The sequence below is a fragment of the Salvelinus alpinus genome, chromosome 24, assembly GCF_045679555.1.
Source record: "Salvelinus alpinus chromosome 24, SLU_Salpinus.1, whole genome shotgun sequence".
NCBI lineage: Eukaryota > Metazoa > Chordata > Actinopteri > Salmoniformes > Salmonidae > Salvelinus > Salvelinus alpinus.
Genome location: NC_092109.1, coordinates 17,636,114 through 17,780,292, shown reverse-complemented (window position 1 = coordinate 17,780,292; position 144,179 = coordinate 17,636,114). Strand labels below are relative to the sequence as shown.

General features: G+C 43.6%; 3 protein-coding genes across 12 annotated transcripts; 1 reads left to right on the top strand and 2 right to left on the bottom strand.

Annotated features, from left to right (window-relative positions):
* The first annotated feature begins 46,711 nt into the window (after nucleotides 1-46,711).
* Nucleotides 46,712-48,768, top strand: LOC139551839 (nodal homolog). Its single transcript, XM_071363202.1, has 3 exons — nucleotides 46,712-47,021; nucleotides 47,686-48,476; nucleotides 48,616-48,768. Exons 1-3 carry the CDS (start codon nucleotides 46,712-46,714, stop codon nucleotides 48,766-48,768), a joined length of 1,254 nt encoding a protein of 417 aa, XP_071219303.1.
* A 623-nt stretch (nucleotides 48,769-49,391) lies between these two features.
* Nucleotides 49,392-51,661, bottom strand: LOC139551770 (eukaryotic translation initiation factor 4E-binding protein 1-like). Its single transcript, XM_071363105.1, has 3 exons — nucleotides 51,194-51,661; nucleotides 50,439-50,618; nucleotides 49,392-50,324 (listed from the first exon to the last, which is right to left on the bottom strand). The coding sequence occupies exons 1-3, from the start codon at nucleotides 51,249-51,251 to the stop codon at nucleotides 50,293-50,295; spliced, it is 270 nt and encodes an 89-aa protein (XP_071219206.1). The 5' UTR covers nucleotides 51,252-51,661; the 3' UTR covers nucleotides 49,392-50,292.
* A 112-nt stretch (nucleotides 51,662-51,773) lies between these two features.
* LOC139551768 (ankyrin-1-like) lies at nucleotides 51,774-133,981 on the bottom strand. Of its 10 annotated transcripts, none has more exons than XM_071363097.1 (43): nucleotides 133,580-133,978; nucleotides 92,965-93,066; nucleotides 90,715-90,813; nucleotides 88,465-88,563; nucleotides 84,105-84,203; nucleotides 83,493-83,678; nucleotides 82,998-83,096; nucleotides 82,744-82,842; nucleotides 82,523-82,621; nucleotides 82,107-82,304; nucleotides 81,738-81,836; nucleotides 81,453-81,551; nucleotides 81,046-81,144; nucleotides 80,346-80,543; nucleotides 79,695-79,796; nucleotides 79,299-79,400; nucleotides 78,936-79,133; nucleotides 78,340-78,438; nucleotides 77,939-78,037; nucleotides 77,604-77,702; nucleotides 77,290-77,382; nucleotides 77,061-77,133; nucleotides 76,847-76,867; nucleotides 75,387-75,510; nucleotides 75,185-75,248; nucleotides 74,971-75,083; nucleotides 74,330-74,554; nucleotides 73,928-74,082; nucleotides 73,525-73,736; nucleotides 72,397-72,601; nucleotides 69,809-69,905; nucleotides 69,296-69,524; nucleotides 69,013-69,141; nucleotides 67,722-67,841; nucleotides 62,884-62,968; nucleotides 61,895-61,969; nucleotides 61,497-61,628; nucleotides 61,172-61,327; nucleotides 56,905-57,559; nucleotides 56,522-56,678; nucleotides 56,073-56,159; nucleotides 55,796-55,887; nucleotides 51,774-55,438 (listed from the first exon to the last, which is right to left on the bottom strand). In XM_071363097.1, the coding sequence occupies exons 1-42, from the start codon at nucleotides 133,703-133,705 to the stop codon at nucleotides 55,819-55,821; spliced, it is 5,676 nt and encodes a 1,891-aa protein (XP_071219198.1). In that variant the 5' UTR covers nucleotides 133,706-133,978; the 3' UTR covers nucleotides 51,774-55,438; nucleotides 55,796-55,818. The 10 variants fall into 10 exon arrangements, with proteins under 10 accessions (XP_071219198.1, XP_071219205.1, XP_071219202.1 ...); XM_071363104.1 differs by having other exon boundaries at nucleotides 79,299-79,397; nucleotides 79,695-79,793; nucleotides 133,580-133,977; XM_071363101.1 differs by having other exon boundaries at nucleotides 56,905-56,977; nucleotides 133,580-133,976.
* Between the last annotated feature and the right edge of the window lie 10,198 nt (nucleotides 133,982-144,179).

Genomic DNA, 144,179 nt, shown 5'->3' with positions numbered 1-144,179 from the left:
GGACCCACTCCAATTCGCATACCGCCCCAACAGATCCACAGATGTTGCAATCTCTATTGTACTCCACACTGTCCTTTCCCACCTGGATAAAAGGAACATCTATTGTATGTGAGAATGCTGTTCATTGACTACAGCTCACTGTTCAACACCATAGTGCCTTCAAACCTCACCACTAAACTAAGGACACTGGGATTAAACACCTCCCTCTGCAATTGGATACTGAACTTTCTGACGGTCCGCCCTAGGTGGTGAGGGTAGGCAACAAAACATCCGCCATGCTGACCCTCAATATGGGGGCCCTTCAGGGGTGCGTGCTTAGCCCCTTCTGTACTCTCTGTTCACTCACGACTGCGTGGCTGCACACGACTCCAACACTATCATCAAGTTTGCTGATGACACGATGGTGATAGACCTGCTCACCGATGGCAATAAGTCAGCCTACAAGGAGGAGGTCAGAGACTTTGCAGTGTGGTGCCAGGACAACAACCTCTCCCTCAATGTCAGTAAGATCAAGGAGCTGATTGTGGACTATAGGCGTAAGAGAGGAGAGCATGCCCCCATCCACATCAATGGGGCTGTTGTGGAGCGATTTGAGTGCTTCAAGTTTCTTTACATCCAAATCATTAAGGACCTAACATGGTCCACACACCCGCACAGTCGGGAAGAGGACAAGTCAGAGCCTCATCCCCCTCAGGCTGAAAAGATTTGGCATGAGCCCTTAAGCTTTAAAAAGTTATACAGCTGCACCATCGAGAGCATCTTGACTGGCTGCATCACCGCTTGGTATGGCAAATACACCACCCTTGCCCGCAAAGCGCTTCCCTGCCATTCAGGATCTCTATGTCAGGCGGTGTAAGAGGAAGGCCCGAAAAATTGCCAAAAACTCTGCTACCATCTACCCAAACTATCTGCAATGACTCTATCTTGCACTGACCCTACACATAATCATTAGACTATATATACAGTAATAAATATATACACACTCACTCATACACAGTACATTGACACACCCACACACATTCACATACAGTAAATAAACACACATACAATTGACACACACACACAGACCGATAAAACACAAACACACATACATACATACAGTTGAAGTTGGAAGTTTACATAAACTGACTTTAAATGTATTTGGCTAAGGTGTTTCACAATTCCTGACAATTAATCCTAGTAAAAATTCCCTGTCTTAGGTCAGTTAGGATCACCACTTTATTTTAAGAATATGAAATGTCAGAATAATAGTAGAGAGTGTCACGTTCTGACCATAGTTCTTTTGTATTTTCTTTGTTTTAGTGTGGTCAGGGCGTGAGCTGAGTGGGCATTCTAAGTTGTGTGTCTAGTTTTCCTGTTTCTGTGTTTTGCCTGATATGGTTCCCAATCAGAGGCAGGTGTTAGTCGTTTGTCTCTGATTGGGAGCCATATTTAGGTAGCCTGTTTTCTGTTGGGTTTTGTGGGTGGTTGTCTTCTGTCTTCGTGTGTCTGCACCAGACATTTTGCCACCATTTTGCCACAACTTTGGAAGAATGCTTGGGGTCATTGTCCATTTGGAAGACCCATTTGTGACCAAGCTTTAACTTCCTGACTGATGTCTTGAGATGTTGCTTCAATATATCCACATCATCTTCATTCCTCATGATGCCATCTATTTTGTGAAGTGCACCAGTCCCTCCTGCAGCAAAGCACCCCCACAACATGATGCTGCCGCCCCCGTGCTTCACAGTTGGGATGATGTTCTTCGGCTTGCAAGCCCCCCCTTTTTCCTCCAAACATAACGATGGACATTATGGCCAAACAATTCTATTTCTGTTTCATCAGACCAGAGGACATTTCTCCAAAAAGTACGATCTTTGTCCCCATGTGCAGTTCCAAACCGTAGTCTGGCTTTTTTATGGCGGGTTTGGAGCAGTGGCTTCTTCCTTGCTAAGCGGCCTCTCAGGTTATGTCGACATAGGACTTGTTTTACTGTGGATATAGATACTTTTGTACCTGTTTCCTCCAGCATCTTCACAAGGTCCTTTGCTGTTGTTCTGGGATTGATTTGCCATTTCGTACCAGAGCACGTTCATCTCTAGGAGACAGAATGAGTCTCCTTCCTGAGCGGTATGACGGCTGCATGGTCCCATGGTGTTTATACTTGCGTACTATTATTTGTACAGATGACCGTGGTACTTTCAGGTGTTTGGAAATTGCTCCCAAGGAAGAACCAGACTTGTGGTGATTTCTTTTGAGTTTCCCCATGATGTCAAGCAAAGAGGCACTGAGTTTGAAGGTAGGCCTTGATATACATTCACAGGTACACCTCCAATTGTCTCAAAGGATGTCAATTAGCCTATCAGAAGCTTCTAAAGCCATGACATAATTTTCTGGAATGTTCCAAGCTGTTTAAAGGCACAGTCAACTTAGTGTATGTAAACTTCTGACCCATTGGAATTGTGATACAGTGAAATAATCTGTCTGTAAACAATTGTTGGAGAAATGACTTATGTCATGCACAAAGTAGATTTCCTAACTGACTTGCCAAAACTATAGTTTAGAAATTTGTGGAGTGGTTGAAAGTTTTAATGACTCCAACCTAAGTGTATATAAACTTCTGACTTCAACTGTACATATCTACCTCAAACACCTCATACCTCTGCACATTGATCTGGTACCAGTACTTACAGTATATAGCTCCATTCTTGTGAATTTTATTTTATTCCTCATGATAAAGTTTACACCAGTTGTATTTTGTGCATGTGTCAAATAAAACGTGCTTTGATTTGTTAGAATGATTATTGATACCTTTTAATAACTACACATCTTCATTGTTGCTATCGAAGTCATTCCAAAGGGTAGGTTTAACAGAGCAAATGAAATGTAGCAATACTTTGAGTCATATAGAGTGCATTCAGAAAGTATTCAGACCCCTTGACATTTTCCACATTTTATTACATTACAGCCTTATTCCAAAATTGATTCAATTGACCACCCCCCCCCCCCATCAATCTACACACAATACCCCATAATAAAAAATAAAATAAAATCTTTTTCAAAAAAAAAATATATATATTTACATAAGTATTCAGACCCTTTACTCAGTACTTTGTTGAAGCATCTTTGGCAGTGATTACTGCCTCAAGTCTTCTTGGGTATGACAACCTTGGCACACCTGTATTTGGGGAGTTTCTCCCATTCTTCTTTGCATATCTTCTCAAGTTCTGTCATGTTGGATGGGGAGTGTTGCTGCACAGCGATTTTCAGGTCTCTCCAGAGATGTTTGATCGGGATCAAGTCTGGGCTCTGGCTGGGCCACTCAAGGACATTCAGAGACTTGTCCCGAAGCCACACCTGCATTGTCTTGGCTGTGTGCTTAGGGTCATTCTCCTGATGGAATGTGAACCTTCACCCCAGTCTGAGGTCCTGACCGCTCTGGAGCATGTTTTCATTGAGGATCTCTCTGTACTTTGCTCAGTTTCTTTCCCTCATTCATGACTAATCTCCCAGTCCCTGGCACTGAAAAACATCCCCACAGCATGATGCTGCCACCACCATGCTTCACCATAGGGATGGTGCCAGGTTTCCTCCAGATGTGACGCTTGGCATTCAAGCCAAAGAGTTCAATCTTGGTTTCATCAGACCAGAGAATCTTGTTTTTAGGTGCCTTTTGCAAACTCCATGCGGACTGTCATGTGCCTTTTACTGAGGAGTGGCTACCGTCTGGCCACTCTACCATAAAGGTCTGATTGGTGGAGTGTTGCAGAGATGCTTGTCCTTCTGGAAGGTTCTACCATCTCCACAGATGATCTCGGGAGCTCTGTCAGAGTGACTATCGGTTTCTTGGTCACCTCCCTGACCAAGACCCTTCTCCCCCAAATGCTCAGTTTGGTCGGGCGGTCAGCTCAAAGAAGAGTCTTCGTGGTTCTAAACTTCTACCATTTAAGAATGATGGAGGCCACTGTGTTCTTGGGGACCTTCCCCAGATCTGTGCCTCGACACAGTCCTGTCTCAGAGCTCTACAGACAAATCCTTCAACCTCATGGCTTGGTTTTTGCTCTGACATGCACTGTCAACTGTGTGACCTTATATAGACAGGTGTGTGCCTTTCCAAATCAATCAATCAATCAATCAAATGTATTTATATAGCCCTTCTCACATCAGCTGATGTCACAAAGTGCTGTACAGAAACCCAGCCTAAAACCCTAAACAGCAAGCAATGCAGGCGTAGAAGTACTGTGGCTTGGAAAAACTCCATAGAAAGGCGGGAACCAAGGAAGAAACCTAGAGAGGAACCAGGCTGTGTGGGGGGGCAGTCCTCTTCTGGCTGTGCCGGGTGGAGATTATAACAGAACATGGCCAAGATGTTCAAATGTTCATAGATGACTAGCAGGGTCAAATAATAATCACAGCGGTTGTAGAGGGTGCAACAAGTCAGCAGCTCAGGAGTAAATGTCAGTTGGCTTTACATAGCCGATCATTTAGAGTATCTCTACTGCTCCTGCTGTCTCTAGAGAGTTGAAAACAGCAGGTCCGGGACCAGATAGCACGTCCAGTGAACAGGTCAGGGTTCCATAGCCGCAGGCAGAACAGTTGAAACTGGAGCAGCAGCACAACCAGGTGGACTGGGGACAACAAGGAGTCATCAGGCCAGGTAGTCCTGAGGCATGGTTCTAGGGCTCAGGTCCTCTGAGAGAAGAAAGAAAGAGACAGAGAGAGAGCGAGAGAGAGAGAGAACCTAAATTCACACAGGACACTGGATAAGACAGGAGAAATACTCCAGATATAACAGACTGACACCTACCCTCCCCCCGACACAATAACTATTGCAGCATAAATACTGGAGGCTGAGACAGGATGGGTCGGGAGACACTGTGCACCCTTCCGACGATACCACCGGACAGGGCCAAACACCCACTTTGACAAAGCACAGCCCCCACACCACTAGAGGGATATCTTCAACCACCAACTTACCATCCTGAGACAAGGCCGAGTATAGCCCACGAAGATCTCCCCCATGGCACAAACCCAAGGGGGGGGCGCCAACCCGGACAGGAAGATCACGTAAGTGACTCAACCCACTCAAGTGGCGCACCCCTCCTAGGGACGGCATGGAAGAGCACCAGTAAGCCAGTAACTCAGCCCTGTAATAGGGTTTGAGGCAGAGAATCCCAGTGGAGAGAGGGGAACCGGCCAGGCAGAGACGGTTCGTTGCTGCAGTGACTTTCCGTGCACCTTCACACTACTGGCCCAGACTACACTCAATCATAGGACCTACTGAAGAGATGAGTCTTCAATAAAGACTTAAAGGTCGAGACCGAGTCTGCGTCTCTCACATCAATAGGCAGACCATTCCATAAAAATGCCTCCAGCTGTTTGCTTCGAAATTCTAGGGACAGTAAGGAGGCCTGCGTCTTGTGACCGTAGCGTACGTGTAGGTATGTATGGAAGGACCAAATAGGAAAGATAGGTAGGAGCAAGCCCATGTAATGCTTTGTAGGTTAGCAGTAAAACCTTGAAATCAGCCCAAACATTAACAGGAAGCCAGTGTAGAGAGGGTAGCACTGGAGTAATATGATCACATTTTTGGTTCTAGTCAAGATTCTAGCAGCCGTGTTTAGCACTAACTGATGTTTATTTTGTGCTTTATCCGGGTAGCCGGAAAGTAGAGCATTGCAGTAGTCTAACCTAGAAATGACAAAAGCATGGATACATTTTTCAGCATAATTTTTGGACAGAAAGTTTCAGATTTTTGCAATGTTACATAGATGGAAAAAAGCTATCCTTGAAACAGTCTTGATATGTTCGTCAAAAGAGAGATCAGGGTCCAGAGTAATGCTGAGGTTCTTCACAGTTTTATTTGAGACGACTGTACAACCATTAAGATTAATTGTCAGATTCAACAGAAGATCTCTTTGTTTCTTGGGACTTAGAACAAGCATCTCTGTTTTGTCCGAGTTTAAAAGGAGAACATTTGCTGCCATCCACTTCCTTATGTCTGAAACACAGGCTTCCAGGGAGCGCAATTTTGGGGCTTCACCATGTTTCATCGAAATGTAAAGCTGTGTGTTGTCCGCATAGCAGTGAAAGTTAACACAATTTTTCAGAATGACATCACCAAGAGGTAAAATATATGGTGAAAACAATAGTGCAAGGCTCCTAAAATGGAGCCTTGAGGAACACTGAAATTTACAGTTGATTTGTCAGAGGACAAACCATCTACAGAGACAAACTGATATCTTTCCGACAGATAAGATCTAAACCAGGCCAGAACTTGTCCGTGTAGACCAATTTGTAGACCAAGAGATTGGGTTTCCGATCTCTCCAAAAGAATGTGGTGATCGATGGTATTAAAAGCAGCACTAAAGTCTAGGAGCACGAGGACAGATGCAGAGCCTCGGTCTGACGCCATTCAAATTAATCTATCACCTTCACGAGTGCAGTCTCAGTGCTATGATGGGTTCTAAAACCAGACTGAAGTGTTTCATATACATTGTTAGTCTTCAGGAAGCTAGTGAGTTGCTGCGCAACAGCTTTTTAATTTTTTTGGGAGAGGAATGGTAGATTCGATATAGGCCGATAGTTTTTTATATTTTCTGGGTCAAGGTTTGGCTATTTCAAAAGGCTTTATTACTGCCACTTTTAGTGAGTTTGGTACACATCCGGTGGATAGAGAGCCATGTATTATGTTCAACATAGGAGGGCCAGGCACAGGAAGCAGCTCTTTCAGTAGTTTAGTTGGAATAGGGTCCAGTATGCAGCTTGAAGGTTAAGAGGCCATGACTATTTTCATCAATGTGTCAAGAGATAAAGCATTAAAAAACTTGAGTGTCTCCCTTGATCCTAGGTCTTGGCAGTGTTGTGCAGACTCAGGACAACTGAGCTTTGGAGGAATAAGCAGATTTAAAGAGGAGTCCATAATTTGCTTTAACCTGTTTGGGCTGCAATCCCCACACAGGTACAGCTATGACAACTGCCATTTCAAGTGCATGGCGCGAAATTCAAAATCTATTTTTTTTAAATATTTAACTTTCACACATTAACAAGTCCAATACAGCATATGAAAGGTAGACATCTTGTGAATCAAGCCAACATGTCCGATTTTTTAAACGTTTTACAGGGAAGACAAAATATGTAAATCTATTAGCTAACCACGTCAGCAAAAGAGAGCACTTTTCTAACTCCATCAGTTTTTTACTCCGTCACTAGCTATCACTAATTCGACCAAATAAAGTATATATAGCCACTAACCAAGAAACCACTTCATAAGATGACAGTCTGATAACATATTAATTGTATAGCATATGTTTTTTTTGAAAAATGTGCATATTTATGGTATAAATCATAAATTACATTTCAGCTACAATCAGAAATTGCACCGAAAGCAGCCATAACATTTACAGACACCAACGTCAAATAACTAATTACTCATCATAAAACATATCTGAGAAATACATACATTGCAGCAATTGAAAGACAGGATTCTTGTGATTCCAGACAATATTTCCGATTTATTAAATGTTTTACAGCGAAAACAAAATGTAGCGCTATGTTAGCATAGCCACAATAGCCAGACACACTTGGGCGCGCACGACCAGTTGACATGCACGACAGATATATGAAATAACATTATAAATTGGGTCTTACTTTGGCTGATCTTTCATCAGAATGTTGATCAGGGTGTCCTTTGTCCAGATGAGTCGTTGTTTTGAGTCAGGATGGCAACTTTCCCTTCTCACTTAGCATTGGCACTGGTCGACTGGCACGGATTTGTCCAACGTGTTAAAAAAATCAGAGACCGAAACACGGCAAAACTCCCGAAAAAAATTCAAATAATCTGATTAAACTATATTGAAAAAACATACATTACGATGATATGGTCTCATTTATCAAATAAAAACCCAGCCGGAGATTGTTCCCGTCCAAAACAGCAGCAAAACAGAACACAATATCACTCCCAAGACGCGCGCTTCAGACTTCCGGAAGTGGTCGGTCACGTCAAAGAAATAGCTCTTATTCAACCTCTGAACAAGATATTCACTAAATTTCTTCTCTCATACCCTCTTGACACCCAGAGCAAGGCGTACGGAGTATACGTAGGGTCTTACGTATAATGACCATGTATAGGCATAACGTTGAAGCGAGCATAGATTTCTGACATTCTACTTCTTGGTCAGGGAAAGTGCTGCCAAATGACTTCTGTACCACTCAGAGAAAAAATTAGAACGGTTTTAGAAACTAGAGATTGTTTTCTATCCAATATTAATATTAATATGCATATTGTAAGAGCAAAAATTGATTAAGAGGCCGTTTGAAAATTGGCACATATTTTCCAGTTTTTCCAATACGCCCCCTGCAGCCATAATTAATGATCATGATCTTTTCGTCAAAGAAGTTCATGAATTTATCCCTGCTGAAGTGAAAGCTATCCTCTCTTGGGGAATGCTGCTTTTAGTTAGCTTTGCGACAGTAATTAAAATAAATTTGGGATTGTTCTTATATTCCTCAATTAAGTTGGAAAAATAGGATGATCAAGCAGCAGTGAGGGCTCTTCGGTACTGTCTTTCCAAGTTACTTCCAGTTTGGTGTAGCGCCATTTCCGTACAAATTTTCTGGAAGCCTGCTCTGGTATTTTCTGTATAACAGGGAGCAAGTTTCTTATGACCATTGTTTTTTGTTTTTAGGGGTGTGACTGCATTTAGGGTATTACGCAATGTTAAATTGAGTTCCTCAGTTAGGTGGTTAACTGATTTTTGTACTCTGACGTCATTGGGTAAGTGGAGGGAGTCTGGAATGGCATCTAGGAATTTTTGGGTTATCTGAGAATTTATAGCACGGCTTTTGATAAACATTTATTACATGGGACAAAACTAGGTCCAGAGTATGACTGTGGCAGTCAGTAGGTCGGACAAAACCCACTGAGTTGATGATGGCTCTGAACGCCTTTTGGAGTGGGTCTGTGGACTTTTCCATGTGAATATTAAAGTCACCAAAAAAATTTATATTATCTGCCATGACTATAAGGTCCGATAGGAATTAAGGAAACTCAGTGAGGAACGCTGTATATGGCACAGGAGGCCTGTAAACAGTAGCTATAAAAAGTGATTGAGTAGGCTGCATAGATTTCATGACTAAAGCTCAAAAGACGAAAACTCAGTCGTTTTTTATAATGTAACTGTAAATTTGCTATCGTTAATGTTAGGATCACCTCCGCCTTTGCGGGATGCGCGAGGGATATGGTCATTAGTGTAACCAGGAGGTGAGGCCTCATATAACATAGTAAATTCATCAAGATTATGATCAGTGATTAGTTTATTTACTATAACTGCCTTGGAAGTGAGGGATCTAACATTAAGTAGCCCTATTTTGAGATGTGAGATATCACAATCTCTTTCCATAATGACAGTAATGGAGGAGGTCTTTATTCCAGTGAGATTGCTAAGGCAAACACCGCCATGTTTAGTTTTGCCCAACCTGGATCGAGACACAGACACAGTCTCAATGGGGATAGGTGAGCTGAATACACTGACTGTGCTAGTGTTAGACTCCACTGAGCTGGCAGGTTGGCTAACAGCCTGCTTCCTGGCCTGCACCCTATCTCATTGTGGAGCTAGGGGAGTTAGAGCCCTTTCTATGTTCATAGATAAGATGAGCGCACCCCTCCAGCTCGGATGGAGTCTGTCACTCCTCAGCAGGCCAGGCATGGTCCTGTTTGTGGGTGAGTCCCTGAAAGAGGGCCAACTATCTACAAATTCTGTCTTTTGGAAGAGGCAGAAAACCGTTTTCAACCAGCGATTGAGTTGTGAGACTGCTGTAGAGCTCATCACTCCCGCTAACTGGGAGGGGGCCAGAGACAATTACTCAATGCGGACACATTTTTCTAGCTGATTTACACGCTGAGGTTATGTTGCGCTTGGTGATCTCAGACTGTTTCATCCTAACATCGTTGCCGATGTGGATAACAATATCCCTATACTCTCTATACTCGCTAGTTTTAGCCTTAGCCAGCACCATCTTCAGATTAGCCTTAACGTCGGTAGCCCTGCCCCCTGGTAAACAGTGTATGATCGCTGGATGATTTGTTTTAAGTCTAACACTGCGGGTAATGGAGTCGCCAATGACTAGGGTTTTCAATTTGTCAGAGCTAATGGTGGGAGGCTCGGTGTCGCAGACCCCGTAACGGGAGGAGGAGAGACCAGAGAAAGTTCGGCCTCTGACTCCGACCCGCTGCTTAATGGGGAGAACCAGTTGAAAGTTTCTGTCGGCTGAATGAGAGACACCGGTTGAGCATTCCTACAGCATTTCCTTCTAGAAGCCATGAGAAAAGTGTCCGGCTGCGAGGACTGTGCGAGGGGATATACGCTACTATCTGTACTCATTGGTGGCACAGACGCTGTTTCATCCTATCCTTCACTTAAATTACCCTTGCCTAACGATTGCGTCCGAAGCTGGGCTTGCAGCACAGCTATCCTCGCCATAAGGCGATCGTTCTCCTGTATATTATGAGTATATTATGAGTACAGCGACTGCAATAAAAGGCATAATGTTAATGTTACTACTTGGCTTTGGCTGGTGGAGGTCCTGACGAACCACGTCCAGATAAAGCGTCCAGGGTGAAAAAGTTGAATGAAAAAAATTGAGCGAGGGGAAAAAATATATATATAACGGTCATTAAAAAGCAAAAACCGTAAAGTTGGCAGGTTGCAAAGTAGCGTTAGCAACATACCGCACAGCAGCATGTAAACAAGTCTGCAAGTTGTGAATCACGTCCAATCAATTGAATTTACCACAGATGGACTCCAATCAAGTTGTAAAAACATCTCAAGGATGATCAACGGAAACAGGATGCACCGCAGCTCAATTTCGAGTCTCATAGCAAAAGGTCTGAATACTTATATAAATAAGGTTATCATGTAAAAAAATTCAAATGTAAACATTTCTAAAAACCTGTTTTCGCTTTGTCATTATGGGTGTAGATTGATGAGTACATTTTATTATTTAATACATTTTTGAATAAAGATGTAACAAAATGTGGAAAAAGTCAAGGGGTCTGAATACTTTCCGAATGCACTTCAGAAAGTATTCATACACTGTAAAACTGGATAAGCTCTGGCTACTAAAACATTTTGAGGAAACCTATTACCTAAAAAATATTCTGTGAGCAGTACTACCTTCATATGAGTAACATAAATGCAGAATTTTTGAGTAAGGTATTCCTAAATGTAACACCCCCATTAAGCCACACCTCCAATAATTAGCCTTTTCCCATGACTGTGTTTGTTAGTGACAGAAACATGGTTGTTGAATTTGTTCATTTTCAGTCCTGTGGCCTTCGCCAAGTGAGTTCCTAGGCAAATATCATTATAATTGAAACATTACTGTACATATCATAAGGCCTTATACAGTGGCCTGAAACTCATAGTTTACAGGCAACATCAGAACTGCAAGTAGGGTTGTAAAATTCAACAAACTTCCCCAATGATGTTCCAGTAATCTTCCAACCAGGATTTCCGGAAAATTTACCTGTATTTTGCTACCCTAACTGTACATCACAATCACATGTAATTCCTATTGAATCTAGCCAGTGCTAGGCTATCCAACAGTTTACATTTGTATTCACCCGCAACCTGCATTCCTAATGACTGCCAGGGTTAAGAACAGTGGGATGAAACTACCTAAGCCATTTAAACTGGAACAACCATTTCAGTAACGAGTGCAAAAAGTAAATGATTGGATTACTTTAGATCTTTGTGTAGCATAACATTTAATCAATCAATCACTCAATGTATATGCAAAAACACAGATATTAAAAACTTTTTATTTTTTTATTTTTTTAATCTAACTGCAGTAGAACATGGTAGGAAAAAAGTTCATTTGTTATATATTTTCAAAAGTCAAAAGTGTAACTAGGGCACTCAGGAACATTGAATGTCTTCTTGGTAAGCAACTCCAGTGTATATTTGGCCATGTGCAGAAAGGTGAATTTGTCTCTTGGAAAGCAGACTGATCTAGGTTTTTCTCTAGGATTTTGCCGGTGCTTAGCTCTATTACGTTTTTATTTTTATATTTTTTTAACTCCCTAGTCCATGCCAATGGCAAGCATACCCATAACATGATGCAGCCACCTCCATGGATCCAAGATGGCGTAGCAGTTCAGACGTCTTTGTCTTCGTCTTGTCGTGTCCCGTGTATATATCTTTCTTTTTCATTCGTCTATATTTCGTCTATATATTTTTAATATTTTAACCTCAGTTTTAACATCCTCTCCTGGAACCCGCCTCATCCAATGTGGTATGGATCTGCTATTTTCTATACTTTAGAACCGAAACCCCCAAAAGAAGCTAGCCATCTAACTAGCTAATACTCAGTTAGCCACCGCTAGCGGTCATCAGCTAACCTTAGCCTGGCCAAGTCCTGCCAGTCTGCACAGCGCGTTTCAACCCAGAGCTTACCGGACTGCTCTTTCTCCACATCTCCGGGTTCCTACCGCAAGCTCTGAACCTTTTCACCTGGATCATCGCAGCTAGTTAGCTGCTATCCGAGTGGCTACCCCCTGGCTAACGTCTCTGTCCTGAAGCACGCACCAGTGAGCCTGGGCCCATCCCCCGGCCAGCTGAAGAGGTCCGTCAGCCACTCCTTGGGCTACAATACATATTTTGCCAATTGACCTGGACCCCTTTTACTGCCGACACGGAGCCCCGCCGATTCCACCACGGCTGGTCTACCGACGTAATCCACCCAAGGGGTGTCAACAGGCTCCTCCGTCGCGACGTCCCCTGAAGGCCCATCCGCTAGCCTGTTAGCTGCAGCCCGCTAGCTGTCTAGAGAATATCGGACTGCTAGCTGAAGAGGACCATCAGCCAATTTCTTGGGCTACAATACCTATTTTGCCAATTGGCCTGGACCCTTTTACTGCCTACATGGAGCCCTGCCAATCCAACACGACTGGTCTGCCGACGCAACCGTCCGAGGGGGCTACAACAGACTTCTTCCGTCGCAACGTCCCCCCTAATGCCCTTCTGCTAGCCTGCTAGTCCTGGCCCTCTAGCTGTCTGAATCGCTGTGTCTCCAGCTCGCCTAGCCTCCCACTGGTCCCTATGATCACTCGGCTACGCATGCCTGTCCCTAATGTCAATATGTCTTGTTCATTGCTGTTTTGGTGAGTGATTATTGTCTTATTTCACTGTAGAGACTCCAGCCATGCTCAATATGCCTTAGCTAGCCCTTGTGTTTCACCTCCCACACATACGGTGACCTCACCTGGTCTAAATGATATCTCTAGAGACAAAACCTCTCTCATTGTCACTCAATGCCTAGGTTTACCTCCACTGTATTCACATCCTACCATACCCGTGTCTGTACATTATGCCTTGAATCTATTCTTCCGCGCCCAGAAACCTGTTCCTTTTACTCACTGTTCCGAACTCTCTAGACGACCAGTTTTTATAGCCGTTAGCCATACCCTTATCCTACTCCTCTATTCCTCTGGTGATGTAGAGGTTAATCCAGGCCCTGCAGCGCCTAGCTCCACTCCCATTCCCCAGGCGCTCTCATTTGTTGATTTCTGTAACCGTAAAAGCCTTGGTTTCATGCATGTTAACATTAGTAGCCTCCTCCCTAAGTTTGTTTTACTCACTGCTTTAGCACACTCTGCCAACCCGGATGTCCTAGCCGTGTCTGAATCCTGGCTCAGGAAGGCCACCAAAAATCCTGAAATTCCCATCCCTAACTATAACATTTTACGGCAAGATAGAACTGCCAAAGGGGGCGGAGTTGCAATCTACTGCAGAGTTCTGTCATACTATCCATGTCTGCGCCCAAACAATTCAAGCTTCTACTTCTAAAAATCCACCTTTCCAGAAACAAGTCTCTCACCATTGCCGCTTGTTATAGACCACCTTCTTCCCACAACTGTGCCCTGGACACCATATGTGAATTGATTGCCCCCCATCTTTCAGAGCTCGTACTGTTAGGTGACCTAAACTGGGACATGCTTAACACCCCGGCCATCCTCCAATCTAAGCTAGATGCCCTCAATCTCCCACAAATGATCAATGAACCTACCAGGTACAACCCTAAATCTGTAAACACGGCACCCTCATAGATATCATACTGACCAACCTGCCCTCTAAATACATCTCTAATGTCTTCAATCAAGATCTCAGCGATCACTGCCTCATCTCCTGCGCCTGTAATGGGTCTGCGGTCAAACGACCACACCTCATCACTGTCAAACGCTCCCTAAAACACTTCAGCGAGCAGGTCTTTCTAATCGACCTGGCCCGGGTATGCTGGAAGGATATTGACCTCATTCCGTCAGTAGAGGATGCCTGGTTATTCTTTAAAAGAGCTTTCCTCACCATCTTAAATAAACATGCCCCATTCAAAAACATTAGAACCAGGAACAGAGATAGCCCTTGTTTCACTCCAGACCTGACTGCCCTTGGCCAGCACAAAAACATCCTGTGGCGTACTGCATTAGCATCGAATAGCCCCCGGAATATGCAACTTTTCAGGGAAGTTAGGAACCAATATACACAGGCAGTTAGGAAAGCAAAGGCTAGCTTTTTCAAACAGAAATTTGCATCCTGTAGCTCTAACTTCAAAAAGTTCTGGGACACTGTAACGTCCATGGAGAATAAGAGCACCTCCTCCCAGCTGCCCACTGCACTGAGGCTGGGAAACACTGTCACCACCGATAAATCCACAATAATTAAGCATTTCATTACATTACATTTACATTTAAGTCATTTAGCAGACGCTCTTATCCAGAGCGACTTACAAATTGGTGCATTCACCTTATGATATCCAGTGGAACAACCACTTTACAATAGTGCATCTAACTCTTTTAAGGGGGGGGGGTTAGAAGGATTACTTTATCCTATACTAGGTATTCCTTTTCAATGCATTTCAATAAGTATTTTTCTACGGCTGGCCATGCTTTCCACCTGGCTACCCCTACCCCGGTAAACAGCCCTGCACTCCCTACAGCAACTTGCCCAAACCTCCCCCATTTCTCTTTCACCCAAATCCAGATAGCTGATGTTCTGAAAGAGTTGCAAAATCTGGACCCCTACAAATCAGCTGGGCTAGACAATCTGGACCCTCTCTTTCTAAAATTATCCACCGCAATTGTTGCAACCCCTATTACTAGCCTGTTCAACCTCTCTTTCGTATCGTCTGAGATCCCCAAAGATTGGAAAGCTGCTGCGGTCATCCCCCTCTTCAAAGGTGGAGACACTCTAGACCCAAACTGTTACAGACCTATATCTATCTTACCCTGCCTTTCTAAGGTCTTCGAAAGCCAAGTTAACAAACAGATCACCGACCATTTAGAATCCTACCGTACCTTCTCCGCTATGCAATCTGGATTCCGAGCTGGTCATGGGTGCACCTCAGCCAGGTCCTAAACGATATCATAACCGCCATCGATAAAAGACATTACTGTGCAGCCGTATTCATCGACCTGGCCAAGGCTTTCGACTCTATCAATCACCACATTCTTATCGGCAGACTCAACAGCCTTTGTTTCTCAAATGACTGCCTCGCCTGGTTCACCAACTACTTCTCAGACAGAGTTCAGTGTGTCAAATCTGAGGGCCTGTTGTCCGGACCTCTGGCAGTCTCTATGGGGGTGCCACAGGGTTCAATTCTCGGGCCGACTCTCTTCTCTGTATACATCAATGATGTCGCTCTTGCTGCTGGTGATTCTCTGATCCAGCCCCAATGCAGACGACACCATTCTGTATACTTCTGACCCTTCTTTGGACACTGTGTTAACTTACCTTGGTGGTCCCGTGTGGCTCAGTTGGTAGAGCATGGCGCTTGCAACGCCAGGGTTGTGGGTTCATTCCCCACGGGGGGACCAGGATGAATATGTATGAACTTTCCAATTTGTAAGTCGCTCTGGATAATAGCGTCTGCTAAATTACTTAAATGTAAATGTTAAATGTACCTCCAGACGAGCTTCAATGCCATACAACTCTCCTTCCGTGTCCTCCAACTGCTCTTAAATGCAAGTAGAACTAAATGTATGCTCTTCAACCGATCGCTGCCTGCACCTGCCCTCCCGTCCAGCATCACTACTCTGGATGGTTCTGATTTAGAATATGTGGACAATTACAAATACCTAGATGTCTGGTTAGACTGTAAACTCTACTTCCAGACTCACATTAAGCATCTCCAATCCAAAATTAAATCTAGAATTGGCTTCCTATTTCGCAACAAAGCATCCTTCACCCATGCTGCCAAACATATCCTCGTAAAACTGACTATCCTACCGAACCTCGACTTCAGCGATGTCATTTATAAAATAGCCTACAACACTCTACTCAGCAAATTGGATGCAGTCTATCACAGTGCCATCCGTTCTGTCACCAAAGCCCCATATACTACCCACCACTGCGACCTGTATGCTCTCGTTGGCTGGCCCTCGCTTCATATTCATCGCCAAACCCACTGGCTCCAGGTCATCTATAAGTCTTTGCTAGGTAAAGCCCCGCCTTATCTCAGCTCACTGGTCACCATAGCAGCACCCACCTGTAGCACGCGCTCCAACAGGTACAGTGGGGCAAAAAAGTATTTAGTCAGCCACCAATTGTGCAAGTTCTCCCACGTAAAAAGTTGAGAGAGGGCCTGTAGATTTTCATCATAGGTACATTTCAACTATGACAGACAAAATGAGAAAAAGAAATCCAGAAAATCACATTGTAGGATTTTTAATGAATTTATTTGCAAATTATGGTGGAAAATAAGTATTTGGTCACCTACAAACAAGCAAGATTTCTGGCTCTCACAGACCTGTAACTTCTTCTTTAAGAGGCTCCTCTGTCCTCCACTCGTAACCTGTATTAATGGCACCTGTTTGAACTTGTTATCAGTATAAAAGACACCTGTCCACAACCTCAAACAGTCACACTCCAAACTCCACTATGGCCAAGACCAAAGAGCTGTCAAAGGACACCAGAAACAAAATTGTAGACCTGCACCAGGCTGGGAAGACTGAATCTGCAATAGGTAAGCAGCTTGGTTTGAAGAAATCAACTGTGGGAGCAATTATTAGGAAATGGAAGACATACAAGACCACTGATAATCTCCCTCGATCTGGGGCTCCACGCAAGATCTCACCCCGTGGGGTCAAAATGATCACAAGAACGGTGAGCAAAAATCCCAGAACCACACGGGGGGACCTAGTGAATGGGGGACCAAAGTAACAAAGCCTACCATCAGTAACACACTACACCGCCAGGGACTCAAATCCTGCAGTGCCAGACGTGTCCCCCTGCTTAAGCCAGTACATGTCCAGGCCCGTCTGAAGTTTGCAGAAGTTTGAACCAAAACTGGTTCCTATTTTTTATGTATTAAAGGCATCTTTAAATATCTCTAGTTGTGCTGCACAAAACTGTGACGTTTTGTGCAGCAAATTGCCGAACCTGGCGTTATGGCTTGAAAATGCCAGTACCCCAGTTTTTACATGATGAAAACGCAAACTAATGTGCATTTGACACTAGCACTTCCTTACCGCCAGCTGGAAATATAGCCCTCTATCTCAGTGCAACCACTACCATATGACGAATAACTCATTATTTGTTATTTAACTTATATTTTTATATTAATTCACCGTATATTTTTGTATTCAGATATCATGTAGATTACTTGTAGTTTTTTATGTTGTTTGTCTGTAATTTTTGTAACGACTTGGTGCTGCCTATCTTGGCCAGGACGCTCTTGAAAATATATATTTTAAATCTCAATGAGCCATTCCTGGTTAAATAAAGGTTAAATTAAAAAATAAATAAATAATAATAATAAAAAATGTCTGTGTTGTGTGCTGTGTATTATAGGTTTTCTGTCAGTCTGTCAAGCCAAACAATGTTTGCAGTCTAAGCAGTTGGCAGACATGATCCCTCAAGGACACAAGCTAATTGTGCATTCCATAACCGGATGCCATTTTGGCTCAAGAGAAAAAAACACAAGCTTCTATCCACATGTACTCAAGGACTTTAAGATGTGACGGCATCCTCTGCAGGGAGAGATTGTGGGAGAGGTATTGGCTGAGGCTGAGGCTGTTGACAGGAGCTCAACCCACATTTTCAACACGAGGAACAAAGATATCAATTCACCACATGCTATTCTGTGAAAATCTCCCAGACAATACAGCATTTCCACACACACCTCTCATCTTTTACCTTACAAAGTGGTTTCTGGCTGCTTCAGCCACACAACATGCTAATCCTATGACTTACAGAGACCTGCATCGGTGCAGCAGGGAAAGATCTTCTCTAAGTTGACAGGGTGAATGGATTTAAAACAGCATTTGGGAGAATGGCGGGCTGTAAAATTGGATGTGTCACCTCCCCTCATGGCTTAACTCTGGCTCTGTGAGGAAGTGTAGCAGAGACGAGCAGCAGGTATTCATGCAACTCCAAATCTGGACATAGTGACAGCCTGAACAGGAAAGGCTCAGCTACGTGAACTGTTTGGAGTACGAGAGACAGGCAGTCTACTGACGAGCCAAAACTGTTCAGCCAGTTTGGTCCATATGCTTCTCTATAGGGTATCACCGTTAAGCTGATCCATGACATACAGTTCTCACTGTCATAGTCAACAGCTGTTAACTTCACATACACGATCATACAACAGACCTTAAAGCACCACATTCACGAGACTCATGACTATTCCAACAAGAAGTTAAAATGATCTAACTCTCGCTAGTATACCCGGGAGACGCAAGAGCTATCCAGATTATCCATGCTTACATGCCAGTTTACCCTATTAGTCTGTCAGAGGAATGCTGGAAATGATAAACAACTGGTTCATTCAGCTAGAGCAGGATTGTCTGTATGGATTTCATCTTTGACCATATCTAATGAGGTGGGTGGCAGGAAAATACCTAAATAATTGTACGTTATTATGTAGCCTTCTGTAACATAACTTACCTGTAGTGCTGAGTGATTAACTGAAATGTAGTTTTTTTTTAGTTGAGCTCAATATATTGCACAGTTTCAATAACATTGCACAGTTTCTCTCAAGAGATGGATCAGATCAAGCCCGAACTGTGCAATGTACTAGAGAGTTGTAGTTTTCAACAGGTCAATACTCTATATAGTTGAGCGTGGTAATTAACTACAATGAACATAATCCATTGCGTGCCTACATATCCGGTCTGTGTTTCTTTTACGCTTGCTACGTAAAAGAGAGCAGAATGCGCGAGCGAGAGGGGTAGAGAGCAGTTGCTTCGTGAGGTATCTCTACCTGAAAATACATTATCTAAGTGATTCATAGTTGGTATTCATCAGTCATAAAAGTATGCCTTATTTACTTTGAAGAACTACTAAAATAGTGATTTTGTCAGACAGAATAGGCAGCAGCTCTTTAGAGATGAGATGATGACTTGGAATTAAATAATAAAGTCATCACATAAAACAAAGGTAATATACACAACTGAAATATTTATTGTGAATAATGTGAATAAATGATGGTTAATAAGTTATTTTTGAATTTTTTATTTATTTCACCTTTATTTAACCAGGTAGGCAAGTTGAGAACAAGTTCTCATTTACAACTGCGACCTGGCCAAGATAAAGCAAAGCAGTTCGACACATATATCAACACAGAGTTACACATGGAGTAAAACAAACATACAGTCAATAATACAGTAGAAAAATAAGTCTATATACAATGTGAGCAAATGAGGTGAGATAAGGGAGGTAAAGGCAATAAATAGTCCATGGTTGCGAAGTAAATACAATATAGCGATTAAAACACTGGAATGGTAAATTTGACAGTAGATGAGTGTGCAAAGTAGAAATACTGGGGTGCAAAGGAGCAAAATAAATAAATAAATACAGTAGGGGAAGAGGTAGTTGTTTGGGCTATTTATAGATGGGCAGGTGGGCAGGTGCATTGATCTGTGAGCTGCTCTGACAGCTGGTGCTTAAAACTAGTGAGAGAGATAAGTGTTTCCAGTTTCAGAGATTTTTGTAGTTCGTTCCAGTCATTGGCAGCAGAGAACTGGAAGGAGAGGCGGCCAAAGGAGGAATTGGCGAGATATACCTGCTGGAATGCGTGCTACGGGTGTGTGCTGCTATGGTGACCAGCGAGAAGAGATAAGGCGGGACTTTACCTAGCAGGGTCTTGTAGATGACCTGGAGTCAGTGGGTTTGGTGACGAATATGAAGCGAGGGCCAGCCAGCGAGCACGTACAGGTCACAGTGGTGGGTAGTATATGGGGCTTTGGTGACAAAACAGATGGCACTGTGATAGACTGCATCCAATTTGTTGAGTAGGGTGTTGGAGGCTATTTTGTAAATGACATCGCCGAAGTCGAGGATCGGTAAGATAGTCAGTTTTACGAGGGTATGTTTGGCAGCATGGGTGAAGGATGCTTTGTTGCGAAATAGGAAGCCAATTCTAGATTTAACTTTGGATTGGAGATGTTTTATATGAGTCTGGAAGGAGAGTTTACAGTCTAACCAGACACCTAGGTATTTGTAGTTGTCCACATATTCTAAGTCAGAACCGTCCAGAGTAGTGATGCTGGACGGGCGGGCAGGTGCAGGCAGCGATCGGTTGAAGAGCATGCATTTAGTTTTACTTGTATTTAAGAGCAGTTGGAGGCCACGGAAGGAGAGTTGTATGGCATTGAAGCTCGTCTGGAGGGTTGTTAACACAGTGTCCAAAGAAGGGCCAGAAGTATACAGAATGGTGTCGTCTGCGTAGAGGTGGATCAGAGACTCACCAGCAGCAAGAGCGACATCATTGATGTATACAGAGAAGAGAGTCGGCCCAACAATTGAACCCTGTGGCACCCCCATAGAGACTGCCAGAGGCCCGGACAACGGGCCCTCAGATTTGACACACTGAACTCGGTCGGAGAAGTAGTTGGTGAACCAGGCGAGGCAATCATTTGAGAAACCAAGGCTGTTGAGTCTGCTGATGAGGATGTGGTGATTGACAGAGTCGAAAGCCTTGGCCAGGTCAATGAATACGGCTGCACAGTATTGTTTCTTATCGATGGCAGTTAAGATATCGTTTAGGACCTTGAGCGTGGCTGAGGTGCACCCATGACCAGCTCTGAAACCAGATTGCATAGCGGAGAAGGTACGTGGGATTCGAAATGGTCGGTGATCTGTTTGCTAACTTGGGTTTCGAAGACGTTAGAAAGGCAAGGTAGGATAGATATAGGTCTGTAGCAGTTTAGGTCAAGAGTGTCCCCCCCCCCCTTTGAAGAGGGGGATGACCGCAGCAGCTTTCCAATCTTTGGGAATCTCAGACGACACGAAAGAGAGGTTGAACAGGCTAGTAATAGGGGTTGCAACAATTTCGGCAGATCATTTTAGAAAGAAAGGGTCCAGATTGTCTAGCCAGGCTGATTTGTAGGGGTCCAGATTTTGCAGCTCTTTCAGAACATCAGCTGACTAGATTTGGGAGAAGGAGAAATGGGGAAGGCTTGAGCGATTTGCTGTGGGGGGTGCAGTGCTGTTGACCGGGGTAGGCGTGGCCAGGTGGAAAGCATGGCCAGCCGTAGAAAAATGCTTATTGAAATTCTCAATTATAGTGGATTTATCGGTGGTGACAGAGTTTCCTATCCTCAGTGCAGTGGGCAGCTGGGAGGAGGTGCTCTTATTCTCCATGGACTTTATAATGTCCCAGAACTTTTTTGAGTTTGTTTTGCAGGAAGCAAATTTCTGCTTGAAAAAGCTAGCCTTGGCTTTTCTAACTGCCTGTGTATATTGGTTTCTAACTTCCCTAAAAAGTAGCATTTCACGGGGGCTGTTCGATGCTAATGCGGGACGCCACAGGATGTTTTGTGTTGGTTAAGTGCAGTCAGATCTGGAGAGAACCAAGGGCTATATCTGTTCCTGGTTCTAAATTTCTTGAATGGGGTATGCTTATTTAAGATGGTGAGGAAGGCATTTAAAAAAAATAACCAGGCATCTTCTACTGACGGGATGAGGTTGATATCCTTCCAGGATACCCGGGCCAGGTCTATTAGAAAGGCCTGCTCACTGAAGTGTTTCAGGGAGCGTTTGATAGTGATGAGTGGAGGTCGTTTGACTGCTGACCCATTACGGATGCAGGCAATGAGGCAGTGATCGCTGAGATCTTGGTTGAAAACAGCAGAGGTGTATTTAGAGGGCAAGTTGGTTAGGATGATATGTATGAGGGTGCCCGTGTTTATGGCATTGGGGTTGTACCTGGTAGGTTCATTGATAATTTGTGTGAGATTGAGTGCATCAAGCTTAGATTGTAGGATGGCCGGGGTGTTAAGCATGTCACAGTTTAGGTCACCTAGCAGCACGAGCTCTGAAGATAGATGGGGGGCAATCAGTTCACATATGGTATCCAGGGCACAGCTGGGGGCAGAGGGTGGTCTATAGCAGGCGGCAACGGTGAGAGACTTGTTTTTAGAGAGGTGGATTTTTAAAAGCAGAAGTTCAAATTGTTTGGGTGCAGACCTGGATAGTAGGACAGAACTCTTCAGGCTATCTCTGCATTGCAATTATCTGCATCTGCATTATCTTGTCTGAAAATGTTGTAGTTAGGGATGGAGATTTCAGAGTTATTGGTGGTCTTGCTAAGCCAGGATTCAGACACGGCTAAGACATCCGGGTTGGCAGAGTGTGCTAAAGCAGTGAATAAAACAAAATAAGATAATGATATGATTATGTGATAAGCAGTAATGGCAGTCAATACCTTCATGGGACTTTTTAAATGGTTGTATTATGTGTTGTTACAGCATTCAACCCACATAATGCATAGTGTATTTAATTGTTTATTTGTTTTGCGAAACCAAAATGGAAAACTGTGATTATTTTAAAAGAAAATCTAACCGAATCCGAACCTACCTCAAAAAGCACTAACCGCTCAGCACTATTTACCTGATACCAGCTATTAACCACCTTTGGGTCCTTGAAAAGCACTATATACAGTAAGTCCCATGTATTATTATTATTATTATTATTACTACATATTTCATAAAGACAGATCACTCTTCCCACACAACATGGGAAAACTCCTGGCAGTGCTAGTACTGTCACGCCCTGACCATAGAGAGCCCTTGTTTCTCTATGGTGTAGGAGGTCAGGGCGTGACTAGGGGGTATTGTCGTTTTTAATTTCTATGTTGTGTTCTAGTTTATATTTTCTATGTTGGTGTTTTGTATGATTCCCAATTACAGGCAGCTGGTAATCGTTGTCTCTAATTGGGGATCATATTTAAGTAGCTATTTTTCCCACCTGTGTTTGTGGGATATTGTTTTGTGTTTGTGCATGTGCACAACGTAGTCACGTTTAGTTGTTCGATTATTGATATATTTTGTTTTGTTTAAGTTTCTCTTTGAATTAAATATGTGGAACTCAACATCCGCTGCGCCTTGGTCCCGTTCTTACGACAGCCGTGACAAGTACTCAGTATTCAGTGGAACAGATTAGCCTTTAAACCCCACGTAATGAAGCGTTAACATTTGCATCCTGACATCCTTTTCATTCTTAAACACCGCCACATCCCTGTGAGAACCTGGACATGCAAATTCAGAAAATTTTCTGACAGTGTGAAATAGGCTTTGAGTAACCATGGAAACAATGGAGGGAGGGTACATGTGTCCTTAAAAGACATGGAAAGCAACGTTCAGAATCTAGGCTAAGTGGGAGAGAAGAGAGTAATACTGGGATGAGATTACATGTCATATGTAGTTCTCAGGAAACATACAGGTAACTGCCAAAATAATGGAAACACTTGAGTAAATGAGGGATGCAAAGTGTATTGAAAGCAGGTGCTTCCACACAGGTGTGGTTCCTGAGTTAATTAAGCAATTACCATCCCATCATGCTTAGGGCAATGTATAGAAAGGCTGGGCAAGCCATTATTTTGGCTACCATGGCTATCCCCCATAGGATGACAATTCTCTCATGCACAGGGCACGAGTGGTCACTGAATGGTTTGATGAGCAAGAAAACAATGTAAACCATATGCCATGTCCATCTCAGTCACCAGATCTCAACCCAATTGAGCACTTATGGCAGATTCTGAGAGCGTTATCCAACACCATCAACAAAACACCAAATGATGGAATTTCTCGTGGAAGAATGATGTTGCATCCCTCCAATAGAGCTCCAGACACTTGTAGAATCTATGTCAAGGTGCATTGAAGCTGTTCTGGCTCATGGTGGCCCAACGCCCTAGTAAGACACTTTATGTTGGTGTTTCCTTTATTTTGGAACTTATCTGGATGTTGGAAATGTCATTAGGCCATTTAAGAGCATTTAACCGAAGGATGGGCTGATGGCTGTGGGTGTGACAGCAACAGTGTAGGTGGTTATGAATGTGTCAAGACTATAACCACACAGTCAGCCTGAAGACATAAACACAGTACTGAGCTACCATAGCTACCGTAACAACAAGGTCAAGTACCGTGGTCTCACATGGAAAGGAGACTATGAGAAGCAAGAGCACTGGAGAAAAGGATCCGGTGCAAGTGAGTGCGATGCATTCAATTGTGCCCTGCGATGTAAAGAGCAACAGCTGGAAAAACCCTGGAGATGGAAGATGGATCCTGCCCCACAGCATTCACTTTGGGCTTGGAGCAGACTAGATTACATACATTTACTGACAACCAGCAGAATCTTCACACAGTTAATGATCACATTACATCTCCCGGGTGGCGCAGTGGTCTAGGGCACTGCATCGCAGTGCTAGCTGCGCCACCAGAGTCTCTGGGTTCACGCCCAGGCTGGGCTGGGTTCGCGCCCAGGCTCTGTTGCAGCCGGCCGCAACCGGGAGATCCGTGGGGCGACGCACAATTGGCATAGCGTCGTCCGGGTTAGGGAGGGTTTGGCCGGTAGGGAGGGTTTGGCCGGTAGGGATATCCTTGTCTCAGTATGTAAAAAAAATGTAATAAAATGTATGCACTCTACTGTAAGTCGCTCTGGATAAGAGCGTCTGCTCTTGGCCAGTAGGGATATCCTTGTCTCAGTATGTAAAAATGTAATAAAATGTATGCACTCTACTGTAAGTCGCTCTGGATAAGAGCGTCTGCTAAATGACTAAAAATGTAAATGTAATGTAAAATCACTGTAAATTAGTGAACCATGAGGGCGTAACAGAGAGAACCTCCAAATGAACCTGTAAATCTTCAGCACCACAGACAGCACCCACATTGTACTATACATCTCTCAGTGTGGTACGTTCATATAACTACCTCAGTTAGCTTTCCTCATGGATATTGAGCTGCAAGGAGAGAGGAAAATCAGTATACATTGTGTAGGGCTATAACCAAATAGTATGTTCTAACCCTGTAGTATGTTAACCATATAGTCTACCATATAGATTGCACCCTCTGTGCCTTTCTGTCCTTGTGAGTTGTCCAGTTTATTGGAAGCACTCCAGTCGGCCCTCTGGAAGCGAGGGGCCTTTTTGCCATTGGAGCCTGTTAGTCCAATACCCCCCCACCCCCCACATAAGACAAGGAATGTCTGGTAACCGTATATGTTGGGGTGATTTATGCTCCTGTTTAGACAAAGATCTCACAGGATGTGAGAGGGAGAGCCTATCCTACAAATATTAAGACAATGTACTGACAACAGGTCATTATTAAAGGCCCAGTCAAAAACGTATATATATTCCCACACTATGGAGGTTGGAATAATACTGGGAAATTGGGAAAATGATGATAACGCCCTTTTAGTGTAAGAGCTGTTTGAAAAGACCGCCTGGAATTCCAGCCTGTTTTGGAGGGATGGAGTTTTGTCCTGCCTAATAGACCAATACCAAAGAGTTGCAAACCTCTTTGCCAATAACAGCTAGGTTTCAGTTTTCCTCTCCGCATTCAGTCCACTACCACTCCGCACTCAGTCCACTACCAGACAGCACTCAGTCCACTACCAGACAGCACTCAGTCCACTACCAGACAGCACTCAGTCCACTACCAGACAGCACTCAGTCCACTACCAGACAGCACTGAGTCCACTACCAGACAGCACTCAGTCCACTACCAGACAGCACTCAGTCCACTACCAGACAGCACTCAGTCCACTACCAGACAGCACTCAGTCCACTACCAGACCGCACTCAGTCCACTACCAGACCGCACTCAGTCCACTACCAGACAGCACTCAGTCCACTACCAGACCGCACTCAGTCCACTACCAGACAGCACTCAGTCCACTACCAGACAGCACTCAGTCCACTACCAGACCGCACTCAGTCCACTACCAGACCGCACTCAGTCCACTACCAGACAGCACTCAGTCCACTACCAGACCGCACTCAGTCCACTACCAGACAGCACTCAGTCCACTACCAGACAGCACTCAGTCCACTACCACTCCGCACTCAGTCCACTACCAGACAGCACTCAGTCCACTACCAGACCGCACTCAGTCCACTACCAGACAGCACTCAGTCCACTACCAGACCGCACTCAGTCCACTACCAGACAGCACTCAGTCCACTACCAGACCGCACTCAGTCCACTACCAGACAGCACTCAGTCCACTACCACTCCGCACTCAGTCCACTACCAGACAGCACTCAGTCCACTACCAGACAGCACTCAGTCCACTACCAGACAGCACTCAGTCCACTACCAGACAGCACTCAGTCCACTACCAGACAGCACTCAGTCCACTACCAGACAGCACTCAGTCCACTACCAGACAGCACTCAGTCCACTACCAGACAGCACTCAGTCCACTACCAGACAGCACTCAGTCCACTACCAGACAGCACTCAGTCCACTACCAGACCGCACTCAGTCCACTACCAGACAGCACTCAGTCCACTACCAGACAGCACTCAGTCCACTACCAGACAGCACTCAGTCCACTACCAGACAGCACTCAGTCCACTACCAGACAGCACTCAGTCCACTACCAGACAGCACTCAGTCCACTACCAGACAGCACTCAGTCCACTACCAGACAGCACTCAGTCCACTACCAGACCGCACTCAGTCCACTACCAGACCGCACACAGTCCACTACCAAAAGAGAAAAAAAAGTAAGAAAGAAAAAAGGAAGGTTGATTATGAGGAATCAAGCGGGAGATTTGACACCTTATTATGAAATGCTAGATGAATGTCTCATCATCAGGACAGAATAAAGATTGCTATGGACAGTACAGAGCAAAGCATAAAGTACTCCATAAAACAATTACAATGAAATCAACACATTGTTATAGGATGGATTGACAGCACAACAAAAATGTATGGCCCCATATTGTCAATTGATCTATCTTTCTTTGTAAATTATAGAGGAAGGAGAGGGTACGACGAAAATGTTAACTGAAACTGGTATATACCTGGTAATACCACAGAGACTTTCCATTGATCCAAAAGTGCAGTCTTGGGAAGGATTCAGAGGCTCATGTGTATTTTGTGGTTTTCTAGATAATATTTCTTAATGTTGGGAGGTGACAGGGTGGAACAGTCTGTTCCTTTGTCTTGTCTGGGAAGATTCAGCAGATGTTTCTGAAAGACAGAGATATGCCATCTCACCACCTCTAGCACTGGTATAATTAACACTCCAAGCTCAAGTATGGGGGTCATTTTGGTATTAGTCCAAACACCCCAAAAATACCCTAAAACACCACAAAATATCACAAACTACTTCAAAATGCCCCTAACTACCATATGCTACCTGAAAATGTCCCAGTCAAAAAATAAAAAAAATAAAAAATAAAAACATGAATGACTTTGAGTGACATTCTGTAAGTGGCTGAGAAAGACAAAGTGACATCATTGTGGAAGGCTGTCTGTGTCCTGGTGAGGAAAGGGAAACTCATTTTCCCTGAGATGAGAAAGCAACAAGAGAATGATGACTTATATCTCGTTCACTGTGGTGTAATACAACTTGTTGAAGCTTCAGTGAGCTCTGATGAGTTTGAAGAGCTGCCAGACTGCAATGGCTGCCAGTTGACTGTGATGGCCACAATGGACAGTGACCACTGATGATTCTCGTGAATCTGATTGCAGTGCTTTCTGGTGGGACATCCACAGGCACTCACCTACTCTTATCATCACACTGCCTGATACTTACGCTGTCATCACAACAGCTCCTGTCACTGATCTGAGACTGACAATCATTACGCCTGTATCTACACACACACACACCACCAAATTAGTTTTTTTTTAAACATAAAAATGACATTTGCATGAATCAGGCTGTGCCTTTTTATTAATCTCTCTAAAATGATGAACACTACATATCCCAATAGTATACAGTCACAGTGACTTTGCAAAAACACAGCTGGCAGCTGCAGGCGTTCACTTGTAACACACACACTTCCACCGTATACTCTTCCTCCTCTTCCTCCACCAAAGAGATACTGCCAAAAGCACCATTGTCCTCAGACTAAACTCTCCCCCCCTGGCTGTCCATCTCGCTGACACATGGCAGCCATCATCTTCAAAACCCTACTGAAAACCCTACTGAAAACCCTACTGAAAACCCTACTGAAAACCCTACTGAAAACCCTACTGAACCAGCGCTGACTTCTCCAGACAACTATCCTTTCTTTACACTTTCTTTACACTTACAACTTCCGTCTAATTCTTGTTCTCATTACTTTTCTCTTCAGACATGTTATAACAAAACGCAGGAGCAAAGCTGTTTCCGTTTAGCAGATAAACCCAGGTAAATGCTCATTTGAGAGATAAGAGTCAGGGAGCTCACCCACACAGCATGATAGCTGCATTCAGGAGAAGGAGCAAGAGGAGACTGAAGAGGCTGATTGTTGTGTTGGTTATGGCCATTTACTGCTCGCCAACACTGATTGAGTCTACTTGGAAGATACTGAAATTATAGTGTTCTGAGATTGTGTGTGTGTGTGTGTGTGTGTGTGTGTGTGTGTGTGTGTGTGTGTGTGTGTGTGTGTGTGTGTGTGTGTGTGTGTGTGTGTGTGTGTGTGTGTGTGTGTGTGTGTGTGTGTGTGTGTGTGTGTGTGTGTGTGTGTGTGTGTGTGAGAGAGAGAAAGGGGTGGGGGGTGGGAGTGTGTGTGTGTGTGAGAGAAAGGGGTGGGGGGTGGGAGTTGTGCTTTGTAAACTCATAAAATTTTAAAACATCCCTCACAGCTTCATCATTGAGTAAATGCACATAACATCAATACCCAACAGTAACACATCTACAATCTGTTAGCTCAATTAAATCAGTGTGTAAAACATCATGCTCCATTTTCACCCAATACTTTTTTTTATTTGTCCACACCACACCACACCACACTCTCATCTCTGTGATAGTGAGAGACAGAGAGACAGGGAATGTCTCACCAATGGGTTGTATTGATACTGTTGAATACTGCAGATACTGTTGAAATTGCCTTCTTGAAAGATGTCAGCAATCATGGAACACTTAACAATAGTCATATCCTAACTAATTACTGCAAATGGATTTGAGTCACATTCGATATGTAAGCAATTAATAAAGCCTATGAGGATAGGAATAGAGTACAGACAATCACTGAACTCAGTGAATGGAGATACACAAAGAGAGATATAGCAGGCTCAAGGCAGAGTGAATGGGGACATTGGGAACTGTACAGCCGAGCGTCAACCAAACCCAAGGTCAGTGGTAGACAGAGTCTGTCTGATAGGCAACCGCTAGGATGAGGGACAATGGCCAACTTTCTTTGAAAGTAGTACTTTTTACATTCAGTGTGTCTAATTCAGATTTTTTGGGGTCCTCCAGATACATTTGGACAGGACATTTTCTCCACGCTTCCCTCTCAAAGTCACCCAAGTCACTTGACAGTTCTCCTCTGCTTGGGATATGGAAATGAAGGGGTGTTCGAATAATTTTATACACTCACTAGCAATCCTGAAACATTTTACAGGTCTGTGGAGATAATAATGCATTTAAAACACTGAAAAATACACAATTTATGTGTGTGCTCATTGCCCACACAACAGCCTCTAGGTCTGTATCCCCACAGTACCCGCTTCTTTTTAACTGCATGTTTTAAGTCATTATTATCAGGCTTTCCATCAATTAGATAAGAAACCCATGAGATGATACAAACAATGAGATGACAAACAAAAATCGAATGAAAATAATATTTATATCCTCACTCTACTGGAATTGTGTCATGATGTGCTGCCACAGCGGCTGGTCATTGTATTGAGGAACAAAGCTCTATGGGGATCTCTCTGTCACACACACATGCATGGACACATGTACTCACGCACGCACGCACACACCCACACACACAACAACGGGGCTGTAGTGGAGCAGATCGAGAGCTTCAAGTTCCTCAGAATCATCATGGTCCACACATACCAACACAGTCGTGAAGAGGGCACAACAACGCCTCAACGCCTCTTCTCTCTCATGAGCCCTCAGATCCTCAAAATGTTCTACAGCTGCACTATTAAGAGCATCCGGACTGGCTGCATCACCGCTTGGTATGGCAACTGCTTGGCATCCGACCGCAAGGCCCTACAGAGGGTAATGGGCACGGCCCAGTACATCACTGGGGCTGAGCTCCGTGCCATCCAGGACCACTATACGAGGCGGTGTCAGAGGAAGGCCCTAAAAAGTGTCAATACTCCAGCCACCCAAGTCATAGACTGTTATTTCTCCTACCGCACAGCAAGCGGTAACGATGCACCAAGTCTGGAACCAATAGGACCCTGAACAGCTTCTACCCCCAGGCCATAAAACTGCTAAATAGTTAGTCCAGGTAGCTTATTGGTTAACTATTTAACTATCTGCATTGACTCCCACTGTGATTATTATTATCTGACCCTGCTGGTCATCTATGAACATTTGAACATCTTGGCCATGTTCTGTTATAATCTCCACCCTGCACAGCCAGAAGAGGACTGGCCACCCCTCATAGTCTGGTTCCTCTCTAGGTTTCTTCCAAGGTTCCCGCCTTTCTAGGGAGTTTTTCCTAGCCACCATGCTTCTACACCTGCATTGCTTGCTGTTTGGTGTTTTAGGCTGGGTTTCTGTACAACACTTTGTGACATCAGTTGATGTAAGAAGGGCTTTATAAATACATTTGATTGATTGATGTTTGCACTAACTATTTTGACTCATCACATACGCTGCTGTTTTTGATAAGTATCTAGTTGCCTAGCCCCTTTATCCCTATCTAAATGGAAGACACATTTCAGTTGAATACATCTAGTTGGACAACTGACTAGGTATCCCACTTTCTGTCACGCCCTGACCGTAGAGATCTTTTTATGTCTCTATTTTGGTTTGGTCAGGGTGTGATTTGGGTGGGCATTCTATGTTCATTTTCTATGTTTTGTATTTCTTTGGTTTTGGCCGGGTGTGGTTCTCAATCAGAGGCAGCTGTCTATCGTTGTCTCTGATTGAGAACCATACTTAAGTAGCTTTTCCCCACCGATGCTTTGTTGTTTTCTGTTTTGTGTTTCTGCACCTGACAGAACTGTTTCGGTTTCGTTCGTTCTCTTTGTTGTTTTGTTATTTAGTGTTCAGTTTTATTAATAAATCATGAACACTTACCACGCTGCGCTTTGGTCCACTCCTTCTTCAACAGACGATCGTTACACTTTCTCTTTCCCTTTATATGTACATGTCATCTACCTCCACTACCTCGTACCCCTGCACATCGACTTGGTACTAGTACCCCGTGTATATTGCCAAGTTATCGTTACTCATTGTGTATTTATTCCACGTGCTATTATTTTTCTATTATTTCTCTTGTTTTCTCTCTGCATTGTTCGGAAGGGCCCGTAAATAAGCATTTCACTGTCTACACCTGTTGTTTACGAAGCATGTGAGAAATAACATTTGATTTGACACACACACGTTTGCTGATATGTATTGAAAATGTTCAAAAGGGACAGTTTTTTTTCCAGATGGAAGTTTCTCCATTTGGGATGTGTAGTGTTGGAATAAAAGGCTCTTCTTTGATCTTGAAATAGGCTGGGTCCTTTCATCTTTGGACACTTGGAGGAAGGTAGAACTTTAGTAGTATATGTTTGCCCCATCAACACTTTAAATGGCACTCTTCAGATACAAACACCTTTGACATCAGGTGGGAAGTGATGATTCATCTGAACAAAGGAGAAACCCAACAAACATTACACCTGGCTCTCTAGATGTTGCACCTATCCCTCTCACTACAGAGTCCATTCATGGAGTAGTGTACTTAGTCTTATCTAGCATACATTTTGTGTTTGTGCATTTGTCTACACTTTAAATGCACTGAACTTGGGTAGTCATCCTTGTCTAACTTAAAAAGATTGTGTAACCGACTTGTCTTGAGACATAACCAAGACTGACATACAGAGAAAAACTTTCAACAACACTTCCAGATGTAACCGATGTGAAATGGCTAGCTAGGTAGCGGTGGTGCGCGCTAGCAGCCTTTCAGTCGGTGACGTCACTTGCTCTGAGACTTGAAGTAGTGGTTCCCCTTGCTCTGCAAGCGCCGCTTTTGTGGAGCAATGGGTAACGATGCTTCGTGGGTGACTGTTGTTGATGTGTGCAGAGGGTCCCTGGTTCGCGCCCGTGTCGGGGCGAGGGGACGGTCTAAAGTTATACTGTTACACAGACATACCCACCAAGGACCCCTTTTCAGCTGGCAGCAAACAATCTTTTTCAACCTTGGTGTGCGAAGTTCCTTGCCTGGAGATCACATACCTATTTGCCTTTTTGAGCGACTGAAAAATAGATGGGTGGAGGTGGTGAGATCCTCCATCCTCATCATCGCAAATGTCATAGTGCTGACATTTTTTATTCATGCTCATCTGTCGTCACTTGGCGATGTCTCGAAAAAAAGGCCTGTATCAATGTCAGCCAGTTCTATCAGTTACATGAACAGAGATCTACATCACATATTTAACAGGAAAGACACCTTGAGGAGTTCAGCAAAGTTCTTCAAGGTGTGGAAAAAGATGAAACAAAGAACTAAGATCCTCCTAAAATCACGATGACTCATTGGTCCATACGACACCGCGAACAGCGAACAGCACACAGCGATTGGCAAACTGCTCAAGTGATTCCGGGTTCAACGAGAGTCATCTGCAAAGCTCCTGCAGAGAATCAGGAATCAGATAAGACTCACATGGGGCTATTATAACTAGAAAGTCAGCTCAGAGAGATTCAAAGAGGGATCCCCAGGGAGTGTGGTTAACCAGTGACTATATACTGTGCTGTCTAGGAGGCCAACTGCATGTAAAACACATGGGAAACACATGGGAAACACTCTCATTCTGTCAATCAGCCCCATACTACAAGAGACTGCACTGGCTTGTAGGGAGGTGGGATGGTGTGTGAGAGAAAAATTATGTATTTACCTGTTTTGTTTAATATTAATAGTTAACAATTATATGCTTAACAATAGTACGCCATTTCTATAGAGCCAATGCTGTGCTTCTGAGAAAGGATGGTTCCTCTCTTCCACGTTCACTCCCAGCAGCTGGTCTAGACGTGTAGTCAAGGACATGGGATAGAGATACACTTGAGGATTGTTTCCAATCATCTTTGCTTCTGAGTAACTTGGTCACACGGCATAAGACAAAGAGCCTCTGAGAGTGACCACAGTTCTTGAGTCCATCCTGTTATGTTACTATATTCCAAGGGCACAGCTGTGTGGAGATATGAAGAGAACAGAAGCTGGCTTGGTAGAGAAAGGAGTAACAGAACTGCCATTATCCCTTGTTTGTGACAGCTTGCGTAAGAGAGAAAGGGGCCATAAGCTCCAAATGTACTGAACACTACTATGCGCTACTCTCTCCCAAGAGACAGCCTAAACTCTGGCTAGCTGGGAAACAGAAGCATTTCAACATGTACATTTAATGGAAATGGAAGACGTAGCTACATTTCATGTTGAAAATAAACCTCAAGGGCTCTAGAGGATGATGAGCTAAAACATCATTGATGTGTGATTGTCCTGGGTTAACTGGCCTGATGCAGTTGTCATGTTTGCTGGGTTGCTGAAAGTGCTGAAAGTGTGTGTGTTTAGGGACATCCATCACTGTGATAAGCATAGAGAGGAGAGGAGGGGCCAGGCGTGCTGACTGTAGTGGGGCTGGAGGTGTGTGTGGTTCAGTGGGGCTGGAGGCAGCTGTGGTCAGAGGAGAGGAGGGGTGAGGCGTGCTGGCTGTAGTGGGGCTGGAGGGATGGGCAGCTGTGGTCAGAGGAGAGGAGGGGCCAGGCGTGCTGGCTGTAGTGGGGCTGGAGGGATGGGCAGCTGTGGTCAGAGGAGAGGAGGGGCCAGGCGTGCTGGCTGTAGTGGGGCTGGAGGGATGGGCAGCTGTGGTCAGAGGAGAGGAGGGGTGAGGCGTGCTGGCTGTAGTGGGGCTGGAGGGATGGGCAGCTGTGGTCAGAGGAGAGGAGGGGCCAGGCGTGCTGGCTGTAGTGGGGCTGGAGGGATGGGCAGCTGTGGTCAGAGGAGAGGAGGGGCCAGGTGTGCTGGCTGTAGTGGGGCTGGAGAGATGGGCAGCTGTGGTCAGAGGAGAGGAGGGGCCAGGCGTGCTGGCTGTAGTGGGGCTGGAGAGATGGGCAGCTGTGGTCAGAGGAGAGGAGGGGTGAGGCGTGCTGGCTGTAGTGGGGCTGGAGGGATGGGCAGCTGTGGTCAGAGGAGAGGAGGGGCCAGGTGTGCTGGCTGTAGTGGGGCTGGAGGGATGGGCAGCTGTGGTCAGAGGAGAGTTCACAGTGTGAGAATTGAAAAACTACTGGAGTGAGACCTGCAGCTGAGATGCACTCATACTTTACATAGAAACTCATGTGCACCTGCACATATGCTTGCACACACAAAAGCCCTAACAGATGCACGCACGCATGCACAAACAAATACACACACACATATCATATTTCATCAAATCATACAGTCCTTAAAATCCCTCTTGTTACCAACCACTTCAACAGTCTCCGTCACCTGTCCCCTCAGCTGGCATCCAGAGAGCCTTAAGGTGTAAGAGAGGACCCCCTCATGGTCACGGTGACAGGCATTATCAGAGGCAGCCATCACCCGGGCCAGTCCCTCCCAGCAGCACACTCATCAGGAGTTGACAGGGCTTGGGCTGCCCCTGCTCCGCTCGGCTGGAACCTGTGGTTCCACATCAGAACATTGTTTAATGCAGGTATTAATGATCTATGTGATGACCTTGACTGACAGTGCCAGGGAGATTAGTAATTCTCTGCACAAATGAGGCTGCTTTATCGAAAATGCCAGCCTGATCTCAGACTAGACGTAAGATAGTAAATGTAAATCCATAACACTCAAATTAGAATGATATGTTACGTGTGGTATGGTTACATAAGACAGAAGGTTACTTAAGGACAACAAAGTCAAGGTATTGGAGTGGCCATCACAAAGCCCTGACCTCAAACCTATAGAAAATGTGTGGGCAGAACTGAAAAAGTGTGTGCGAGCAAGGAGGCCTACAAACCTGACTCAGTTACACCAGCTCTGTCAGGAGGAATGGGCCAAAATTCACCCAACTTATTTTGGGAAGCTTGTGGAAGGCTACCCGAAACGTTTGACCCAAGTTAAACAATTTAAAGGCAATGCTACCAAATACTAATTGAGTGTATGTAAACTTCTGACCCACTGGGAATGTGGTGAAAGAAATAAAATCTGAAGTAAATCATTCTCTCTACAATTATTCTGACATTTCACAATCTTAAAATTAAGTGGTGATCCTAACTGACCTAAGACAGGGAATTCTTACTTGGATTAAATGTAAGGAATTGTGAAAAACTGAGTAAACTTCTGACTTCAACTGTGTATTTGAATATTCATATTTTGACACACAGATATATTATATTTTATTCATTTTTATAGGAAGTCATTTAACTAGGCTAGTCTTCAATTATAAGTAACGGAAGCAGACATAATGTTAATTAATGTTTCATTTTTTGGATGATTTAAAAAGTCTATGCAAATTCCAATAGAAAATTAGTTTACCCTAATTGGGCAACTCAACCGCCTGGTTGAGAAGTTTGCGATGCGTTATCTAGAACATTTTATGTCATGTAAACTGTGCCAGTTAAAGGGTTAAGACATTTTTCCAAAACTTTGGAACTATGCTTGGGGTCATAGTCCATTTGGAAGACCCATTTGTGACCAAGCTTTAACTTCCTGACTGATGTCTTGAGATGTTGCTTCAATATATCCACATAATTTTCATTCCTCATGATGCCATCTATTTTGTGAAGTGCACCAGTCCCTCCTACAGCAGAGCACCCCCACAACATGATGCTGCCACCCCCGTGCTTCACGGTTGGGATGGTGTTCTTCGGCTTGCAAGCCTCCCCCTTTTTCCTCCAAACATAACAATAGTCATTATGTTCAAACAGTTCTATTTTTGTTTCATCAGACCAGAGGACATTTCTACAAAAAGTACAATCTTTGTCCCCATGTGCAGTTGCAAACCGTAGTCTGGCTTTTTTATGGCGGTTTGGAGCATTGGCTTCTTCCTTGCTGAGCGGCCTTTCAGGTTATGTCGATATAGGACTCGTTTTACTGTGGATATAGACATTTTTGTACCCGTTTCCTCCAGCATCTTCACAAGGTTCTTTGCTGTTGTTCTGGGATTGATTTACACTTTTTGCACCACAGTAGGTTCATCTCAGAACGCGTCTTCTTCCTGAGTGGTATGACGGCTGCGTGGTTCCATGGTGTTCATACTTGCATACTATTGTTTGTACAGATGAATGTGGTACCTTCAGGCATTTGGAAATTGCTACCAAGAATGAAGCAGACTTGTGGAGGTCTAAAAAAAAACTTCTGAGGTCTTGGCTGATTTCTTTTGATTTTCCCATGATGTCAAGCAAAGAGGCACTGTGTTTGAAGGTAGGCCTTGAAATACATTCACAGGTACACCTCCAATTGACTCAAATGATGTCAATTAGCCTATCAGAAGCTTCTAAAGCCATTACATCTTTTTCAGGAATTTTCCAAGCTGTTTAAAGGCACATTTAGTGTATGTCAACTTAGTGTATGTAAATCTATTACAATATTTCTCCATTGTCCATTATAACTAGCTTTGGCTAAATTGCATTCCTATAATGGGTAACTCAACCACCTGATATTTTTCAAGAGTCCCTAAAATTATAATACAACATTTTAATCATTTCATCATTACAAAATTATGTTTTAGAGGTCAACAACATTTAAATTCTCGTAATTTCCCATTTTATACACAATTAGTAGTGAAAATGTGATTAATGAGGTTCGGTTTTGCTTACGTTCACCTCATGGTTTTCAACCATCCTTGAATGTTTGTTTAAAAAAGTGTGACAATGAAAACCACATGATCATTTTAGTAAATGGCATTAATTGAGATGTTAGAATATGCCAAATAAAATTCATATGTTTAATTTATTTCAAATTGCTTGTCAAAATTAGCAGCCGCCCAGTTGAGCTGCATGTTTTATGGCAAAAACGAAAGTAGGATGGTTGGACGGGCTGGATGGGTCGGTGTATAATGCGAATGTCTAGCAACCAAAAGGTTCCGTGTTCGTATCTCATAACTTTAGCATTTCAGCTAAATAGCAACTTTGCAACTACTTACTACTTTTTAGATACACCACATGTACGAAAGTATGTGGACACCCCTTTGAATTAGAGGATTCGCCTATTACATCCACACCTGTTGCTGACAGATGTATAACATCGAGCACACAGCCATGCAATGTCCATCGACAAACATTGGCAGTAGAATGGCCTTACTGAAGAGCTCAGTGACTTTCAACGTGGCACCGTCATAGGAGTCAGTTCATGAAATGTCTGCCCTGCTAGAGCTACCACGGTCAACTGTAAGAGCTGTTATTGTAAAGTGGAAACGTCTAGGAGCAACAACGGCTCAGCAGCAAAGTGGTAGACTACACAAGATCACAGAATGGGACCACTGAGTGCTGATGCGTGTAGCGAGTAAAAATCATCTGTCCTCGGTTGCAACACTCACTACCGAGTTCCAAACTGCCTCTGGAAGCAACGTCAGCACAATAACTGTTCATGTAGTGTACTTTGCAACTACTTAGCAAGTTAGCTAATCCTTCCCCTAACCTTAACACTTTAACCTAAGTGACCGTAAGTACATATCCCAACCAGAAGCCATGGATTACAGGCAACATCCGCACCGAGCTAAGGGCTAGATCTGCCGCTTTCAAGGAGCAGGACACTAATCCGGACGCTTTGCCCTCCAACAAACCATCAAACATGCAAAGCGTCAATACAGGACTAAGATAGTATCCTACTACACCGGCTCTGACGCACGTCGGATGTGGCAGGGCTTGCAAACTATTACGGACTACAAAGGGAAATCAAGCCGCGAGCTGCACAGTGACGCGAGCCTACCAGACGAGCTAAATGCATTTTATGCTCGCTTCGAGGCAAGCAACACTGAAGCATACATGAGAGCACCAGCTGTTCCAGACAACTGCGTGATCACGCTCTCTTTTAATTTCAGTTAAGAAAAAATTCTTATTTACAATGAGAGCCTACCCCGGGCCAAACCCGGATGACGCTGGGCCAATTGTGCACCGCCCTATGGGACTCCAAATCACAGCCAGATGTGAAACAGCCTGGATTTGAACCAGGAACTGTAGTGACACCTCTTGCACTGAGATGCAGTGCCTTAGTTCACTGCTCCACTTGGGAGCCCCAAGGTCTTGTGAGCAAGACCTTTAAACAGGTCAACATTCACAAGGCCGTGGGGCCATACAGATTACCAGGACCAACTGGCAAGTGTCTTCACTGACATCTTCAACATCCCTGACCAAGTCTGTAATACCTACATGTTTCAAGCATACCACCATAGTCCCTGTGCCAAAGAAAGAGAAGGTAACCTGCCTAAATGACTTCTGCCCCGTAGCACTCACGTTGGTAGCCATGAGGCCCCCATTAACATCGACGGGACTGAAGTGGAGTGGGTCGAGTGTTTCAAGTTCCTTGGTGTCCACATCACCAACAAACTGGTCCAAACACACCAAGACAGTTGTGAAGAGGGCACGACAACACCTTTTCCCCCTCAGGAGACTGAAAAGATTTGGCATTGGTCCCCAGATCCTCAAAAAGTTCTACAGCTGCACCATCGAGAGCATCCTGACCGGTTACATTACCGCCTGGTATGGAAACTGCTCTGCATCTGACCGGAAGGCGCTATAGAGAGTAGTGAGTACGGCCTAGTACATCACTGGGGCCAAGCTTCCTGACATCCAGGACCTATATACTCGGCAGTGTCAGAGTAAGGCCCAAAAAATCTTCAAAGACTCCAGTCACACAAGTCATAGACTGTTCTCTCTGCTACCGCACGGCAAGCGGTACCGAAGCGCCAAATCTAGGAACAAAAGGCTCCTTAACAGCTTCTACCCCCAAGCCATAAGACTGCTGAACAACTAAACTAATCAAATGGCCACCTGACTATTTACATTGACCCCCCCCCTTTGTTTTTACGCTGCTGCTACTTTTTATTATCTATGCATAGTCACTTTACAATTTACCTCGACTAACTTGTACCCCACACATTGACCTGTATATAGCCTCGTTATTGTTATGTACATTTATTGTATTACTTTTTGATTGTATTAATTTTTTACTTTAGTTTATTTAGTAAATATTTTCTTAACTCTATTTCTTGAACTGCATTGTTGGTTAACTGCTTGTAAGTAAGCATTTCACGGTAAGGTGTTGTATTCAGCACATGTGACAAATGACCTTTGATTTGATTTGAAGTACAAACCTTAACCTTAACCCTGACCCCGAGCCTAGTTAACTTAAGCCACCTAGCTAATGTTTGCATTAGCCATCTAGCCAACATATGCCAAAACAAATTGCAATTTTTAACATATCATATAAATTGTAATTCGCAACATATCATACGAAATGGGTAATGGACATCCACAAATGAATACATAACATAAGAAACATAACATATGATACTAATTGGAGAGTCCCAGATTTACATTTACTATGTTATGTCTACCCTTGAGTCCAGGTTGAAAATGCATAGATCTGCTATGATCAACTTCTAACCAGCAGTAGTTTGGAGAGCAGCACGACATACAAAGGCTAATTTTCATCAATTTTGTATTTTAAATATATTAAAAGAGTACAAAGAAAATAATACCACTGCCTTACAATACCATCTGTCAATACTTGTAATTACCCATAATTATGGTCCATAGGATTCTGGATGTACTGAAGGAGAGGAACACCTATTTCTCATACCTATTATTTCCCTGCAATTTCCTCCCTAAGATTGTCGCATTCCTGCTGTGTTTTCTCAGAACCGTGTTCTCTGTTCTCTATGGAACATAATGGAAAAAATGTATAATGTCCGATCCACCCCTAGACAATTATATATGTAACAGAATTGGGACCAAATTACTATTATTCAAGTCACAAGCAAGTCTCAAGTCACAAGATCCGAGTCTCAAGTCGAGTCCCAAGTAGAACGGGTCGAGTCCAAGTCGTACATTCTAAGAGCAAGTCAAGTTTGGTCCAGTCACAAGTTCTCAAGTTAAGTCACAAGTCAAGTAAAAAAAATTATCTATACATGCAATGACATGTTCAACTACAAATTTTGTATCTATTTATTGAGGCTACCAGACAACCCTTTTCATTATTTTGTCTACAAAATGTAATTGATGATGTAATTGTAAAATAGGGTCCTTGTAGCAGTCGTAAGGGCATGACATCAGCAGAAGGCAAGGCAGGTTGACGTGCTCAGAGTGTACATTTATTTACTGGTCTTGGTGATCCATTGTATCAAACATGAAGCAGAAATGTCTAAGTGTTGGAATAAACATTATGTGGATGTAATGATTGACTGCTAGCAATTAGGATTAGATGGTATATTTATTTACCATGTATCCTATGCATTTAAACGTGTGAAAGAAAGCAACAACAAGCATTTAAACAAGAGAACAAATCGCTCTCCATTGGCTGAAGTTTGGAGAGCAAGTGGAGAGGCCCACAGTAATAAATCATTTAAACAACATATTCCAAATGCAAACTTAATAAGTAATTATCAATTTCAAGCTATTTTGTCAAAGGCCTCCTAAAAGAGCAGTAGGCTTGTGCTAGTAATTGTTGCTTGATGCCCCATTGCTGGTGAGCTTGCAAAGTAAACAGTTAATATTCTTGAACATCAAACATTTTTGGAGCTGCATATTTATTCATTCTGGCAATCTTCTCTCCCTACAATTTGTGCCTACGATTCTATAGCTCTCCAAAAGAATCAGCAATATGTTCCAAAACTCATCTGATCTGTGTTGATTGACAGTTTGCTGGTCCAATCAGCAAACTGTGCGTTTCACTAGCCAATCTATTGCAGTTTTTTTTGTTGCACGGGCGATGTTGCGGCTACGGTCTCGGCCTTCGTGGAGATTCAAATCGAATCAAATCAAATGTATTTATATAGCCCTTCTTACATCAGCTGATATCTCAAAGTGCTGTACAGAAACCCAGCCTAAAACCCCAAACAGCAAGCAATGCAGGTGTAGAAGCATGGTGGCTAGGAAAAACTCCCTAGAAAGGCCAAAACCTAGGAAGAAACCTAGAGAGGAACCAGGCTATGAGGGGTGGCCAGTCCTCTTCTGGCTGTGCCGGGTGGAGATCATAACAGAACATGGCCAAGATGTTCAAATGTTCATAAATGACCAGCATGGTCAAATTATAATAATCACAGTAGTTGTCGAGGGTGCAGCAAGTCAGCAGCTCAGGAGTAAATGTCAGTTGGCTTTTCATAGCCGATCATTAAGAGTATCTCTACCGCTCCTGCTGTCTCTAGAGAGTTGAAAACAGCAGGTCTGGGACAGGTAGCATGTCCGGTGAACAGGTCAGGGTTCCATAGCCGCAGGCAGAACAGTTGAAACTGGAGCAGAAGCACGGGCAGGTGGACTGGGGACAGCAAGGAGTCATCATGCCAGGTAGTCCTGAGGCATGGTCCTAGGGCTCAGGTCCTCCGAGAGAGAGAGAGAAAGAGAGAATTAGAGAGAGCATACTTAAATTCACACAGGACACAGGATAAGACAGGAGAAGTACTCCAGATATAACAAACTGACCCTAGCCCCGACACATAAACTACTGCAGCATAAATACTGGAGGCTGAGATAGGAGGGGTCAGGAGACACTGTGGCCCCATCCGATGATACCCCCGAACAGGGCCAAACAGGAAGGATATAACCCCACCCACTTTGCCAAAGCACAGCCCCCACACCACTAGAGGGATATCTTCAACCACCAACTTACCATCCTGAGACAAGGCCGAGTATAGCCCACAAAGATCTCCGCCACGGCACAACCCAAGGGGGGGCGCCAACCCAGACAGGAAGATCACGTCAGTGACTCAACCCACTCAAGTGACGCACCCCTCCCAGGGATGGCATGAAAGAGCACCAGTAAGCAGGTGACTCAGCCCCTGTAATAGGGTTAGAGGCAGAGAATCCCAGTGGAGAGAGGGGAACCGGCCAGGCAGAGACAGCAAGGGCGGTTCGTTGCTCCAGAGCCTTTCCGTTCACCTTCACACTCCTGGGCCAGACTACACTCAATCATATGACACACTGAAGAGATGAGTCTTCAGTAAAGACTTAAAAGTTGAGACCGAGTCTGCGTCTCTCACATGGGTAGGCAGACCATTCCATAAAAATTGAGCTCTATAGGAGAAAGCCCTGCCTCCAGCTGTTTGCTTAGAAATTCTAGGGACAATTAGGAGGCCTGCGTCTTGTGACCGTAGCGTACGTGTAGGTATGTACGGCAGGACCAAATCGGAAAACAAGGATTCCGACCAGTGTCTCAAAGAAGCACTAGACACTCTAAACACCACTTACCAGATTTTGGCCAGACTGCAGACACTATCAGCTGTGCTACTGCTACAATCATCATATTCCTCCCAGTCCTATACATGTCAATTGTGCATTCTGGGGGCTATAGATTATGGGTTATATTCAAGTTCTCATTTACAACTGTGACCTGGCCAAGATAAAGCAAAGCAGTGCGACACAAACAACAACACAGAGTTACACATGGAATAAACAAACGTACAGTCAATAACACAATAGAAAAAGTCTATATAGAGTGTGTGCAAATGAAGTAAGATTAGGGATGTAAGGCAATAAATAGGCCATAGTGGCGAAATTAATTACGATTTAGCAATTAAACACTGTAGTTATAGACTGTGTCTGATGCCGTAAAAGGTTGTTGAGTCATTAAGTGAGGGCAATTGGCAGGACTGTTAGGACTGAGAATGGGCACACTGGGCATAGAGGAGAGTGGTTGCTATCTGAGTCACTAAGTAAAGGGCAAGCTTACAGCACCCTGTTTGCAAACTACATATAGAGAAATCTGTAGCCTTGTAACTGTTCTAAGGCAAAGAAAGACACTATGTTCTCTGGGGTTGAGGACAGACATGTAGTTAAATGTGTCTCAGCTCTTGAATTTCAGCTTTCTACAGAGTCATGACATGGGGCACCGTGATATTAGCTCAGTTAATAACTAGAGGAACCATTAGTGATAGTAATGAATATTATATGTCAGCGTCAACGTAAATCTATTACATGAACTATGGGCAATTTGCATTTAGCCTACACATTGACCCTTGACCTTGGTCAATTGACCAGAGTACGTGAACCATAAATATCATAGACATTCTGTATTTTAAAACATGCATAATTCTGGCAACAGTAACGTAGCAGGGATTATTTTAATAGGACTTAAAGACTGGGGCTGACACACACACGCACGCACTCACTCACTCACTCACTTACTCACTCACTCACTCACTCACTCACTCACTCACTCACTCACTCACTCACTCACTCACTCACTCACTCACTCACTCACTCACTCATTCACTCACTCACTCACTCACTCACTCACTCACTCACTCACTCACACCGCTCCATTCCAACTGAATCTTAATCAAATAGCAGCCTAACTGAATTTAAGTTCCTATCAAAGGGCCCTGTTTCAATTGGCGGCTCTCCTCCGCACCGGGGATAATTATCTCCATTATTCTATTGACGCAGGGGCCACTGGAAAGCCCTTTAATATTTGACAGCCTCTTTGTTTCCTAGCCGGCTCTAACACAGACACACACGCTTCTTTTCTCCTTAGAAGCACAAAAGTCTGGGCCTGTTCCCCCCTCCCCCAACACACACTCCCACACCCCCACACTCCCACACCCCCGTTTCATTGCTGTTGCTCGGGGCTCATCTATTTTGCTAACTAATTCACAGCGATCAACATCCCTGCCAATTAATTAGGCAATCAGTCTGGAGCTCAAGTCACTGACACAGAATGAGGTGTCCCTCTCTGCCTCACATTGCCTTTACATGTCCAATATGAGCCCTTCATGGAGCTGATGATAATGGGCTTCTAGAGGCCCCTATACACTGCTACACACTCACCAACTACAGTACTAATGCTGCACACAATTGGTCCTGTTGATGGCAATCTAACACATTTTAAATAAGTGTTGGTCAGTTCACCAGCGCACATTATAGCACTGTAGCAGTTTTCATAATCCCCCTGAACCCCTCACTACTTCCAATAAACACACACACAGATCTCTTTCTCTCGCTCTATAAATTAACTCACGTCATCAGAGAGGATTAATAATGCTTAGTAAAAATTCATCAAGATTCCAATATGAACAGAACAGTTATTTCAGTTTAGCGACTGACTGCTCATTAGATTGTTGATTCTTAGCCACACATTTCCCCCTGCTGGACAGATCCGATAATAAATGGATCCAAAGCCAAACCCGTTCAGATCAGGGTGTTGGCTACATGTGCCGGCCTCTGCATGAGGTGGGCCTAAGTTGAAACAATAGGCTCACGGTAGATCTCATAAAACAGTATTTATTGAGCTAATTGTATCACTTTATTGTAGCCTTGGCTCAGTCCATACCTGTATCACAATTAGGCCTAAAATCTGTTTTTATTGACCGTGGTTGAATAATTGGTTTCACTTAAATTCGAAATGTCCACTGAACAGTAGTAGAATATCAACTATTGCAGATTGTTCTTTTCCAGAAATATAATTGATTTGATATAGTCCAACACAAGACAAGCTATACAAAATACATTTGTAATCTTAATTAATGTTTTATCTGGTGTATATGCCAGATGTTAATAAAGAACAACATTTCCATAAAATTAAATCAAATCTGTAACCTAACAAGCTATTGAATACAATAGCTAATATAATGTTAATAGCTAATGCATTGTTAAATATATTAGTTGTTCATTGTTAGTTGTATTGAATGCAATAGCTAATACATTCTTAATTGTATTAATTGTTAATTGTATTAAATACAATAGCTAATACATTGTTAATTGTATTAATTGTTAATACATTGTCAATAGCTAATACATTGTACTAATACATTGTAAGCTATTGAATACAATTGCTAAAACATTGTTCATTTATGTTTTATCTGGTCTATGTGCCAGATAATAATTTTAAAAACAAAATTTTCAAAAGGTTACATTTATTTCCATAAAATGCCAATATCAAATATACTAGGTACAAATAAAATATGCAGCTAAAAACCCTATTGAAGCATACTTCTGTTTTCCCAATCAGTGCTGCACAATTAGCATATTATGTAGAGTTGTTGCAATTACTTTACTTTCGTTCCAATAAAATACTTTTTTTATTGTTTATGGTAGAGTTCAAATATATTTTGAAGATTACTCTTCAAAGCATTTAAAAGTGCAAGCTCCACCAAATATCGTGCACCATCGTCATAAGCCTTATTTCTCACCTTTTTGTCATCAAATAGTTCCCATAAACCTACTTTGTTGTGTCTTTCTTCAGATTCTTCTAAGAAAGAAGTAGGCTAGTTAGTAGTCTATGAATCCCTGTATTTAAAAACAAATGTATTTAACATGTATTTAACTGTAGCCTAGCTAGTCCCTCTTCAGAGAATATCTATCATATAGCAAATCATCTCTAGCCTAAACCTATAAAGATAATATCCAAGAGATATGCATAGGCCTTCTAAAAATAAACAGGCCGATTCCATTTCGTCGCTAGCATGTCATTGCAATGTACAATGTAAAAGGAACAAACAGAAAGCTGTAATAAATGTGTGTGACTATAAGGTTGATAAGACTGCCTCATTGTCTTGCGAGAAGGCTCATACAATTATTTGTTATCCGTGATGGGATAAAATAAGTTATAAATACTGTGGTTATAAATAATGATCATATTTTAGGCCTATACAATCTGAGCGCTGACATTTCATTTTCGTAAAGAGAAGTTGAGTCAGCTTTCTAGATTTCTTACCTAGGTGATAAAGAGATGACTTCCTCTTCTTATGACCCATCTAATAAAAAGGGCATTGGAGTGATTAATTCGTGTGTTGTTCATTCCTCATTCCCATTCATCAAAGCGCAATGTTCAGCTACTAATCTGCTTAACTCATTTTATCGTGGTTCCTTATCAAAGAGATCTCTGATACATAACATTCAATGCAGTGGTATTCAAGTTTTAACACCTTGCCCACTCCAAAGAGCCATTGGTTTCGATTGCCTACACAACGACCTTGGCCTTTGAACTCTCTGTTCTCCCGTGGATCACACATTCACTTCAAAAGCCCGAGGCACGACAGAACTCTTCAAGAAAGACACAGGGTTGTTATAAGTGTTCTCACTCCAGCAGACAGCATCTCACCTGAGGTATTCACAACGGGACGAGCTGGGAGAAGGATTTCTACCCCATCTATCTGTCTCTTACAACAAGAGCTTCACTGGCTTGAATTTTACAGGAAAATAATACATTCAAATAACTTGGAATTATGGAAGGACTCACTCTGGCTTTCTTTTTGGCGCTTCTGGTGGGCTCGATCTGTGTGGTTGGAGCAGAGAATTTCCCAGGGAACCGTGAGGCTTTCTTCCACGGGATTCGTAGGTTTCCCCCGCCAAGCGGAGGTCACAGGCACCCTGTTCGTCACTCCAACAGGTTCCCACTCTACATGATGCAGCTCTACCGGACTCTACTCGAGGGAGACACCGCCAGGATGCCAACTGTTAGCGCCGCCCAGACCAACAACGATGACAACCCCCGCCTTCACGACTCTGACTACGTACTCAGTCTGGTTGCCAAAAGTGAGTATTTTTATTTTACAAAACACTTAGTTCACTTAGTTTATATCGTGGATTTTTTTCTGTTTACAATTAATTATATTATGTTTTGGAGATGTTTGAAAGCACTTTTACGCAACATAATTGGACACACTAATTCAATGTGAAGTCATATTTGAACTATTATGTTTGCATAATTAAATTCACCCTCAGTAAACATAGTAAATAAACAGTGATTTTAATTTAGGCTACATGCCTAGTGCGCGTTTTGATTACTTTGCGCCTCTCAATTATTTTAGCACTTGGAAACCTTATACAATGTTTATTGTGAAGAGCCTTCCCTATGCATAATTTCAGCGGGTATTATTTAAAAGTGTGTATACTAGCCCCAGGCTGTCTGTTATAACAGTGTCAGGCGCGGAGCAATACACAGTGCGACAGTAACAACATTCTACTTGATCAACTGCTCATCGCATGTCAAAAGAGGACGTGTGAAAGCTGTCTTGTGGCACGCATTTTACTTGCTCGCTGTGGGCAACAATAAAAGGCATGTGACACTCTCTGTGATTGTAATGAATGGGACATAGTCTGATAGTCACAGAGGTGAAAGAGAGATGATTGCACACTTTCATAATCCTAGTCTGCCCTCTGCATCATGCATTTCTAACTGATTTTCTTATCTCTCCAGGTTGTCACCAGATCGGTGGGAGGTGGTCTGTCACCTTTGACATGTCCTCCATCTCTGCAAGTGACAAGGTCCAGCGCTCCGAGCTGCGGATCCGCCTGCCTGCATTCTCTGCCTCTGAGCGTGTCACTGTGGACATGTACCACTCCCAGACATGCTCCTACTCCAGCCCGCCATGCCCAAAGGAGGACCTCTTCCTGGGCCACCTGAAGGCAGAGCCAAGCTCTCTGACCTCCACATCCAACTGGAGGGTGTTCAACGTCACCGCCCTGCTCCACTACTACTGGCTGCACCAGAGAGGCTCCGCACCTGGCCAGGAAGTGAGCAGGCCATTAGAGAGAGAGGAGGAGGAGGGCCAGGAGAAGGTCCTGCACCCCACAGCTGACCGGGTCATGGTGGTGGTCTTCTCCAAGCACCAGGCAGAGAAGCGGGCTCCCACCCTCATCCACACCGCTGAGCACTCCAAGTACGTCACTCTGGACTGGGAGCGAGCTAGAGCTGGGGCCAACCCTCCTGTCAGCATAGAGGTAGAGGGCGGAAAAGGAACAGGTCGCAGGAAAAGGCACGGGCACCACCAGAGAGCAGGAGTGGCTGGGGTGGCCCCTGGTGTGGCCCCCACGGAGGAGAGGAAGGACCCGTTGTGCAGGAAGGTGGACATGTGGGTGGACTTTGACCAGATTGGCTGGAACGAGTGGATTGTTTACCCCAAGCGCTACAACGCCTACCGCTGTGAGGGCAGCTGCCCTACCCCAGTAGACGAGACCTTCACCCCCACCAACCATGCTTACATGCAGGTAAAACTGCCAACATTACATGATCACTGCTGAAAATAATGCTTGAAATAGAGCCTTTGATGTGTTTCAAATTACAATATTGCCTTTTCCCCTTAGTTTATGATTTCACTTGCATTACATCTCTCTCTTCTCTCTCCAGAGTCTGCTGAAACTTCACCACCCAGACAGGGTCCCATGCCCGTTCTGTGTGCCCACCCGCCTGGCCCCTCTGTCCATGCTGTACTACGAGAACAGCGAGGTGGAGACACGGCACTTTGAGGGCATGGTGGTGGAGGAGTGTGGTTGCCATTGATCAGCCTGTGTGCCAACATGGACACCCCATAGGCACTTTCCATCCCAGGTAAACACCACTCTGTCCCAGCTTCTGCTCTCAATGTGCAGGCCTCAGGAAGAAAGGTGAGGTGCAAAGGTGTGGGCTTACTCTGTGAGTGTAGTCTCAAAGCGCAAGGCTTTTCTACAAGGGCAGCTGCTGCTTTCAGCCATGCTACACTATGGATATACTGGACACTGAAGCAGACTGAACACAAGCACTGAAAAAGATCAAGAGAATCACTTATAATACCCGCATACATGTATAATTTATAATGACTAATGATTAAGGCAAACGCCGATACAAGGACAATGCAGACCCCTAAAGTGCTTTAATTCCTCTGTATGACCCAGTGTTGATACAGTATTATTTTCAAATGTAAATATTTCCTATGAGAAATGTATTTTTTTAAAGGACCGAAGTATGTTTAAAATCACTTGAACATTTTGGTTAATAAATCCTCAATTAATTGCAGTCTGCTTCTATGGTATATTCTCTCAACAGTTAATAGTAGAGAGAACACACAAGGATGAAATGTAAATGTAAATAAATGGATGACAAAGATATTTTTTTATTTTATTAGTCAGCTTCAGTTCCTCTGGAAAAATATGAAGCAGCCCTAGTTTTTCAATCAACACATTAGCCTACACCAGGGATGGGCAACTGGCCCTTTTGTAGGCCTACGAATACATTTTTAGGAACTAAGTTAGGTTCTCAACTTACTGTTGAGAGTTAGTGTTTGACCTTCTGTATTCTACCATTCTATCTAAACTTGTAGTAATCATGGTCAAATTACCGACCAGGGGGCCCCCATTGATCATCAGATATCATATTAAAAACTGTAAATGTTTGTCTCCACCCTATGGCAAAATGTGTACAATTGCAGGAAATTAGCTGTAAAACTGCACATTTTTCTCTCTGCCCCATGGCAAAATGTGAAGAATTGCAGCAAACTTGCTTTAAAACTGCAACAACAACAAAACATTTGAGGGGGGGGGGTTGGAAGGGAGACAACAAATTCTGCTAGGGCCGGCTCTAACTGAATGTGTGGGTATGGATGTGGGTATGCAGACCCGTGAGCCACTGCGTCCCCTCATGATGAGTCCCAATTTTTGTAGCCCCCTCCCCCATCAATTTGACCACCCCTGGCCTACAACAATACTTAACCTTAACAAATTCTGAGAATGCCATTGGGGTTTACAAAATTCTATTGGAGAACACTAAAACATAATTCAAAGGCTTCATCCTTCAGACAGGACAATGAGTAAATAACATCAAATCAATGGACGAAGGAGTGAGGAAATATTGCATGTTCGTGTTTCCTTTTCCTGAGCGATTCGATTTATGACTGCAGATAAATAATGCAGCACTAGGAGGCAGTCTCTTCATCCATTTTATAATGCTGTGTTCATCAAACAAAGGAGACAGCTTAAACCTAGTAAAACACAAGTCATTCTTTCCTTGTTATCCTCAAGGCTGCAATACTCCAGCAGATCCATCAAATGGCTAAATGTCCGTTTGAAATTGAGCATCCTTCCCTGCAAAAACAAGATGAAAACAGTGCAGTAAAATAGAAAACAGTCATAAAAATTATAGACACAAATATATAACACGTGCGTGCATGCGCACACACTCACACACCAGACCTTTACCTGCACTCTTGTCTGCTGGTGGAATGAGGTTGTTGGGGGTCTGTTTAGGGTGGGCTGTGGTTGTGTTGTCTGAGAGGGGGCTGGTTACCCCAAGGATATCAGGGAGACAGGGAGTGGTGCGCGCCAGAGGGGAAGCTCGACACTCCAGGAGGAACTTCCTGTCGTAGATGATTCGGGTGCCTGGGTGGGTTTGGTGGAGGTCGATTGGCAGTAAGAGAGATTACAAACAGGGTAGATGAAGGCAAATAAGCACCAGATATTAATAATAATAATGATAAAGAATAAACATGTTAAATTAGGCCTTTATTATTGTAGCGATCATCCCTATATGAGCTATGTTACAATTTCCAACAAGTGAGTTAATTATTGGCATGATGTGTAGGGTGTTTGCCTTTCACGACAGCAACCCGGGTTCGCTACACTGGTGTCAGAAGTGGGATGGCGGCCGTGTGGCCATTAGACCGCTGAATAGTCGAAGCATGGGACATGCCTTTCCATTATATGAGCCACACTGGTTGAATCAACATTGTTTCCACTTCATTTCAAACAAATTACGTTGGGAATAAAAAAATTCCCAACAAGTGAGTAAACCCTATTGACGCGATGCATAGGGTATTTATCTTTCACGCCATTGATCAGGGTTCACTTCCCTGTCCCGCCATTCGCTACATTGTTTACGACGATGATGACTATTATTAAAATAATATATTATTGTATTTACTATAAGGCTATTATTATGATTGAGTTTCACATACCTCCAGGGATCATACTGAAGAGTGTCCCTCCTGGTGTTGTAGAATAATCTTGAGGCATGAGGGCCACATCGTTGATGACAGGGCGGGTGGTCGGGATAGCCTGACTAGTCGTTTAACTCCCAGTACCCCCGAAGACATCCTTTAAACTACGAATACAAACTAGCAAACAGCTGTAATCCATGCCCTTCGAACAAGACCAAACTAATAGCAGATGACAGAGCGCAAATTTCAAGGTCAGTTTTTCTCCTCATTCCATCTTTTCGGATCACCTTGCCCTCCACGTGCCTCCAATACTACTACAAAATAATTTAGCTCAAGTGCTCCTCAAAACAACGTTGAAAGTAGCGCCAGTTTTGATTGTCAGAAAAAAACTGGAAGTCATCCTGCATAAACCAAATAAGGGAGAGTTTACAGGGAGTCGTAGTTTTAGCCTAAATAACTTTATGTAAACTGAATGATAGAATTATGATTGTTAAAAAATATATAAGGTTTTAAATATTCCTGTGAGAGTACATGGATAGCATTAATATGTAGGCCTAAGACTTTGAAACAAAGGATAAGAACCACTCTGTCCGATAACTGTTTTGCACCAATGTACTTACCTTTATACACATACATATAGATTTACAATTTACATTTACAAACGTACATCAATTTACATTTGATTCTCAAACACATTAAAATGTGTAAGAGAACACATCAGGTATGTTCACATCTTTCTTTATTAATTTCTGTAAATGGTTGGAGCTGGTGTACAGAGTAGATGATCTATACATATCTTCATGTCAGAATGAATCTGATTGAAACAAAGGCTTGAATACATATTCACGTTTGTTTTTCCTCTCTCCATGACAATAAAAAAGAAAAGAAAACTATTTGAAATACCTACAAAGCCTCTACATTCCCCACCATGTGGCCGTTTGCCTATACTATAGTTAATATGCTTAAAGAACATCCATAACAACTCTATAAGGGTGCATAGCATTCTAATTAAATATATTTTGTCATATATTTATACATATATTTTCATAAAAACATGTTCTGTGCATGTGTGCAGTTGCATTCCTTAGTATAGAGTAATATCATATTGCGTTAATATTGTCACGTTTCCATTCTAAAGGAGTATAGGTGATCTCTATTCTTTGCAACAGTAATTTTAAAATACTCTTTGAAATACATGATCATTTCCATGTCCTCATGTTGTGTCCCTAGTTTTAAAACCATGTCCCTCTCCTCATCAACCTTCTGAACACCACACGCACACACACACTGGCGGAGTCTACAGTTCTCACAGTGCAAAGGCTTGTGGACTGGCTCAATTTTCAGTTTGATATTGTCAACCTCTAAACCCACATACACAGATCCCCTTAATTTGAGATTAATCAAACATGCTGTACATTCATTTTAAATACCTTTCAGGACTATGGTCTCTATATCTCATCCATATCAGGTATCAGTGTCTTGTTGTTGTGGAAAACCTGATTGATAGATTGATTGACTTATCAATTGCTGATTGAGAGTTTCACTTCTCTTCATCATTAGCCTATTCAGACCCAAAGCAGCAACATAAGTCAATCAGCTACACTGCTGTTTAAAGATAAATTAGGTGACCTGGAGAGGTGAGGCTTAAAGACCACAGACCTTTCACCTAGGGAATCCACCAACATACTAACTAAAGGCTACCCTTTTATAATTACACCTCACCTATTACCAATGACCCCTCCACCACTCTCACACACACACACACACACACACACACACACACACACACACACACACACACACACACACACACACACACACACACACACACACACACACACACACACACACACACACACACACACACACACCCTACCCGACAACCCAAACTGATTCCACAGCACTCATGTTGACACCCATGGTTCTCTTTCTATAGAGGGCTCTGAACTCAAAAACAGGGCAAAACTTGGATCCTGCTAGAACTGAAACCTGAGTGGAATAAGAGTGAACGATAAGTGATATGTGATATATGTGGCATAACAGATGAGGTTTTAATGTGCACTGATTGGCAGGGAATACGTGTCGGTGATGTGTTACTAATCTATTCACTCAATCATTCATAGTCACATTCACTCCAACCACAGTACATACATACATAGTAAATAAGTGCTACCATCAGAGATCCATTCCTAAGATTCAATGTATGAAGTTAGCATATCCTGGGTAATATCTGCTACGTTAAGTGCTGGACCAAATCCTTTCCTGAAACCTTTACTATATTGCCCCCCAGCAGCTGCTGCTCCGATCCAGTTATCTAGTCTGTGATACCTCTTTATAACACCAGGTGGCAGTGCCACCATGCTAATACAACAAAATGAAGGTCAGAGGAACAGAGGAGATTCCATTACGAAATGTCAATTGTGAATGCATTGAAAGGATCACATTTGTGAGGGGAAAACTGCATACCGTCTTGGATTGTACCTTTTGTATACATGCATGCTTCTGATTTGTCTGCACCAATTTCAGAGAGAGAAATGCTTTAAATGCTACCATAATGTGCAGATACAGAACACCCACCCTCCCACTGTACACACAGACACACAGACACACACACACACACACACACACATACACATATATATATCTCTATATACATATATATCCCTCCTTGTCTGATATTATTGCTGTGGCAGACACCAAAGTACATAATCTGAGTCCGACCAGGCTTCTCATAACAACTAGAGCACAATAAATGAATTACTGTATGTGCGTGTGCATGTGTGTATTAAATATATGTGCGAGTGTGTATGATGTATGTGTGTGTGTATGCATTTATGAGGTGTGTGTGTGTGTCTATAAGTTCACAGAACAGGGTGTTAAATTGGGCGATCACAGTGCTATCTGTCAGTCTGTCCTTACTTGCTTAGCTATGCTAGTCTCTAGCATCTCATCTAAACCTTCACATTTACCTCCATCTCTTTCCCATAAATATGACTATCCACACTGATCATTAATCCCCTGTCTGCTTCACCCCCTCAAATCAAAAGCACAATTGAATGTGAACCACAAAAGGACGATGTCGTGAGGTGCTACAGCCACAGCAAACTGAGAGAATGAGAGAGAGAGCAGTGGATGAAGCTGATTGGGTAGAGATTGAAGTTGGAGCTACAGGAGTTGATGGAGAGGAGTGTGGTGTCAACATGGCAGAGGGGAGGGGTGTAGGAGGGGAAGGGGACCCCATGCTACCGTAAATCTGGGATGTGTTGGGCATTAATGTTAGAATACACTGGCTGCCACGCAATGCTATCAAGCGACAAACTTTTTTTTGTTCCCATCTGGAAAAACATTCCCATTGTCTGAATAAAGCACACCCTCCTAAAACAGGGGGAGAAAGCTAGTCCCTATCAAAGCCAGACAAAGTGGAACTGGGGTGAACAGAGCTAAAGAAACACGAGAAGCACGTTCACAAAGGAATGACGTCACACACAGACAGACGCTCCCGAGTAGAGGAGCACGGTGGGTTTCTCATTCCCACATTGAGCACACCGTGACATCACAGGGGCACTGACCAACCAGGACACGGCTCAGTGCCAAGCCAGAAGCGAGAGAACACATGCGGTAGAAATACACACACATACACACACAGACACACATCCACAGAGCATAGTGCATATATCACATAGAATAACAAGGAAATAGGGTCCAAGTGAATGAAGCATTGGTAAGCTCAGCATTGGATTGACTGTATCATAGCAATCTTTTTTGGCAGTAGTGTTACCAGACTCAACTTGCTAACACCAACCAATCCTTTTGGGGGGGTGGGGGGTCCTTAAACTTGTCCCTGACCCAGTCAGTCCTGGGTCGGCCCCATAACATGTACCAATTCAGTTTGTAGATAATGACAGTTCAAAGGTCAATGGTCATGCACCAGCAGTCAATCATGCAATTACAGTTGACAGGAAGCACTTTTTTGTTGCTTTTTTTCTGGTTGGATTTTATGAAGTTTTTATAGAAAAAATCATGCCCTACTCTAGTTAAGTATCTTTTTTTTATGTTACAAAACTACAAGTAGATCTCCTTCTCGTTTCCTCTTGTTGTGGCGATCCAGGGTCATTCTGCAGATGATTTTGTGTTTGTATTTGTTGTTTGCTGATCTTAGTCCTTCTTTCAGTCTTCTCTAGTCTCCTCTCAACCTTCTCCCTGTTTTCCTCTGTCACCTGGCTTTTTGTTTGTGGAGGATGGTTTGGCAGTGGATGTCCGGTTCTACGGTACAGAGAAAAAATAGATTTTAGGAAAAAGGGAATTATTTTGAACTATTACAATCTCATCACATTTAAAGAAAGGGACAGAGGTAGCCAGTCAAGATGAGGAAGAAACAATATATGAAACCATTTTTTTTCAGTTGATTAAATAAAAAATGATGAGAGATGAGAGCTGGCAAACAAAGATTCTTTCATCTTTCACTTCATAACATTATTGCAAGGCGAGTAGTGTGCAGGGGTTTGTCATTTACAATAGCCAGTTTAACTTCAACCTTCTCTGGTTCTGAGGGGTCTAATACTTCTAAAAGCATCTATCCAAGCACTGTAATATATACACAAGTGCTTATGTGTCCCATACCTTGAGGACTGGGTATGTGTGTTTCAGTGTTTTACTCTCCGCAGACTGTTGCGCTTCACTGACTGAGCACCCTTCCTCACATCCACCCCCACCTACAGTACAGCAAGGAGGGAGGGAGCAGGGAAGGAGAAAATACACAGAGGAGTTAACACTGATCTACGCAACGTGCATTTGTGAGCGCGCGCGTGTGTGTGCATATGTGCTTGCATGTATCTATTTGTGAGTGTGTGAGTCTATTTTGGGGGAGAAACAGTCGTGCAGAAGAGGACAAACTAACCTTCCTAGTGAAAACGTTTCCATGTTCGTCCACCAACTGCTCCTCAGCCAGGAACTCAACAGCATAGTCCTCTTTATCGGCATCAATCTGTGTCAAAACATCAGGATATAACACATAAAATAACCACATGACATTAGTACACAGGTTTACAAACCACACAACACAACTTTGCCCCATTAAGCCAATTTCAGATAATGACGTGACATAACGTCAACATTTGGGTTTTGATGGTTGGAATTTTTATGATTGAAACCAAATTAAAAGATTGTCCTATCTATCGCAGGCATGGACAGGAAGTCCCTCCTCCAGGCACAGGAAGCGGCAGGTGGTCAGTCGGCATGACAACCGGGAGCCCTGCCTCTTGGTGTGAGAAGCCCAACACCTTGTCGAAGGGCTGTGTCCCAAACAGGTGCCTGCACAGCACCTCCGACTGCCCCCATGTCACACACCGGTGTCAGCAGAGCCTCTTGGGGTACACGAGACCTTGGTGACATCATCAGCGTCTCCACACTCTGCCGGGGCAGCCTGGGCGCCTGCGACCCTGCCCAGCCACGCAGGGAGTCCTTGTTGGGGAGGTACGGCTGGAACGCACCGCCCCCAACCACCCTTAGAGAGAGGGGAGAGGGAGACAGGGCCAAAGAGACAAAGACGAAAGAGGAGCAGACAGACAGAGCGACAGAGACAGAGGTACGAGTAGGAAAGAGAACAAGACAGACAGATAAAAGACACAAAAAGAGAATGCCACAATGGATTGAGTTTTGAGTATGGATTCTGTACACACATACACAGGTCTGTCTGGCTAGACCAGTCTGAACCCCTGACCGAGTCTTACCTGTTGTCTCCATTGTGCTCCATTGCTCGGCTCAGTCCTGACATCTCACACAGCTGGGCATAAACCTGCTGCCCTGCAACAACAGAAAGCCCTTCCTCTGAACTCTGTCTTAGTCCTCCTCCTCCCCTCGCTCCTCCTCCAGTCATACTGCTGCCCGCCACTGATGCTGCTACCTCCACCTTCCTGCCCTCCGACCTCTGACCTCCCAGCTGGCCATTCAGGTTGACCTTTGGCACGGCGCCGCTGGCCCTCACCCTGTCCCTGTCCGCCAGCTCCTGCCGCACCTCCTCCTCCTCCTCTACTTCCCCTTCCTCCTCCTCCTCTTCCTCCTCCTCCAGCTCCATGATGGAGCCACTGGCCCCACTGCTGGGGCGCCCCAGGCTGCAGGGCAGGGACAGGGTGGCCCCCTCTGAGTCATCAGCCCGGCTGCTGCCATCCAGGGACGAGTCCTCCACTGTGACAAGGGAAGGGCTGACCCCCGAGGGCCACACCTGCACGTCTGACATCTCCATCAGGGTGTCTTCTTCGGTGGTGGCGATGGGTGCACACTCCAGGCTGGAGACCTCCTGCCAGTAGGGCTCAGCTCCCAGTGGAGAGGGCAGACTGTACTGCATGGAGGCTGGGGAGAGCAGCTCTTCCTGCACAAGTCCGTAACCTGGGAAGGAAGCGAGATAAAAGAGAGAGGGAGACTAACACCACGCAGGTGCAGGGGTGGGGGAGTTAGGGGAGGGTTAGACACGGATGTGGGTGTAGTGGGACTGTTTCTCTGCAGGAAACAGAGTGGCTCTATCCAGTGTCAAAATATGCTGGGAAAGAGAAAGTGACAATATTTGTTTTCACTACTTCCAGTTCCAAGGAGGCACACACACACTCACTGGCACCTTCTTAGAATCGGTAGTAGTGAAAACATCTAGTCACTTTCCCAGGGTTTAGTTTCTCATTGTCTGACTTTCCATGAAAAACACTGATTTTGATGACCACTGATCTATTGGTGATCCATCAGTGGTTCTGTTGGAGAGAATGTGTGGAGAGGAAGCAGTTTTACATTCCCCTAAGAGCAGCATGTGTTACGTTAGGGAATAGGGGGTTGGAAATGGAGTCTTGTCCATTGTCTGTAGGAAAGTGGTAGTGTTAGAAGGTTGAAAATGTCATCCAAGATAGGAAGAGAGTGGGGTGTTTGGGGTCAGTTGGGTTGGCACGATAATCAATACTACCAATTTACCATGATAAACGTGTTCAACGATACCTATGATATTGAATTTCATTATGTCCATGTTATCGCCATATCATTTTCAATTGCTCTAAATTGGCAACAACATTTAGATTAAAAACCCGTCCACTTTCCTCAAAAAGGGTTTATTGTCTGATAAAGTGTCCTTTCAATGTCTATTATCGTGATAAAAACGGATTATCGTTATACTATTATCATTGAGATATCAGGATACAAATTCCATTATCGTTCCAAACCAGATCACAAGTGAGAGGGTCAGGAGGCTGCCAATTCTGCTGAGAAAATTGGAAGTTGCTTGCACTTGCACTCACCTCCACACAAACATATGCACAAGCGCACACACACTCAAACAGGACACACAAATTCAACACACACTCACAGAACTCACACACACACACACACACACACACACACACACACACACACACACACACACACACACACACACACACACACACACACACACACACACACACACACACACACACACACACACACACACACACACACACACACATACATACATACATACATACATACATACATACATACATACATACATACATACATACATACATACACAAACCATACACAAACACAATATTACTTCCAAAAATAGGTTTATGTTGTGAAATTGATTGGATCTATTGATCTATATTTCAGTGTAAATATGCTTTTATGTGCCTTTCTAATTCTAGGCAAAGCTGTAAATAGAGCCTGCATTTCTGCTTGTAAGTTCCTGTCTGTCTGTCTGTCCATCTGTCCGTCCATCTGTCTGTCTGTCCGTCTCCCATCATCATGCGTGTCTTTCTCTGTTCTGTCTATCTTCAAGGTAGACTCAGCGATATGGCATAGTGGGTCAATAGTATATTGTATATACAATATATTATATATATATATATATATATATACAATAGTATAACTGTAAAAGTGTGTCAGTCTGTGTATGTGTGTGTGTGTGTCTGTGTGTGTGTGTGTGTGTGTGTTTCTGGGATGGTATAGAGATGGTACAGTATAGAGACGGTAGAGGTGAGGATAATGAGGGGTAGAGATGCACTTTGAATGAGGTGGATGATGGAGAAGTGAGTCTGAATGATGATGGTTTATCTGGGTTAGTCCTTAATGTATCTCCCAATTTAAAGACACTTACACTATAACACATAGTGAAGCACAGCAACTCCACATAGATTGTACATCTGCAAACACACACACACACACACACACACACACACACACACACACACACACACACACACACACACACACACACACACACACACACACACACACACACACACACACACACACACACACACACACACACACACACACACACACACAATGCACAGCACTATCCACTTATGTACAACACACACGCAAACAAACTGAGACACATGAAAACACACCCACAGTTCACAGGGTACATGGGAACACACACACACCCAGACGCACACACTCCACCACACCAGCGAGCACATAACATTCTAACAATGTATCGGTAACATTATGACAACGTTGTCTTAAGGACAAAGCTGTCATGTCCCAGCTACATTATTTTGAGAACATTATGTGCTGTGCAGTCAACCATGGGTTTCACCCTAGCATACAACCAACACCATAGAGTTAACAGAAAACGACTGAGATTGAAGGTGTTAATACAGCATTTAAAACAAGTTTGACAAAACAGAGAAACAAGAGAAAGTAAAATACACATAGAGAAATAGTCATAGAGAAAGCATGCCATGCAAATACACAGTTCTTATACCAAAACAGCAAACCTTTATTTGGACAGCAATGCCTTTATTTTGATACCCCTCCACCCCACCCGACATCAACACTGACCCTCCCAGACCTAGAGAAAGACACTTTCCCTGATGCGAGCCACAGAGAGGTACAGGCAGGCAGCATGCACATGCATAGACACAGAGCTACTTCGAGAGAGGAGGTGAGGTTCCCGCTGGACTGAACACGGGAACGCGGGAAAATAAGATGACAGGAGAGAGGAGAGGCCCAGGAGGTCAACATGAGGTCGATATGAGGTCAGAGGTCGAAGAGGAAGAGCTGTGAGGAGGAAGAGGAGGGCGGCTGGGCAGCAGAGATGACATGTCACAGACACAGAGAGAAAGAGCGAGAGGGGGACAGATCTAGGAGAGACAGAGGGGAGTAACAAAGGAACAAGGTATGGAGGCTCAGAGCACACAAACTGTGTACTAGTGCCACTTAGGAGGGAAGTGTTCATCCCAGACACACACACACACACACACACACACACACACACACACACACACACACACACACACACACACACACACACACACACACACACACACACACACACACACACACACACACACACACACACACACACACATCTACGCATATCCAACTCATCCATATACCAGGCTTAAACCCAAACACAGTTAAGATGTATATTTTAGCCTATCCTCATTAACTCAATGTGCAGGACTGTGCAAATTCAAAAAACATCTGTCTTCAAGTATAATGTCATGTGAGACCATTATGTTCAGGTCTAAAGCATGAGGTGTCAGAACAGTAAAACTGAAATGATGGCTGTCAGCAAAATGCAGTAAGGAAATGCTTACATGCTGACATATCACTGGGTTATGATGGAAATGGCATAATTTCTCAGACTTTAATCAAAATCCCTTGAGAATCATCCGCAGCAATCAACCACGCAGCCCAATTACCACTTACCCCTTCTGAAAATTGGATGCCTAATAACTTGTGGCTTGTAGACTACAGGTGGACGACCTGTGTCCATGATCTCTTGTAGAGCAACAGAGATATGTTTCAGTCTGTGTTACCCATACACTTGGGAAGAGTAATGGTCTTCTCATTGATCTTGTTTTAACCCCTGACATTACTAGGGGCAATTGTGGTATATACATACTATTGATTCCATTGATTGGTGGAATAAAAAAAAATGTCCCCCCCATTTCTAAAACCAAAGTTGCGCCCCTGTGTGTATGTGTATGTGTGTATGTGTACGCACACCTCTCTGTATGTGTCTCTTACCATTGATAACACTGGGGGAGAGCAGGGTGGAGTCGTGGTCAACCAGTCTGCAGGCCCCCTCCTCTGAGGCCCCAGCCCCTGCCTGTGGCTGGCCCTCCACGGAACTCACAATGTCTGAACGGTCAATGTTCTTCAAAGCTACATATATACTCTCCACTGGCAGAGGGAAAGAGGAAGAAGAGGAGAGAGGGGTCGGAAAATAAGTTAAGGAATGAAGAGGTGGGGGACTGTAGTAACACAGACAGACAGAGAGAGAGAGAGAGAGAGAGATAGAGAGAGAGAGAGAGAGAGAGAGAGAGAGAGAGAGAGAGATAGACAGACTCACTCTTGGCCCTCTTGCCCTCCCGGCCAGCCCACAGGTTGAGTAGGGCTGAACTCTGGTCCAGGAGGGAGTTAGGATTCTCCACCCTGATTCTGTTAATGTCATCCACACCAAAATGCAGCTCCCTTGCCAACTCTGAGAGAGAGAAAAATGTATTCAGTATATCATATACGTAACTAAGTTTATCTTATCACATATAGTAGACTATACATACATTATTACATTTGAGTCATTTAGCCAACGCTCTTTTCCAGAGCGACTTACAGTAGTGAGTGGATACATTTTCATACTTTTTCGTTATGGTCCCCCGTGGGAATCAAACCCTCAAACCTGGCATTGGAAGTGGCATGCTGTACCAACTGAGCCACACGGGAGTAACAGCCCTGTACAGGAGCACTGACCTGCCCAGCTCAATCCCAGCTGTTCAGATATTAGGGAGATCTTGAGCTCGGTCCTCTCCATGGCATTCACTGTAGCTGAGGAAAAAAAGATAACTTCAGAACTTTAAATCTACTTTAAATGTAGGACTCAATCACAACTACACGACTGAACACTGTGTAAGGGGTGCAAACAGTACGGCACAAAAAAGGTCTCATTTTTACAGATTTGTTCAAGTTACTCAATACAGGACATTATCCAATATATCAAACCCTCTAAAATCAGTTGCTATTAAAATAGATAATAAGAAACTTACCTTGACAAAAAGCACTGGTCTGTTGAAGGGAATATGTATTACCCACAGAGTATTGTGTTTTTGCCCATACAATCCTTATGTGTTAGCAGACTATAGGCAGGGTAGGTTAGAGGTAGGTAGAGAAGAAATTCATTCAGAAACCAGTCCCTTCTGTTAGAACAACATAGCCATAGGGAACTGAGGTGCAAGGTAGCAGCGCCGTGCTCAGATAGACAGAAAAGGCCCAGCTCTCATCTTCACCATGTAACCAATGAGCACTCCTTCCCATCTTGGCTCATCTACCATGGGCCAATCATAGGGCTCCTCTGTCTGGCTCCACTGCAAGGACCTGCCCATTCCCAGCGCTAAGCTAAATGCTAAATATCCGCCATGCTAACAGGACTCGCAGTGGAGCGACCAGCACCAGCGCCATGCAAACCATAACAGGTAATTCAGTACTAATGTTACCAGGACTCTGGAAGGGTTTTAGTAAATAGAGCTGTTTGGATGTATAGGTATTAGCTAATCTTTGGCACATAACCAATATGGCGCCATCATCGCACTGCTGTGTATTCTGGGGCTCAGTAGAGCACTGTGTTGCATCCAAGGCTCATGCGTAATAGATTGGGAAGCAGGGGAGTAGGGGTGAAACATTCAAGCCCTGTCTCCTTCTGTATATTAGGGAGAGGGCTTCTGGAGAGGCATGGCAAGACTTACCCAGACCGGGCTCATTCAGTGCGTTGTAGCGCTCCCTCAGGGCCAACGGGGTCAGAGTTCGCCTCCGTTCCTCACTCCCAACAACCTGGACCACACACAATGGACACAGTAACAAAAACACACATCACTGACTAGATATGGGTACTGCTATTTCTGAAACATACTGAACAAATATATGAACGCAACATGCAGTGTTGGTCCCATGTTTCATGAGCTGAAATAAAAGATCCAAGAAAATGTCCATATGCACCAAAAGCTTATTTATCTGAAATGTGCTGAAATTTGTTTACATCCCTGGTATTGAACATTTCTCATTTGACAAGATAATCCAACTGACAGGTGTGGCATATCAAGAAGCTGATTAAACAGCATGATCATTGGTGCACCTTGTGCTGGGGACAATGAAAGACCACTCTAAAAGGTGTAGTTTTGTAACACAATGCCACAGATGTCTCAAGTTTTGAGAGAGCATGCAATTGGCATGTTGACTGCAGGAATGTACACCAGAGCTGTTGCCAGAGAATTGAATGTTCCTTTCTCTACCATAAGCCGCGTCCAATGTCGTTTTATAGAATTTGGCAGCACGTCCACCCGGCCTCACAACCGCAGATCACATGTAACCACACCAGCCCTGGACCGCCACAATCCAGCTTCACCTGCGGGATGTCTAAGACCAGCCATCTGGACAGTTGAGGAAACTGTGGGTTTGCACAACCAAAGAATTTCTGCACAAACTGTCAGGAACCTTCTCAGGGAAGATCATCTGCGTGCTCGTTGTCCTCACCAGGGTCTTGACCTGACTGTAGTTTGGCTTCATACCCAACTTCCATGGGCAAATGTTCACGTTCGATGGCCACTGGCACGCTGGAATAGTGTGCTCTTCACGAATGAATCCTGGTTTCAACTGCACCGGGCAGATGGCGAGCGGTTTTCTGATGTCAACGTTGTGAACAGAATGCCCCATGTTGCCCGAGGGGTTATGGTATGGGCAGGTATAAGCTACGGACAACGAACACAATTGCATTTTTTTTCCGATGGCAATTTGAATTCAGAGATACCATGACAAGATCCTGAGGTCCATTGTCGTCCCATTCATTCGCCACCAAATGTTTCAGCATGATAATGCACGGCCCTATGTTGCAAGGATCTGTACATAATTCCTGGAAGCTGAAAATGTCCCAGTTCTTCCATGGCCTGCATACTCACCAGACATGTCACCCATTGAACATGTTTGGGATGCTCTGGGTCAACGTGTAAGACAGCGTGTTCCAGTTCCCGCCAATATCCAGCAACTTCGCACAGCCATTGAAGAGGAGTGGGACAACATTCCACAGGCCACAATCAACAGCCTGATCAACTCTATGCGAAGGAGATGTGTTGTGCTGCATGAGGCAAATGGTGGTCACACCAGATACTGACTGGTTTTCTGACCACGCCCCTACCTTTTTTTAAAGGAATCTATGACCAACAGATGCACATCTGTATCCCCAGTCATGTGAACTCCATAAATTAGGGCCTCATTTATTTATTTCAATTAACTGATTTCCTTATGCAAACTATAACTCAGTTAAATCTTAGAAATTGTTGCATGTTGCGTTTTTATTTTTGTTCAGTGTACATGCATTGTTGGGTTGTCTAAGGAAATGTTTGCATGTGGTTTCTTGTGCTGCTTTTGTGACGATTACATTGTACTGTCTTAGTGGAAACAAAACTGTATTTGAGATCAAATTTTTTTTTGCTTAAATTAGCAATGTTACATAAAAATATTCAGTTCATCTTTGCTTTTGAACCGCCAATCAATAGTCTGACTAGTCTCTTTTTAGATACGGTATCTTTTACAGTCTGTATTTAATGTTGGTCTTTTTTAAGCCTTCAAAGTTCAACTGATCATGCATCAGCTGAGAAAGATGCAGACAGAGCTTCCCAGGAGATATTGCAACACCCTTTGTCGACTGAGAACCAATCAATCAACAGCAACATTAAAGCAGAAAAACACCACATTCATAATTTCCATAAAATGAATGACTCTACACTCTTAGAAAAAGGGGTATGGTCAGGGTATATTGCATTGTTCCCAGTGGTACAAAAATATAAAATACCTTCAGAGGTACACATATGATTTCAAATGGTATTGTTTGGTACCTTTTAGGGTACATGTGCAGATAATCTAGTATAATGGTACAATTTTGTACCCAATATTCTGAATATAAAGGTACAATAATCAGACACTCTCAAAAACCAAATATGATCATATTTTCCTGCATGCTTTTTGGAGGTAGATTTTATGCTACACAAAGATAACATACATTTTTCTAAACAAATCCAATCTGTTAGCAGTCAGACTTATTGCACCCGTTACTGAGATGGTTGTTCCGGTTTAGGTCAGTGGTTCTCAAACCTCTCCTTGGGGACCCCCAGATGTTTCACAATTTTGTTTTAGCCCTGAACTAGTTCACCTGATTCACCTAGTCAAGGGCTTGATGATTAGTTGACAAGTTCAATCAGGTGTCCTAGTTCTGTAATAGATCAAATACATGAACCGGCTGGGGGTCTCAGAGGAGAGGTTTGAGAACCACTGGTTTATGTCGTCTCATTTGTAATTTTTCTGTACCTTGGTAGTCCTACCCATACAACATGACATGACAACCAGGACCAACCTTGCTTAGCTTCAGAGGCAAAACAGCAGTGGGATAAAGGGTGCTATGTTTCTGGAATGAATGTGCCAAAACGTGCAACTGTAAAAAAGGCAGCGAAAGCAAAGGCCAGGGTAACATAACAAACAAAATTGCATGAAAGAGGGACGTGTTCCATTTAATTGCGGCCATTTGCAATTTGCTCTCGCATTTATAAATGATTTCCTTGCAATATTTATTTTTCATATCAATACTTTTGGATTTATGTTTTGCTTTCAATATCATTATTTTTGTTTGCAATAGTAAGAATTTTGTTCTCAACTTCAGAAGTTTTGCTTGATATAAATGGCTATTAAAGGTGCTTAAAGCGGAAATTGTTAATTCAGTGTTTCCCAAACTCGGTGTACATTAAGCTTTCATTATTTGAATCAGCTGTGTAGTGTTAGGACAAAAAAACAAAACGAGCACCCCTTGTGGTCCTGAGTTTGGGAAACATTGCCTTAACTGAAACATTAACAAAGTGTTTTCCCAACCACAGTTTTGGTAAAAAGTTGAGGGATGGGGCTGGTGAAATGCAACCAATCTCAAATCCATATACTATGTTATGGATGCAAGGACTGACCATCCATGATATCAAAATTACATTTTAGGCTATACAGCATTTATTTACATTTACCTTTTTTACATACATTGGAGTAAATGTGGAGTTTTCTTACATGTGAAACTGCAAATTTGATATCACTAAATGTGGAGTTTGGTTTTTCCATTTATGCTTTAAGGTTGGACTTTAGCACGTATAGCTCGTTGGCATGTAGGGCGCACCGATTGGTGTCACCTCGTTAGTCAGTATGTGTTACACCTGTGATGGTTGCCATCTCGTTAATGGGAAGGTGTTTCACTTGTGCTAGCCCAGGTGCTATTTAGGGTGGCTGGCCCAGTGCTCCAGCGGTCTTGATAGATACAGAGGGTTAACACCTTTAGTTGGCGTGCCCCATTTTGAGTTCTAGACAAGCAATCCTTTGTCTGATCTTCCCTGCTTTCATTTTGATCCACTTAATGGTTTTCTTTTTGTTTGCTTCTTCTTCAGAGGTGGAGAAAGTACCCAATTGTCATACTTGAGTAAAAGTAAGGATACCTTAATAGAAAATGACTCAAGTAAAATTGAAAGTCACCCAGTAAAATACTACTTGAGTAAAAGTCTAAAAGTATTTGGTTTTAAACATACTTTATAAAAAGTAAATGTAATTGCAAAAATATACTTAAATATCAATTGTAATAGTAAAAGTTTAAATAATTTCCAATTCCTTATATTAAGCATACCAGATGGCACCATTTTAGTGGTTTTTTAATTTGCAAGGGGCACACCAACACTTGAACATAGTTTACAAACGAATCCCTTGTGTTTAGTGAGTCTGACAAATCAGAGGCAGAAGAGATGACCAGGGATGTTCTCTTGATAAGTGTGTGAATTGGACCATTTTCCTGTCCCGAGTACTTTTGGGTGATAGGGAAAACGTATTGAGTAAAAGAACATCTTTAGGAATGTAGTGAAGAAAAAGTAAAAGTTGTCCAAAATATAAATAGTAAAGTACAGATACCCCAAAAAACGACTTAAATAAAAATACTTTGAAGTACTTCACACCACTGCTCTTCTTGGGCATATTTAGTGACCGCTCATGGTGGGTGTCTTTTAGGTTCCAGTTGTTGTTGCTAGTTAACTTTCAGTGGACTTGTGTCTTTCGGAACCTCTCCTAAAACCCCACCTGTTTTGTTTTGGTTGGTCAGTGACGCTTTGTTAGTTCCCCCTTCTGTTTGAGTGACATTTTGGGTTTTCTAGCTAGCTAACATTTCTTACATGTGAAACGCAAATGTGATTTTCACATGTGAAAATGCAATTCCACATGTGAAAGTGAGATTTTCACATGTTTAATTTTGAACAATTGAACAATTCAATTGAACAATTCCAAAAGTTATATTTTGTGAAACTGCATATCTGATTTTCACATTAACGTTTTAACATGTGAAACAGCAATTTTCACTGCAATTCACATGTGAGGTGAAAACATGTTATTCTCCTCACATGTGAAAAGGTGGTGTAAACATGTGAACTCTAAATGTAATACATGTGAAAATATGGTTTCACTATGTGGGAGTTCTGAATGTGAGAGAGTGAGTTGGAGTGTGTGTGCATTCATGAGTGTGTACCTTGACACAGGGTGGCATGGTGATGTTGAGGTTACACAGCACGTGCTGTGCATCCTCATACTTGGTAGACTTCCGCAGGAAAGAAAGGAACCCAGAGGCCTCCTTATTGCTGTCTCTGACCTGATAGACACAGAGAGAGAGAGAGGAGATACAAGGGAAAGAAATAGAGAAAGAAAGACGAAAAAGAGGACCAGGAAGATCAGAAGAGGTGGACTCGAGGAAGAGAGACACGAGAGAATGACAAAGGTAGGAAGAGGTAAGCAGAACAGATATGAAGGATAAAGAGGATAGGGTGAAATGTAATGAAAAAGAGAGAGAGGGAAGAAGAAGAAGAGAGAAAAGGGGGAATTAGACAACCTGCAGAGTGGTGGTCTGTCGAGCAGAAACACAGAGGGAAGAGATGGAAGCAGTCCATAGGCAGGCGAGAGAGAGAGAGATTTACCTGCACAATTACCTGGACGTCTGTCAGATCAGACAGTAACAGAGTGACCGTGAGAGAGAGAAAGAGAGACAGTGAGACAGACATACAGACAGGCAGGCCACAAGATTGGCAGGCAGGCAAGAAGGTGAAAGAGCTAAAGGACGTGCACACAGTTACAGCTAGGTAGAGTCGGCAGGTACACCACAATGGAGAATACTTCACAAGGCACTCGTCTGAGACTGACTAAGATGGAAGCGCACGTCACACACACTCAAAGCCACACAGACAGACAGAAAACACAGACAGACATAACACACGGACAGATATGGGTAGACAAACAGTCATACATATGGGTAGGCAGACAAGATGTATAGACAGACAGACACGCACAGACACACACACAGACAGATAGACAGGTGGTCTGTGAAAGAGAAGTGTTGTCTGCAACACACAGGTAAAGAAAGATAGAAAGACAGGCTGAACAGATATACAAAAAAATGGCAAGATTTGAAACAGATGGAGAGATGGAATGATAGAGATGGGAGAAGACACACAACACTTGTAATGAACATATATAAAGTTAAAGAGATAGATGGACGGATAGATGGACACACAAACATGTCTGAAAGACAATGACAGACACACACCGACATATCAGAAACACCGATAGTCAGTCAGACACACAGACATGTAGACCGGATCGAAAGACCAACCGACTGTCGACTGACCGACTGTCAATTCAACGCAAAACCTGCCTGAATAACATGTCAAATACACCAACAGACAGTTTGACAGACTGACACTTCAATTAAAACGACTGAATCACAATTCAGTGCAAAAATAGAGATAGACAATGAGAGGGAGACAGACCTTGACAGAGACGGGCAGTCTGTTATCTCTGAAGGCTTGGAAGCTGAAGCTGCGTGGCTGCTGAGTGGCCTTCCTCACAGGCACCAGGTTCCCAGAGCACTCCAGGTGCAGCGGCATGCCCTCCATCACCTGAGGGGGGCGACAGAGAGTCACAAGAGAAAAAGATCCTCCATTGACTTCCATGGATTATTCACAAAAATGTCTGAGTTATGTGAACATATTTAAAGACAGTAGAACCTACTGACACACACACTAAACCCCTCGCCCCCTGACCCCTGCTGACCTCTATATCCCTGCTCCGTGCCACCTCGCTGAAGTTCTCGTGCAGCTCCAGGGTTTTGTCCATCTTGTCGTCGGTCATGCAGTAGCAGCGTAGGCGGCCCTCGCGCGCCTCGTTCATTTTGGCAAATATTACAAACTTGGCCATGTAGGGCACGGCCATCAGCTCCTGGTACAGCAGGTTGGCGAAGGTCACCACCTCGGCTGTGCGCGGGCAGTCTGCCAGCCAGAACCTGGGGAGAGGACAAGAGGAGAGGGGGAGAGATGACGCACAGAGAAGGTTGAGGGATAGTCGATAGAGATGGTGGCTGTTTGTGTGTGTGCATCTGTTTTATGTGTCGAAGTGTACAGTTAATGGATTAAAGGCTGTAGCATAGTGTAAGCGGATGGAACTCAATATGGTTTGGCACAGGATGAGGTTGGAAATGGTTATTATGCACAGGGTAAAGTAGTATACTGGTGTTATTCCTCATACATTTTGTATAACATCTAAAGGAGGGTGTGAATTAGGACTCACCTTGCAGAGACGTTGGTGGTGAAGTTGGCGCAGTTGTTGGTGTACATCAGCTTGGTGGTGCCAGTGATGTCCTCCCACTGGGCAGGTGCTGTTCCACCTGGAAGACAAGGGGCTGTTTCATTTCTCTTTTTTATACACTTCCACTTTCTCAATCTCTCTCTTTCCCCTCAGAGGCCGGTTACTTTTCCCAACTCTCTTTCATAAAAGATTGCCTGGGCTCGTGATGCTAGCGCCCCGTAGCACTCATTTCAGTCATCACGAAGTGCTTTGAGAGGCTAGTGCTTTTGAGGGCTTTATCACCTTCACCTTACCCGACACCATAGACCCCTACAATTTACATACCGCCCCAACAGATACACAGACAATGAATCGCCATTACACTACACACTGTGGTATCCCACTTGGGCAAGAGGAATACTTATGTGAGAATCAGTGTTGGGGAGTAGTGAACTACATGTAGTTCAACTAGAAATGTAACTACATTTTGCAGTAGCTTGGTGGTGTTTTCAGTAGTTAATTACTTTTTAGCCATGTAGTGGTGTAGCTACCTACTGGAACTACACACTACTTTTTTGCTGAAAAACATTTGAGTGTAGGCAATAATTTTCAAAATTTTTCGGTATCAATTGTCACTTGAAACATCATTTTTGTGTATAACTTCTTATGTCTGGGGGTAGTATTGAGTAGCTTGGATAAATAAGGTGCCCAGAGTAAACTGCCTGCTACTCAGGCCCAGTTGCTAATATATGCATAGTATTAGTAGATTTGGATAGAAAACACTCTGAAGTTCCTAAAACTGTTTGAATGATGTCTGTGAGTATAACATAACTCATATGGCAGGCAAAAACCTGAGAAAAAATCCAACCAGGAAGTGGGAAATCGGAGGTTTGTAGGTTTTCAACTCATCGCCTATCGAATATACAGTGGGATATTGGTCATATTGCACTTCCTAAGGCTTCCACTAGATGTCAACAGTCTTTAGAACCTTGTTTGATGCTTCTACTGTGAAGGAGGGGGGAATGAGGGCTCTTTGAGTCATGGGCCTGGCAGAGTGCCATGAGCTGACCAGGCGCGTTCACGTGAGAGAGTTAGCTTGCGTTCCATTGCATTTCTGAAGACAAAGGAATTCTCCAGTTGGAACATTATTGAAGATTTATGTTAAAAACATCCTAAAGATTGATTCTATACTTCGTTTGACATGTTTCTACGAACTGTAATATGACTTTTCGTCTAAACTTTCGCATGGACTTGCCCGCGCGTCGTGAGTTTGGATTGTGTACTGAACGCGTGAACAAAAAGGAGGGTATTTGGACATAAATTATGGACTTTATGGAACAAATCAAACATTTATTGTGGAACTGGGATTCCTGGGAGTGCATTCTGTTGAAGATCATCAAAGGTAAGTGAATATTTATAATGCTATTCTGACATATGTTGACTCCACAACATGGCGGATATCTTCATGGCTTGTTTGGGCTCTGAGCGCTGTACTCAGATTATAGCATGGTGTGCTTTTTCCGTAAAGTTTTTTTGAAATCTGACACAGCGGTTGCATTAAGGAGAGGTTTATCTAAAGTTCCATGTGTAATACTTGTATCTTTTATCAATGTTTATTATGAGTATTTCTGTAAATTGATGTGGCTCTCTGCAAAATCACCAGATGTTTTGGAGGCAAAACATTACTGAACATAACGCACCAATGTAAACTGAGATTTTTGGATATAAATATGAACTTTATCGAACAAAACATACATGTATTGTGTAACATGAAGTCCTATGAGTGTCATCTGATGAAGATCATCAAAGGTTAGTGATTAATTTTATCTCTATTTCTGCTTTTTGTGACTCCTCTCTTTGGCTGGAAAAAAGGCTGTGTTTTTCTGTGAATAGGTGCTGACCTAACATAATGATATGTTGTGCTTTCGTCATAAAGTCTTTTTGATATCGGACACTGTGGTGGGATTAACAACAAGTTTATCTTTAAAATGGTGTAAAATACTTAGCGCCCTGCACTTTCACTGGCTGTTGTCATATCGATCCCGTTAACGGGATCCCAGCCACACGTGGTCCCGTGTGGCTCAGTTGGTAGAGCATGGCGCTTGCAACGCCAGGGTTGTGGGTTCATTCCCCACGGGGGGACCAGGATGAATATGTATGAACTTTCCAATTTGTAAGTCGCTCTGGATAAGAGCGTCTGCTAAAATGACTTAAAAAAAAAAAAAAGGTATTAATAGGCTAAATTACACACAGTTGCCTCAGGCCTCACATCATCAAGTGGACTCATGAGCTGGGCATAATAAAAAAATTATGATACTAGTAATAATTTCACTGCTTGAGACCCCCCCCCCATGCGCCGGTCGAGACCGGTGAGGGTTGGGAACAACACCTCCGCCACGCTGATCCTGAACACCCCAGGGGTGTGTGATTAGCCCCCTTCTGTACTACCTGTTTACCCACTACTATGGAGCTTTCAGCACTAGTTCTGTCCCCTTCACCCCTGTTCTAACACTCACTTATGTTGACAATTAATGCTATTTGCCATGAACCAGATGTCAAGGACATAAAGTAAACTCCATGCATGACCATACCAATGACACTGCAGAGGAGGCGCAGGCTGGTGGTGTCCCCCTCCCCAGCGTCACGTGGACTCTCCCTCCAAGATGGGGGCAGCGGGATGCGTAATCCTATTGGCCGGTGGAACTTGCGTCGTCGTGGCTCGACCGTGACCACTGGGCTGAAGGTCGCTTGGTTACCAAGCTGTCGAGTCAGAAGCTCGTCTGGGATAGGCTGAGCCTGAAGAGGGAGAGGAAAGACGGGAGATGAGAAAGAGTGAAAGAAAAGAGAAAGGGATAGAGAGAAGAAAGGACAAGTGATGTATTAAAAGGGGAGACAAAAATAAGAACAATAACGTAAGTTAAAAATACAACAGAAAACACAACACTTTTTCTCACATTACTCGCCCTCTGGAACATAGTCAACAAACTATTATTAAGACAAAAAAACATATTATTACAACATAATACATAGGCCAACCTGAACATACATCTAACCGATGGATAAACAATCATACACGTAAAACCAAACCAACTGACATGCACATTTGAATATCAGTTCATTTAGCTCAGGGAACTGAAGTATGATGAAAGGCTAGATAAAGGAAAAACAAAAAAGACAAAAATGAACCAAAGCAAACACATTCATACATCCAAAAATTCAATATCACAAATACAGTACAGAAAACATCTAAATCAAAGGACAACAGACACAATGATAATTAGGCGATATGGGACAAATGGACGCAGTAAGAAGTAAAACAACACAATCTTTGGTCGTGGAAAAATAAAAGGAATACAACTTCAGTATATGGAGGTAGTCAGCACTCCTGACTGCCAGTTTCTATATGCTGTAGTCAGTGTTATGCATTAGACAGCTCCATTGTTGCTGTGGTGCCAAACTTGCTTGATTGGCAGGGCAGACAGCACTGATTGAGTGAGCTGAACAGAGCAGCTACCTGACAAGATGTCCTATTCAATCAAAGTTGACTGAATACAGCCCTAGGTCTTTGGAAGAGCAGTGCAGAAAGCATGACAGTCTATTCACTCCTAGGGAGCCAACATGAAAAACTGCCTTTCTATTCACATAACCCAGTAGGTAAGGTAAGGCATCGCTCTGCATGCATCTCCCCCTCTCTTCCTCGTCCTTCTCCTCTTCCTCACCTGCAGCCCCAGTCGAACTTTCTTGGTGACCGCTGTCTCAGGGAAGATGGCTTGGACATGAGGTACCAGCATGCTGGCCAGCTGACCGCCCTCTGGGCCAATCAGGTCGCTCTCCTGCTGGACGCGGGACACCACAGCGAAGTAGAGGGGGAAGTCCGTGGAGATGATGCGGCGGATTCTCTTCTTCTCCAAGTCCTCGTGACTCTCCAGGTCTGAGGAAGGAGAGGGGCGGCAGAGAGAAAGGGGTATGGATTATGTTAATGTGTTACATATATTTTTGTGTGTATAACATTGTTGTTACAGTCAAATGATATACTGTCGCTTACATACGAGGCCTTAGACATAACAGTACATAAACATGGCTCTACTGTAGAGGGGTGACATTTATCATCGTTACACTGACCTTCATCCATGCCATTCAAAATGGTCTCGAGCACCTCGTCGCCATAGCGATTGCGATGCTCCTTCCAGACAGAGCCGTTCTCACTGCGCAGAACAACCAGCTCCCGGTCCCCTCGACCCAGAGAAGCGAAGTGGGGAATCTCCACTATCACTGGCCTATAGAGATATTACCACTCTACATAAGAATACTATACATGCTATTACTATTGGAATCTATTACGATTACTGTACGATTGCTCCTACACTGTTACAATCACCACTATCACTGCCACTGGGTAATAAGATAAATGCAAGGTCCTCACTGCCCAATCAAATACAGGTTGACAAACAAGCAGACATACAGAGATACAGACACACACATGCAAGCACGCACGCACGCAAGCGGGCACACGCCCGTACTTACCCTAGGAACTGCATACTGGAGGGCCCCAGGGAGATGATACGGCTGGCCAGCCCCTCTCCCTCTACCAGCGGGGGTGGGGTGTTGAGTTTCAGGGGTTTGACCAGACGACAGGTGATGCGGGTGGGGGCAGCACAGGTCCGAGGGGGGATGATGACACGCAGCCCGTGGTGTCTGCTGCCACGCATGGAGCCCCCTCGGGCATCCACCATGAAACTGACCAGGAACCTGACCAGCAACCAATGAGAACCACCATTAATTATTGAGAGAATAACTATCCAACCGTGCTCAACTCAAGTTCATCCTGGTCAAATTAAATTATGAATGGTCAGTGACCTCGTTAAAGGAATGTAATCACACTGAATGGAAGAAATAGGAAATAAGCTACCGATTCATTATGTAATGTGTTGGTATTGTGTATAATAGGGTGTGTAGGTATTGCAGTGCGTAGAGCAGGGCTCTCCAACCCTGTTCCTGGAGAGCTACCGTCCTGTAGGTTTTCACTCCAACCCTAACCCAGCTCACCTGACTCTAATAATTAGCTGGTTGATAAGCTGAACCTGGTTAGTTACAACTGGGGTTGGAGCAAAAACCTACAGGAGGGTAGCTCTCCAGGAACAGGGTTGTGGAGGTAGTAAACTGACCCTGTGTGTATGGGGCTGGCCACTGGGCTAACATTGTCGGAGGTCTCTGTAGCAGGACTGCTGGGGATCAGAGAGTCCTCATCATACTCCTTAGGCAAGGGGACAGGGGTGTGCTGTGGAGGGAGAGGGAGAGGAAGAAAGAGAGAGCACAATCTAATCATCAGCATTAACAATTGCATTTCATGAGATAAATTAATAAATCCTTTAACCTTACCCCCTCAAGCAGGACAGTTTCAGGGGACACACATGGGATTCTGGGAATAGCAGGAGAGTAGGGCCTGTGCCAAAAAAAGAAAGAGAAAAAAGTGAGTGGGCCAAAGAGTAATGTGGTGGAAAATCATTTCCCTCACATTATCCTCAGATGACTGGACTCTGACACACAAAGTGTTCAGTTCGACCCTGGCGCTGTCACTTACGTGGTGCCCAGGCCGCCCTCAAAGTCTCTGAGGGTCTTCTTAGGGGACAGGAAATCATCATCCTGGTCCTTGAGGTCGTCAAGCTTCAGGTAGCGAGCACCATCCATCCCCAGCAACTCATCACCTGCAGAGCACAGAGAGACGACAGAGGAATAGAGAGAGAGAGAGAGAGAGAGAGAGAGAGAGAGAGAGAGAGAGAGAGAGAGAGAGAGAGAGAGAGAGAGAGAGAGAGAGAGAGAGAGAGAGAGAGAGAGAGAGAGAGAGAGAGAGAGAGAGAGAGAACAAAAAACAAAGGCGCAAAACGGAGAGAGAAAGAGAGACATAAAAGAGAAAAATGACTTGATAGGTCTAGTCCAGGGGCGTCAAACTCATTCCATGAAGGGGCTAGTGTCTGCTGGTTTTTGGCTTTTCCTTTCAGTTAAGACCCAGGCAACCAGGTGAGGAGACTTCCTCACCAATCAGTAACCTTAATTCCTCAATCAAGTCCAAGGGACGAGTGAAAACCCGCAGACAATCAGCCCTCCGTAGAATGAGTTTGACACATGTGGTCTAGACTGTTCCATTTTCCACTGCCGGCCGCCATCCTACCATTACCATATATAGTCACATCACCAAGCAATTTCGGATCGGAATGGAGTCAAACCGACAACAACCACAGCCAATGGAGACCAATGGAAAAAACACTACGATTGACAACACAGAATAGAACACACACTGCATGGTACACAGCATGGCACCTGGTTACAGCATAGTGAGCATGCCCGTTAGAGAGTTCTGTATGGGAGAGAATGCCTTGGTTACTGAAAAAGGTTATTATAACTACAAGCAGTTACATATGGGTGTACACAGTCACTGTGTTTGCGCTGATCGTTGAGTGCTTCTCAGCTGGAGTTATATCTGTGTAATTAGTCTGTTGATCAATTAAGCACTGCAGGACTGGATCCCTCAGTGGCAGAACGCTTTTTTTGTTCTACTTTTCTCTTGCTCTACAGTATTTCTACTTTCTAAATCTGATGTAGTCCTGTCAATGAATCCATGGACAGGTGTTGTTAACACTGGTAAAGGAAAATGTCATGACCACATCACATGCCAATGAAACACTGACATGGTCGTTTACATTGAGCAGAGAGAGAGAGAGAGAGAGAGAGAGAGAGAGAGAGAGAGAGAGAGAGAGAGAGAGAGAGAGAGAGAGAGAGAGAGAGAGAGAGAGAGAGAGAGAGAGAGAGAGAGAGAGAGAGAGAGAGAGAGAGAGAGAGAGAGAGAGAGAGAGAGAGAGAGAGAGGAGGATAGCTACTGGGTGGATGTAGAGAAGAGGATAGCAGGAAACATTATTGAGTGAGAGAGACAGTTATAAAGAGAGATTGATAGGGATTAGAGAATGAGAAAGTTCTTGCAGTGGAGGCGCAATTTTATGAGCCACCGAACGACCGGACAAAGCAGAGATATAGACACAGTCCTACCTAACGTTAGCGCTGCAACGCCTACAAAAACAAATGGAAAAGGCATTGTTTAGGCTAGTCATCTAGGTTCAAACAGAGATAGACTTCAGTCCTCTTCCATGACACTGAACCTGGGCTGACTATCACAACCAAAACACAGGACAGGCAGTAGTACTATTTTTTACAGAAAGACTTACACGCTAACAATGAACGTGTCTCGAGTGCCCCAACCTACCCTCATCCTCTGAAACATCCAATATCTCATCTACTGTCTCCGGGAAACTCATCCGATGTTTCTCTGTGGTGATCTGTGAAAAACGTCAAGAGAAGGAGAGAGAAATGAGTGATATCAACTGACATGCTCAAATATGTCATTCCAGTCAACATGGTACTGTACTGTAGCTCATAGTTTCACACCACACACAAATATACTAGTAACCATGTGAACCAGAAGTGCTGCTCACCACGGAAACGGCCTCCTCGGTGACCAACTTCAGCACATCAATGACAGAGATGTAACCAAGTCGTTTGGCAATGCCCAGAGGAGAGGTCCCATTCTACCACAGAGAACAGAGACAGACAGGAGATACACAGATCAGACGCCAGACGAAGGCTGTAGATTTAAGGATGATGGAAGAAATGAGTCGAGGACAGCAAATAAGGGAAAAAGATGAAGAACAGGTGAAGAGAAGATGAAGATAATAGAGTTAGGGAAGAGCAGAACTAGAGAGAAGAGTGTACTGGAAAGATGAGGAGAGAGGAGGAAGGATGTGCTTACGGTGGTGATCTCGTTGGGCTGGGCTCCGTGTTTGAGCAGCAGGGTGACTATGTCAGTATGACCCTGCTGGGCGGCCTGGTGCAGGGGAGTGTAGCCCACCTAGAGAGCAGGGTGGAGAGAGAGAGAGAGAGGGAAAAAGGTGTTCAAGTAAATGCAACCCTCTTACCAAGACTGCTGACATTGACATGCCATAATTCAATAGAAATTCCATGTCCAATCTAATGTAATGGGAGTGATGTGACAGCAGCCTGAAGGCGGCGGTGACGTGAGACAGGGCAGAGCCACACTAATAGAGGCCACGTGTAAGGAGGAGAGTAGCAGCAGCAGCTTCTCACTCTGGTCTTGCTGTTCACATGAGCCTGCTGCTGCAGGAGGAACTTCACCATCTTGATGTTGCCATAGTGACAGGCCACATGAAGCGCTGTGTAGCCCATCTGAAAGAGAGATGGGGGGGGGGGGGGGGGGGTTGGCTGTGTTTCAGTGGCCTCATTATAAACAGCTTGGTGGCTCTGTTATACCTTGAACAGTCCTGCCAGTAAAATATTATTGAAATTTGAGAGAGTTTGGATGCTGTATGAAAGTATCGGAAATGGCATGTCGTCATAGCATGTAATGCATTGTACTGCTTATACTGAACCCCACTCTACTGAATATAACAAAAAAGTGTACATTCCTCTTTTCTGTTTTGTCCACTGTAATCTGAGGTTTGTGGTTGATATCATGCAGCATGTCTTACCCGTGAGGCTGCGTAGACTGATGCCCCCTGTTTGACCAGGGTGTCTGCTATCCCTACGTGACCTTCCTGGGCCACCAGGTGCAGAGGGGTCAGTCCATTCTGAGAGACACGGGGGGAACAGGAGGAATACAGTAGGCTGCTGGTCAGTCTGTTCATTAACCAGCTCTAAGTCAGTCTAAGTCACAGTGCACCATCAAAACACGCATACTAGTAGGTAATTCCGGTAACCGGTTTGACCCAGTGATCGAAACATCATGCCCTGTAGCCCTCAACACTTTATCTTACCATGGGTCTATCAAACCCTGTACAACTCAGCAGGCTATCCCTGAAAGCTTGCCTAAAACCCTGTACAACTCAGCTAGCTATCCCTGAAAGCTTGCCTCAAACCCTGTACAACTCAGCTAGCTATCCCTGAAAGCTTGCCTCAAACTCTGTACAACTCAGCTAGCTATCCCTGAAAGCTTGCCTCAAACTCTGTACAACTCAGCTAGCTATCCCTAAACGCTTGCCTCAAACCCTGTACAACTCAGCTAGCTATCCCTGAAAGCTTGCCTCAAACCCTCCTGAGATGTATTGTTCCTCTTCCAGTCCACTACCTTGTTTCCCAGGTTGACGTTGGCCTGTTTGGAGATGAGCAAGGCCACCATGTCTGGCTGTCCCTCCTGTGAGGCCAGGTGGAGGGGCGTGACCCCCTGGAGGGACTCAGCGTTGGCAGAGGCCCCATACTGCAGCAGGCAGCCGGCCGCCTCCATCTGGTTCTGCTTGGCTGCAATGTGCAGAGGAGTGTAGCCGTTCTAGAGACAGACACAGGGAGTCAGCAGGGTTGGGGGTAATACACTGGATCATCAATTGGTGGGTCGTATTCATCATAGTGTACACTAGTTACCAATGAACCTGAAAGGGGGATATACTAGTACCGCTATGTGTGAGCGGCGTGTGTGTTACATCGTTCCTCTTACCCGGGCAGTGCTGTGTGCGTTGCCTCCCTTGCTGACCAGCAGCTTGACCACGTCCAGGTTGTTGTGATGGACGGCCACGTGTAGAGGAGTCAGGCCGTTCTGCTTGGACACACACACACACACACTTAATGTCACTAGCTATCTAAACCACAGAATATCAGTCTGCCTTTGTGGGGACATGTTTAAAATGAAAAATGATGTCTAAAATGGTGGGACATGCTGATTCCTTTTGGGCTGTGATAAATGACGGTCAGTACTAAGAATACAAGGTTTATTTGTTAGTCGGGTCACAGGAGAGTTCCATAAGCTTTAGGTCGGTCACGGCACTGAGAAGTATGCCTAGCACAGATAAAAAGCACAGGACAGTCCGTGTTGTGTTGCAGTGTGTTTTTCTACCTTCCCAGCCGCGTTGGGGTTGGCTCCTCTCTCCAGCAGCAGCTCGACCACGTCCACCTTGCCGTACTTACAGGCCACATGGAGAGGAGTGAAGCCTTTCTGCTTGGACACACAAACACACACACTCACAGATTCAGCATGAGCAGGAGAACTAAAAAAGGTGAGGTGTGAAGGGATTAGGAGTGAGAGGAACGAGCTTGAGAGAAAAATTGGGTTAGAGAGAGATAGAGATAGAAAGAGAGAGAGGGTGAGGGTGAGGGAAAGAGAGAGAGAGAAAGAGAGAGAGAGAAAGAGAGAGGGTGAGGGAAAGAGAGAGAGAGAGAGAGAGAGAGCGAGAGAGAGAGAGAGAGAGAGAGAGAGAGAGAGAGAGAGAGAGAGAGAGAGAGAGAGAGAGAGAGAGAGAGAGAGAGAGAGAGAGAGAGAGAGAGAGAGAGAGAGAGAGAGAGGGTGAGAGAGAGAGAGAGAGAGAGAGAGAGAGAGAGAGAGAGAGAGAGAGAGAGAGAGAGAGAGAGAGAGAGAGAGAGAGAACGAGAGAGAGAGAGAGAGAGAGAGAGAGAGAGAGAGAGAGAGAGAGAGAGAGAGAGAGAGAGAGAGAGAGAGAGAGAGAGAGAGAGAGAGAAAGAAAGAAAAGTTGGTAAATTAAAGGAGAACCTTTGTCATCTTGGTTTGTTGGGCCGCCCCGTCCAGGAGAATGCGGGTGGTGTGGGCGTGTCCCTCACGGGCGGCGATGTGTAAGGGGGTGTGGCCAGCGGTGGTGGCCGAGTCAGGATTGGCCTTGTGCTCCAGGAGCAGCTTGACCAGCTCCTTATGTCCCATACGGGCCGCACAGTGCAGAGGGGTCTGGTCATCCTAGAGATAGAGAGAGAGAGAGAGAGAGAGTGAGGAAAAACAGAGGTTGGAATGGTATACGTGTAGGCAATTGTATTTAGCTAGCAGTAACATTAAGGTATTTGTGCAGTGTATGCTGTTGTAAAGATAGTAACTGAAGAATTTACATATATATATTCTTCTCTTCAGTTACTATCTTTACAACAACAGCATACATGTAACAGTAACGGCATGTAACAGTAACAACAGCATACACTTTCACTGGGGGGGGGGGACATGTCCCACCCACATTCTGAAATTGCATTTTTGTCCCCCCCCATGTGGACACCTCCGACCAGTCAGGTAGGCTGCTTGGAGTGTTTATCCAACTTATGTCCCCCCCACTTCTAAAACCAAATATGCTCCCCTGATATGTACCATGTGCTGGTGGTTTTGAATGTGTATTCCAACCAGGACAGAGTTTGTGGTAAAACATTATGAATGCTCATAGATGTGTATGGCTGCATGAGAGTGTGTACAGTACCTTAGCCTTGGCGTCCACCTGGGCTGTGTTCTGCAGCAGGAACTGAGCCACCTCACAGTGGCCTGCCCTGGACGCCATGTGGAGGGGCGTCTCCACTTTCTGTTACACAAACACAGGTCAGAGGTCACATAGCCTGTCACAACCACTCTGACATTAAACACATGACTAGGCCATGCAATATCAATAACACACACACATCAACTAAAATATCACATTATACACACAGAGAACAGGCTTTAGTCATCCAATCCGTATGAATGCATGGACCATCCATACCCATCCATCATAACCTTTGCTGGTGTTCATTTCAACATAAGAATAAGATAAGTTACTACTAGTCCATCAGAGAGCGCTGGATATTTCACCCCTGTGTCAATAATAAAGGTTAGAAAGGGGTGGCCTCTCACCACATTGGAGGCATTGGGAGAAGCACCTCTGTGGAGAAGGTTCTTCACAATGTTCAGGTGGCCCATGAAGGCTGCTACATGCAGGGGGGTCAGACCAGACTATGTAAGGGGAGGGGGGGCACATGAAGAGAGAGAATGGTTAAGGTGTTATATAAATCCACCTCCATTAGGCCTACATTCTCACTTTCAGACCTTCTGTAATGGCATAATTGGCAGAAAACTATTACAACAATTACAAACAGTGGTACACCAAATACATTGCTCTTCAAAAGAGTGTTATCTCACCTCTGTGACGGCCTCCAGGGAGGCCGAGTGTTTCAGAAGCAGGTCCATGGAGCGCATGTGGTTCTTCTTACAGGCAATGTGGAGGGGAGTGAACCCATTCTGAACAAAGTCACAACATTTTACTATTTCAGGATGGAGTTATGTTCGGTACGCACGAAATGGGAGAAAGCATTTAGAAATGGAGACGGTCCTGCCTGAACTTGTCCAATAACAACCCTCATTCATATTTCATAATGTTTTCTACTGTTTGTGCCTACTGAACGTGACCCAGTTATAAAAGCTCAGTATACCTGACCAATGGACAGCTACAGTACACCTCACCCTTAACACCAGTATAGAGAAATAGAAGGACACTTAAGAGCTTCTGACCAGTGCACGTGCGTTGGCCTTGGCCCCCTTGTCCAGCAGCACTTTGGCCATGCGGTGGTGACCACAGTGGGCCGCCACGTGTAGAGGGGTCAGGTGGTCCAGCGTGATGTCATCGATCTCAGCGTTGTACTGAAGGAGCTGCCTCACACAGTCCATGTGGTCTCCCTGGGCCGCCATGTGGATGGGGGACAGGCCATTCTGGAGGGGAGAGAGGGAGGACCGGGAGATAGAAAGGAGAAAAAAAAATGGATAAATTAATAATACTGAAATAAGTCACGCCTCAGTGTTGCTGGCAGAGAATCATTTGGCATTGGTTACTGCTGAAAATGCAAGTGTGTGTGATATTGTGCCAAAGTGGACGTAAAGTAGGGCCCTTTATTTTCCCCATAGTGGACCCCAAGAGGCCCGTGGCTGACCTTGGTCTTGGCCTGGATGGGAGCCCCCTGGTCCAGCAGGAGATCGATGATCCTCACGTGACCGTTCCTGGCCGCACAGTGCAAAGGGGTCAGCTCATCCTAAAGAGAGTGAAGAAGTCAGGTAGGGTTAAACAGTTTTCAAGTCAAATGGCAGAAAGGGGTGGATGAGGAGGAGGAAGAGGAGGAGCATGAGGAAGAGGAGAAAGGGTGGGTTACAGTACCTTGGTCATGGCGTCTATCTGGGCCCCTCTGTCCAGCAAAAGCCGAACCATGATCGCATTACCCCTCCTAGAAGCTATGTGCAGGGGGGTGATACCATTCTGAGAGAGGGGAAAGAACAATTTCTAAATCAATTGAATCAAAGACTCTTCTGTTAGGAAATTCGATCTTTGAGGGACTATGATATCTACGATATCTATGTCACGATTAAGGCAGATACAGTAGGTACAGTAGAGTTGAGGTTTAATGGACTGACCTTGGGAGTATAGTTGACATTGGCTCCTCTGTTAATTAGCAGTTGGGCCACACTCAGGTTCTCATAGTGAGCCGCGATGTGGAGAGGAGTGAAGCCAGTCTACAGACAGAGCGAGAGAGAGAGAGTGAGTGAGAGAGAGCGAGAGAGAGAGTGAGAGAGAGAGTGAGAGAGACAGAAAAGAGTAACATCTTATTTTCATCATCCATGTTTGCAGGCGGCTTTGTCGAAAGCTTTTTTGTTTATTGGAAGCTTTTTTGTTTATCAATCAAATGTATTTATAAAGCCCTTTTTACATCAGCAGATGTCACAAAGTGCTATACAGAAACTCAGCCTAAAACCCCAAACAGCAATGCAGATAATCACCTTTGTTGCTATTGCTTTTCTGCAAGTCAACAGAACAGTGTTTTGACTGATGACATCAGCTAATGACATCAGCATATTAAGGCTTAATAAGTCATCATTCACACATACACACACAGACACACTGAGTAGTACCTTGCTGAGGACATCGGGGTTAGGGTCATTCTGCAACAGCACTGCGGCAGTGCGTGTGTCGTCGTTGCGTGCAGCGATGTGCAAAGCGGGAAGACGGACCTTGCCCTTGGTGCCGTAGTTGATGAGCAGAGCCACCACGTTCTCATGACCCTGCTGGAGAGCCACCGCCAGCGGCGTGAACCCATCCTGACAGACAGGGGAAGAGAGATGGAGGTAGAATGTTGGAGAAAGGCAGGGGTGGCCAGGGAGTCAGGTCAGAAGGGAGAAAGGAGGAGATGGAAGGACAGAGGGAGAGGTAGCGAGGGAGAAAGAGGAGGAGAGGAGGGAGAAGGAGGTAAGGAATGTCAACGATAGGGTGCAAGGGAGTGGGAGGAAAAGGGAGACAAGCCAAGTGATAATGGAAGGGTTGAGAGAAGGATAAGTAGAGGGAGAGGAAGAGAGAGTGGAAGAAAATGAAGATAGGGGCGGAGGACAAGAGGAAAGGAAAATGTGATACATTGTAAATTGAGATTACTGTAATGGAAAGAGGAGAGAAAGTTATGGTAACATTTGTCTGGTGGACTAAATCCAATACAAATCTGAGAAGGCATGACTCTGTAGGCCTGTACTCACCTCTGTTGGAAGGCTCTGATTGGCTCCATTCTCTAACAGGAACTTAACTACCTCTAAGTGGTTCTCTTGTGCAGCCATGTAGAGGGGACTGAAGCCTTTCTGTAAAGAAGAGGTACATGATGCATGGTTACCAGTAGGGCTTTGGCGGTCATGAAATTTTGTCAGCCGGCGATTGTCAAGAAAATAATTGCCAGTCTCACAGTAATTGACCGTTAATTAACATAAACATGTTTAGCATCTCCTGGCTTCCATGCATATCCTACAAGCCACTGGTGGTGGAAAAAGTACACAATTGTCATACTTGAGTAAAAGTAAAGATACCTTAATAGAAAGTGAAAGTCACCCAGTAAAATACTACTTGAGTAAAAGTATAAAAGTATTTGGTTTCAAATACACTTGAAGTATCAAAAGTAAATTGAATTGCTAAAATATACTTAAGTATCAAAAGTAAAAGTAAAAGTATAAATCATTTTAAATTCCTTATATTAATAACTTTTTAGGGATAGGGGGCAGCATTTTCACTTTGGATGAATAGCGTGTATTATTACTATTGGATAGAAAACACTCTGCAGTTTCTAAAACTGTTTGAATGATGTCTGTGAGTATAACAGAACTCATATGGCAGGCAAAAACCTGATAAAAAATCCAAACAGGAAGTGGGAATTCTGAGGGTGGTCGATTTTCAACTCATCGCCTATTGAAATCCCAGTGGGATATGGATCTGTTTGCACTTCCTACGGCTTCCACTAGATGTCAACAGTCTGTAGAACATTGAATGAAGCTTCTACTGTGATGTTGAGTCGGATGGGAGCTGTTTGAGTCAGTGGTCTGGCAGAGAGCCAGGTCCTGGTCACGCGCATTCCACATGATATCGACTTGCGTTCCATTACTTCTATAGACACATTCTATAGAAGAAATAGAATTCTCCGGTTGGAACGTTATTGAATATTTATGATAACAACATCCTAAAGATTGATTCTATACTTAGTTTGACAAGTTTATTCGACCTGTAATATACGTTTTTTAAGTTTTCGTCCGAAGTTCGCCTGGACCTGCACGAGCGTTTGGATATGTGTACTAAATGTGCTAACAAAAGTAGCTACTTGGACATAAATAATGGACATTATTGAACAAAACAAAAATTTATTGTGGAACTAGGATTCCTGGGAGTGCATTCTGATGAAGATCATCAAAGGTAAGGGAATATTTATAATGTCATTTCGTATTTCTGTTGACTCCAACATGGCGGAGAAATGTTGTTTCTATCTGAGCGCCGTCTCAGATTATTGGATGGTTTGCTTTTTCCGTAAAGGGTTTTTGAAATCTGACACAGCGGTTGCATTAAAAACAAGTGTATCTTTAATTCTATGTAAAACATGTATCTTTCATCAAAGTTTATGATGAGTATTTCTGTTATTTGATGTGGCTCTCTGCAATTTCTCCGGATATTTTGGAGGCATTTCTGAACATGGCGCCAATGTAAACTGAGATTTTTGGATATAAATATGCACATTATCGAACATGTATTGTGTAACATGATGTCCTATGAGTGTCATCTGATGAAGATCATCAAAGGTTAGTGATTCATTTTATCTCTATTTCTGCTTTTTGTGACTCCTATCTTTGGCTGGGAAAATGGCTGTGTGTTTTTTGGACTTGGCGGTGATCTAACATAATCATATGTTGTGTTTTCGCTGTAATGTATTTTTTAAATTGGACACAATGGGTAGATTAACAGGGTGTTTATCTTTCATTTGCTGTATTGGACTTGTTAATGTGGGAAAGTTACATATTTCAAAAAAATATTTTTGAATTTCCCGCGCTGCCTTTTCAGCGGAATGTTGGTGAGGGGTTCCGCTAGCGGAACGTGTGTCCTAGAAAGGTATATTAAGCAAACCAGACGGCAAATGTTTTGTATTTTCTATTTACTGATAGCCAGTGGCACACTCCAACACTTAGACATCATTTACAAACAAAGCTTGTGCTTAGTGAGTTCGCCAGATCAGAGGCAGTAGGGACGACCAGGGATGTTCTCTTGATAAGTGTGTGAATTAGACAATTTTCCTGCCTTGCTATGCATTCAAAATGTAACGAGTACTTTTGGGTATCAGTCAAAATGTATGGAGTAAAAAGTACACTATTTTCTTTAGGAATGAAGTGAAGTAAAATCAATCCATTATTTATTTTAGACAGGTCTAACTGAAAATGTAGTCTATTTCAGAAGAATATAATAGCATACTCTGAGTTGTCCTTATGTTAGGCCTAGATCTGGCTATGCCATATGGCTGTGGGCTACACTAGTTCAATTAGCAGACAAGATAAGCTTAGAATTCCGTGGCATTATTTTATTGTATGAAGAATACAATTGAACAGCTGAATAAAATAGAAAGTTGCACATGCAGCTACTCTGTGCTGAGTGGTTAACAAAGAAACAGGTCCTCCTATATGCTTAATTTAGAATTATTTATGCAACTTTAGTTGTAATACAAACTTTGGGCTATTTTTTTATTTGTAATATATTCTAAGGCTGGCTGCATGATGCGACTCTAATGATGATTTGAAAAAAGTCGCATGAAAGGCATGAGCTCTGCTTTGTTTCTTGTGCAGGCTGCACACACTTCGACAGGCTCTCATTCACAATTTGACAAGCGCTTCATAATATTTTCATCAGGCCTCAAATTTCCCGGTAGCCGTAATGCCCCCTAAAAAATCCATGCCTTTTGCGGCCAAAGTGGCCGTTGTGCGTTTGCGCTGAATGTAATAATTATAATTCCCTTCTCCTGGCTGCCAATCGGCGTGCTCTGCACCTTTCACTCACATGGCTCTCTCAGATATCTCAATTCTTATTAGCCAATGCCCCTCATGTGATCAGGTTCTTCTCACAGGCATCTCAACTCCAAAGTAGGCTACAAGTGAAGACAGACACATCAGGGACGCAACTGCTCGCATCCCTCTTAGTGAATTCTGAGACGCATAGTGAAGATGTTAGAGGTACTGTCCACATGTACTTTTCATCAACCAACATGAGTAGATGAGTAGGCCTAACAAACAGCAAAAGCACTAGCCTATGTCAATCTACTATCCCCCATAGTACAAAAGTTGACCTATTCTATTGGTGAACTTGTCTTTCTGTGCGAGAAAATAATATTCAAACATACTCGCATCAAAAAAACTTTCAATAGCAATGAGGTTGATGCAACAGATCAGAAACTTTAGCTTAAAATGTTAATAAACTATTAGGCTATTTCTTCACATTCTAAGCGCAGAAATGCGCACAATTTTGCAAAATGCAATCAGTTAGCGGGAAAACACTACTCTCAAAAAGGACTGCAATTGAGATTATGCAAGTAATGCTTTATTATAAAGGTGCATTTTTATGGTGAAAATGATATTCCCCAAACTTGAAACTCACTCCCCGCCTATGTATGCCACTTAGGCTCTACAACGGTTGTAAAAATAATTAATGTGCTTAATTTTAAGAAGTTATTTGGCTACTTTAGTTGTGATACAAACCTTATCAAAACATATTGGCCTATGGGCTAAGCTACATGAGGTGTATGACTATGATTTGAAAAAGGTTGCACACAAAAAAGGCATGCGCTGTTTCTTTTCTTACTGCACATGCTGAGCATCATTCACAAATAATAATACAGAATTCACAAGTGATACACTAATATTGTCACCCATCAGACTATTCTTAATGTAATCTTGTAATTACATATACTAAATCATATGTGTGAAATTAGTTTTGATTTAGAATCGACCATTATCATGCAAATGTCTTGGGGGAAAAAATACGTGTCATCTGTAGCGAATGGAGGACACTTTTCCCATGGTTCATTTTTATGCCAGCCAGGTAGGATATACTCCTGTTGTAAAGCGAAGCAATGTGCTTAATATTTGGAAAGTTGAGAATGAAATATAGTAGTCCTAGTCTATAGAAAGCTGATGGGACCCTCCTCTTTTTAATAGAGGCCATCAAACAGTGTTTTCTCACGCAATTACATAGCCTATAGAAATGTTGCGCAACATGAGCTCATGGGCTCTCATGAAGTGTTTGATTAGATTTTCAATACATTTGCATTGATGTCAGAGTGATTAGAGAGACAATAGAGTGCTGAGTACCAGGAAGTTATGAAGTTTGGTAGACTACTAATGACCATCAATCAGCAGCATTAGAGCTTGGAGAAGACTAATTACCATGACTAAACGGTCGCGTGGAATTTGCGGTGGTCATGACTCGTGACCGCCGGTGTGGCAGTAATATGTAATATGGTCACCGTAACAGCACTAGTTACCAACACCCCCCCCCCCCCCCCAGATAACAGTAAGAAGCAGTATAATGTCATTGATGACTCACCTGGGACTGGGAATTGACGTTGGCTCCATAGTTGACGAGCTCAGCCACCACTTTCTCCTGGCCTGCCAACGCAGCGATATGGAGGGCAGTGTTCCCTTTCTGGAGGTGACACACAAACACACACAGAGAAAGACAGAGCAGAGAGCAGTCTGAGTTCAGCCTTATGACCCAAATCTCTACTTACAAAGCTTTGATAAGGATACAGCGCTCAGAAATAATGAGTTATGACTTTTCAGTCCCTCCAGGATTTTGTGGGGATTTTGGGGGATATTTGCGGGCAAAAGGCTTGATTTTGCTGTGGCAATTCTGACATTTTGTTGTGAAAATGCGCTGACAAAGGAAAAAGTTTTGTTGGCGTGTCGATTGATTCAACCATATTATGCGGTAAATCTGCGGTGATTAGTTGAAGTTACAGGCCCTCTTTTTGTACTGCGGTGATGGGTCAGTTTTATTCGATAATATTGCAATGATTAGACTGTTTTATGAGGAAAAAGAGCGGTAATTGGTCAAATTTGCAAGCCCTCGCATAATATGCCGAGAATTGTTGATTTGGCAAAAAAATTGTGATCGCAGAATCGCTGAATTCTGGAGGGACTGACTTATGACTTAATAGATTGATATTGAATAGATTAAATTAGATACATACGTTTATAGGCCTATCAAATGAGATGAATAAGTATTCACACCCCTTGATTTTCCCACATTTAAATGTTTTTATTAAAATGGATTGATTTGTCCTATTTTTGTCAACAATCTACACAAAATATTCTGTAATATTTAAAGACGAAGAAAAATGCTAACATCTGTAAACAATTCACGAAAAATAAACCCCCTGATTCAATACATGTTAGAATCACATTTAGCAGCGATTACAGCTGTGAGTCTTTCTGGGTGAGTCTCTAAGAGCTTTCCAAACCTGGATTGTGCAACATTTCACCTTTATTCTTTAAAAAATTCTACAAGCTCTGTCAAATTGGTTGCTGATCATTGCTAGACACCATTTTCAGGTTTTGCCATAGATTTTCAAGCAGATTTAAGTCAAAACTGTAACTCAGCCACTCTGGAACATTTGGTAAGCAACTCTTGGCCTTGTGTTTTAGGTTATTGTCCTGCTGAAAGGTGAATTCATTGCCCAGTGTCTGGTGGAAAACAGACTGAATCAGGTTTTCCTCTAGGATTTTGCCTGTGCTTAGCTCCATTCCGTTTATTTTTTATCCTGAAAAACTCAACAGTCCTTAAAGATTACAAGCAATACCCATAACATGATGCAGCCACCACTATGCTTGAAAATATGGAGTGGTAAGTAATGTGTTGGATTTTCCCCCAAAACAACACTTTGTATACAGAAGAAAAAGTTAATTGCTTTGCCACATTGTTTTGCAGTATTTCTTTAGTGCCTTGTTGCAAACAGGATGCATGTTTAGGAATATTTGTATTCTGTACAGGCTTACTTCTTTTCACTCTGTCAGTTCAGTTAGTATTGTGGAGTAACTACAATGTTGTTGATCCATCCTCAGTTTTCTCCTATCACGCCCAATAAACTCTGTAACTGTTTAAAAGTCACCATTGGCCTCATGGTGAAATCCCTGACCGGTTCCCTTCCTCTCCGGTAAATGAGTTAGGAAGGATGCCTGTATCTTTGTAGTGACAGGGTGTATTGATACACCATCCAAAGTGTAATTAATAACTTCACCATGCGCAAAGGGATATTCAATGTCTGCGTTTTTAAAGCAGACATTGTGGTTGAGTCTGTGTTTGAAATTCACTACTCGACTCAGGGACCTTACAGATAATTGTGTGTGGGGTACAGAGTTGAGGTAGTCATTCAAAAAACATGTTAAACACTGTTATTGCACACAGAGTAGTCCATGCAAGTCCATGCAACTTAATACGTGACTTGCTAAGCACAGTTTAACTCGTTAACTTATTTAGACTTGCCTTAACAAAGGGGGTTGAATACTTTTCATGAATTTGTTTAAAAAAAGATGTAAACATAATTCCACATTGTGTGTAGGACAGTGAACAAAAGTCTCAATTTAATACATTTAAAATGCAGGCTGTAACACAACAAAATGCGTAAAAAGTCAAGGGGTGTGAATACTTTTTGAAGGCACTGTATATAGTGGATTCTGTCTGTAAACAGTCTGTTATAGCTGGTGAATATCTCAAGCATAAGGCAGAGGTAGGTCTTATGCATCTGTGGTATGTGAGTAGAGTCATGGTAAGCAGTGAGTAGTGTGTGAGTAGTACCTTAGTGGTGGTCTCCAAGACAATGCCTGCGTGTAGTAGCCCCAGGACCATCTTGACGTGGCCTTCTTTTGAGGCCAGATGCAAACCATTGAGCCCATTCTGCAGAGACAGCAGTGAAGATCAGTATTGACCAAACATAACCATCAGACAAAATCATCAGCCAACAGAATGAGCCCCAATAGAATCTTTCTGCCTTTTAGTCCATCCATCACATGGATTCCTAAACAGTAAATATACTAAAAATAACAAGCAGAGAAACTCAAAACCCACAGTGGCTACAAAGCAGAACAAAAAGATTTCTGAAGATAAACAACCTTAAGACTGAAACAGTCGGGTCTCAAAGGAAGCAGACAGCATGGGTTTGTCTCAGGCTGTCAGGGCATATAGCTGCAGAATCAGACAGACTAAGAGTACAGTCAGGGCCTGTCTCTGCTCTGCCAGCCTGCAGTACCATGACTGGCCACAGGGAGACTCTGTATACCACACTGGTCCCGCCCTCATACTGCAGTGTCACCCAATTCATATGAATAACGTACTACATCTGCAGTGCATGCACACACTGAGGGGAGACACACATACACACACACACGGGGGCAACACACGCATGCATGCACACGCACATACGCACGTACACACACACGTGTATGTGTGAGCTGGCAGGAGTCTGCTGGTTTGTAGATCGGGCAGGGGCAGGTTGACAGACTGACTTCACATATAAAACCCTGACTTCTAGAACAGCAGCAGTAGCTCCAACAATTATCATAGCTATTTGCTCTACTTCAACCCCAATCCTAACTTGAACACATATAGAAAACATGTTTTACAACGTCACATCCCCACATATACACACATGCAGCATGTGCATTGAAGGCACACTAAAGCATGCATCCTCATTTGTATCATAGCTCTACCTCTGATCCTTAGCCAGTAGTGGCATTATTATAGTGGTAGTATTACTTGGTGTAGAGATAGTGGTATTAGTTTCACAACATTGACAGCTTGGTGCCATGGTTGTTTCTGTGAATGGTGCTGAGGCGTTGCAGTAGCAGATTGTAGGCTTACAGAGTGGGTGTGCATTCCCTGAGCTGGCCAGAGCATGGGCTCCCTGCCAGTGCTTGTGTACAAACTGAACTACCTTCCATTCACCAAACTACTAATGAAAAATACAACAACTGAGTCCCTTCCACTTAAGCTTCCACTCATAAATAGGCTGGCATACATGTTACACATACGTTCCGTATGTGTTACAAAGCTTGCCACTTGAGATGAGTCAGAAACAAAAAATGCATGCACCTCAGCTATTCTTTACATGTGAATTTGACGTTATTTAAAACTACAATATGTAACTTTTTCAGCCACCTGAACAAATTGACATAGAACTTTTTGTTATAGATCTGTCATTCTCATTGAAAGCAAGTCTAGGAAGCGGTAGATCTATTCTCTTTGCACTATTTCTATGCTTCCCATTCTTAAGTTTCATTTTTGTGTCTTACTTTCGGTTATGTACACCAGCTTCAAACAGCTGAAAATGCATGTGATTTGGTTAAGGAAAGTATATTTCACAGTGGTTTAGATGGTACAATGATTCTCTGTACTATACATGCTTGTTTTGTCACATAAACGGATATTAGGCAAACTATTAGAATTTTAGCAACCAGGAAATGGCAAAGTGATTTCTGCACAGCACACCTTTAAGCGTTGCGCTTCTGTCATGATGCAACAAGGTGCAATGGAACAGATAAAGGGTAGAATAGGAGAGGAGCAGGGAGGAATCGAGAGAGGGTCTGGCTGTATGGCTAATTATTAACATTTTCTCATTAAGGTTGTGAATGACTGGCATTAGTGCACAGTAAACACAGCTAGAGTGGCAGGACACAGGAACACAGGGGACAATGTGGGAACATGGTTATGCATCCACACACACACACACACACACACACACACACACACACACACACACACACACACACACACACACACACACACACACACACACACACACACACACACACACACACACACACACACACACACACACACAGATCCTTGAAACTACAGTTTATCTAGGCTAGACTTGACTGTTAATAGATCTGATTGGCCGAAACCAAATAATGCCATCTATAAAAAATACATCTATAATTTAATCTTAATAAAGTCTGATGTAATAAATGTTTTACGAGACAAACTCTGTGGTCCAGAGGCAGTGTACCAGACTGTGACCTTGGGCAGTGTGAGGACTCTCTGACGTACCTGATTTGATGTGTTGATGTCTATTCCATTCTTGATGTGTTCAAGAGCCTTGTCAAGGTTCCCTGAACGGGCCGCACGGAGGAAACTGGTGACAGCATCCGCCTGGAGGGAAGGAGAGCACAGACAGAGACAGAGACAGAGATAGAGACAAAGACAAACAGTAAGAGAAAGAGAGAGAGAGAAAGAGAGAGATAGAGAGAGAGAGAAGCGAGAGGGACAGAAATGTTTGTTTTTTCTTCAGTTAGAATAGATCCCACTGAAATGTCTATTACAGTCTGGTTGTCATTCTTCAAAATCAGCAAACTCTTCTAAACTACTCACTATTCCACTGTCTGATAGTCAAAAAATGTCTGACAGCACAAACTGGTGAGCCTCCCCCTCACTAGGAGTTTGGTAGCTATCCATAGCAGAGCACACGCTGGCTCAATCCCTGCATGCTGACTGACTTCTGAGGCCTCTGTAACAGCGATGTGTTCACCTCTGCCACCATGATCAGACAGAAAGGGAGATAGTAACATGGCTGCCTAGTACTGTAGTCCAGCATGCAATCTCTGCCTTGAGGACATATATTATAACAATTCCATACAGTATGCCTACTCACCACCACCCACACACTAGTCATATGCAATGATACATATTCTGTAGGAGGTGAATTCTCAAGTAAGATTGCTATATTAAACTGATACAATATGTCCTTTTTCTTACAGTACGGGATGTCTTGTACAATTTAGACTCGACAGACCTGCGGGTTTATCTTCTCCCATTTCCTTTTGTATGGTGTATTCTCACAAATTAATGTCCCTCAAATTTGATCAGACAGGCTTAGAACTCTTATATTTGCTTCCCACATAGAATACCTTTTCCTCTGCTCTCTACTTCTCTTTCCAATCAATATTCCCCAAGGGCCTAAATGTACTGTGCCCGTTGCATACCCCATCTTTCTCTACCTCTATATCACTCTCCCCTCTCTCTCTCTTTCGCTCTCTCTACCTCTATACCACTCCCCCCCCCCTCTCTCTCTACCTCTTTACATCTCTCTATATACATCTCTCTCTACCTCTATACCACTCCCCCCTATCTCTCTCTCTACCTCTTTACATCTCTCTCTATATACATCTCTCTCTACCTCTATACCACTCCCCCTCTCTCTCTTTCTCTCTCTCTACCTCTTTACATCTCTCTATATACATCTCTCTCTACCTCTATACCACTCCCCCTCTCTTTTTATCTCTTTCTACAGCTTTCTATATACATCTCTCTCTCTCTATACAGTTGAATTTGGAAGTTTACGTACACCTTAGCCAAATACATTTAGAGTGTACAGTTGAAGTCGAATGTTTACATACTCTTAGGTTGGAGTCATTAAAACTTGTTTTTCAACCACTCCACAAATGTTTTGTTAACAAACTATAGTTTTGGCAAGTCGGTTAGGACATCTACTTTGTGCATGACACAAGTAATTTTTCCAACAAATGTTTACAGACAAACTATTTCACTTATAATTCACTGTTTCACAATTCCAGTGGGTCAGAAGTTTCCACACACTAAGTTGACAGTGCTTTTAAACAGCTTGGAAATGTCCAGAAAATGATGTCATGGCTTTAGAAGCTTCTGAAAGACTAAGTGACATCATTTGAGTCAATTGGAGGTGGACCTGTGAATGTGTTTCAAGGCCTCCCTTCAAACTCAGTGCCTCTTTGCTTGACATCATGGAAAAATCAAAAGAGATCAGCCAAGACCTCAGAAAAAAAGTTGTAGACCTCCACAAGTCTGGTTCATCCTTGGAATGAATTTCCAAACGCCTGAAGGTGCCATGTTCATCTGTACAAACAATAGAACGCAAGTATAACCACCATGGGACCACGCAGCCATCATACCGCTCACAGCAGCAAAAGATAGTGGGAAACGTGGTAAGGTTAAGAGAAAATTAAAACGATGATGATCATGCCTCGTAGGGTGTTTTTTTTCTCTTTGTCTGGTTTCTCTGTGGTTTCTTCTGCTTTTCCTTTCTCTTTTCTATATGTAGGTACTAAGGGTAGGTTCTCTCAATATTAATGGGGGAAGGGACAGGAATAAGAGGGCTTGGGTATTAGAAGTAATAAAACAGAAAAGGCTTAATGTAGTTTTTCTACAGGAGACACATAGTGATGAGGCTAATGAGGTTGACTGTGGTATGTGGTGGGAGGGGCAGCATATACTCAGTCATGGTACTAATTTCAGTGCTGCGGTGGCAGTTTTGTAGGGGTGACTGTGGTGTCTACAACCGTTTTTGTCAAGTACGGTAACGCCGGCACGCTACCAGGGATGTGGCTTTTTTGAAGAGCCTCTTTTTTACAACAGTGCCATCCAGTCCCGTGCTATGGGTTCAGCCAGCCTACGTTCATGCCTGTTAGGTGTGGGGTGTACCAAGCTGGGTCATCTGATGCGCAGTAGGAGCAGATCGTTGGAGGAGCTGGGAGAAAGAGCGGGGATCCGATCATCTCGCCTACTGAGGAAGGTTGTAGCTGAGGTCTGTAATTCCTTGCCAGTACTTCATTGGCAGTATGTGACTGACACTTCCAATTCTGATCGGTGGACGGAGGGTCTGGATGATGTGTTCCCTGCGCTGAATGTTAGTGCTGCGGTGGGGGTATTAGAAGAGGACGTGGGGATGCTGCTTTCCTTCGAATCCCCGGAGATGGGGGAGTTCAAGGCGGTGGGAAAGAAGGCCATGTACAAAATCTGTGTAAAAGTGTCCCGTGCTTCTTCCCTGGAAGGGGTCAAATCGCCGAGGTAGGCGGGTGTGCTTGGTCCAGGGGCCTTCCCAAAAGGCTGTTGGCGGTCTTTATACAAACTGCCTCATGAAAAGAGGACAGCTGACCTCCAATGGAGGATAATTGGAGCTATAGCCACCAATATGCATCTGGATCCTACTGCTGGGGAAGGGTGTCCTTTCTGTGCTCTGAGTCTGAAACTCTGGCACATCTGTTCTTACAGTGTCCCAGGTTGGTCGGGATGATTGACCTGATCACTTGCTGGTTCTCAGCTCTGGGAGAGGTTTTCTCTTCCCAACAGTTTATATTTGGGCCAAAGTACAGGTTCAGTCGAAGGGGTGTAGTTATTTTGCTTAATTTTGTGTGGGGATGGAGGGGATGTTGGCAGCGAGACTGAGGGTTGAGTTTGCCTATTACCAAATGGTTAACATTATTGATCTGTTTATGAGTATATGGGGTATTCAGAGGCTGTTTATGTGTTTATTTACTGTGGAGGAAGATTTGGTGTTGTGTTTTTAATTGATGTGTAACCATGGTTTTGTTTGAGAGTTTATTGTGTTGTGGGTTCCCAGACCCAATAAAGGTTATTTAAAACTCAAACACTCTCACATTCTTAAAATAAAGTGGTGATCCTAACTGGCCTAAAACAGGAACTTTTTACTAGGATTAAATGTCAGGAATTGTGACAAACTGAGTTTAAATGTATTTGGCTAAGGTGTATGTAAACTTCCGACTTCAACTGTATTTATATATATATATATACAGTTGAAGTCGGATACAAAAAAATTCCATGTCTTAGGTCAGTTAGGATCACCACTTCATTTTAAGACTGTGAAATGTCAGATTAATAGTGGGTCAGAAGTTTACATACACTCAATTAGTATTTGGTAGCATTGCCTTTAAATTGTTTAATTTGGGTCAAACGTTTCAGGTAGCCTTCCACAAGCTTCCTACAATAAGTTGGGTGAATTTTGGCCCATTCCTCATGACAGAATGGTGTAACTGAGTCAGGTTTATAGGCCTCCTTGCTCACACACACTTTTTCAGTTCTGCCCACACATTTTCTATAGGATTGAGGTCAGGGCTTTGTGATGGCCACTCCAATACCATGACTTTGTTGTCCTTTTTGCCATTTTGCCACAACTTGGGAAGTATGCTTGGGGTCATTGTCCATTTGGAAGACCCATTTGCGACCAAGCTTTAACTTCCTGACTGATGTCTTGAGATGTTGCTTCAATATATCCACATAATTTTCATTCCTCATGATGCCATTTATTGTGTGAAGTGCACCAAATCCCTCCTGCAGCAAAGCATCCCCATAACATGATGCTGCCACCTCCGTTCTTCACGGTTGGGATGGTGTTCTTCGGCTTGCAAGCCTCCCCCTTTTTCCTCCAAACATAACGATAGTCATTATGGCCAAACAGTTCTATTTTTGTTTCATCAGACCATAGGACATTTCTCCAAAAGGTTTTGGAGCAGTGGCTTCTTCCTTGCTGAGCGGCCTTTCAGGTTATGTCGATATAGGACTCTTTTTACTGTGGATATAGATATTTTTGTGCCTGTTTCCTCCAGCATCTTCACATGGTCCTTTGCTGTTGTTCTGGGATTGATTTGCACTTTTCGCACCAAAGTACGTTCATCTCTAGGAGACAAAATGCGTCTCCTTCCTGAGCGGTATGATGGCGTGGTCCCATGGTGTTTATACTTGCATACTATTGTTTGTACAGATGAACGTGGTACCTTCAGGCATTTGGAAATTGCTCCCAAGGATGAACCAGACTTGTGGAGGTCTATAAATTTTTTTCTGAGGTCTTGGCTGATTTGTTTTGATTTTCCCATGATGTCAAGCAAAGAGGCACTGAGTTTGAAGGGAGGTAAACAATTTTTGGGAAAATTACTTGTGTCATGCACAAAGTAGATGTCCTAACCGACTTGCCAAAACTATAGTTTGTTAACAAGAAATTTGTGGAGTGGTTGAAAAATGAGTTTTAATGACTTCAACCTAAGTGTATGTAAACTTCCGACTTCAACTGTACCTCTCTCTACCTCTTTCTCACCTTGTGGTCTTAACTCTATATTTCTCTCCCTCTCTCCTTTGATCTCCTGCTGTGTGATCCCAGTGGGAAGTGGTGTAAGCTGCTCTTTCCCTCCACTCCCTCTCTCCCTCAGCGATGTATGGCTGATGTATCCAGGCTGAGGTCTCGCCAGCCTAATGCTAACACTGTGTGTGTATTTGTATTCAGTCTCAGGCAATGTGTTAGATAAGCTGTTAATACTGAGATATCATTCCTCTCCCTCACACAAAAGCTATGCATTACGCACGCGAGTGCTGAAAAAAATCTCTGATTCATGTCAAACAGGAAGTATAAATATATATTGGATTCATATCTGATACACATGAACAGTACCAGTTCCACCTTTGTAGGGATCCCTGAAATATTTCTATATTATTTCATTCTGACCTACAGTAAGGGATATCCTGAGAGGTAAATGATCTATGTATTTTTCACCTTGTCTGTCTCAGTTGCCTTCTCATCTTAGACCCCACTCTCTTTTCTGTAAGTTCACGGCGGACATTTGGAAGACTGATGCCATGGAATCAACGTTCCCCTGTAAGAAACCAATATTATACTACTTGTAGAATGTTTTCACATGCGAAGCCTCTTGCTGCAGCTCTGAGTTCCCGCGCCGACTTGTCAGCGAGTGTTGAGCATGTTTATGCTCCTATTTTCGTTCTGCGGCCTTCGGCCATTTTGTTCTAGGATTTCACAGCTTTGTTGACACGTTGGATATAGTGGGCCATATGTGAGCGGAATGCTGAGAATAACGTCTCCAGCCGCCGCCTCCCCCTCAGTCAGTTTCTGAAATGGATTGATAAGTGCATCTATGATCTTCAATGTGTGTTTCTTAACTTGATTGTCTGAGGGTAGAGGCGGTCGATCAACGTTCTTGATTGTGCTTGTGCTTGTGTGTGCTTGTGTGTGCTTGTGTGTGCTTGTGTGTGCTTGTGTGTGCGTGCGTGCGTGCGTGTGTGTGTGTGTGTGTGTGTGTGTGTGTGTGTGTGTGTGTGTGTGTGTGTGTGTGTGTGTGGGTGTGTGTGTGTCTGTGTGTGTGTGTGTGTGTGTGCGTATGTATGTCCTATCCTATGTTTTCATATCTTCCAAGAAATGGAAATGACTGCAGAACATCTTTGGAATTACATTTTATGTCAGCTTGTGCTGACTCGCTACGAGGCACAATTGATTTTCCTTCTCATGTCCTCCCTCTCTCTCCATCCCCCTCTCCCTCTGTCTGTAATATGTGGTCAATTTAAAGCAATGCATCCCAGCCCTGTCTATTCATTTGTAATCGTCATGTGAAGTCAATGCGTCAATTGTATCCAGTAATCAGATCCTCAAGCCAAACATGGTGATTTACACTCAGCATGCCCCCTTCCCATCACTCACGTTCCCCCCGCCCTCTCTCTCTTCCTCCCTCTCCAGATCCCCTCTTCTTCCCTTGCATGGCCGGCTCCCCGCCTCATTCTCTCACACCCTCCGTCTGGTGCGTGTTCATCTCCCTCTTCCCTCCCTCCTTCTCCCCCTTCCTTCCCTCATATCAGTGTGTGTATCTGTCCCTCTCGTGTCATATTGATGTGATGCTGTGTAATCATGGCATGTGGCAGTATGGCGTGACGTACATGTGTCACAAGCATTCCTCCATTGACACGGCCAGTGGAAGAGAGGAGGGTTGAGAGATCAGAGATAGAAGAAATGAAAGCCTTTAATCTCATATCTGTGGAGGAATCTAATACTGTGTCATATCGCTGTGTTTATCTGCTTGCGTCTCTCCAGATTACTAAACTCCTAGAGAACAGGCGCACTCAGCGCTATCACAGTGCTCTGTAGTGTATGGCTGAGGCTGTGTGTGTGCATGTGTAGGCTATACACGTGCAGTACATAAAACCTGTCTGCTCTCCCAAGGCCATTTCTTCTAAAAGCTACATTTGTTTCCAGAGGGTGTGTGCATATACAGGCCTCTACTGGATTGTAATGGATTACGTCCATTTGGAAGGGGAAAAAATGATGTGATTCAAGGTGAGTGGATGGAAAGACGTGTACACTGCAGTGAGTGGGGTTCTTAAAATAAATAAAGATATCTTACCCTACAAGGACCAGTCAATGTCAGATATTGATACATTCTTCACTTTTACTCAAACACACTCATACATACATATTATAGACAGACATAAAAACACACAGAGTGGTAGACAGGACAGCACACACTCATAAACAGTTCATAAACAGACATCCAGAGTTGCCACGTACGGTGAAGAATGCACACATGTGCACCAATAAAGACACCACGTTACTCTTGCAAAGTCACAGTCACAAATATTGTCCACCAAACACACGAAGACAAACAAGTACTACATACAAGTAGGTAAAGAGAGGAAAGCGGTGAAAATAGATACACGGTATTGCAAAACACCACCAAACCTAATTGCACTGACTTGCCACATCACAACGACGACAGCACAGAAGTCGTACAGAGAACTCAAGAAGCCATGAGGGGAAGATCCCCAAGGAGATGCAAGGACATAAACCACGGCTACATAGAGCTGCCATAGAGACATGTAGAGAGAAAGTGTTGAAGTACACGGCGTGTGTTTCAGATGATATTTACTCTGTAGTCATAGTACCATATTCCCCGGGCTCGACTGGTCGACCTCTCAGAGCTCACACTACTGTCCTGATGGCCAAGCCGGCGCTGAACCACATGAGCCTAGAAGACACATCAACACGAAGACAAGGCCTGTTAATGTGACACAGATACGGTATGCAGACGCACACATGCAGACCGCACGGCAGACTAGGGAGTCTGAGGACATATAGATGAAGTGTGTATGGAAAGATAAGGCAGACGCTTCCAAATACAGTGTACAGTACACACACACAAACACAATCCTAGAACAAGACCATCTGTTACGTAACACAAACACAATAAAGACAGGTATACACAATTCATAAGCTTGGAAGACTCCCTACAACAAGACACAAAGCCTGCTAATGTAACCCATCCACCTTGGCAAAGAAAAGAAACCCATCCACCTTGGCAAAGAAAACGCACAACCGAAAAACATGCGCAAACAATCATGAACACACAGTCCCACATACCATTTGCAGCCACATAAAGGGTGGCTTTAGAAGGAAATTCATGCACACAAAGGCATGTAGCCTAAGATGAGTATGAAAATAAGCAAACACTGGGATACCCCTGATGCGGCATATCCAATGGACTAGGACTAGAACAGCACACACGTAAGACACACACCATCCAGCTTCAATCTAAAGCTCCAGCTCCATTATGGAGCCATGTCTAACGTGACAAAGACAGGCAGCAGACACCACAGCCCAGGAAGACCGGAACTCTGCTCTACTAAGCCACAGCCAACCGAGTGAAAACAGAGCCTAACACACAAGGAGACGCTAACACTCATTTCAACTAAAAGACTAAACACTAAACACACACAGCCACATTTGAGCCAAAACACACGAATACAAAAACGAAGTGCTATATCCAAATAAAAGCTATGCTACAATAAATCAACAGAAAGTATGCCTTCCGCCAAACACACCATGGCAAAAAAAAGCCAACTGCAATTCCACACTTACTAAACACATTACATTCAAAGACAAAATATTCCACAAGACGTAAATATAGACATTATGAGCAACAAGCTCCATGACACATAATCACAGGTGGGTAACTGAAGAAGTAGAGAGGATGGAAAATGAGATGATACAGAAACTGGAATACGATTTTGTATACTGTAAATATATCTGGTAATCGTAGCTGTTTCTATAACGTAAGAGTCATTATTATTATTATTATTGTGGGGGAGGCAGCGTAGCCTTCTGGTTAGAGCGTTGGACTAGTAATCAAAAGGTTGCAAGATTGAATCCCCAAGCTGACAAGGTACAAATCTGTTGTTCTGCCCCTGAACAAGGTTGTCAACCCACTGTTCCTAGGCCGTCATTGAAAATAAGAATTTGTTCTTAACTGACTTGCCTAGTTAAATAAAGGTAAACAAATATTTTTCTAGAAGTGAGAGTCATGCGTTTTGGCCAGACGTTGGAGCCGGTCCAGTGTGGAGCATCCCCACTGCTATACAAGATCCTCTGGGGGAGTCAAAACTATCCATTCAGCAAGCTTAGCCCACTAATCATAACAGTCAAAATTATAGGAAAAGTTCAGCAATTTGATAGTGTGAAACACTGTCTCGGTCTGGGATGACAAAAGCCATTGACAGAAGAGTGGTCAGAAGTCGTTACTGTAGTGACAGCCCCCGTCACTGGTGATTTAGATTCAGAAACGTGTCCTCACATCACATAGAAATACTTCCTTAATACAACTTAGAGCTCCACTTTATATTTTAACTTCAGGTACTGTACACTCTCAGAACAAAGGGTACAGTTAGGGCACAGTATTGTTCCCTGGGGTACTAACATATGAAAATACATATAATGTACCTTCAGAGGTACACATGATTTCACATGGTATAGTTCGGGCCTTTTAGGGTAAATGTGCAAATCATTTACTATAATGGTACATTTTTATACCCAATATTTTGAAAGGTACAATCATTGGAGGCGTAGCTCAGTGGGGGTGTGGCTTTCGGTTAGTTCTGTACCAGTTTAAGTGGTCTATGGTTATTTTTGTTCAAGTTTGAGCATTTACGCTGCCAGTTCTGAAGTCTTTATAAAAGCTTACATAAGAGCATGTGACAATAAAGTGCTGTAATTTATATTGTAGCGTCATTAACCCAAATCTGAGCGACCTTGTCAAGAGGTACGACGGACCTCTTGGCGTAATGGTTAAGCTGTTAGCTTGGGTCCAGGTTCGAGTCCTGGTCGGGGCTACCCCCAAATTGGGAAGAAGAAGTGGGAAGGTGGAGAGGCATGTACACGAGGGACTTGGTATAGAGAAGAGGTACCTTTTTGCCACATAAAAGGTCAAAACTACTTTGTCAATGTGGTAGTACCCTAAAAAGGCAAATTTGTACATTTTGGCTCAAACTGCAAGGGTACAATTATATACCTATAACAAATGGTACAATGGACGTGCCTTACAGGGCAAGCGTGATAAGCACTTGTACCTCTAAGTACAATTCGATAAATGTTTTTCTGAGAGTGTAGAATTAGTTAAGAAAAGGTATGAGATAAATAGATTGACTTTCAGGATCTCAGACAGATCTTTTATATGTATTTCTATCACAGCTGACCGGTTGTCAGCAAATCTTCAACTGGAGAAAAAAAACTGAAACTGAGAGCAGCCTTCTAGGATCACATGGTTTAGAGAAGATCACAGACAGCAGTGAACATGTCTTTGGAATGGAGTAACACAGAGGTAAATGCCTGGTTATCAGGTCAAGAATTCGGATAATGTTGAATAGATGGACATACTTCAGCTTCTCTCAGCTCAGTTCCACTTACACAGAAGAGAGAGTGGGACAGGCAGGCAAACAGACAAAGCATTTAGGACAGATGCCACTGCACCTAAATCTCCACAGAAAAGAGCAGAGTGGAGAGGGCAAGCCAATTAGAGAATCAACCAAACCCATAATTATTTAAGGATGAGGGGCTTGTAGCTGGAGGTACTGTACTGTTCTTGACTGGGATTTGTTACAGTCTATGATTGATGTAAAGTAGTAGTATGTTGTCCCTGCTCCAACACAGGTCTGGCACATTTGGCAGAAACTGTGAAAGCTGTGAATGTTCTGACATGTAGTAACATACATGCACACATTCACACACAAAGACCTTCCCCTGAAGACACCTACTGTATAACAACACAGGCACACATAAAAACACAAAAAATAGCCACACAGAGGTCATGCGGTTTTAACGTAAGCACCAGTAGGATCAGAGAGAGATGGATCACAGTAATGAACCCTCCTGGGTTTACTCAAAGACCCATTTCTACTTCACACACACACACACACACACACACACACACACACACACACACACACACACACACACACACACACACACACACACACACACACACACACACACACACACACACACACACACACACACACACACACACACACACACACACACACACACACACAGTATGATGAGGCTCAGTTAGCAGTAGACTGGGCGATGGGGTTTTGAGTGGTGGCAGTCTCAAAGGTCCCTGGACAGTCAGGATTAGCTACAGCACAGAAGCCAGTTGGAGCTCAGCAGTAGAAGGAGGAAACAGAGATACACTCTGCTAAAACAATTGCTGGATCTGGAAGGTCATTGTGCACTGTTATAAATACACTAGACTCCATCTATAATTATCAGCACTATTCTTATCATCTCTGGTCTGGTTCCTCCAGTCATTCTTCACTCCTTCCATTCAGCACATTTCTATTTCCTTTCATCATGAGACTTCTAATTGAAAAACATCCCCTAGGAGGTAATAGTTTCCTCTCTGCATCTCTCTCCATCCCTATGCTGGTAAATCTGGCATTGAGATGAGTATTTTCTGCAAATGGTGTGCTGTGTTGTGTAGAGATAGATTAACCTCTGATTTGTTACTTCCTACATTTTTGTTTTGGGAGCACATTTTCCTGAAAGCATTGCATCCCATCTGCATGACTGGCAAGATGGAGTCATGGCCTAGAGAATGAGAAATCAATAACTAGCCCAGGAGGCGCTCAAGGGTGGGAGTTGATCAAATATTGATAGACAGCAAGAGTATCAGAGGGCACGTACGTGTGTTGGAATGAGCCACTCGAACACACAAACACACACACACGGTCATACATATGCACTTACACGGACGGACACACTCACATGCTGTACACACACAGACTTCCATATGTTCCCTCTCTGTATTCCAACTATTTGAACATGAAGAGGAGCATGCCAAAAAGCCACAAAATTACTCCCTTCTCATGAATAAGTAATGAGCCACATCCAAATAAGGAGCTTCCTGTTGTCTCTTCTCCCTCGTGCTAAAACGGAGGCCCTGAAATATTTATAGTCTCTGTCAGGCCACTGCCTCTGCACTCCATTACAATCAAAGCATAGTTACTTTTTTATCTCTCACTTTATTTCTCTCTCTGTCTTAACACACTCAAATGCATGCACATAGTGTGTACTACTGTTCACATTATACATGGTGCCTATAAAGACATATATACAGATGAATAATGCCAATAGATACACACAAATACACAAGCATTTCTCACAGCAGGAAAATAGTCCTGCAGCTACAGGAAATGTGAATTATTAGAGGAAATGTGAGTTGTTATGTGAATTATAATTAATTAAAATGTTTGTAGGGGTTGATATATTTTTATTGAGGGCAAATCATATCTGACATTTTAAAATGTACAAAAAATTGATCGACCCCTACATTAATTATAATCCACATAATAATTCACATTTCCTGTTGATGCAGGATTATTTTCCTGCTGTAGCAAACTGGCTCAAATGAAGATCCTACATCTGTACCCATGTCTAGTTACTGTGCACTGTATAAATCAAAACCATTGTATTCTCTCAGCTCCCCTAACTTCCACTCAGACTGTATCAGATTCCCTCTCCCTCTTTAACCATCCCATATTCCCCTAATGGCTTCATGGAAGAAACCTGCAGATCACATTCCTTCTCTCTCTTCTTTATCACTCTGTCTCCTTCCATCTCTCTCCCTCTCTCTATGAGGGGCTGCAGCTGTCATTCAAGACCCTAGAATTGGGTTCATAACAGTTGGGAAGAAGGCGATGTACACAGCATGTGTCTAGGGGTCGCATGTGTGCTCTCTGGAAGGGGCGAAGTCAACGAGGTGGGCCGAGTTGCTTGGTCCAGGTGCTTCCCCAAAAGACTTCTGGTGATCTCTGTACAAGCTGCCAATTGATAAACGGGCAGCTGACCTCCAATGGAGGATCATACATAGGGCGATAGCCACCAATAGGCATCTGGTACACCTGGATCCTAGCATTGTCCTAGCTCATCTCTTAATGGAATGTCCAAGACTGATAGGGCTGTTTGCGCTACCAACCAGCTGGTTTTTGGCCTTGGGGTTGGGTTTCTCTTCCAGGCTTTTCATTCTAGGGCCGAAATATAGTTTAAGTAATAGCGACCTGGTACTTTGTATTTGTATTTGTTATGGATCCCTATTAGCTGTTGCTAAGGCAGCATCTACTCTTCCTGGGGTCCAGCAAAATTGTGGTTATACACTTTTTTAAACATTACAAGACATTCACAACAGCTTTCACAACACATTAAGTGTGTGCCCTCAGGCACCTACTCTACTACCACATATCTACAACACAAAATCCATGTGTACGTGTGTGTATAGTGTGTATGTTATCGTGTGTGTGTATGCATGTGTCTGTGCCTATGTTTGTGTTGCTTCACAGTCCCTGCTGTTCCATAAGATGTATTTTTATCTGTTTTTCAAATCTGATTCTACTGCTTGCATCAGTTACCTGATGTGGAATATAGTTCTATGTAGTCATGGCTCTTTGTAATGTAATGTAATAATTCTGCTTTGAAAGTTGATATACTTGTAATCTCGCTTTTGAGAAAATGGCCTTTGAATGTTTTGGTACCTACTGGAGAGCTCTTCTTCGTCTACACACATTCAGCATCGTTCACACCCTCTTAAGCTTTAGCCCCACCCATCTCTTTAAGGGTTGATCCGAGCGTTCTGTCCTAACAACAGCAGTTAAGCACCCAAGCTAACGTTGGCTAGCTACTTCCTGACACAAATGAGAGAACAGCTCACTGACCATTGTTTTTATGTTATCCAGAACGTTGGTTACTGCAACTGTGCTGCTGGCAACAATTTACGTTTATTTATTTATTAAAATACATTTTACCCCCTTTTTCTCCCCAATTTCGTGGTATCCAATTGTTAGTAATTACTATCTTGTCTCATCGCTACGACTCCCGTACGGGCTCAGGAGAGACGAAGGTTGAAAGCCATGCGTCCTCCGAAACACAACCCAACCAACCCGGAAGCCAGCCGCACCAATGTGTTGGAGGAAACACTGTGCACCTGGCGACCTTGGTTAGCGCGCACTGCGCCCGGCCCGCCACAGGAGTCGCTGGTGCGCGATGAGACAAGGATATCCCTACCGGCCAAACCCTCCCTAGCCCGGACGACGCTAGGCCAATTGTGCGTCGCCCCACGGACCTCCCGAGAGGCCCCCAATTTACGCTTTTTTGGCAACGTTTACTGACACCGGCCATATTGAGCGTTCGTAAATTCGTCAGTTATTCTGCGCTCCGGTACACTCAGACGAGAGTGCTCTGAAATTGGAGTAGATAGACGTAGCTGGTAGATTCGCTCTGGCTACAACAGTTGTCGCAGTGACATTCTATTGAAATGGTTACTTACATAGAGTCTTTTGTTGAGACATGTAGCTAGCTAACAGTAGCTAGGTAAATAATGAACCATAATCCGAACTCATGACATTAATACCCTGCATGAATCTGCAGGTAGCTAACCAACCAGGTTCAATGTTCGCTAGCTCGCATTAGGCTATATATAGCAAAGCGTTGTGCTCTGTTAATGATGAGGGGGATCTGGAGCTTTCCTTTTAAACCCTTTTAACCTTGTTTATCTTAAAGGCTGGTGCACATGAGCTCGACGTCTGAGGGCTGAATGTTGATGTGGTGTCCTGCAGTGTTTTCCATTAGAGCCGACCGTTGGCTAATCAGCCGGTTACAGACTCATTTTCAGCTGGCAAAAATTGCGTAATAAGTTGCATGGATTCATTCAGTGTTCAATAATAGTGGTTAACATGATTTTTTAATAACTACCCCATCTCTATACCCCCACCCCCCAAAACCCTTGAATAAGTAGGTGTGTCCAAACTTTTGACTGGTACTGTATATATTTAATTTTAAAAAGCAGACACTGATCCCTTTGAGCATGGTGCTACTGTAGGTGCACACGTGAATTAAAGGGTTTCTAATTTCTCCGATTTTTTCCCAGATCTCAAAAGTGATCTCCTTATGTGCTTAAAGCATTGTTGTGGAGTTCCAATTTAGTTGTTTTTCTATTAAAAAAATAGGGATTTTTTAAGTTAAAACCTGAAAAAACTGGGATAAACCGAAACCTTGAAAAACAAAATGGACAAAACGGAATTTGGGAAAGAACAAAACAGAATCAGACAAAAATAATTATGTATTTTATAGGGCCATACCTAATGATCATTTTTTATTCAAATCAGATTGATACAATACTTAAGACTGGCTTATCTTTCAAGATAATGTAGGTAATTTACTTAAATGTTCTGTTTTAATAAAATATATAAATTGTGACAATTGATATCTTGCAGTAAAACTGTAAATAAGATTAATCTCAAGAGAAGACAGGTTAAATGTTCAAAAAGGTTTTATGTTCTCTTACTTAGAAAATAGTCCTGATAATATATCCCTGGAACTAGATGTTATCAAAAACAAGTAACAATACACTGTCATACATTTTAAATTGTAAAGTCATGTCTTTCTACACAATACCACAAAACAAAATCCAATCTGGGAGGTAAACTCAATCAAGTATTTAATAATTTCGCTATGTATTTCGGATGGAGCCAAGTCATTAGAATGTACTAGAGGCCACCAAAATAGAGCTCCTTCAGCAAAAAAAGATACCCCCCCACCCCAGGGGCGCCTAGCTGGCTACTTTTCTATTTGGCTGGCTACTCTATGTTCTTGTGGAAAACACTGGTACTGCAGTATAGGGTGTTGATCAAATAAAAGGGATTTTAAAATTCAACTTCTCTCTGCTGCTCTCCTGGTGAGTAGCGCCAGTTCTTCTCATTCTCATTACATTATAGCAGTCTGAGTTCCACATCAACATTCATATTTTTTTGTGCCCCCTTCTCTCCCTCTACCTCAGTCTATGCCACTCCCTGTCTCTCTCCCTTTCACTCTCTATATTTCCTTCTTCTCTCTCCCCATTTTTCCTTTCCCCCTCCTATTCTCCTCTACCCCACCCCCCGTTTCTCCCCCCCCCTGACTCTTTCTCACTCTACCCATCTCCCTTACTCTCCATATCTCTCTCTCTTCCCCTATCTCCCCGCTCCCTCTCTCTCCATTTCCTTTCAATATTCATGAGTACTGCAGGAGCTTCGGTCGCTGAGCATGCTGGGTAGAGCTCCTTTGAGTCTCTTTATGACATCACTCTATGTCGATGCTTGGCTCCCTCACCTCTCTGGCGATTAGTGCAGGGCATGATCCAGCATTTCAGTACATAGCTTATCTTCGCTGACAGATACTACACAAACCCTGGGCTTTGTCTCCTTCATAATGGCTACATGTGAAATTCTGGCAATTCAACAAATATCTTAGAATCCTCTGTTTATAGGCAAAGGTAAAATAACATAAGGCCATAAAAAATGTTATATTGTGTTCAGCTACGTATAAACTCGGGCGCACTGTAATAAAAAAACACTATAAAATGTAATGTGCATGTAGTCTGTCGGCTCTAAAGTAAAACTGGTTAAGCTGTGCTGGAGCAGGTGCTAGGAGTAGAGGAGATGGAGTCTGTGTCGGCTCTAAAGTAAGACTGGTTAACCGATGCTGGAGCAGGTGCTAGGAGTAGAGGAGATGGAGTCTGTGTGTCTGAGAGTCGCGTGGCAGCAGGTCCTACGGAGCACTCAGCACCACACGGTCAATGACTCCACCAGCTCCCACAGGGTCAACACATCATCACCGTGACAGGCGGAAGAGAGAGAGAGAGTGGGAGGTAAAGAGAAAATATATGGAGAAGGGGGAGTTACACAGTTGGAGATGGGTGAGAATGGGAAAGAGAGAGGTAGAGGTTATGTACAATAGCTAATGACAGAAGAGGAAACTAAAGGAGAGGAAAATAGGAGAGGGAGAGGGCAGAAAGAAAATAAATAGATGGAAGGTAGCCTAGCGGTTAAGAGCATTGGGCCAGTAACTGAAAGGCCGCTGGTTTGAATCCCCAAGCTGACTAGGTGAGAAGTTTGTTGATGTGCTCTTGAGCAAGGCACTTAACCCTAATTGCTCTGGATTAGAGTGTTACATTTTATCATTTGTTTTTAGGGTTGGATCAGCTTAATATTGTGGAAAGATTGTTGCTTCCATCAATGTAATTGTCGGCATCATTCCCAAACCCCATTTCTTTTTTGGGTTAATATATATATCCATATACATACATACCCATACATATGCATACATAAACATTCATACATATGCACATATATACATATATAAATACATACACACATACCTATATACATACTTTTTTTTTGAATATACCTTTATTATTCCCAGCAAACCCTACCACCCTTCCCCCAATTGGAGTAAACTAATAAACAATAACACTTAGGCTTCTATAAGAGTGTTTGCTAAATGGCTAAAATGTAGAGAGAGGAACTTTTGATGTGTAGATGAAAGGGGCAGAGGACGCAAGGTCATTTCTTAAATACAAACTAAAGAGGACAGCCAGGGCCAATTGTGACTTCCCTTATATAAATGAAATTGGGACAAGTTATAATAAGGTTTCTTTCTTTGCCATCATTGGGAGTGGGAACAGCTCCACTCACTTATCTCTGCCAGTTTGGGCTGGTGAGGAGGCGTTAACAGCACTTTGCCTGACATAAGGTCATTAATAATGAAGAGGTCATGGTAACATCTGTGCCCCCCCATTCTCTCTCCTGTCCTCTCGAGTCTATTCCCTTCACACACACTCACACATACGTCTGCAGCAGTTCTGCGCCGGTCTCCCCACAGACAATGGGGAGACTCTTTTCAGAGGTGTTAGGTCATCATCCCTTCCTCTATCTGCTGCCTACCACCCTCATCCCACTGTTGGCTTTCTTCTGAAGCTAAGCAGGGTTGGTCCCTAGATGGGAGACCAGATGCTGCTTGAAGTGGTGTTGGGCCAGTAGGAGGCACCCTTTCCTCTGGTCTACAAAAATATCCAAGGGCAGTAATTGGGGACATTGCCCTGTGTAGGGTGCTGTCTTTCAGGTGGGATGTTAAACGGGTGTCCTGACTCTCTGTGGTCACTAACGATCCCATGGCACTTATTGTAAGAGGGGTGTTAATCCTGGCTAATTCCCCAATCAGGCCCTCATAGTCACCTAATCATCCCCAACATACAATTGGCTCATTCATCTTTCCTGTAACTATTCCCCAGGTTGTTGCTGTAAATGAATTTTCAGTCATCCATGCAAAATCTAAGGTTTCTGTGAAATACCATGAGAACATTTTGTTTAGTCACCAATACATCAGATATCAATAGGCTCACTATTGTATAAGCTTGGCACACCTGTATTTGGGGAGTTTCTCTTATTCCTCTCTGCAGATCCTCTCAAGCTCTGTCAGGTTGGATGGGGAGCGTTCGTGCACAGCTATTTTCAGGTCTCCAGAGATGTTCGATGGGGTTCAAGTACGGGCTCTGGCTGGGCCTCTCCAGGACATTCAGAGACTTGTCCCGAAGCCACACGTCTTGGCTGTGTGCTTAGGGTCGTTGTCTTGTTGGAAAGTGAACCTTCGGCCCAGTCTGAGGTCCTGAGCGCTCTGCAGCAGGTTTTCATCAAGGAGCTCTCTGTACTTTGCTCCATTCATCTTACCCTTGGTCCTGACTAGTCTTTCAGTCCCTGCCGCTGAAAAACATCTCCACAGAATAATGCTGCCACCACCATGCTTCACCGTAGGGATGGTGCCTGGTTTCCTCCAGATGTGACGCTTGGCATTCAGTTCAAAGAGTTCAATCTTGGTTTCATCAGACCAGAGAATCTTGGTTCTCATGGTCTGAAAGTCTTTTAGGTGTCTTTTGGCAAACTCCAAGAGGGCTGTCAGGTGCCTTTTACTGAAGAGTGGCTTCAGTCTGGCCACTCTACATAAAGGCCTGATTGGTAGAGTGCCGCAGAGATGGTTGTCCTTCTGGAAGGTTCTCCAATCTCCACAGAGGAACTCTAGACCTCTGTCAGAGTGACCATTGGGTTCTTGGTCACCTCCCTGACCAAGGCCCTTCTCCCTTGATTGCTCAGTTTGGCTGGGCGGCCAGCTCTAGGAAGAGTCTTGGTGGTTCCAAACTTCTTCCATTTAAGAATGATGGTGGCCACTGTGTTCTTGGTGACCTTCAATGCAGCAGACATTTTTTGGTACACTTCCCCAGATCTGTGACTCAACACAATCCTGTCTCGGAGTTCTACAGGCAATTACTTCGATCACATGGCTTGGTTTTTGCTCTGACATGCACTGTGAACCTTATATAGACAGGTGTGTGCCTTTTCAAATCATGTCCAATCAATTGAATTTAACAGAGGCGGACTCCAATCAAGTTGTAGAAACATCTCAAGGATGAGAAATGGAAACAGGATGCACCTGAGCTCAATTCCGTGTCTCATAGCAAAGGGTCTGAATACCTATGTAAATAAGGTATTTCTGTTGTTTTTTTAATACATTTGCAAAAAAATCTAAAAACCTGTTTTCGCTTTGTCATTATGGGGTATTGTGTGTAGATTGCTGAGGATTCTTTATATTTTTTATCCATTTTATAATAAGGCTGTAACATAACAAAATGTGGAAAAAGTCAAGGTGTCTGAAATACTGTACTTTGTTTGGTAAGGTCACTGTGGGATGTTATATGTCATATGTCATTTCGGTACAAGTCGAGGGGAAAGAGGCAGGACAGTGGGGCACACGCTCCTGTACTGTCCTGTTCTGACGTTGACTGACTGAGTACCAAATCATCCCAGTCAGAAGTCAAGACCGCAGAGTGCTCTAAAGCTGACAGACACACACATACCCACAAAATACACACACACACACACACACACACACACACACACACACACACACACACACACACACACACACACACACACACACACACACACACACACACACACACACACACACACACACACACACACACACACACACACACACACACACACACAGCAGCACACACTACACTACATCATCTTGGCCCTGCTGCCAACAGGCACTCCCAGGACATGACACATGTTCTTCACTGCAGGAAATACGGACTTCCAATCACACACCTGCACACACGTGTCATCCCACCACCAACACTAGACCTATACAACGCACTACACATATATAACATACAACAAATCGCTCACACAAACGCTTATAGGCGCATCACGCACACAAAGTACACACTACCCATCCTCCCTTCCTCTACACACATTGTCTTTCCCCCTCCCTCAACCCCCATCTTCCCGAAGCTTTTGCAGCCTTGCTCTTGCTGCAGGGCCCAGGAGGAGGAATAGCCTTGTTAACGCCTTCACAAACCAGGTGGAAGAAGGGATCGCAGGGAGGCGTGATTGATGGATCACAAATGGGGGCAGGGCAGGAGGAGTGAGGGAGTGTGGAAAAGACAGAGGAGAGGAAAAGAAGTGCAGGGCAATGAGTTGGCCAACCTGCTGGGTATAGAGAGAAACACAGTGTCATATTAAAGAGAGGAATAAGAGCTAGGGGGTGGAATGAGAAGAGGGTGAGAGGGAGAGAAGGTGAGAGGGAGAGAAGGAGTGAGGGAGTGACAGATGTGTAATGAGAACCCTGCACAGTGAATCTTCACTCACTGAGACCAAGACTCTGAAAGCTTTGATCACATATGACAGCAAGAGACTGGAGCACTCCTGGGAATATGACTGTGGTTTGTGTGTGTGTGTGTGTGTGTGTGCGTGTGTGTGTGTGTGTGTGTGTGTGTGTGTGTGTGTGTGTGTGTGTGTGTGTGTGTGTGTGTGTGTGTGTGTGTGTGTGTGTGTGTGTGTGTGTGTGTGTGTGTGTGTGTGTGTGTGTGTGTGTGTGTGTGTGTGTAGCTGATCCCACTACATCTGTCTGTGTTTGTGACAGCAGGTCATCACTAATCACTCAGCGGGTGTTGTCTTACAGCTCAGGGCCATTGCTGAGAGAGGGAAAGGGGAGGTAGGGGTTGGGGTGGAGGGGAGACCGGGGGAGACCGCAAGGTGGGGCAGAGGACAAGATCAGTACAGCAAGCGAACCTCCACCCCACCAACCTCAATCTGCAACCCCCTCCCAAATGACACAACAAAAGCATACAAACCAGTAAGTAAACCATGTCACTTTCCACGTAGAATGATGTCTTATCGACAGCCCAAATCCCTCCTGCTTTGTGGGATTCCAGCAGACTTTTAATAAGATGATGACCACTCCCTGTTGCCCGTCGATAGCCGTTCTGAGTCAGCATTATTCTCAGGTCCGGGGGGGGGGGGGGGGGGGGATGTTTAAGGTCCCATTCATCAGATAGATTGCTGATGACAGGGTCAGCAATAAGCCTCAAGGCCCAAAGGGTTAACATATACTCTGCGTCGCTTTTCTAAACTGCTGTAAAATATCACTAGTGGCCTTTCTCTGGGGCTGAATGGGGCAATTTCCATAAACGTGGTCTAGCAGCAGTGAGTCAGAGAGGCACAGTGGAATACTAAATAAGGGGTTTGATCTAAACTCATTAAACTAGTGTTTAAAGCAGCCAAACACCCCCAGGCCTAACCAGCCACTGAGACAATCACAGTGACACGCAGATTATTATAATCCAGCCAAACATGTTTATGGTAATCCAACTCGTCTCTCGCTGTAGTCTGCATTATAGCAAACACAGAATCACAGCCAAGACATCGGTAATATTTGTGTATGACAAAAATCATGCAACTCATTTAACAAGAGCAACATTATTGTGACATATACAGTATCATATGATGGCATGTTGAGAACTCAGCACCCCCACCCTCCATGACACATGCTGTAATAAACTGGATACACAAGAGAGTCCTAAGAATATAGGCCAGATAGACATGCTGACATGTATCATGCCTCGAAATGTATCCTTCTCATTCAGTCGCCATAAATCATTGAATACATCAACCAGCTACTTACACTGATATACTGTACAGTATTAAACATATTTTTGTGATTTTCAGATGCTGAAACTACACTTAAAACGTGTAGAATAATATCTTTCCTGTCAGTTCGTTCGCTCTCATGCACCGCTAGCCAGTGGGCACTGCTAGTCAATGGACAGGTGTGGTGTCATGTTGGGAAAGGACAGCCAATGGTGGTGTTTGTTCCTCTCACCTTGCTCCCACCTCCTCAAGGGCTACTGGTGCCGAGCCAGCACTGCCCTGTCACTGACCCAAACCAACTGAGTCAGATACCATGATTCACTATTACAGTATGTGTCCATCTACGAAATTAAATTAATGCGTGTCCACATGTGTTTGTGGGAAAAACATTGAAATTGAGCAAGAGCCAGAATCTTCCAGTTGTTTGTCATAATGACTGTAACGAGACGAGGTCCGAAACAAGGTCCTTCTTGGGCTACGTGAGCGTGATGTAATATAGAGAGAGGGGGGAGCTGGGGCAGATAGCTGTCATGAGATGCTGCCCTATGAGCCGTATGGGCTGTATGGGGACTCTTTGGTGTGGTGACTCTATGGTGTGGGGACTGTTGGTCCTCTGTGGCCTGGAGCAGGGTGGCTAACCCAGGTCCCATCAGTAAACAGCCCGCTGAGGGAGATGAGAGCTGAGAGAGGGCTGGGGCAGCTGGGACAGGGAGTGTGTTCCCACTGTTAGTCACACTGCATGACAGAGTCTGCCACACACATTAACAATGATTAATACACACAGCAGTGAGACAGGGAGAGAGAAGAATGAGATGGAGATGCAGAGGGCGGGGGAGGAGAGAGAGGCAGAGAAAGCGAGATACAGAGGGAGGGAGATGGTGAGGAACTGAGATGGTTGAAATCACAGAGTCACACGAAAGAGGAGACGTTCACCTTAGTGGGAAGGGATGGCACATCAACACTGACAGCCTGTGATATACAACTCCTCCACCTCCGAAACCCCCAGTACCTTCCCCTCTCCTCCTTCACACGGTCTCTTCCCTGACCCAACCTCCCCTACACTTCACACTACCAAGTTTTCAGATTTTGTATTTCTACCACCCCTAAATTCAACCCCCTCTAGCCCGCTGACTCACTCGTTTTGTCTATCTTCTCAGAGATCCAGACACTACTGTTAATGTGACTCAAAAAAGGATCCATCTCATTTCTTATCATCTATATAAAACCCAGCCCTCTCTTTCACTCTGCCTCTCCCATTCTCCTTCACCAGCTGCTGTATCTCTCTCAGACAGCAGATATGCATGGGCATGTGCAAGGAAGGACTAATGAATGGGGATACACTCACGGTGCATGGGAAGGTCGCTTGACTCACTAGCTTCAAGTCCCTTTGGTTCAAATCAGACACACCTCGTTCAAAAGATGATGGTTCTGAGAATGACCAGCAAATGAGGTAAACATTAACCTTGGACGACAGTCGATGTCATTATCACATGCAGGAGCAGAGGCAGGGGAGGGGAGAGGTAGCATACTTAGCCTTTCCACTGAGAAACATCTCCACATCAGTTAATGAGGCAGAATGTGTACACCACGCTGAAATTAACATTTGGTACAGTGCACGCGTACAACTTAACCAGTTGATAACAACACATTGGCACAACCTCAGAGTCACACACAATTACAATAGCCCACACACACACAAACACACACACACACAAACACACACACACACACACACACACACACACACACACACACACACACACACACACACACACACACACACACACACACACACACACACACACACACACACACACACACACACACACACACACACACACACACACGTACACGAACAGCAACCCCCTGGCAAACATATTAACATAATATGTATTTTTTTTTTATCAATATCGACATCCATGGTCAGACTGTCTTCCTACATTTGCATTGGGAATCACTCAGAAATGGGCAATTCCATGCCAGCACCCCCCCCCCCCCCCAAAAAAAAAATGTATCTGAGATTGTTCGGGTAATTCTCACATAAAAACTTAATTGGGAGGAAGGATGTTTTACATGCTTTTTACATTTGTATGGCAAACCATTATTTTTAAACCATGTTGAAAGTGGCCAATTTAGGCCCTTTTTAGACCTATACAGTGCATACGGATAGTATGAGGCCCTTTTTAGACCTATACAGTGCATACGGAAAGTATTAGGCCCTTTTTAGACCTATACAGTGCATACGGATAGTATGAGGCCCTTTTTAGACCTATACAGTGCATACGGATAGTATTAGGCCCTTTTTAGACCTATACAGTGCATACGGATAGTATTAGGCCCTTTTTAGACCTATACAGTGCATACGGATAGTATGAGGCCCTTTTTAGACCTATACAGTGCATACGGATAGTATTAGGCCCTTTTTAGACCTATACAGTGCATACGGATAGTATTAGGCCCTTTTTAGACCTATACAGTGCATACGGATAGTATTAGGCCCTTTTTAGACCTATACAGTGCATACGGATAGTATGAGGCCCTTTTTAGACCTATACAGTGCATACGGATAGTATGAGGCCCTTTTTAGACCTATACAGTGCATACGGATAGTATGAGGCCCTTTTTAGACCTATACAGTGCATACGGATAGTATGAGGCCCTTTTTAGACCTATACAGTGCATACGGATAGTATGAGGCCCTTTTTAGACCTATACAGGGCATACGGATAGTATGAGGCCCTTTTTAGACCTATACAGTGCATACGGATAGTATGAGGCCCTTTTTAGACCTATACAGTGCATACGGATAGTATTAGGCCCTTTTTAGACCTATACAGTGCATACGGATAGTATGAGGCCCTTTTTAGACCTATACAGTGCATACGGATAGTATTAGGCCCTTTTTAGACCTATACAGTGCATACGGATAGTATTAGGCCCTTTTTAGACCTATACAGTGCATACGGATAGTATTAGGCCCTTTTTAGACCTATACAGTGCATACGGATAGTATGAGGCCCTTTTTAGACCTATACAGTGCATACGGATACAGTTGCAAACATTTCAAAAAACCTGTTTTGCTTTGTCATTATGGGGTAATGTGTGTAGATTGATGACAATTTAATTCATTTTAGAATAAGGCTATAACGTAACAAAGTGTGGAAAAAGTTAAGGGGTCTGAATACTTTCGGAATGCACTGCATGCCCCCTGTAATACGTATGATCCGTGAACCGTACATGATACAGACAACAACTAAGCTCATGAGGCATTTATAAGTTATATTCTTAAAGAAATACCATTCATTTATAAGTCCAAAACTGGATGTAGCAACTGCTGATTGCCCCTTTACAAGTAGCAGAGAACTCACTGGAAATGTGATGTAATTGTAGAGTATATTGTTTAAAATGATATATATATATATATATATATATATATATATATATATAAAAAATACTAAATCAAAAAGGGTTCTTGAGATAATAGTTTTAATGTTTAATAAATTAATGTGTAAAATGTTATTTCCAAATGTAGCTATACCGCATCTTTTAAAGCACACTATTAGAAGTATAATGCCACCAAGGTGTTGTCTGTATCATGTACGGTTCACGGATCATTGGGGTCTTACAAGGGGGCATGAACAGTCCTAAAAAGGTTCTAAAATGTCCAATTCATTATGATAAAAAAAAAATGGTTTGTGTTACAAATGAATAAAGCAAATCAAACAAAAACTTCCTCCCAATGAAGTTTCTAAGTAAGAATTGCCAGAACAATCTGAGATAAAAAATATTTTTGGGTCAAGCCAAGCAAATGGTGGAGAAGACCCAGCTTCCTGCCAGAGGAGTGCCAACTTGATTTACATATAAAAAGAAACGTTACTTTTTCATCACCCGGTCTTTCAAAGATAATTTGTCAAAATCCAAATAACTCCACAGATCTTCATTGTAAATGGTTTAAACACAGTTTCCCATGCTTGTTCAATGAACCATAAACAATTTATGAACATGCACTTGTGGAACGATCATTAAGACACTAACAGCTTACAGACGGTAGGCAATTAGGTCACATCTATGAAACCTTAGGACACTAAAGAGGCCTTTCTACTGATTCTGAAAAACACCAAAAGAAAGATGCCCAAAGTCCCTGCTCATCTGCGTGAACGTGCCTTAGGCATGCTGCAAGGAGGCATGAGGACTGCAGATGTGGCCAGGGCAATAAATTGCAATGTCCGTACTGTGAGACGCCTAAGACAGCGCTACAGGGAGACAGGACGGACAGCTGATCGTCCTTGCAGTGGCAGACCACGTGTAACAACACCTGCACAGGATCGGTACATCCGAACATCACACCTGCGGGACAGGTACAGGATGGCAACAACAACTGCCCGAGTTACACCAGGAAGGCACAATCCCTCCATCAGTGCTTAGACTGTCCGGAATAGGCTGAGAGAGGCTGGACTGAGGGCTTGTAGGCCTGTTGTAAGGCAGATCCTCACCAAACATCACCGGCAACAACGTTGCCTATTGGCACAAACCCACCGTCGCTGGACCAGACAGGACTGGCAAAAAGTGCTCTTCACTGACGAGTCGTGGTTTTGTCTCACCAGGGGTGATGGTCGGATTTGCGTTTATCGTCGAAGGAATGAAGGAATGAGCGTTACACCGAGGCCTGTACTCTGGAGCGGGATCGATTTGGAGGTGGAGGGTCAGTCATGGTCTGGGTGTCACAGCATCAACGGACTGAGCTTGTTGTCATTGCAGGCAATCTCAACGCTGTGCGTTACAAGGAAGACATCCTCCTCCTTCATGTGGTACCCTTCCTGCAGGCTCATCCTGACATGACCCTCCAGCATGACAATGCCACCAGCCATACTGCTCGTTCTGTGCGCGATTTCCTGCAAGACAGGAATGTCAGTGTTCTGCCATGGCCATCGAAGAGCCCGGATCTTAATCCCATTGAGCACATCTGGGACCTGTTGGATCGGAGGGTGAGGGCTAGGGCCATTCCCCCCCCATGTGAAATGTCTGGGAACTTGCAGGTGCCTGGTGGAAGAGTGGGGTAACATCTCACAGCAAGAACTGGCAAATCTGGTGCAGTCCATGAGGAGGAGATGCACCTCAGTACTTAATGCAGCTGGTGGCCACACCAGATACTGACTGTTACTTTTGATTTGGACCCCCCCCCCCCCCGTTGTTCAGGGACACATTATTCAAATTCTGTTAGTCACATGTCTGTGGAATTTGTTCAGTTTATGTCTCAGTTGTTGAATCTTGTTATGTTCATACAAATATTTACACATGTTAAGTTTGCTGAAAATAAACGCAGTTGACAGTGAGAGGACGTTTCTTTTTTTGTTGAGTTTAAGTACCTAAACTGGAATGGCAAAGGTACGCTGCTGGGGAGACAGACCGCCTATCAGTCTGTCCATAGTCTCACTCATTTCTCACTCCCTTCCCCTCTTTTGTTTCTCTCCCTCTCTTTTTCTCTGTGCCTATGAGTGTTTCCAGTCTGTGTGCCTGTGTGTGTTATTGCGCCTGTAGCACATAAACAAAGAAGAATGAAAAGAGAGCAACCAACTGTTCTACATCCCAGATATGTCACTCTGTCAACCTCTACTCTCTCTCTCGTTCCCTCTTCCTCTCTCATTCCCTCTTCCTCTCTCATTCCCTCTTCCTCTGTCTCTCTCTCTCTCTCAGCTGTATAGAGGACTGAAAAATGCACACTGCACCCATATACAGTGAGGGAAAAAAGTATTTGATCCCCTGCTGATTTTGTACGTTTGCCCACTGACAAAGAAATTATCAGTCTATAATTTTAATGGTAGGTTTATTTGAACAGTGAGAGACAGAATATCAACAAAAAAATCCAGAAAAACGCATGTCAAAAATGTTATGAATTGATTTGCATTTTAATGAGGGAAATAAGTATTTGACCCCTCTGCAATACATGACTTAGTACTTGGTGGCAAAACCCTTGTTGGCAATCACAGAGGTCAGACGTTTCTTGTAGTTGGCCACCAGGTTTGCACACATCTCAGGAGGGATTTTGTCCCACTCCTCTTTGCAGATCTTCTTCAAGTCATTAAGGTTTCGAGGCTGACGTTTGGCAACTCGAACCTTCAGCTCCCTCCACAGATTTTCTATGGGATTAAGGTCTGGAGACTGGCTAGGCCACTCCAGGACCTTAATGTGCTTCTTCTTGAGCCACTCCTTTGTTGCCTTGGCCGTGTGTTTTGGGTCATTGTCATGCTGGAATACCCATCCACGACCCATTTTCAATACCCTGGCTGAGGGAAGGAGGTTTTCACCCAAGATTTGACGGTACATGGCCCCGTCCATCGTCCCTTTGATGCGGTGAAGTTGTCCTGTCCCTTTAGCAGAAAAACACCCCCAAAGCATAATGTTTCCACCTCCATGTTTGACGGTGGGGATGGTTTCTTGGGGTCATAGGCAGCATTCCTCCTCCTCCAAACACGGCAAGTTGGGTTGATGCCAAAGAACTCCATTTTGGTCTCATCTGACCACAACACGTTCACCCAGTTGTCCTCTGAATCATTCAGATGTTCATTGGCAAACTTCAGACGGGCATGTATATGTGCTTTCTTGAGCAGGGGGACCTTGCGGGCGCTGCAGGATATCAGTCCTTCACGGCATAGTGTGTTACCAATTGTTTTCTTGATGACTATGGTCCCAGCTGCCTTGAGATCATTGACAAGATCCTCCTGTGTAGTTCTGGGCTGATTCCTCACCGTTCTCATGATCATTGCAACTCCACGAGGTGAGATCTTGCATGGAGCCCCAGGCTGAGGGAGATTGACAGTTCTTTTGTGTTTCTTCCATTTGCGAATAATCACAGAAACTGTTGTCACCTTCTCACCAAGCTGCTTGGCGATGGTCTTGTAGCCCATTCCAGCCTTGTGTAGGTCTACAATCTTGTCCCTGACATCCTTGGAGAGCTCTTTGGTCTTGGCCATGGTGGAGAGTTTGGAATCTGATTGATTGATTGCTTCTGTGGACAGGTATCTTTTATACAGGTAAGAAACTGAGATTAGGAGCACTCCCTTTAAGAGTGTGCTCCTAATCTCCGTTCGTTACCTGTATGAAAGACACCTGGGAGCCAGAAATCTTTTTGATTGAGAAGGGGTCAAATACTTATTTCCCTCATTAAAATGCAAATCAATTCATAACATTTTTGACATGCGTTTTTCTGGATATTTTTGTTGTTATTCTGTCTCTCACTGTTCAAATAAACCTACCATTAAAATTATAGACTGATAATTTCTTTGTCAGTGGGCAAACGTACAAAATCAGCAGGGGATCAAATACTTTTTTCCCTCACTGTAAATACTTCATCCCTAATTCAATTTGAAACTGTGGAAGGGAAGGGAAAAAAGAAAAGTAGACCGAGGGGCTGTGCTTCCACTATCCTTTCACCCCTTTCTCCATTAGCCCTTCCTCTCTTTCACTCTCACTGATGGATGTGGAGGAGTGAGGGATAACGTTTGATACTTTAGCTTGACTATCGCTATAAATGCTTATTGTGTTGTTGTTGACTCCACCATTAGGTCATTGATTACCATAATGTATGTTCATATGCCTGTTTATATCCCTGTGTATAATTGCAGTTAATTTGAATGGTATTGACACTGACCTACTTTGATTGCAAAGGACTGGAACACACAGATGGGGCTTTTCTGTATTTACCAGAGGTGCCAGGCAGCTGTGTGTGTGTGTGTGTGTGTGTGTGTGTGTGTGTGTGTGTGTGTGTGTGTGTGTGTGTGTGTGTGTGTGTGTGTGTGTGTGTGTGTGTGTGTGTGTGTGTGTGTGTGTGTGTGTGTGTGTGTGTGGTGTGTGGTGTGTGGTGTGTGGTGTGCAAGAGGTTTCCCTCAGTGTCTTTGAGTGGTGCCTGCAGGAGTCCATGTAACTCCATTAGAGGATAGATCAAATGTCCAATTAATGGTGGCCAATATTGAGAGATATCGTCAGGCTACCCTCACATATCTCAAATGACATGATCAGTAGACGTTTACTGATCATGAAAGCAGTTACTTGTTGTACATTTCGACAATTATTTTGCATGGAATAATCTGAAATGTGTAGTTCTGACTATGCTCTTCAAGAGGTGATGATATTACAACCAAATACTTAACATTCATTGGAGTGAAAACTGATTTTATAGGGCCCTAATCACAGTACTCTTAGACAGAGAGCAGAGCTAGGGTCATGGGGAGGAGAGAGAAATGGGGGAGAGGGGATTGAGGAAAAGGGTCTGGAGAGGCGAAGAGGTTGAGGGAGAAGCGAGGAGAGGGGATTAATGTGAGAAATTGAAGAGGGAATGATGCGGAAGGAGGAAGGAGAGAGGGATGGGGAGTTGGTTGGCAGAAGAGGGTAAGGGAAGCGGGGATGTTAGAGGGTTGGGCAATAAGGATGAGGAGGGCAGGGAATGAAAGGAGCGAGTGACAGATGGGAGACAAGGACCGACAGAGAGTTGTGTGCAGGTGTGGGCGCGTGCGTGTAAAACACGTCCCTGGGCCCTGCTCTAACACGGAGCCAGCTGATGGATCTACCCCACCCTGATCAAACACATCAATCAATAACACAGCAGCAACACTGCAGAGCAGCACAGCGATGCAGACATGATCACTTAAAGTGCACTGCACACATACCCTCTACTACCACTGCAAGGACATTACTGCATACACACACCTCTACGCCTCAGCTATGCCAACTATCCCTCAGCTATTATCTCCACTTCAACATTGCTACAGTGTATCAGCCCTAAACCATCTCCCATATGCCTTTGCTACAGTATGTTTTGCCCCTCAACAATATCTCCTCTCAACGATCGTCCCCAATGTATAGGCCCTTTCTAAGGATACCAATTGAATCCCCCTCCCAAGGGCAATTGTTCCCAACTGTTGCAGTGGCCTCCAGGCCACTTGCCCCCAGCAACACATACATAGAGTCCAGTATAAGTGGTTCAGGGAGTGTCAGTGATGGGGGCAGGGTGTGCCCAAGGGCAGTGCTTCAGCACATTAGCAGGCTCCCAGGGCCACATGATACAAACTGACCTTGAGGAGCTCTGATTCCATTACATAACCACGGCTCCCTGTCTCTGTGTCATAATGAGGGTTAGGCTGTGTAGCACAGGTCTAATTAGTGATGGGGGACAAAATCGATACAGTTACATATCGGGATATTATTTTTGACGATATATTGTATCATATCGTTTTGACAATATTGCAATATTATTTTTGCACTAGTTGGCTGTACCGGCACCAAAAGTCCAGTATTTTTCCGTCATAGGTTGTTCTCCGTCTTCTTTTTTAAATAGGGAGACCATTTTCTTTGAGAACATTTGATTCCATGACTGATCAAAACTCATTTTTTCGCATGCCTCTCTCTTGTCCCACTGCTGCAGACATATGGAGAGCAATATGTTTGTGTCGGGTCTTTGGCTATGCTGGATTAAGTGATATGACATGCTATTCTATAAAATCACTTCTCTGTAATTAACATTACCTGATTAAGCTAATTAGGCAAATGTAATTAACTAGAAAGTCGGGGCACCACGAAAGAATGTTTATAGAGCTATTATCTTCCGAATAAACTCTTCAAGACCTAGTAATCTTTTACATCAGTAGAGGGCAATATTTAATCGTCACCTTGTTTAGTCTCATCTGAAAGTTTAAAATTCTTGATTATCTTCACGAACCCTGGCTAACAAGTTGAATCAGCAATACAACATTTGGTTTAATTATTTATTTACTAAATAATCATACAGAATTACATATACACAGAATGTATCATACATTGATTACAAATTATGTCATAAAGGAAAACGTCCCTAGCGGACGGAACAGATATGACAGCTGGTTACACAAAGAAAGGGGGTGAGGTTTTGAATGAAAGAGCAGGAAGATTGAGGAACAAAGGGAGAAGCTATGTCTCTATCGGGCCGTAGGCAGCTACTCTATCATAAATACAGAATATTATGCATTCTAAATAACCGCCCATTTGGAAAAGGAAAATGCAATAAATATTTACTCTGAGCTGCGCTTCGATCGGTTGGTCGTAGATGGGAGGCCGGGTTGTCCTTTGAAGAATGTCTGGTGGTAGAACGTATACTTTGTCGTATCATTGTGTGTGTTAGACTGGATACGTCGTGCGTCCTTTCCTAGCCCACGTTTACAGCGACTGCTGCTAACTCAACAGCTAGGAGGTATCACTTCTGGAGTCAATAAGAGTTCAAAGTTCATACCAAGTTGCCATACTTTAAGCTCATGCTATATTCTGGCTGGTATAGTCGAAATTCATCCTTCCGGCGTGTAGGTCGTCACCTTCACAGTTCTGTAGGTGGTCTTTGTCCTTTCAACGTTAGGATGGTAAGTCCTCACGTTCTTGGAACAGGAAGTTACATTTTCGTCAACGGGTTTATATAGTGGTGAAAGAAGGGCGTGTTTCATAGTTTACAACCAAAGTCTGTTCACTTGGGCAGGGCCTCTGAGTGAGCAGAGTTTCTCTTTAACAAACCGTTCTCTCATTTAAGAAGCTAAAATTAAATGTAATCTTTTCACAAATAGTTTCATATTTAAACATTTAAATTGCACAACAATTCCATGTGAATCGGATAACTAGAATGTGTTGACTTCCCAAGACAGTTTATGTCATCCTGTCATTAGTAATAATGTCTCAGACAACAACTGATCTGAGATCATATTCATTAAGTACCAACGCATATTTTCAACTGGTTGGATTACCGAAATATGGTTTTGTTTCCTGTCTTTTGATGTCACCAGAGTCTCTCTCAATGTTAACAAAGGGATTTTCAATAGTCACATCGGTAGAGTAGAGAGAGGAAAAAGGGGAAAGGTATTTATGGGGGTCATAAACCTCCCCCCTCAGGCCAACGTCATGACATTTGGAACATTGAATCGAAATAAAATCACAGCATCGAATCACAATACATATAGGATCGTGAGAATGGCAATACATATCCTATCGGCACCAAAGTATCGTGATAATATGGTATCGTGAGGTCCCTGGTACATTTCCAGCCTTAGGTCTAATGGCCAGCTCCTGCAGCAGACTGGGGGAATGGTAATTGAGACAAACACTGTGTGGGATCAGATGAAAACAGCCCCAATCTGTGAGGAGATCATTTATCTTGTAGTAGCAGTATGTTAGATGAAATGAAAGTCAATTAAAAGACTATGGAGCCGCTGTCACCAGTTGTAGCCGCTGTTTGTGTTTGTGCAAACTGTCTGCACCCAATGTCTGCATGGTTGGTTCGTAGCATTTGTGTCCTGGTGTGTCACATGTTATGTCATCATGTGTCTTCATCACCCCCCCCCCCCCCCCCCGATACGTCAGGAGGTTGAGAGCACATAAGTCACTTCAGATGCCTGCCTCATGACCCAAGGTCAAAATAGAATGTGCAGATACAATTTACTGCCATTACCCCTCCCCTGCACTAGAGTGGCTCTGATTGGCTTGTTCCTCTAGAGAGGCGATGTTCTGATTAACGGGCGGGCTGATAGAAGAGCTGTTTGATTGGTGGGTTATCAGACAGGAACATCTCTATCTGAGTCACATTGGCAGATTGGCTCCCTGATTTCACATATGGAAAACACAAGAGCTAGGGCCCACGTCCCAACAGTGTTAAATAATCCCTGGTAATCTCCTCTCCCTCCTTCCTAGATATTTCCCATCCCAGTGCTCTCACTCCATCCAGTCCCTTTCAGACCAGTGGGCTGGAGAGATGGCCACGGAGGGGCCAATAGTCCCTAAAATACTACGGTGAGGTGGAAGTGAGTGGGGAGAGGAAACCTTAGAGACAAACAGATGCTGTTGAGGACACCAGCCCCCCTTCCCCAGCCTCACCCCCTTACTTCTGGGCCTCGGGTTGGCAGTGTGTCTGCTGGCAGCGGGCCACAGTTTGGGCTGAGGTATAACATTTGCTCAGACAAAGTTCCTGAAGTTCTAATGAAGCTATTGATTTTTGATGAGCCAATACAGAGCGCTTTGGTCTTTATTTAGGAGCTACAGTGGATCTCCTTTTGTCACTTCATCACATTACCCAGCACTGAGACAAGAGACAGGACATCTATCCAAACAGGACTGGTCCCAGACACATAGGAACCATTCCAGACAATACACGCAAAAACACAATGTTATGTCACCACAAACAGACCAACATGTTATGTCACTACAAACAGACACACATCATGTAGACAATGTTTTGAGATTCACACACACACACACACACACACACACACACACACACACACACACACACACACACACACACACACACACACACACACACACACACACACACACACACACACACACACACACACACACACACACACACACACACACACACACTCTCTATGCAGTGAGAACCCTGGGGTTGCGACAGCTGTGAGTCCAGCTGAAGATGAAAACATGTGGAAGAGGTCCCTAGGCTGGGCATCCACCCTTCTCACCTCTCATCTGCCCTCCACACCACTCCCCCCACCATCCCCCTTTCTCTCTCTCTATTTCTCCCTCTCCACAGTAACTTGTGTAAATCAGTATACTTCGGTATCACATGAATTCTTAACTACGCCACATACAGTATGTTGAGTATGCCTTTCAGAGGAGACTACAGCACAGATATAGCACAATCAAGTCAACCTACTTTTTCAGCTGAGTCACAGTGCCATGATCAGAAGTACAGCTTCAGTTTTCAGCTTCTTAAAAGTACTCTTTCATAAAGGGCCCCCTCTCCATTACTTTATTACTAATCCAGCCAGTTAAGCTCTTGGTACTTCCTGAAGATAAAGAGGACCCTCTAAGACCTTATAATCATGGCTCTCCAGTTGAAGTGTTATGGTAACTGTACACCTAAGGAGATGTAAGAGATGTCATCCTTTAGCCCACCCACATCTACCGTATGTGCCGGGAAAACACAAAAAATACTGACTTTACAGTGCCCAAAACACCTTTCCATAACATCAAATGTAAATGCATTTTGTAAAAAAAAAATTGCATTGTACTAAGCAGTTAATCCGTTAATTTGACATGCAATAGTTTATTAGCCTGTTTGCAGATCTGTATGTGCTTCAGCCAATAATTTTTTACACGTTGTCAAGCCGTACATAATGTTTAGCATGACAACGAACACAACAGGGAATTTAGCTAAATTGCTAATTGATCTGCTACCAGACCAGTAGTTTATATTCCATTCGATTCATTTATACACATCGTGAGCTTGGGACTAGGTGCATTTCTGTCAACATTTTGTTCTTGACATAGCCTTGTTCTGTAAAATTTTCTCTACCTATATAGCACTTTTAATACCCCAATTAATGTTGTTAAATTCAAAAGAATTCAGTAGCACTACAACCTGCCCAGCAAGAGTTAGCATATCAATCCTCTGTTTCTATCTGTCCTTCACACCTTCAATTAGTGTTGCACGGAATACCGAAAACTGAAACTTCGGTACTTTTTCGATACACATATTTTTTTTTTTACGTTCGGCACTTCTGTCAAATGTGTCTCATGAGATTGAGAGGATGAAGTCTGTCTATCAGCGCAGCCCCTTTATAGTGGAAAGAGCAAATTGCATGCTCCACTTACTCAATCATTGGTACAGCTGTCTGGGCTGCATTGTTAGCTCCCCACTCATGCTGCACAGAAGTTAACACACTTGAATACTGCAAAACGGCATGTAGAAATGTTGAAATGCAAAACAATGTCAATACAGGCTAGAACACTTTTACAATGCAAGATGATGCCGGTAGCTTCCAGTTTTAATTGTGGGCTAACTTTCCTTGCTAGTTTACAGCTGAAGCAAACTTCAATTTATTACCCTAGCACTTTGTTTGTGATAATATGCTAAGCATAACTAAAAATATTCGGATTTCAAAGCTGACTGACACCAAAAATGTTCTTAATTCACTTCATCTCCCTCGTCACCAAAAACTCATTCACTTCTTTGTCTTCCTCGCCTCCCGTCTGGTTTCCACAAGATTCCATAGCCACACAAAGTCTCATTACACAGCCAAGTTCTGCCTTGTGAATGATGTCATTACTTTCTTAATAATCCTTGGAGTCTATTGACCCGTGTGTAACATAATAAAGTAACATAATAAAAAATCCCCATCAAAATCATCAAAATCTGTCAAGATATGGGCTGTGTCCCAATCCACCTCATCCGCCTATGTCGGCCTTCCACATTTGCGGTGGAAGCTGGCCGAGCTACAGCGGTGTTTGTCAAACCATGACACATGCCGAAAATCAGTCTTCCCACGAAATCGTCGAACGCTATGGAAAGGGGAAAATCTCACGGACACGACGGTGTTCTCCGTTTTGCTCTACGACCCCCACAAGTGTCACGGGACTAGTCTAAAGGTAACCATAACAAATGAATGGAAGTATGGAGGTAGTTTAGTTCCAAAAAACAGCTCAGTTCCTTAAATGATTTCCAAAGCTTTTTAGGGTAATTTTTGTTCTCAGTGATTTTATCAGCAAAGTAACCACTATTAGCTTCATCCATCCTGCTCTGTGCTTCATTTCTGTGACGTTTATATAGGAGAAAATCAGGCTGCGCTTGAGAGTTCTTAACATTTCTTAAAGGCCTTATTCCTTGTTTTGATACTGTAGATTCTAGAATCTCATGATTAAACCAAGGGCAAGATCTCTGCTTTACTCTGACCCGTCTAATGGGAGCCATCACATTCACCACATCATGGAATATACATTGAAAGGCTTCCCAGGCACTGTCTACCCCTACACTATTGAACACAGGTGACCAGTCAATTTGAACCACTTGCTCCCTAAATATTTCTACACAGTATTTTTTTTGTCCTCTGATTCTAACAGTTTTTTGAAAGTTAAATATATCTTTAACAACCCTCCTTGTGCAAAATGTAATAAAATGATCACTGAGACTATTACTCCACTTTGCGATATTTTAGATTTATCAGACACCAATATTAAGTCAATCGTACATTGCACTGTTTCACATACCCAGGTGGGATCTTTTATCCTTTGGGTCAGAGCAAGTGATCTATAGAAGTGCGTAAATACATTGTGGGTTTGCAGACATCAGTATTGAAATCCCTTAGCAAAATGATTTCCTTCACCAGGGAATCATTACAGTTTGACAACACAATTTCGAGACCTTCATATAATTAATTCTGAATGGGCAGCCTGTAACCCCCCCCCCCAACAAAATTGGTTTTGGGAAGGCATATATCCAGCCAGACAATCTCCAGATCATCGATTAAATCGGATCTGAAGTTGGTATCGAAGTCAAAATTCTGGTATCGCAAACAACACCACCTTCAGTTGCCATGGGGAACCACATCCATGGCCTGACATTAGGGATTCTGGGCCAGCTACTGTTTGTGTGCAAGCACAAACTCACGCACATGCAGTATGGACATACAGTACACACCAACACACAGTCACACAGACCCATGCACATCGACACATACATTGGCCCAAAAACAGTAGTGCGATCTAGAATAATTTTTTTTTGTCAGCTAGTTTTCATATCTTTAAATGTCACTCTTCACAACAACAATTAGAGCAAAAATAATTCTGAGATCTGTTGTGTTTGACAGATTTGGCACCAGATCCCAGTAAACATAATCTTCCTCTACCATGAGGGTTGCAGGTAAAAGTATGATAGATGAGATGGACTAGGTCCTTAATACACATTGAGAACAATGATCTGTGTCCAGTGACATGTTAGGCCATGTTAAGCCCCAGATGCCTTTTATTAACAAGCTGGTGCTTAAGATCGTAATTGAATTTTCGGCAATGCATTGGCTGGCACTAAACGAGTCATGAGTCTAGTTATATTACTAGCAGAAGCCTGCACTGAGAATAACCTCTTACTGTAATATTTCACACAACCCTCTGAACTCTCATTTCAGCCCTAGCTCTCTCTCTCTCTGACTGCTGCCTCTAGTGGCATCTGCTTTACACAGCAGGTACCTGCCATAACGACAGCAGACTGTACATATTCCTGTTCCAGAACGTTCCTCCAGCATGGCTCTGGTGCAGTGAAACTCGTGGCTTAGAGATTGGTGGCTGGGATGAGAGGTGCTTACGCGTCAGCCCGACCTCGCCTCCTCCTGCATGCTCCTCTGAGACGCGCGGACACGCGTGCAAACACATGCACATACAGGTCCCTCGGAATCTGGGACACTTCTGTTTGCGCCCCACACATACGTAGGCGCAAGTAAACATACTCACGTACATATGTTGCCACTCTTTCAATACCTCATCTTAGCAGGAAGACTGAATCTAGGGCAGCGTTTTTACACACAGCCTCTGCAGTACCAACCGGTCTAGGTTAAATAGCCCAATGCGTGGTTATTAGTAAGTGAGCCTTGTGGATTACAACTACCAGCTCTGTAGTGAGTGATACATTTCTTTTATCAGCGCTCCATGCTACAGCCCAAAGGCTAATTGGTACACGCAGATATAGCACAGTCGAATGCAAGCAGTTCATAGCAGTTTCAGCGAGGCTTCTAAAAATAATGTTTGGAATCCCACTCACAGGTCTAAGACATATGTGCACATCCCTGACCACTGAATCATTCATTTGGTAATTTGTAGTCGTGCCTCCACCTATGACAGAAGAGCTCATCCTCAAGGCCAAAGCAATACTAGAGAAAGTGAATGCCTCTGAGCTCACATTGTAATGGTTTTATCATTAGAGGTCTGCAACCAGGAGGTTACACAAAAGAGGAATGAGATACCCTAAAGCCATATAATTTCACACACGGACACATGGAGACACACACACACACACACACACACACACACACACACACACACACACACACACACACACACACACACACACACACACACACACACACACACACACACACACACACACACAGCATCCCTAGTAGAAAACATAGATTATCATTTTTCTGTATCATGCAATTTTATAGGATACATCAAATTCATTCATGTTTATGGACAGTATAAAATCATATCAAAGATCATTGCAAAAATAGTAGGCGTATGTTACAGGATTGATGCTCGTTAAAAAATAAAACCAAATATAGTGTAGTGCGTGACCTTTGTCTTAGGGGACGAGAGGGGAGTAGTATTTTACACGCTGGGAAGCTGGGCATGATTTATATCCAATGGAACCAATAAACATTTAAGGAACATTATGGCCCTCTCTCCCTCTTGATAGCAGGGTTCACACAATGGCATGGAAAGCCTCAGTCCAACGGAATGGGAGAGGAGAGACAGTGTAATATGTCTAAGAAGCGCTGGAGCAGAAAAGCAGTTGCCTGACGCAACTTATGGAAATGCATCTGGCCCATTATCATCGATGAAACAGTATTTGATCATATTTTCACCACTATTCTGAGCCGACCTCAAACCTTCACTCACATTTATAAAGCACTAAATTGTGATGATTAGAAAGATATGCATGAAGATATTGTAGTGCAGATACCTTTTCTTTTACACATACCAACTACTGACAGGGGAGTTCATCACAATATGGAAGGGTAATCATTAATTCATTACGCCGCTGTCTCAACCTTATTCCAATGCCAACCTTGGCATACAGCAAGCAACATGATGTTTTCAAATGTGTGTGTGGCATTGAAATGAGAGCAGCCAACAGTTGCTGTTAATTGGTATTGCAGATGCATCCTCATTCTCTGTCTCACGCTCTCTCCCTCTCTCTCTGTCTCTCATTCCGATGGTGTTGATACGGAGGTCAGAGATAAAAGCTGGCATATGACAGATGTTATGGACAGGATATCCTTCCTGTGAGACGTCATGGCCACCCCTGACATTACTGAGCCTGTTTGCCACGGTGACAACAGTCACATGGAGCTACGGGGCTCTCTCCTCTCCTTATGCCATCTCTCCCTTCCTCCATTTCTCTCTCTCTGTTCCCTCTCATTCTCTCACCGTCCTCTGACTGCACCAAGATCCACCCCCCCCACCACTCTACACACGGACCCTCACGTTGTCTTATGATAGACACAAGCCATCGACGGGGAGGTGTCATGTCACCATCATTACCCAGGGAAATGAACCGAATGAGCCATGGAAATGCAAGGAGCAGGTGGAAATACCACTGTAGCCTACAGCACAGAACACTCAAGAGATACAGGCAGCTGCACTGCACCCTACTGGAGAACATCCCTTTAACCCTCAATCCCTCAGGTAGAGCTGGGAGGCTAACATTAAAACAGGCTGTTCTCTATAGCAGGAATATTGCGCTTAGCCCATAGGGAAAGAAGAGCAGAGATCACTCACTCCCTCGCAGCAGATGATTGATGAACACTGTCTCCCACACTCATCTAGTAGAGTGACTGCAAAAGCCAGCCTCTCAGAGATGTGTGGCACGTACTACAGCAGGTCCACAGGAGGGGAAAACAATAGAGCCTGAAAGGGCAACCGATTAAACCCAGCCAGCAGCAGCCGGACACTTAACGACACAGCCAGGAGATTAGGAGAAGGGAGGGGTGGAGGGAGATGGAGGAGAGGATGCCTGACTGCCTGCCTCCCCAAACCGCCCCCACCACTCTGTGACTCCTTCCTCTTAAGAGAAATAGGGAAAAGACCAGAGTAAAGAGCATAACACTCTCCCCAGGAGAAGCGGGCAGGGCAGGTTAATCAGTGGCTCCTTTTAGACCAGACCCCCAACCACCCCCCCACTCATCTACACGACCAGCAATACCACCCTCCATCCCCCACAGCTAATTGTCTGACTGAACGAACACAACCTGTGTATGAGCATCTGTGCATAATTGGTTAACACCCGGCGGCTGTGTGTGCCTGTGACTGTGTGTGTAATTGTACATGTGTTAAGCATCCCAAACCCAATCCTGCACAAAGGAGGGAATGAGACAGGTCGAGAGAAGGAGAAAATGATATAGAGAGACAGAGACAACAGAGACAGCGGGAACAGAGACGGAGAGAAATCGACACCATCCTCAGACAGCCATACCTTGCGTCTGCGGTCCCTCGATCGATTCCTCTTCTTGTTCTTCTCCTCCTCCTTATCCTTCAGCTCCTGAGCGGCGAGCTCCGCTAGGTCCTTGTTCTTGCGGAGCTGCTTGGCGGCTTGCGCCATGGTGCCGCAGCTGCTGTCGCCGTAGCTCCAGTCGTCAAGGTAGCGGTCCCTGTCCCTGCCCCAGCCCCGGCTCTGACGACGACTGCCACTGCCACTACGTGTGTGTGACGGTGGCGCTGGGAGCGCCTGTGTGTCTGTGAGCGGGAGCGCGGTGCTCTAGTGACCGAGCCCCCCAGCAAGCCACAAAGGAGATGCTGCTAGTGCTATTGCTGTTGCTGCTGTTGCTACTCATCCAGTCAGGCTGTGTTGCACTGAGCTGCCTCCCCTCCCCCCGCACGAGCTGCAGATTCCTTCAAATTATTCTTTGTCACATCTTGCTTCTTTTTGCCACTTCCACGATTCCACAATTCCCTCAAAGGCAAAGGACAGCAAGTCTGCAATAGAGCAGACATTGAGTTATTCTACATATACTGTATGTACAGATTTGTATTGCTCTTTAGACTATTCTATATGTATATATATCTTGGGGTATTCAATATGATGGCAATCTTTTCTCTGTATTTCTCTCAGTGATTTATTGACATTAACTAGTACACAAGCAGTGAGATGAGGCTGTATTCCCCATAGATAAATCATCTGGTTCTATAATGTTTTACAGTCAGCAACAGACAAGACTGAAATGCATCAAAAACATGCATGATTCCCTCCGTCTTTCTCAGTAGATCTGAGAGAAAGAGACAGAGAGAAAAAGAAACGAGCAACCAACCACACCTGCTCACTGCAATAGGTGTCTTTCCCTTCTACACTACACGGCCAAAGGTATGTGGACATCCCTTCAAATTAGTGGATTTGGCTACTTCAGCCACAACCGTTGCTGACAGGTGTATAACATCGAGCACACAGCCATGAAATCTCCATAGAAAACATTGGCAGTAGAATGGCCTTACTGAAGAGCTCAGTGACTTTCAATGTGGCACCGTCATAGGATGCCACCTTTCCAACAAGTCAGTTCATAACATTTCTGCCCTGCTAGAGCTGCTCCGGTCAACTGCAAGTGCCGTTATTGTGAAGTGGAAATGTCTAGGAGCAACTACGGTTCAGTCGTGAAGTGGTAGGCCACACAAGCTCACAGAACGGGACCCCCGACTGCTGAAGCGAGTAGCGCGTAAAAATTCCCTGACCTCGGTTGCAACATCAGCACAAGAACTGTTCGTTGGTAGCTTCATGAAATGGGTTTCCATGGCCGAGCAGCCGTACACAAGCCTAAGATCATCGTGCGCAATGCCAACCGTCGGCTGGAGTGGTAGAAAGCTCGCCATCATTGGATTCTGGAGCAGTGGAAACACTGGAGTGAAGAATCACTCCAGACCATCTGGCAGTCTGACAGAAAAATCTGGGTTTGGCGGATGAAAGGAGAACACTACCTGTCCCAATGCATAGTGCCAACCGTAAAGTTTGGTGGAGGAGGATGAATGGTCTGGGGCTGTTTTTCATGGTTCTAGCTAGGCCCCTTAGCGCTACAATGACATTCAAGATGATTCTGTGCTTTCAACTTTGTGGCAACAGTTTGGGGATGTTCCTTTCCTGTTTCACCATGACAATACTCCCGGGCTTTACAGAAATGGCACAGAGCCCTGACCTCAACCCCATTGAAGATCCATACAGAAATGGCACAGAGCCCTGACCTCAACCCTATTGAACACCTTTGGGATGTATTGGAACACCGACTGCGAGCCAGGCCTAATCGCCCAACATCAGTGCCCAACCTCACTAATGCTCTTGTGGCTGAATGGAAGCAAGTCCCCGCAGCAATGTACCAACATCTAGTGGAAAGCCATCATAGAATAGTGGAGGCTGTTACAGCAGCAAAGGGGGGACCAACTCCATATTAATGCGCATGATTTTGGAATGAGATGTTTATGTAGTGTATCTTTCTGTCTCTCATTCTCTCATTCCCTCCGCAAATGACAAAGGAGATATCCTGTAAGATCTACCTCCTATCATGCCTCCCTGTCTTCTCCCGCTCCTTTTCACTGTAGAACAAATGCTGAATCACTCCAAAACATATAAGAACCACACACAAGCGTCGAGGGAAAAGAGAGGAAGGGCAAAAATGGATATGACAGGAGTATTCTAGTCGCTCCATTAAATTCTATTTTAGTCACTTCATCTCAGTCCTATAAGTGGGATCCTTCTCAATGTCAGAGACATAGAGACAAAGGAATTACACTGACATAATGATAGGTGTCTCTCTCTACCATTCCTACAGAAATGTGATTTTGTAATGTAAGGTGTGTAGCCTTAAGACAGCGGCCACGTGACTGGAAACACATCAGTCATATTTATTTACGGTTGCCATGAGCCAATACAGTGCATTCGGAAAGCATTCAGACCCCTTGACATTTACATTTACATTTAAGTCATTTAGCAGACGCTCTTATCCAGAGCGACTTACAAATTGGAAAGTTCATACATATTCATCATTGACTTTTTCTACATTTTGTTACGTTACAGCCTTATTCTAAAATGTATTAAATACATATTTTTCCTCATCACTCTACACACAATACCCCATAATGACAAAGCAAAAACAGGTTAGAAATTTTAGCAAATGTGTTAAAAATAAAAAGAGATACCTAATTTACATAGGTATTCAGACCCTTTGCTATGAGACTCGAAATTGAGCTCAGGTACGTCCTGTTTCCATTGACCATCCTTGAGATGTTTCTACAACTTGATTGGAGTCCACCTATGGTAAATTCAATTGATTGGACGTGATTTGGAAAGGCACACACCTGTCTATATAACGTCCCACAGTTGACAGTGCATGTCAGAGCAAAAACCAAGTCATGAAGTCGAAGGGATAGTCCATAGAGCTCCGAGAATGAATTGTTTCAAGGCACAGATCTGGGGAAGGCTTCCGAAAAAGTTATGCAGCTTTGAAGGTCCCCAAAAACCCAGTGGCCTCCATCATTCTTAAAATTAAGAAGTTTGGAACAACCAAGACTTCCTAGAGCTGGCCGCCCAGTCAAACTGAGCAATCGGGGGAGAAGGGCATTGGTCAGGGAGGTGACCAAGAACCCGATGGTCACTCTGACAGAACTCCAGAGATACTCTGTGGAGATGGGAGAACCTTCCAGAAGGACAACCATCTCTGCAGCACTCCATCAATCAGGCCTTTATTGTTGACTGGCCAGACGGAAGCCACTCCTCAGTAAAAGGCACATGACAGTCCGCTTAGAGTCTGCCCGAAAGGCACCTAAAGACCTCTCAGACCATGAGAAAAAAGATTCTCTGATCTGATTAAACCCAGATTGAACTCTTTGTCCTGAATGCCAAGCATCACGTCTGGAGGAAACCTGGCACCATCCCTACGGTGAAGCATGGTGGTGGTAGCATATTACTGTGATGTTCTTCAGCGGCAGGGACTGGGAGACGAGTCAGGATTGAGGCAAAGATGAACAGAAGAAAGTACAGAGAGATCATTTATGAAAACCTGCTCTAGAGCGCTCAGGACCTCAGACTTGGGCGAAGGTTCACCTTCCAACAGGACAACGACCCTAAGCACACAGCCAAGATAACGCATTAGTGGCATCGGGACAAGTCTCTGAATGTCCTTCAGTGGCCCAGCCAGAGCACGGACTTGAACCCGATCAAACATCTCTGGAGAGACCTGAAAATAGCTGTGCAGCAACGCTCCCCATCCAATTTGACAGAGCTTGAGAGGATCTGCAGAGAAGCATGGGAGAAACTCCCCAAATACAGGTGCGCCAAACTTGTAGCGTCATACCCAAGAAGACCCGAGGCTGTAATCACTGCCAAAGGTGCTTCAACAAAGTACTGAGTAAAGGGTCTGAATACTTAGGTAAAAGTGATATTTCAGATTTTTATTTTTAATACATTTGCAAAAATGTAAAAAAATCTGTTTTTGCTTTGTCATTATGGAGTATTGTGTGTAGATTGATGAGGGGAAAAAACGATTTAATCAATTTTAGAAATGGGCTGTAACGTAACAAAATGTGGAAAAAGTCAAGGGATCTGAATACTTTCCAAATGCACTGTAAATATCATTCCCCTCTGTAACTTTAATGGTCTGTAACTTTGGGGGTATGATCTTTGTTTGTCTTTAACAATGGATTCATGATTATCCATAATCATAGGAGCATCCACATTAATGTAGTGTTCAGAGGCGCTAGGATTCAGAAACATGTTCTATTCTTATTTGCAAAAAAGTGAATACATTATTTACCATTAATTTCTACTGGGAAAAACATAATCTGAAATCAAAACAAACTGCAAACAATTTTTTTTAGAGTCACAAGCTTGATGTAGTTATTGCATGCTAGGAATTATGTTGTTGGTAAAGGGCTTGTAAGTAAGCATTTCACGGTCTACATCTGTTGTATTCGGCACATGTGACAAATAAAAATACTTAAATACACAAGTGAATTTGTTCAAATACTCATGACACCTTCAAACACATCACGGACAAACTAAAAAGGTCCACCCATACAGACAGCGTGGTGAAGAAGGCGCAACAGCGCCTCTCCAATCTCAGGAGGCTGAAGAAATTTGTCTTGTCACCAAAAACACTCACAAACTTTTACAGATGCACAATCGAGAGCATCCTGTCGGGCTGTATCACCGCAACTGCTCCGCCACAACTGTAAGGCTCTCCAGAGGGTAGTGAGGTCTGCATAACGCATCACCGGGGGCAAACTACCTGCCCTCCAAGACACCTACACCACCCGATGTCACAGGAAGGCCATAAAGATCATCAAGGACAACAACCACCCGAGCCACTACCTGTTCACCCCGCTATCATCCAGAAGGCGAGGTGAGTACAGGTGCATCAAAGCTGGGACTGAAAAACAGCTTCTATCTCAAGGCCATCAGACTGTTAAACAGCCATCACTAACATTGAGTGGCTGCTGCCAACATACTGACTCAAATCTCTAGCCACTTTAATAATTAAAATTTGGATATAATAAATGTATCACTAGTCACTTTAAGCAATGCCTCTTTATATAATGTTTACATACCCTACATTACTCATCTCATATGTATATACTGTACTCTGTACCATCTACTGCATCTTGCCTATGCCGCACGGCCATCGCTCATCCATTTATTTATATGTACATATTCTTATTCATTCCTTTACACTTCTGTGTATAAGGTAGTTGTTGTGTGATTTTACTGCACGGTCGGAACTAGAAGCACAAGCATTTCACTACACTTGCATTAACATCTGCTAACCACGTGTATGTGATCAATTCAATTTGATTTGACTTGAAATTGGGGGACTAGATACATAAAGTGCTATCATTTCTAAACAGTAAAACAGATATGTATGAAAAAACCCTCAAATAAAAGGTGACATTATATACTGTCGCCTCATTTTGGATGTCAGATCCAAAATGCTGGAGTATAGAGCCAAATTTAAAAAAATGCTTCACTGTGCAAATCAATACGTAGGGGAGTGTATGCGTATCACTTCTTCGTGTGTCAATCAATACAGTACCAACTCCACCCGCCACTACTGGCACTGAACAGGGAAGGGAAATTGCTTTGGTGTGATTGACAGCTTTGGGTTTTGTTTTGACTGATGGTAATGGTCCCTCTTCAACTGGAGGCAATAAACACAAAAAAATAGTCCATCCTTCAATATGGTTTCGATCGCCCCAGGAATATATGGGCATTATTCCGTGTTAATTTCAAATGCCAAGTCCTATGGGCTCAGTCTGTGGAGCATTGCATTTGCAATGTTAAGGGCTGTGGGTTCGATTCCCACTGGGGGGACTGGATTGTATAAATTAAAAGTGTCTACTAAATGGCATAAATGGGAAATTACAAACAAGGCACATACACCTAAGTAGACAATATTCCATTGTTACTGATGGGGCAGGTTCCAATTAATGTTGTTTCCCCCCATGTGTTAAACATGTGAATATATAATATATTTGCAAATGCTGTAACTGGTTTTCTAAAATACGGTATGTATAATACTGCCACCTACTGAAATGTTGGTGAATGCTATATCAATTGTTTTTGATGATGACATGATGCATTTTAATCTAAGACAATAAGACTACTGAATTTTCAGGCTACTTCATTAGCGCAGACTGCAGACAATTTTTTTTTTTTACAGATCTCCGTGACAAAAACTATAGTAGGCCTGACTGAGTGAAAACAGAACTAATAGACGTCGTCCTCGCTGAATATGTAGTCCACAATAAAACTTAGAGTAAAAACACAAGATAAGGCCAGGCCAGCTACACCAAACCGCTGGCTGGCAGGTGGAATCCAAATCAAAACGGCATAGGTAGCCTACAACTCACGATTATTGCAGAAAAATCAACGCACGAGGAACTCTTACAATTGTTCCAAAACATGATTCAACATTGCCATCTAGTGGTATAAAAGTGTCTTCTACTTCTAAGGCGAGGTAATAAAGTTTGTAACAGCCACACAGAAAACGTTGCCACTTTACCCACTGACCGTGCACATGGAGTTCTGTAGACCTAAACTCGTGATGATGATAAACTCAACTGCAACATGCTTCTTTAATTTAGTTATAAAAAATGTGTTAAGATACGAGAGTAAATTGTCTTACATTATTTTATTGTATTTTATTGTTAAATGGCTTACCTTTCAAGCATTCCGCAGGTTCTGCTTGGGCAGAAACAATTGTTGTGCGCTACAGTATGTTAGTTTCCCGCCTGTAGTCTGGGACTGACAGGTGTGCGTGCACAACACAAACAGCAATTAAGCAGATGGTGGAATAGAACAACTTTATTATGACAAATTGGCTGATCACAAGAGATTAGAAATGTATTCATGTGACATATTACTTGCGAAGAAAATAGGGATGTTTAAAAAATGTAAACAATCTATCCATTGAACAATATATAATTTCATGTCTGTTTAGGAAGGCATGTGCTGGTCAGTGTATGACCACTGTGGCATACTCATGTCCTTGCTCAAACTTGACCAAGTGGGATGAAAGAGCACCAGCATGGGACACAGTGGCATAGCACAATTCATCTTCACTTTTCTGTTATTGAAACATAGGGAGGAAGGAATATCATAATTTAAATGGAAACATCAAATAATCAGATCCTTGCAAGAAAGCACAATTCTTACTGTCTTCAATTTATAATGTAGTTATACACTGACTGCACAAAACATTAAAGACACCTGTTCTTTCCATGACAGACTCTCCAGGTGAATCAAGGTGAAAGACAATTGAGACATGGATTGTGTATGTGTGCCATTCAGAGGGTGAATGGGCAAGACAAAATATTTAAGTGCCTTTGAATGGGGCACCCTGTGGTTTCATAACAAAAGTTTTCTGGAAAATAAACAATGTAGCTAGCTTTATAATTAGCCAGAAAGCTGGATTCTATATGGGGTATGGTAGTAGGTGACAGGCGCACCGGTTTGTGTCAAGAACTGCAACGCTGCTGGGCTTTTCATGCTCAACAGTTTCCCGTGTGTCTCAAGAATGGTCCACCACCCAAAGGACATCCAGCCAACTTGACACAACTGTTGGAAGCATTGGAGTCAACATGAGCCAGCATCCCTGTGGAATGCTTTCGACACCTTGTAGAGTCCATGCCCCGATGAATTTAGGCTCTTCTGAGGGGAAAAGGGGGAGATGCAGCTCTATAATTAGGAAGGTGTTCTTAATGTTTTGTACACTGTGTATGTTGTGTGCCAGCTCCCTGTACTGTATACGCAACGCACAGAAAACCAAAACATCACTAGATAGTGGCAAAGTAGATGGAGAGCGGTTTTGGTTTACCTCTACTGTCCTCTTTTCCTGTTGAGATTCTGCAGGATTTGTTGTGTCACTGGCTGTAAAGACAAAATCACAGAAATGTTATGTTAACATGGATTTTGGTAAACATCTCACCATATACAGTGCCCTCCGTAATTATTGGGACAGTGAAGCATTTTGTCTTCTTTTGCCTTTATACTTTTTGGATAATCCTAAATTAATCATGAATAATGATGAGTGAGAAAGTTACAGACACATAAATGCGAACCTCCCCTGTTATTGTAATGGTGAGAGGTTAGCATGTCTTGGAGGTATGATATTTGTGCGTCTGTAACTTTCTCACTCATGATTATTCACAATTCATTCAGGATTATCCATAATCATAGTAGCATCCACATTAATGTAGAAGTGTTTTGACACATTCTATTCTTATTTGAATGAAAGTGACTGCAAAATGACACAATTACACAACATTATTTACCATAAATGTCTATTAATCTGAAACACAACCAGAACAAACAGCAAATGCATCCAACAATTTTGTAGTCACAAGCTCGATGTAGTAATTGTGAGCTAGGAATATGGGACCAAACACGTATACAGTGCATTCGGAAAGTATTTAGACCCCTTGACTTTTTAGTTATGTTACAGCCTTATTCTAAAATGGATTAAAAAGGACATTTTCCTCATTGGGGCAGCAGGTAGCCTAGTGCTTAGAGCATTGGGCCAGTAACCGAAAGGTTGCTAGATCAAATCCCCGAACTGACAAGGTAGAAATCTGTCGTTCTGCCCCTGAACAAGGCAGTTAACCCACTGTTCCAAGGCTGTCATTGTAAATAAGAATTTGTTCTTAACTGACTTGCCTAGTTAAATAAATAAAATCAATCTACACACAATACCTCATAATGACAAAGGGAAAACAGGTTTTTAGAAATGTTTGCAAATTTATAAAAATAAAAACAGAAATACCTTATTTGCTATGAGAGTCAAAATTGAGCTCAAGTGCACACTGTTTCCATTGATCATCCTTGAAATGTTTCTACAATTTGATTGGAGTCCACCTGTGATAAATTAAATAAATTGAACATGATTTGGAAAGACACACACCTGTCTATATAAGGTCCCGCAGTTGACAGTGCATGTCAGAGCAAAAACCAAGCCATGAGGTCGAAGGAATTGTCCGTAGAGCTCCGAGACAGGATTGTGTCGAGGAACAGATCTGGGTAAGGGTGGCAGCATCATGCTGTGGGGATGTTTTTCAGCGGCAGGGACTGGGAGACTAGTCAGGATCGAGGGAAATATGAACGGAGCAAAGTACAGAGAGGTCCTCAATGAAAACATGCTACAGAGCACTCTGGACCTCAGACTGGGGCGAAGGTTCCCTTTTCAACAGGACAACGACTCTAAGCACACAGCCAAGAAAACGCAGGAGTGGCTTCGGGACAAGTCTCTGAATGTCCTTCAGTGGCCCAGCCAGAGCCCGGACTTGAACCCGATCGACCATCTCTGGAGAGACCTGAAAATAGCTGTGCAGTGACGCTCCCCATCCAACCTGACAGAGCATGAGAGAATCTGCAGAGAATAATAGGAGACACTCCCCAAATACAGGTGTGCCAAGTTTGTAGCGTCATACCCAAGAAGACTTGAGGGTGTAATCGCTGCCAAAGGGGCTTCAACAAAATACTGAGTAAAGTATAGTATAAATCTGCAAATATTTCTAAAATCCTGTTTTTGCTTTGGGGTATTGTGTGTTGATTGATGAGGGGGAAAAACAATTTTATCCATTTTAGAATAAGGCTGTAACATAAAAAACTGTGGAAAACTCAAGGGGTCTGAATACTTTCCGAATACACTAAGTGAATTGTGAATTTGTCCCAATACTTTGGTTTCCCTAAAATGGGGGGACTATGTTCCAAAAATGCTGTAATTTCCAAACGGTTCACCCGATATGGATGAAAATACCTTCAAATTAAAGATGACAGTATCCACGTTAACCTCATCATCACTGTTTGATTTCAAATCCAATCTTAGAGCCAAAAGAAGAAAAGATGCTTCACTGTCCAAAGAAATACAGAGGGCACTGTACAGTATATCTCACAACATATTTATAAGCCTGCCTTACATATACTTCTCTGGTTTCATACATACAGGTTATGGTAGGATCTCCTTGCATTGTCTGGTCACTGGGCCATCTGTTAGACATAGTTAGCATTCACATTTTAGCAGTATGTAGTCTACTGTATTGTGTCATTTTACTCATACTGTACAACACTACTAACCTTGTTGCGATGAAATGCCTGTTCCCTATGACAGTAACATAATGATGTACATTAATGAATCTGTCTGATCAGTCCTGATTATGTGGTATCTATTAGATAAGGATGTTTTATATAGGTTCACATACTCTTTGCTTTCAGAGAGAGGAGACAGGTGATACAGCATATGAACACTACAAGTAGAATTATGGACCCGATCATGGCAATCCATATGATGACGTACTCAGTCACCATGTCTGTGACAGGAGAAGTAAAGAGTGTTTGACCAAATGGATGAATGATCTCAATCAGAAATGTATAGAACATTTCTCCTGTAATCTTTCTAAATGGTGTTCCACAACACCACCATGACATTTTTGCTGGGGGTCGAGCGTACGCCCTCCTCCACTTCGTAATCACAGTGGACAGTGACCTTTGACCTCAGCCCTCTGCCCCCTCTCTGACCCCCTCACTGGGAGAGTGCAGGGGCCATGGC

Excerpts from the sequence above, each read along its gene's own strand:
- LOC139551839 (XM_071363202.1), top strand. The coding sequence starts at position 46,712 with ATGGAAGGACTCACTCTGGCTTTCTTTTTGGCGCTTCTGGTGGGCTCG. Across the intron at positions 47,022-47,685 it reads ACTCAGTCTGGTTGCCAAAA|GTTGTCACCAGATCGGTGGG; the intron begins GTGAGTATTTTT and ends TTATCTCTCCAG. Across the intron at positions 48,477-48,615 it reads CCAACCATGCTTACATGCAG|AGTCTGCTGAAACTTCACCA; the intron begins GTAAAACTGCCA and ends TTCTCTCTCCAG.
- LOC139551770 (XM_071363105.1), bottom strand. The coding sequence starts at position 51,251 with ATGCCTCAAGATTATTCTACAACACCAGGAGGGACACTCTTCAGTATG. Across the intron at positions 50,619-51,193 it reads CTTCAGTATGATCCCTGGAG|GCACCCGAATCATCTACGAC; the intron begins GTATGTGAAACT and ends AAACCCACCCAG. Across the intron at positions 50,325-50,438 it reads ACCAGCAGACAAGAGTGCAG|GGAAGGATGCTCAATTTCAA; the intron begins GTAAAGGTCTGG and ends TTGTTTTTGCAG.
- LOC139551768 (XM_071363094.1), bottom strand. The coding sequence starts at position 133,705 with ATGGCGCAAGCCGCCAAGCAGCTCCGCAAGAACAAGGACCTAGCGGAG. Across the intron at positions 79,134-79,298 it reads ACGCACACAGCACTGCCCGG|AACGGCTACACTCCTCTGCA; the intron begins GTAAGAGGAACG and ends GTCTGTCTCTAG. Across the intron at positions 75,249-75,386 it reads GAGGGCGGCCTGGGCACCAC|GCCCTACTCTCCTGCTATTC; the intron begins GTAAGTGACAGC and ends TTTTTGGCACAG.